Source organism: Cyanistes caeruleus, chromosome 7 (assembly GCF_971803275.1).
Source record: "Cyanistes caeruleus chromosome 7, bCyaCae1.hap1.1, whole genome shotgun sequence".
Taxonomy (NCBI): domain Eukaryota; kingdom Metazoa; phylum Chordata; class Aves; order Passeriformes; family Paridae; genus Cyanistes; species Cyanistes caeruleus.
In genome coordinates this window covers 1835708-1979886 of record NC_141707.1, presented here as the reverse complement: position 1 = coordinate 1979886, position 144179 = coordinate 1835708, and positions in this window count along the sequence as shown.

Here is a 144179-nt window from a genome sequence, read left to right as displayed (position 1 = left end):
TGGACTTGCAGCGGGTTGGAGCAGCGACTACACGCTCCAGAGCAGCCATGAGGAACTTCCCATCGCAGACGGCTCCAGCTCCTGTTCGGCAGAGATCCTCGAACCATCTACAAAAGCCTGGGCAAGATGTTAACTCTTTCATTACCCAGTTGAGACTTGCAGATTAATCTTTTTATCCAGAGAGAGAGAGAGAGAGAGAGAGAGAGAGATCAACATGAGAAGAGACTTCATAAACTACCAGTGACAGGAAAGAAAAGAAGCTTCAGGAAAGGTAGAGAATTAAGAAGATGCTTTAATTAAGCTGAAATATCTCCCTGTTAAAACTATGGAGATGGACAATGAAGTCCTGAAAAGAACTCATTTAATTCATGATACAGGATATAGAGAGGAATAGTGTTTAAAGTGTAAATTTGAGTAAAGAGTAATTATAGTATAGTGAAGTGCTGGGAGATTAAAAGCCTTGAGAGGCAATGAGAAAACTGTTTTCTGGTGAAGCTAACAGAAACAGATGAAGAAAACGTTTTTGCCTTTGAATAACTTATCCTTAAAAATGCTATCTCTAGACTCATGGCCCATACACACTTCAGAGTGATGTGAAAATGGGAGGAGTGAACTCTAATAATAGCAGCTCTGAGCAGCTAACATTAGGGCAATAGAAAACCATAACAAAAATAGTTTTCTTGTGAGAAACTCCATAAATTAACAGGAAGAAACTTCTGTTTCTCTATAAAGACTGGTGAAAAAGACTAGCAAGAATTGGGACTGTTTTAACCATCAAAGTTCCAGAATTTTTGTCTCTGTTGTCATGTGAACGAGGAAGTGGTGGGTAGATAGGGGATGGAAAGGTTTTTCTGGAAGTTTATTCTGGTGTTCTTGTTGTTGCAGTTTGTCAATAAACTTTCTTTTTTTTCCCTTTTAAGCTGTATGCCTGTTTTGCTCTTGTTCTAATCCATATCTCACAGCAAGAAGTAAGTAATTTTCTTAGTTATTGGTTTAAAAGCACGACAGTGCCAAAGCAAGAGAAACCATCATCCTGCACTACATTGATGATGTGCTCAAGTGTGCCCCCGATGATGATAGACTACAGTGTGCACTTGACCTAGTTGTCAATGTTTTGATTGCTGCAGGATTTGAACTCCAAAAGGACAAAGTTCAACGGCTGCCCCCTTAGAGGTATTTGGGGCTCCAAATTAGCAAGAGGACCATAACTCCTCAAAAACTGATGATCAGAAACAACCCAAAAACCTTAGCTGATCTCCACCAGCTGTGTGGGTCCTTAACTTGGGTCAGACCCTGGCTGGGATTAACAACAGAAGACCTAGCCCTCCTTTTCAGTTTATTGAAAGGGGGAGAGGAGCTGAGTTCTCCTAGGGTCCTGACCCAAGAGGCCAAGCTGGCTATGGAGAAAGCTCAAGAGGTGATGGCAACAAAACAAGCTCATCGCTGCCTGCCAGACTTGCCATTCAAGTTTATTGTTTTGGGAAGACTGCCACACCTCCATGGCCTGATTTTTCAGTGCGATTAGGGCCAGAGGGATCCGCTCTTGATCATAGAATGGGTATTCCTCAGTCACCAGCAGTCCAAAAGTATCACCAGGCCACAAGAGTTAGTAGCTCAATTGATCCAGAAGGCCAGGGCAAGAATGCAAGAACTGGCAGAGTGTGACTTCACATGCATCCATCTACCACTTACCCCAACATCAGGTAAGTTAACAAAAGTGGTTCTGGAGCAGTTACTTAGGGAAAATGACACACTCCAATTTGCTCCAGATAGCTACCCAGGACAAATTTCAATTCATAAACCTGGACATAAATTATTTAATTCAGCATTTAAATTAGTCCCCAAGGAAAAACAAAGTTGGAGGCCACTCAATGCTGTGACAGTTTTCACAGATGCATCTGGAGCATCCCACAAGTCAGTGATGACCTGGAAGGATCCTCAGACTCAGAAATGGGAGACAGATGTTAAAGATGTTAAATTCAAAAGGCCTCAACAGCTGTGAAGTGTGGCAGATGGACGTGACTCACGTCCCGCAATTTGGCAGGCTGAGGTATGTTCATGTTTCAGTGGATACTTTCTCTGGAGCAGTCTATGCTTCTGCCCATACAGAGAAGACCACAGATGCACAAAAACACTTAGTGCAGGCCTTCTCTGTGTGTTGGGGATCCCTAAAGAGATTAAAACAGATAATGGTCCCACATATACCTCCAAGGCCTTCCAGGAGTTCCTGCAGAAATGGGGAGTAAACCATAAACCAAGCATCCCTTATTCACCTACAGGTCAAGCCATCATTGAGCAAACACATCAGTCGCTCGAGAGAGTTCTAGAGCAGCAGCAGAGTAATACCACCAGTGATCCACCACAGATTAAGCTTTGTAAAGCACTGTTTACCATAAATTTTCTAAACCGCTTATTTGAACACTGTAACCCGCCTGTTCGGCATCTCAGCAGTAACACACAGCTGAAATTGAGAGAACACCCGCCAGTTTTAATAAAGAGTCCTGAGACAGCAAAAGTAGAGGGCCCATTTGGGTTAATCACTTGGGATCAGGGATATGCTTGCATATCTACGCCCTCCGGGTTGAGATGGGTCCCTCAAAAGTGGGTCAAACCGCCCATCCTCAAGCCTGTACCACGATCAGTCCAGTCCACCAAAGATGTAACTGTGGCTTCCCTCTGGAAGCACTGGCACCAAGGAACTAGAAAACCCGATCTCCTAATTGACTGTCAGATTATCCCTGACTGTTCTTTTTCTCAGTGATATGTCAGATTTTTTTAGTTAATATTTACCATATTGAAGTCAATCATATAGCAGTATCCACACAGCAATCCTCATGGAGAAACGTGTTCCCCTGATCAGAATCTATTCCTCAATGCCAAAACTCTCCTTCTTAAACAGAAAATGGGGAGATGTTGCATTGTGTTTCATGTTAATGGTATATTCTGTTCTTACCCAAGTTGATAGTTTGGTCCAAATGAGACCCTCCCACCCCATGTTGTCAATCTACCCCGAGTCTCCTGTCAATCTGTCTTAAGCCCACCGCATGCTTGGAATTCCACTTCGGAAACCCCCTAAACTTCAGCGCTTGATTAGTCCATGTGACCCAACTTTCCCCCGCTTGATTTTGTGATTTTGTGAACCCTGCCTTTTACCCTCTCCAGGATATCTCTGATTAGCTGATGCTTTATACCCTCCCTTTGAACCGCCTCCCTATTTCAGCTGTTGCATGCTCGCAATTTTCTGTCTTTTGCCCCCAAGATTCCCCAGAGCAATAAATGCTTTATCATCCCATGCAAAAGACCTCCCTCTTGTCCTTGTCTCCTCAGAGCGCAGACTGACAGCCAAAAAGCCATTGAGCAAGTGCTCTAGTCGCACCTCAGGTCATCCTGCTCCTGGGGTGTGACCCACTCCTGTTGCAGGCCAAAGTGATAGAGCCAGATAAGCTCCAGCCCCATGCGATTTTCTCCTTCTTTGTTTTCATTCTTCACAGTGACTTCAAGGTCAGTGTAATCTGAGTTGTGCAAACAGGTTTTGAATAAAATGTTGTGTCTACGCCTTACTGCCTTAAACAATAGCATTTCTTCATATGGCTGAAAAGAAAGACTTTTTAAAAAAGTCCCAGTGGAAACCTAAAACTCTTTATAAAGTTAATGTGATTGTAAACAAATGTAATGCTAGGGAAAATGCAGCCATGACCACGTGTGTTAGTCTTGAAGGAATTCTAACAACAGCCACTCTCTGTGCTTTTGTCAAACCTCTTTCTGCCATGTTTAATTGAGAGTTGATGTCTTTATGCTTGCTAACTTGTTGGCAGCGAGTTTCTTGTGCTGTGCATAAGATGTGGAGCATTCTAGGTGTTGCTTTGCAAGCCCCTGGGTGAAGAGAGCACTTATAGTAGTGATAGTAAAAGATTTCCACAGAAAATTTGGGGAGTTAGAAAGAAAGTTAGGCTTGGCAAGCCCTGGGAAAAGAAGGCCCTGGGAAGGCCTCATGCTTGCTAAGATCATGTGAAACTGCACCTGTGTAGTCAAGATATGATAAATAATATAACTGTTGCTTAAAGAATCATGAGAAACTATGTTAAGGGTTTGAGGGGAATCATGAGAAATCCATGCTTGGAATCAATGTATAAAATATAACATTGTAAGTTTAATAATAATGAAAATGTAAGTTATATAGCGAGAGAGTATAGAATAGGTTCAGCTCGAAACCAAGTCCGGTCAGATTGGGTATGTGTACCCCTGATACCCAGAGCTCTTTAATAAAGAACCTTCATATAATCATTCCGTGATTATGTGTTCCTGAATGGTAGCTGCCATGGTGGGGTTGATGGCATGGGTGTCACGACTACTCTGAAGAAGCTGTCCTGAAAAGGACAGCCCAAGGGCACAGGCACGTCCCTTGCCCGGCGAATGATCTCTGCTCAGCGGCAGCTTGCAGGCGACACGGAGAGAGAGATTAGAGCGCTGTATGGCATTCCACTGAGAAATAGCCTTTATTATAACACAGTCCTCAGTGAAAGGAGCCAGTGACAGCAGCTCTCTTCAACTGGGGAAATACCACAGTATATATAAGGAAGAAGAGGGGCGGGGGAAACTTGGATACAAGTAGCAGGGTGGAATGACAATGCACCAATGGGGTGCAACAGTTTAACAGAAAACAGGAAAGGGTGTCTGGGAGATACATTTCTCTCACTATGAAGGGAAGTGCCTGGCCTAGTATGAAGCTCTCCAGGGGAGCGTCAGCACCCATCTGTTTGCCGATTCCTTGGCCCCCACAACTCCCTTCTTTATTTAATAAAAATGCATCTTCCAGATGAGAGACCTCGCTAACAACCTTTTACAACAACTAAATATACAAAGTAAAATAATGATGATTAAGAAAATCTAGAAAATGTTCTTTAAAAGGGAGGAAGCCCACCCTCTGAGTCCCCAACTTCCAAAAAGGTCCTCAAACCATTGGGGCTCTTTTTCTCTTTTTCTTTTTCTTGAGTTCCTGGACCATGTTGCTGGTCTTCTGGATGCATGTGTGGATGCTCTCGCCATGGTTGGACAGGTTAAAGCAGTACAACCTGTCAAATTCCTTCTCCTGGGGCTGTGCTACCAGCCAGGCATCCACAACTGATGTTTCCAGAAGCATCGAAAGGGTCAGGAACTCAAAGATGGTTCTGCCTTCCATGGTCTATAATGGAACATAAAAAGTTTAACTTCTGGGTTTGGAGCAGGGGCTCCACCTTTTTTCTTTTAAAACAAAAAAAGAACAGGTATGGGTTGAGGTAGTGGTTTGCTGGTGGGGTCATTCTGTGCAGAGGGGGCACATGACCTGTCACCAGCAGCAACAGCATTAAGGTGCATTGCAATTGTATAAAAGGGTAGGTTTTTGAGGAGAAAGGAGCATAGGGAACAGGAAGGGAAAGGGGAGGGAGTTTCAGGAGCTCTACTTATCCGGCATGGTCTCGGCTGTGATGTGGTGTCTCATTTGAGATTTGGTAACAATTGGAGTGGTTCTCTGCTTCAACTTCTTTTGGCAATTTCTCTGTCTCCAGGCAGCGGTGGCTTGTTGTTTTTGAGAACCTGTGTGGGTCTCAGGAGATGTCCAGTACAGGGTTTGCAGGGCCTAGGTATGGTTTTATTTTTTTCCCTGGGAGCCACCTAGGACCAGATGGTGTTAACACACAAGCATACCCTCTCCCCCAGGTAATCAATGGGAAAGCTCCTGATGTCTGTTGTGACTCAGGATCCTTGATCAGCATTGGTGACCTCTCTGTGAGTTTGGCATGGGTCAAATTAGAGAAGTGCCATACTACGGGGGGGGTCGGGCTCTGTAGGTGAACAATTTAGAAAATTCATAACATACAGAGCCTTACAGAGCCTCTCAATGGGAGGAATGATCTTTGTTCCTCCCCACTGCTGATCAAGGACTCTTTTAAGGTTCTGATGTGTCCTTTCCACTATTGATTGCCCTGTGGGAGAGTGAGGTATGCCTGTGGCGTGCTTCACCCCGCACTGGCTGAAGAAATCTCTCAGTCTATGGGAGGTGTAAGCGGGCCCATGATCTGTTTTTATTTGTTCTGGGACTCCCAGGGTAGCAAACACAAGGAGAAAATGTTGGATGGTATGTTTGGCATTTTCTCCTGCGTGGGCTGAAGCAAACACTGCACCTGTGACCTAAGTCCCCATGGAGGCGGGATGGTAGTTTTTGCAGGAGGGATGGAGTGGTGCGGCATTTGATTTGATGTCAGTGCACGGGGCTGTCCCATGCTCTGATTGAAGTTTCCTTAATGCCAGTTTGGTCTGGGTAACCATTGGTGGTTGGGTGGCTATAAAAAATGTCTCTCGAGGCAATCCTTAAAAAAGTGTCCAGGCTTGCCGCAGTTAAAGCAGTGGCTTGAGCTTGAGTCCTTTATCATTTCAGCTGCATAGGCACCGGATATCCTTTCTGCCACCCCTTTAGCACCCGCAAGGGCTACTGTGTTTTCGGTAGAAGTAGAGACATGCTTGGTGCAGGCTTCAACCATTTGGTCTATGGTTGGTTCAGGGTCAAGTGGGAGGGCCTGTAAAACTGCTTTACATTCCATGTTGGCATTGGCCATTGCTATTTTTACCAACAATTCTTTTTGTGCCTTTGGGCACTCTATTTGCTTTTCAATGGCAATTTCAGCTTGTCTATGTATTTAATGAAATACTCACTTGCCCCTTGCTTAATGTTAGTGAAGCACTGCGTTGGCACCTTGTTACCTGGGGTGACAAGAAGAGATGTCTTTGCAGCATTGGCAATATCATGGAGAGCTGCCTCGGGCAGTTCTCAGGCCTGTTCCCATGGTTTCTAGAAGTCACTTTCTCCTGCCAACTGCTCTAGTGTTAAATTAGGTTTGTTGGCATCCTTCATATATGATGCGTCTGCTAATTGCTTAAAATGTTTCTTCCACTGCCTTTCCCACAACATATATTCTGATGGGGAGAGAAGACAGTTCATAATATTTTTAATGTCATGGGACACCATGACATGGGCTGCGAAGGTGGCTTCCAGTAAGTGTTTAAAAAAATGAGAGCCTTGACTATGCTCCTCAGTGGCTGCACAGCACCTGCAAATCCCTGTAGTGTAGGGACTCCCATACATTTATGTGTCGTTCCGATTGGGAACGGCTAGGAAGAACGACAATGGACTCTCAAGGGAGTCACGACAGGAGAATTCCCTAGTTTATTGCTTCAGCTCTGTCTTATAGACAGATACGTGGAAAAGTACAGAAAGGAAACTCTTATTGGTTAACAAAGTACTACACCACCATCATTGGTCAGGGGCACTTGCCCCCCCGACTGTCTCTTGCAAGGAGAAACAAGAAGCTGCAAAACAACACCTGCAAAGCTGTTTAGTATCTCTGAGAATTGTTTTAATTCCTTCTCATGAATTTCCCAGGCTAGGCTTCAGTCAGGCCTGAGAGCTATGTGGCCTGCAATAACTACAGGCACTCTGGTTCAGATTTAGCATCCACATTTATGAGTGCCCCTGCCCTGTTCTTCTTATATACCAAGGGAAAGCTAATCTTGTTTTAGACAGGACTGAGTCTCCTGCCCACGTGGCTTCCCTTTGTACCTCGGCCCAGTGGTCTTCACATTCAGATTCTGAATATGAGGGCTCACTGCTCTCATCTCCTGGGGGGGCTCTTGATGACAGTGCATGGCCGTTTCCGGCAACCGGTACTGGCTTGCTTGTGAGCATCTGAAGAAGCCAAGATGGCTTCCTTCCGGTTGCCGCCATTCTGACTTCCAGTCCTCATGTTGGGAGGACTGGAGGTTGGAGTGACATCGGGAGTGGAGCTCTGGTAGGAAGGGGCATGACTGAGGTCCACAACAGGGAGGAGTTTCCCGGTGGATGGGGAAGGGCCCAACGCGGTTACACCCAACGACGCAGTGGAAAGGGAGGAGGAGCAGGGCATGGCAGGAAGAGAAGGAGTAGAGGCGGGAAAGTGGCCATTTTGAGGTACAAGGGCAGGAAAACTGGCGTGTGAGGGAGACAAGATGGCAGGGCTGGCCATCTTACCAGCGCCATCTTTAGCATTATCATGAACCGTGGGGGATATAACTGGGTATGTAAACATAGGGAGGAAGGTAGAGGAAAGACCCAGAAGGGCATGGCCAGTACCATCCTGGCAAGGGTAGAGAGGAGGTGGGGGGGTGTTAGAGAGACGGAAGCAACCCTGTGCCTGGTGGCTACGTCCACCCACCAACTGCCCCTCAGATAAGGAAGAGGGTTTAAGGACACTCGGAGAGGTTAATGGGGATGGGGGTTTTAACTGGGGATTCGAAACACCCTCAACATTTTTCCCCTCTTTCTCAAATGAAAGAATAATAGTTTGAAACAAAGGAAAAAGCTTAGCAACAAAAAAATCTCCATCCGCTTAAACCGTGTACAACTTTCTCTCCACATTGTCCCAAAAATCTCTCAACTAAACAGAATTAGAATCAACTTTAAAATGCTTAAAAATCTAATGAATAAATCTCTCCAACTCCTCTTTTGAAAACTTAAAATTTCCCTCATTAAGGGTGCCCAAAACTTGGAGGTAAAAATCTCTCTCAAGAGGGCTTAGCTTGGGTCTAGAAAACTGATTCCCCATCCTTTTCACTCCCCACCCAGCAGCGAAATGCAAACTGAAATAAGAAAGGCCAAAAAAACCCTTGAGAGTATAAATTTACAACTTTTCTTCGGCCGATGCCAATGGAGCCAATGGAAAGGTGGTGGGCAGGTGGTCATCTGGCGGCCAGTCCTCAGGGGTTCTTCTGTCTTCTGTCTTCTTGGCCCCAGATGGTCAACGAGGGTCCCAGTCACAGTCCTTCGGATTGCCTCTTGCTAGAATGCGAGAGGTTCTCCTCAAGGGGTGGCAGCTCCAACAGCAACACACTCTGCAGTTAAAACTGCAGGCGGACGCTTCTTCCGGGGCTCTTCAGATGCCCCATGTTGGGCGTCACCTGCCGTGATGGGGTCGATGGCAGGGAGTGCCACGACTACTCTGAAGAAGCTGTCCTGAAAAGGACAGCTCAGGGGCACAGGCACGTCCCTTGCCCGGCGAGTGATCTCAGCTCAGCGGCAGCTTGCAGACGACGCGGAGAGAGCGATTAGAGCGCTGTATGGCATTCCACCGAGAAATGGCCTTTATTATAACACAGTCCTCAGTGAAGGGAGCCAGTGACAGCAGCTCTCTTCAACTGGGGAAAAACCACAGTATATATAGGGAAGGAGAGGGGCGGGGGAAACTTAGATACAAGTAGCAGGGTGGAATGACAATGCACCAATGGGGTGCAACAGTTTAACAGAAAACAGGAAAGGGTGTCTGGGAGATACATTTCTCTCACTATGAGGGGAAGTGCCTGGCCTAGTATGAAGCTTTCCAGGGGAGTGCCAGCACTCATCTGTTTGCCAGTTCCTTGCCCCCCACACTAGCAGTAGTTCAAAGTGATCATTGAATTGACAGGATAATCTCCTAGCCTTTGGAGAAGGCTATTGAGCAAAACAAACCTTTGGCAGAGGCCTGTAATTATCTAGTCTAAATTAAATCTTGATGAAAAGCAATGCTTCTCTTAAAATCGAGGTCATGAGAAAGAAGGAAAACTTCTCCCTTGTTGAAACGATGATGGATCAGTTACCAAGCTGTTCTGCTCTTCTCAGGGGTGTCTCTCACAGCTCCCCTTTGGAACGTGTTTGATGGAGAGATGTGGCCATATACCCGTGCATCCTGCCTGGACCAACTTCCTCTCTTGGCAGCCCTTTGTCTCTGGACCAGGGGCAAAGGCTTTCCCCACTGCCTGATGCTGCTGCTTCTCACTCTGCTCACCTCACTCCCTAGCTGTTTGGGCTCACCTGTTTTACAGTAAAGAAATGGGTGCTTCAGGCTGTGCAGAGGCTGGTTCTGCCCACTGTGTATGAGCGCTTTACTGGCGGGGCGGGGTAACACAGATGTGGCTCTACTCCTGCTGGGGACGGAGATGGAGATGGAGGAGGCCTTTGTAGTGGCAGGGGTGTGCGGTGCCTCACGGTGTTCCTGGCGCTGCTGCAAGTGGGGTGGGGCCGCCGGGGCTCTCCACACAGCTCCGGACTCCAACTCCCTTTTCCATTTTCTCGACATTTGGGGAGCTGGAGCATGGCTTTAGTTTCTCTTTCCGCAGTGCAGGCAGCATCCCGGAAGGGTGCAGGCTGAGCCAGCACGGCAATGCTGCTTCCAGGCACAGGCTGCTGCTGACACGGCTGGCCGGCCCAGCTCCAGCCAGAATGCTACACGCCTGCTTCTTCCCCTGCTCTTGCCCCTCCCCGCCGCCATCTGCTGGTGGTTTGGGCATCCCTCTGGAGAAGGGGATCACACAGGACCCCAAGCTCTTCTGTCTAACTGTTATAAATCCATATTGTGGTATTGGCTTTTCGCAAGTATTAAGATGAACGTTATATGTTATATGCTTTTGCTATGTCTTTTTCTCCTGCTAGCAAGCTTAGGTATAGGTCGAGAAGAATTCTGAATGTTAGAGCGAGGTCCTGACTGTTACAAAACAAGATAACTTCCAGTGGACAAGATGATGGGGTCCAGACTGTTATCAGCACTGACCGCCTGCAGAGGAAGGAACCCCAGCCCAAATAAAATTATGAAAAGAAGGAATCAAGCTTCTACGATACATGCTCTAAAAAGATGGCTCCAAGGAGTGGCTATGCAAACTAGTTCTTGGAAAAGAATGCATTAAACTTCTACAGCAAAAATAGATAAAAGGAACATTCCAAAGACACCAGGTGTGGTCTTGGCAGAGAGACAGGCACCTGACCCTTTTTTACCCTTTGATTTCTTATCATTGTCTCCTAAAGGTCTTTTTGTTTATATTAAACCTTTTATAATTTCTAAAGCGAGTGAACCTCATTTTTCACATCCCCCACCTCCCCTGTTCCTCCGGCTGTGAAGACCTTTACCCTGCTGGTCCTGGTGGCTGTGCCTTGCTCATGGCCTGTTCTGCTGGCTCCTGTGGAGACTGGCACAGGAGTCCTCCCTTCCCAACTCTGTAGCATCAAACATCCTGTCGGAGCACCACTTGGATTCACGGGCGTTCCAAAACATATTTGTTTCTTTCCTAAGTTGCCAGTCAAACCTCTTGCTTACCTCATTGATGTCTTACATCCTATGCATGTCTTTTTGTCTAGTTCAATTTCTGAAGAGCAACTTTTAAACTTCTGCATACTGGAGGGAAGTGGAGTCTAACCCCACCAATTTTTTGTTTGTTTCTTTTTTTACTTCCTCTTCTTCAGTTGTGAAAGTACAACGCAGAGTACTCTCTTTGCATGCTGAAGTGTGGCTACTATTTAAACCTTTATGTACCTGTCCTTTAATTTTCTTGTATCAGGCCACTTCCTATTAGTGTAGCTCTGTATTTTGAATTAAAAACTGTTGGGTGATTGGGCTGATTGCAGGTTTTTGTTTGTAATTTGTTTCTGCAAAAGCATCCACATATGGTGGGTTTAGTGCTAGCTAAAATCACCAGTGTACCTACTACAAGAATGTACTCATTTCCTGCTGCGAGATACAAATCTCGGAGGAAGGCAAAAGAGGCTCAGAACTTAAAAGGTATGAAGAAAACTATTAACAAAATTAAAGAATAATAAGAATCAAATTAAAACCTTCTCCTTCCTTCCCCACAATCTCCTTGCTTTTCTACAGACAACGTAGAGAAAAAAACCAAGGATTTTCAATCAGTTACTACTCTACAATAGTCTTTCATCAGTTCCTATATAAAGGGAAGTTTCTCTTTCCATGCCAGAGAGACTTCTCCACAAGAAAGAGTTATCCTGTGTCTTCAACTTCACAGTTGTAAAAAACAAGGTCCATTCTCCTAATAAATTTTAAAAGGTTTAATATAAACAAAAAGACAACAGGAGACAAAGATAATAAAGCAAAGGGTTGAAATGGCTGGGTGCTTGGCTCTCTGCCAAGAACACACATGGTGTCTTGGAAACACCCTTTATTTATTGTGCCACGTGGACTTTCATGCATATGTAAATTTTTTCAGGAAATGTTTTACATAGCCACTCCTTAGATCCGCCTTTTTAGAGGATGCTTATTTCTTAGTTTTGTGGTTTTATCTTCTCTCTTATTATCTTTTCATTTGGGCCTAGGCTTCTTCTTTCACAGGAAGTAAACATTGACAGCAGTGTTGAGTAGCCTGGGCCTCATTCTTCTGTTCACTAGAGGTTATCTTTCCTGTTGAAGTAAGACCTAAATCTAACATCCAAAATTCTTCTGACCTATGCTTAAATTCTAGCTTATAACAAGAGAAAAAGAAAATTACATAGCAAAAGCTATTCTAACATTATACATATAACATTCATCTTAATACTTGCAAAAAGCCAATAGCACAATATATATTTATTACACAGTCAATTCGTCGCCCAAGGAAAGGAAAGTCTGTTTGCAGTATCAAAGTCCCTCCCATGTCTTGCAACTTTCCCAAACTGCTTTCATGGGCCATGTCACCTTTTGGGGTACTATTTCAAGGATGAGCTGCTCTATCATAAAAAAACAAAAGTTCTTTTATCTCTGGGAACAGAGGCTTCACTGCTTTTCTCCCTGGGGCAATGTTTCTCATCTCTCTAAAGCTCAAGAGCTCCCGCAGAGAGCAGTAACAACAGGTAGCAGCACAAGGAAGCCTCTTGCTGTTACCTTCTCTGAGATCCGGAGTCTCGGCTTCTGCTTTTCTTGCTCTTAAAGCAAGCGGAAAGCTTTTGCACTGCGTCTGGCGAGGAGAACGTGTGACAGGACAACGTGCAGCCTGGCCCTGCCACTGACGCAAGCACGGATTTGCAGCACCCTATGCCACCCATGGTGTGACAGGTTTCTGTGCTGCGCATGTCATTTCTCTGCATCAGGGAGTGAAAGGGAAAGCGCAATTGTTGTCGCAGAGAGCAGTAGCAGCAGGGAGCAGCAGAAGGAAGTCGTGGCCGTACTTGTTCCACACCACAACTAGCGACTAATCAGCAAGAGTGCGGGTGGCAGCTACGTTCCACTTGCAGTCTGAATGTCTCGCGCGAGAGATGCCTATTAAACACCTTATTCGCTTGCCCGCAGCGCTCGCGCTTTCCACCGCCCGCTCGCGGACCGGCACAGTCCCACAGACACGCTTGGTTCAATTGCCGGTTGCCAAAAACTCGGGAAAGCATCTTCTGCCGAAGGATGTTCGCCTCCTGCGGTTACCTTCTCCGAACTGCGGAGTCGCGCCTTCTGCCTTTCTTGCTCTTAATGCAAGCGGAAAGCTTTTGCCCTGCGTCTGGCGAGGAGAACGTGTGACAGGACAACGTATGTTTGTGCAGCTTACCTCTGCCACTGACACAAGCACGGATTTGCAGCACCCTATGCCACCCATGGAGTGACAGCTTTCTGTGCTGCACAGGGCTTTCTCTGCGCCTGGGAGTGAAAGGGAAAGTGCAATTGTTGTCGCAGAGAGCAGCAGCAGCAGTAGAAAGCAACAGAAGGAAGTCGTGGTCGCACCTGTTCCACACGACAACTAGCGACTAATCAGCAAGCGTGCGGGTGGCACCTACGTTCCACATGCAGTCTGAAAGTTTCGTGCGCCAGATGCCTGTTAAACACCTTATTCGCTTGCCCGCAGCGCTCGCTCTTTCCACCGCCCGCTCGCTGACCGGCACAGTCCCACAGACACGCTTGGTTCAATTGCCGGTTGCCAAAAACTCGGGAAAGCAACTTCTGCCGAAGGATGTTCGCCTCCTGCGGCTACCTTCTCCGAACTGCGGAGTCGCGCCTTCTGCCTTTCTTGCTCTTAATGCAAGCGGAAAGCTTTTGCACTGCATCTGGCGAGGTGAACTTGTGACAGGGCAACATATGTTTGTGCATCTCACCTCTGCTACTGACACAAGCACGGATTTGCAGCACCCTATACCACCCATGGTGTGACAGGGTTCTGTGCTGCGCATGTCATTTCTCTGCATCTGGGAGTGAAAGGGAAAGCGCAATTGTTGTCGCAGAGAGCAGCAGCAGCAGCAGGGAGCAGCAGAAGGAAGTCGTGGTCGTACTTGTTCCACACGACAACTAGCGACTAATCAGCAAGAGTGCGACTGGCAGCTACGTTCCACTTGCAGTCTGAATGTCTCGCGCGAGAGATGCCTATTAAACACCTTATTCGCTTGCCCGCAGCGCTCGCGCTTTCCACCGCCCGCTCGCTGACAGGCACAGTCCCACAGACACACTTGGTTCAATGGCCGGCTGCCAAGATCTCCGGAAAGCAGCTTCTGCCGAAGGATGTTCGCCTCCTGCGGCTACCTTCTCCGAACTGCGGAGTCGCGCCTTCTGCCTTTCTTGCTCTTAATGCAAGCGGAAAGCTTTTGCACTGCGTCTGGCGAGGAGAACGTGTGACAGGACAACGTATGTTTGTGCAGCTTACCTCTGCCACTGACACAAGCACGGATTTGCAGCACCCTATGCCACCCATGGAGTGACAGCTTTCTGTGCTGCACAGGGCTTTCTCTGCGCCTGGCAGTAAAAGGGAAAGTGCAATTGTTGTCGCAGAGAGCAGCAGCAGGGAGCAGCAGAAGGAAGTCGTGGTCGTACTTGTTCCACACGACAACTAGCGACTAATCAGCAAGCGTGCGAGTGGCACCTACGTTCCACTTGCATTCTGAATGTCTCGCGCGACAAATGCCTGTTAAACACCTTATTCGCTTGCCCGCAGCGCTCGCGCTTTCCACCGCCCGCACCGTGACCGGCACTCTCCTTCAGACACATATGGTACTTTAGCCGGTTGCCAAGATCTCCGGAAAGCAGCTTCTGCCGAAGGATGTTCGCCTTCTGCGGTTACCTTCTCCGAACTGCGGAGTCGCCCCTTCTGCCTTTCATGCTCTTAATGCAAGCGGAAAGCTTTTGCACTGCGTCTGGCCAGGAGAACGTGTGACATGACAACGTATGTTTGTGTAGTTTACCCCTGCCACTGACGCAAGCACGGATTTGCAGCACCCTATACCACCCATGGTGTGACATGTTTCTGTGCCGCACAGGGCATTTCTCTGCATCTGGGAGTAATAGGGAAAGCGCAATTGCTGTCGCAGAGAGCAGCAACAGCTGTAGGGAGCAACAGAAGGACGTCGTGGTCGTACTTCTTCCACACGACAACTAGCGACTAATCAGCAAGCGTGTGAGTGGCACCTACGTTCCACATGCAGTCTGAAAGTTTCGTGCGCCAGATGCCTGTTAAACACATTATTCGCCTGCCCGCAGCGCTCGCTCTTTCCACCGCCCGCTCGCGGACCGTCACAGTCCCACAGACACGCTTGGTTCAATTGCCGGTTGCCAAAACCTCGGGAAAGCAGCTTCTGTTCGCCTCCTGCGGCTACCTTCTCCGAACTGCGGAGTCGCGCCTTCTGCCTTTCTTGCTCTTAATGCAAGCGGAAAGCTTTTGCACTGCATCTGGCGAGGTGAACTTGTGACACACCATGGGTGTCATAGGGTGCTGCAAATCCGTGCTTGTGTCAGTGGCAGAGGTAAGCTGCACAAACATACGTTGTCCTGTCACACGTTCTCCTCGCCAGACGCAGTGCAAAAGCTTTCCGCTTGCATTAAAAGCATGAAATGCAGGCACCGCGACTCCGCAGTTCGGAGAAGATAACCGCAGAAGGCGAACATCCTTCGGCAGAAGCTGCTTTCCGGAGATCTTGGCCGCCGGCAATTGAACCAAGTGTGTCTGTGGGACTGTGCCTGTCAGCGAGCGGGCGGTGGAAAGCGCGAGCGCTGCGGGCAAGCGAATAAGGTGTTTAACAGGCATCTCTCGCGCGAGACATTCAGACTGCAAGTGGAACGTAGCTGCCACTCGCACTCTTGCTGATTATTCGCTAGTTGTCGTGTAGAACAAGTACGACCACGACTTCCTTCTGCTGCTCCCTGCTGCTGCTGCTGCTCTCTGCGACAACAATTGCGCTTTCCCTTTCACTCCCAGATGCAGAGAAATGACATGCGCAGCACAGAAACCTGTCACACCATGGGTGGCATAGGGTGCTGCAAATCCGTGCTTGCGTCAGTGGCAGAGGTAAGGTGCACAAACATGTGCTGTCCTGTCACACGTTCTCCTCGCCAGATGTAGTGCAAACCTTTTACCTTGCATTAAGAGCAAGAAATGCAGGCACCGCGACTCCGCAGCTCGGAGAAGGTAACCGCAAGAGGCGAACATCCTTCGGCAGAAGCTGCTTTCCCGAGCTTTTGGCAACCGGCAATTGAACCAAGCGTGTCTGTGGGACTGTGCCGGTCCGCGAGCGGGCGGTGGAAAGAGCGAGCGCTGCGGGCAAACGAATAAGGTGTTTAACAGGCATCTGTCGCGCTAGACATTCAGACTGCAAGTGGAACGTAGCTGCCAGTCGCACTCTTGCTGATTAGTCGCTAGTTGTCTTGTGGAACAAGTACGGCCACGACTTCCTTCTGCTGCTCCCTGCTGCTGCTGCTCTCTGCGACAACAATTGCGCTTTCCCTTTCACTCCCAGATGCAGAGAAATGACATGCGCAGCACAGAAACCTGTCACACCATGGGTGGCATAGGGTGCTGCAAATCCGTGCTTGCGTCAGTGGCAGGGCCAGGCTGCACAAACATACGTTGTCCTGTCACACGTTCTCCTCGCCAGACGCAGTGCAAAAGCTTTCCGCTTGCTTTAAGAGCAAGAAAAGCAGAAGCCGAGACTCCGGATCTCAGAGAAGGTAACCGCAAGAGGCTTCCTTGTGCTGCTACCTGTTGTTACTGCTCTCTGCGGGAGCTCTTGAGCTTTAGAGAGATGAGAAACATTGCCCCAGGGAGAAAAGCAGTGAAGCCTCTGTTCCCAGAGATAAAAGAACTTTTGTTTTTTTATGATAGAGCAGCTCATCCTTGAAATAGTACCCCAAAAGGTGACATGGCCCATGAAAGCAGTTTGGGAAAGTTGCAAGACATGGGAGGGACTTTGATACTGCAAACAGACTTTCCTTTCCTTGGGCGACGAATTGACTGTGTAATAAATATATATTGTGCTATTGGCTTTTTGCAAGTATTAAGATGAATGTTATATGTATAATGTTAGAATAGCTTTTGCTATGTAATTTTCTTTTTCTCCTGTTATAAGCTAGAATTTAAGCATAGGTCAGAAGAATTTTGGATGTTAGATTTAGGTCTTACTTCAACAGGAAAGATAACCTCTAGTGAACAGAAGAATGAGGCCCAGGCTACTCAACACTGCTGTCAATGTTTGCTTCCTGTGAAAGAAGAAGCCTAGGCCCAAATGAAAAGATAATAAGAGAGAAGATAAAACCACAAAACTAAGAAATAAGCATCCTCTAAAAAGGCGGATCTAAGGAGTGGCTATGTAAAACATTTCCTGAAAAAATTTACATATGCATGAAAGTCCACGTGGCACAATAAATAAAGGGTGTTTCCAAGACACCATGTGTGTTCTTGGCAGAGAGCCAAGCACCCAGCCATTTCAACCCTTTGCTTTATTATCTTTGTCTCCTGTTGTCTTTTTGTTTATATTAGACCTTTTAAAATTTATTAAGAGAATGGACCTTGTTTTTTACAACTGTGAAGTTGAAGACACAGGATAACTCTTTCTTGTGGAGAAGTCTCTATGGCATGGAAAGAGAAACTTCCCTTTATATAGGAACTGATGAAAGACTATTGTAGAGTAGTAACTGATTGAAAATCCTTGGTTTTTTTCTCTACGTTGTCTGTAGAAAAGCAAGGAGATTGTGGGGAAGGAAGGAGAAGGTTTTAATTTGATTCTTATTATTCTTTAATTTTGTTAATAGTTTTCTTCATACCTTTTAAGTTCTGAGCCTCTTTTGCCTTCCTCCGAGATTTGTATCTCGCAGCAGGAAATGAGTACATTCTTGTAGTAGGTACACTGGTGATTTTAGCTAGCACTAAACCCACCATATGTGGATGCTTTTGCAGAAACAAATTACAAACAAAAACCTGCAATCAGCCCAATCACCCAACAGTTTTTAATTCAAAATACAGAGCTACACTAATAGGAAGTGGCCTGATACAAGAAAATTAAAGGACAGGTACATAAAGGTTTAAATAGTAGCCACACTTCAGCATGCAAAGAGAGTACTCTGCGTTGTACTTTCACAACTGAAGAAGAGGAAGTAAAAAAGAAACAAACAAAAAATTGGTGGGGTTAGACTCCACTTCCCTCCAGTATGCAGAAGTTTAAAAGTTGCTCTTCAGAAATTGAACTAGACAAAAAGACATGCATAGGATGTAAGACATCAATGAGGTAAGCAAGAGGTTTGACTGGCAACTTAGGAAAGAAACAAATATGTTTTGGAACGCCCGTGAATCCAAGTGGTGCTCCGACAGGATGTTTGATGCTACAGAGTTGGGAAGGGAGGACTCCTGTGCCAGTCTCCACAGGAGCCAGCAGAGCAGGCCATGAGCAAGGCACAGCCACCAGGACCAGCAGGGTAAAGGTCTTCACAGCCGGAGGAACAGGGGAGGTGGGGGATGTGAAAAATGAGGTTCACTCGCTTTAGAAATTATAAAAGGTTTAATATAAACAAAAAGACCTTTAGGAGACAATGATAAGAAATCAAAGGGTAAAAAAGGGTCAGGTGCCTGTCTCTCTGCCAAGACCACACCTGGTGTCTTTGGAATGTTCCTTTTATCTATTTTTGCTGTAGAAGTTTAATGCATTCTTTTCCAAGAACTAGTTTGCATAGCCACTCCTTGGAGCCATCTTTTTAGAGCATGTATCGTAGAAGCTTGATTCCTTCTTTTCATAATTTTATTTGGGCTGGGGTTCCTTCCTCTGCAGGCGGTCAGTGCTGATAACAGTCTGGACCCCATCATCTTGTCCACTGGAAGTTATCTTGTTTTGTAACAGTCAGGACCTCGCTCTAACATTCAGAATTCTTCTCGACCTATACCTAAGCTTGCTAGCAGGAGAAAAAGACATAGCAAAAGCATATAACATATAACGTTCATCTTAATACTTGCGAAAAGCCAATACCACAATATGGATTTATAACAGTTAGACAGAAGAGCTTGGGGTCCTGTGTGATCCCCTTCTCCAGAGGGATGCCCAAACCACCAGCAGATGGCGGCGGGGAGGGGCAAGAGCAGGGGAAGAAGCAGGCGTGTAGCATTCTGGCTGGAGCTGGGCCGGCCAGCCGTGTCAGCAGCAGCCTGTGCCTGGAAGCAGCATTGCCGTGCTGGCTCAGCCTGCACCCTTCCGGGATGCTGCCTGCACTGCGGAAAGAGAAACTAAAGCCATGCTCCAGCTCCCCAAATGTCGAGAAAATGGAAAAGGGAGTTGGAGTCCGGAGCTGTGTGGAGAGCCCCGGCGGCCCCACCCCACTTGCAGCAGCGCCAGGAACACCGTGAGGCACCGCACACCCCTGCCACTACAAAGGCCTCCTCCATCTCCATCTCCGTCCCCAGCAGGAGTAGAGCCACATCTGTGTTACCCCGCCCCGCCAGTAAAGCGCTCATACACAGTGGGCAGAGCCAGCCTCTGCACAGCCTGAAGCACCCATTTCTTTACTGTAAAACAGGTGAGCCCAAACAGCTAGGGAGTGAGGTGAGCAGAGTGAGAAGCAGCAGCATCAGGCAGTGGGGAAAGCCTTTGCCCCTGGTCCAGAGACAAAGGGCTGCCAAGAGAGGAAGTTGGTCCAGGCAGGATGCACGGGTATATGGCCACATCTCTCCATCAAACACGTTCCAAAGGGGAGCTGTGAGAGACACCCCTGAGAAGAGCAGAACAGCTTGGTAACTGATCCATCATCGTTTCAACAAGGGAGAAGTTTTCCTTCTTTCTCATGACCTCGATTTTAAGAGAAGCATTGCTTTTCATCAAGATTTAATTTAGACTAGATAATTACAGGCCTCTGCCAAAGGTTTGTTTTGCTCAATAGCCTTCTCCAAAGGCTAGGAGATTATCCTGTCAATTCAATGATCACTTTGAACTACTGCTAGTGTGGGGGGCAAGGAACTGGCAAACAGATGAGTGCTGGCACTCCCCTGGAAAGCTTCATACTAGGCCAGGCACTTCCCCTCATAGTGAGAGAAATGTATCTCCCAGACACCCTTTCCTGTTTTCTGTTAAACTGTTGCACCCCATTGGTGCATTGTCATTCCACCCTGCTACTTGTATCTAAGTTTCCCCCGCCCCTCTCCTTCCCTATATATACTGTGGTTTTTCCCCAGTTGAAGAGAGCTGCTGTCACTGGCTCCCTTCACTGAGGACTGTGTTATAATAAAGGCCATTTCTCGGTGGAATGCCATACAGCGCTCTAATCGCTCTCTCCGCGTCGTCTGCAAGCTGCCGCTGAGCTGAGATCACTCGCCGGGCAAGGGACGTGCCTGTGCCCCTGAGCTGTCCTTTTCAGGACAGCTTCTTCAGAGTAGTCGTGGCACTCCCTGCCATCGACCCCATCACGGCAGGTGACGCCCAACATGGGGCATCTGAAGAGCCCCGGAAGAAGCGTCCGCCTGCAGTTTTAACTGCAGAGTGTGTTGCTGTTGGAGCTGCCACCCCTTGAGGAGAACCTCTCGCATTCTAGCAAGAGGCAATCCGAAGGGCTGCGACTGGGACCCTCGTTGAGCATCTGGGGCCAAGAAGACAGAAGACAGAAGAGCCCCTGAGGACCGGCCACCAGATGACCACCTGCCCACCACCTTTCCATTGGCTCCATTGGCATCGGCCGAAGAAAAGTTGTAAATTTATACTCTCAAGGGTTTTTTTGGCCTTTCTTATTTCAGTTTGCATTTCGCTGCTGGGTGGGGAGTGAAAAGGATGGGGAATCAGTTTTCTAGACCCAAGCTGAGCCCTCTTGAGAGAGATTTTTACCTCCAAGTTGTGGGCACCCTTAATGCGGGAAATTTTAAGTTTTCAAAAGAGGAATTGGAGAGATCTATTCATTAGATTTTTAAGCATTTTAAAGTTGATTCTAATTCTGTTTAGTTGGGAGATTTTTGGGACAATGTGGAGAGAAAGTTGTACATGGTTCAAGCGGATGGAGATTTTTTTGTTGCTAAGCTTTTTCCTTTGTTTCAAACTATTATTCTTTCATTTGAGAAAGAGGGGAAAAATGATGAGGGTGTTTGGAATCCCCAGTTAAAACCCCCATCCCCATTAACCTCTCCGAGTGTCCTTAAACCCTCTTCCTTATCTGAGGGGCAGTTGGTGGCTGGACGTAGCCACCAGGCACAGGGTTGCTTCCGTCTCTCTAACACCCCCCCACCTCCTCTCTACCCTTGCCAGGATGGTACTGGCCATGCCCTTCTGGGTCTTTCCTCTACCTTCCTCCCTATGCTTACATACCCAGTTATATCCCCCACGGTTCATGATAATGCTAAAGATGGCGCTGGCAACATGGCCAGCCCTGCCATCTTGTCTCCCTCACACGCCAGTTTTCCTGCCCTTGTACCTCAAAATGGCCACTTTCCCGCCTCTACCCCTTCTCTTCCTGCCACGCCCTGCTCCTCCTCCCTTTCCACTGCGTCGTTGGGTGTAACCGCGTTAGGCCCTTCCCCATCCACCGGGAAACTCCTCCCCGTTGTGGACCCCAGTCATGCCCCTTCCTACCAGAGCTCCACTCCCGATGTCACTCCAACCTCCAGTCCTCCCAACATGAGGACTGGAAGTCAGAATGGCGGCAACCGGAAGGAAGCCATCTTGGCTTCTTCAGATGCTCACAAGCAAGCCAGTACCGGTTGCCGGAAACAGCCATGCACTGTCATCAAGAGCCCCCCCATCCCCACCAGGAGATGAGAGCAGTGAGCCCTCATATTCAGAATCTGAATGTGAAGACCACTGGGCCGAGGTACAAAGGGAAGCCACGCGGGCAGGAGACTCAGCCCTGTCTAAAACAATATTAGCTTTCCCTGTGGTATATAAGAAGAACAGGGCAGGGGCACTCATAAATGTATGGGAGTCCCTAGACTACAGGGATTTGCAGGTGCTGTGCAGCCACTGAGGAGCATAGTCAAGGCTCTCATTTTTTTAAACACTTACTGGAAGCCACCTTTGCAGCCCATGTCATGGTGTCCCATGACATTAAAAATATTATGAACTGTCTCCTCTCCCCATCAGAATATATGCTGTGGGAAAGGCAGTGGAAGAAACATTTTAAGCAATTGGCAGACGCATCATATATGAAAGATGCCAACAAACCTAATTTAACACTAGAGCAGTTGGCAGGAGAAAGTGACTTCTAGAAACCATGGGAACAGGCCTGAGAACTGCCTGAGGCAGCTCTCTGTGATAGATAGAAACTCTTTTGTTCGCCTAACTATATAGATATGATAGAATGCTTTGCGAAATTGTACTTTAGATATAAAGTAGAGAAGGGGCTGAAGGCCACTAACTTGCTGAAGCTGGCATAATTAATAACAGACTAGCAGAAATTCCTGGAACACTAGGACAAGATAAACCTTGAGAGAGAAACAGTGAGAAAAGGTCAGTGGAGTAGGAGTGAGGAAGACTTGGAGCCTCCCTTCTACGACCACAAGAGGGCAGAGAAAGATCATCTAATGACCAGAGACGCATGTGCAGAAACGCCAGAGGAAAGCCACATCATCAGGAGGCCGAAACGAATAAAAGGACAAACACGGAAGCGGGAAGCGCGGCAGCTCCGTGGGAAGAGGTTTTTCCTCCTCCTCCCTGCCGCCCGGCGCCGACTTTGCTTATTGCTGGCTTGCTATAATTAATAAAACCTTTCCTTATATATTTCTTTCTAGTGTATTCATAACAAATTTGGTCCCGTGACTCGGATGCAATCTGCAGGACGGATACTCGGCACCACCGGTGGGCGCCCCCGCTTTAATATTTAGCGGTCCGGAGGACCGGTTCCTGCCTCAGTTGCACCGACGAACCTAAAAGATCTAAGCAATAAGCAAAAGGGAGACCGGTCGACCCCTTAAAATCTGTGCACAGAGTCCGGACGAAGACGCAGGACGCGTGAGTATTACGGGAACCGTTCGGTCGGGGTCGGGATCCCGGATTGTGGCGAGTGGGGTGTGTGTGAGAGGGGGACTGGTCGACGGATTCCCCAAGCGAGTCCGGACCCTTCGGTAGTGCGGTTCCCATTAGCCCGCGAGGGCGTGGGCCACAAACAAGGGGAAGCGAAAGCGGCTGTGTGATTGAAGGCACTCCGGAAGAATGGGGCAGGGGAGAAGCAAGCACCCTGTATCTATTAAACTTCCACCCGTACCTAGAGATAGTCCGTTGGGTTTTATATTAGAGAATTGGGAGCATTTCCCAGGAACAGAAAATAAGGATAAGGCAAAAATGATTCATTATTGTGTAGAAATACAGGGAGGAAAGGAAATTTCAAGGAATGTATTTTGGCCTGTATTTGGATCAACTGAAGATTGGGTTAAACAAAAATTAAATTCATGGGTAAGAACAAAGATTCCCTTTAACCCAGAGGAAAGTGCTTATGCAGAGATCCGGGTAGTAAATCCTGAGGCTTTTATATTTAGGTTGACAGAGAATTCGGGGGAGGGGAAGGGAAAGAAAAAGAAACCTCGAAAAGAAGATGCTTTGATAATCCCCCCCCCTCCATTTGTACCACCACCACCACCACCACGAGCCCCTCCCCCTCCGAATCCCGAGGAGGAGGATTTAGACATGCCAGAGGTGGGGCCTATTACCAGGAATAGATTCAGAAGGAGACAGGAGAACCTATTCCCATTGAGAGAGATGCCAATGGGTGGCCCCCAAGCTGGAATAGGATTTATATCTGTCCCCCTTAGTTCGGGGGATGTCAGAGATTTTAAAAAGGAGATGGGGCATTTATTGGAAGATCCATTGGGGGTTGCAGAAAGAGTTGATCAATTCTTAGGACCTAATATATACACCTGGGAAGAATTACAATCTATTTTGAGTATTTTATTTACGGCAGAAGAGAGAAACATGATTAGAAGGGAAGGAATGCGCATCTGGGATGCTCAGCATGCCCAGGGACCACTGGCAGATGTAAAATGGCCCCTTTCAAAATCCCCATTGGGATCATCAGAATCCAGCCCATAGAGTACACATGCAGGATTTAAGAACTATTATAATTCAGGGAATTAGGGAGGCAGTCCCAAGGGGTCATAATATTAATAAAGCATTTAATGAGAGGCAAAAGAAGGATGAAACTCCTACAGAATGGTTAGAAAGACTAAGAAAGAATTTTCAATTATATTCTGGAATGGATCCAGATACCCAACTGGGACAAGCACTGCTTAAAGCACAATTTGTGGCAAAAGCCTGGGAGGATATTTGGAGGAAGATAGAAAAATTGGATGGGTGGCAAGATAGAAGTTTGGATGAACTTTTGAGAGAAGCACAAAAAGTGTATGTTAGAAGAGAAGAGGAGGCTCAGAAGAGGCAGACTAAAATGATGGCGGCTGCTGTAAGAGAGAGTAGGGATCAAACCTGGAAAGGGAAACAACAGAGACCAATGAGAGATTCAAAAGAAAAACAAAACGCTAAAACTTGTTTTTACTGTGGAAAGAAAGGACATTTTAAAAGAGAATGTAGGGTAAGGATCCAGGATGAAAAGATGTTCAAAGAAGACTAGGGAGGTCAGGGGCTCTTTTTTTTAGGGACCCAAGACCACCCTAAAGAGCCCTTGATAAAGCTAAAAGTGGGTCCCCAGCACCAAGAAATAACATTCTTGGTGGATACTGGAGCTGAGAGATCAACCATTCAGTTTTTACCTACAGGATGTAGTATATCTAAAGAAACTGCCACGGTAGTGGGAGCAAAGGGGGAACCCTTTGAAGTGGGGGTTATTAAAGATGTGATAATAGAATCAGAGTCAAAAATTGGGGTGGGAAATTTTTTTATTAGTACCAGAAGCAGATTATAATTTGTTGGGACGAGATTTAATTATTGAATTGGGAATACATTTAGATGTAGTTGATAAGGAGTGGAAAATAAGATTATGTCCTTTAAGAATAGAAGATGAAGAAAAAATAAACCCAGAAGTGTGGTATACACCTGAGAGTGTGGGACAGCTGAAGATAACCCCATTCTCGGTTACTATTAAAAACCCAGAAATTCCAGTCAGAATAAAACAATATCCCTTGTCACCTGAGGGACGAAGAGGGTTGAAACCAGAAATTGACAGATTGTTAAGCAAGGGACTATTAGAACCATGTATGTCACCTTTTAACACACCCATACTGCCAGTAAAGAAGCCAGATGGGACATAACGTTTGGTACAAGATTTAAGAGAAATTAACAAACGCACAGTAGCACGGTTCCCCGTAGTTGCAAATTCGTACACGTTATTAAGTAAGTTGGGGCCTGACAGTTTGTGGTACAGTGTTATAGATTTAAAAGATGCATTCTGGGCCTGTCCTCTTGATGAGGCTAGTCGAGATTATTTCGCTTTTGAATGGGAAGATCCAGATACGGGGAGGAGACAACAACTGAGATGGACGGTATTACCCCAGGGATTCACCGAATCCCCCAATTTATTTGGGCAAGCATTAGAACAGATTTTACAGGATTATCAGATAGACCCAAGAGTGACCTTGATACAATATGTGGATGGCTTGCTTTTAGCTGGGAAAGAGGAAGAAGACGTAAAGAGAGAGAGTATTAAGTTGTTAAATTTTCTGGGTTTAAAGGGATTGAAAGTATCCAAGGCAAAGCTCCAATTCGTTGAAAAAGAGGTAAGATATTTAGGTCATTACCTTAAAGAAGGAAAAAAAAAAGATAGATCCTGAAAGAGTACAAGGAATTTTATCATTACCAATTCCAAAAAATAAAAGACAGATACGTCAAATCTTGGGATTAACAGGATACTGTAGACAGTGGATTGAAAATTATAGTAGCAAAGTTACATTTTTATATCATAAATTGACACAAGAGGGATTAATGAAATGGAGTTTAGAAGATACAGAAAAATTCCGGGAGCTAAAAGAAAGTTTAATTCATGCTCCTGTCTTGAGTCTCCCAGATTTAAGGAGACCTTTTTATTTGTTTGTAAATGTGGAAGATGGAATTGCCTTCGGAGTTTTGACTCGGGAGTGGGCAGGGAGAAAGAAGCCGATAGAGTATCTATCAAAGATCTTGGACCCCGTGAGTAAGGGCTGGCCAACTTGTTTGCAAGCAGTAGCAGGATGTGCCCTGCTGGTGAAGGAAGCTAGGAAAATCACCTTTAATAGCAATTTGAAGGTAATGTCCCCCCATAATATTCGGGGTGTGTTACAACAAAAGGCGGATAAGTGGATTTCAGATGCTAGACTTCTAAAATATGAAGGAATTTTAGTTGAGGCCCCAAACTTAATATTAGAAACCACCACTTTACAAAATCCGGCTGCATTTTTGTATGGAGAACCCGAAGGCGAATCCCTGACACATGACTGTATAACTACAATTGAGGAACAAACCAAAATTAGACCTCATTTGGAAGCAGAGGAATTAGAAAGCGGAGAAAAGTTGTTTGTGGATGGGTCCTCCAGAGTAATAGAAGAAAAGAGGAAAACAGGCTATGCCATTGTACGAGGACCTGATTTGCAAGTCCTAGAATCAGGTCCATTAGACAAATCTTGGTCAGCCCAAGCTTGTGAATTGTATGCAGTATTAAGAGCATTGGAATTATTAGAAGGAAAGGAGGGGACAATATATACAGATTCCAGATATAGTTATGGAGTGGTGCATACGTTTGGTAAACTGTGGGAAGAAAGAGGTTTAATAAATTCCCAAGGGAAAGATTTAGTCCATCAAAAACTCATAATTGCAGTATTAAAAGCCCTGAGAGGGCCCAAAAAGTTGGCAGTGGTTCATTTGAAAGGACATCAGACGGGAATGGACTTGAGGAGTAGGGGAAATAATGCCGCAGATCAGGAGGCAAAACGGGTGGCATTACGGACAATGGTCCTGAAAGAAAAAGGGGGGCATGAAGAAATTATGGAACATAAGGATAGTGATTTAAGAAGTAAATTTACTGAGGAAGAGAGATTAAAACTCCCAGAGACAGGAGCGATAGAAAACTCAGAGGGGAGATGGTTCCTTCCAGATGGCCGAGAAGTACTACCAAAAGCCATAGCTCAGAGAATATTAGAAAAAATGCATCAAAGGACACATTGGGGAGCACAAGGACTAATCGATTATTTTGCAGCAAAGTATATGAGCACAGGTATTCGAGACTTAGCTAAGCAAATTACTAGAAGCTGCCTCCCATGTTTAAAAACAAATAGAAAGAATCTCAGAAAATTACCTTATGGAGGGAGACCCTTAGCAAAAAGACCTTTTGCAAATATTCAGATTGACTTTGCAGAACTACCAAAGGTAGGGAGACTTAAATATCTCCTGGTCCTAGTGGATCATCTCACCCATTTTGTAAAAGCTTTCCCTACATCTAGGGAAACTTCACGAACAGTTGTAAAGGTGTTATTGGAAGAAATAATTTCCAGATATGGGGTACCAGAGACAATAGACTCTGACAAAAGTCCCCATTTTACATCAAAAATAACTCAGGAGGTGTCGGAGGCATTAGGAATAAAGTGGGAACAACACACCCCTTGGCACCCTCCAAGTTCTGGGAGAGTAGAAAGAATGAATGGAGAAATAAAAAAACAACTTACTAAGCTAGTAATGGAAACAAAACTATCATGGGTCAAATGTGTTCCATTAGCCTTTCTGAATATTCGAACTCAGCCAAGGGCAGATTAGGGAATTTCCCCTTTTGAGATGTTATATGGTATGCCTTATAATATAGAAGAAGTTCAAACACATCCAAATGTAAGTGATCAGTATATCAATAAGTACTTAATAAAATTAATGAAGTATAAGAAGGCATTGTGGGAAAAAGGAATGCTAGCTCAAAGACCACCATTGGATTTTATATTACACCAAGTACAACCCGGAGATTGGGTGTTGATAAGAAGTTGGAAAGAGAACCCCCTAACACCAAAGTGGGAAGGACCGTATCAAGTCCTGCTAACAACTGATTCTGCAATCCGAACTGCAGAGAAGGGATGGACACATGCCAGTCGAATTAAGGGACCTGTGGAGCCACCAAAAACTAATAACTGGGAAGTGGTTAGCCCGGCTGGGGACCTGAGACTTAAAATATCCTGAAAAAAAAAAAAAAAAAAAAAAAAAAAATCTGAAAATTATTAATCTGCTTAGAAACTTATGAATAGTAAACTCCATAAAGGCTTTTATATAGAATATAAGATACCCCCATCTAGTAGGGAGGAAATATATAATAGTAATGTTAAAATAGGTTGTGCTGTATGCCAGAATTGTTACCCTTTTGTTTGTTTTAAAAGTATAGTATGTGAAGAACATTGGTGGACCCACTGTCATAGAGGCTACCCACCGAGAGGGGTGTGTAGATTTTGCTACATTGCCCAGAGGAGACTCACCGATTGGGCCTTAAGAACCAAAACACAGGCAGGGGAATTTGAGAAAGGATCAGAAAAGTGGTGGGCCATTTACTCAAAAGGAGTCAATTCCTTGTATTATTGTTACCATCCAAACGAACCTGCACCTTTTGTAATAAATATAGTAGCTGGGTCGTGCAGACGGTGGCTCCAGGAATTGAGGTGTGATACCCCTTTAGTAAAACATAGAAGTTGGGAAAAATATATACAAAGAAAGAATAAAAAAAGGAGTAATCTCCCTCCTGAAGAATACTCTTGCTGCCGAGACGATGGTACACCCCGTGGCCCGAGGCAACCGGGTCGACGACGGGAGAGGCAGAGGAGTAATAAACTGTGGAGGGAAACACTCCAAAATACATGGGACCAAAAGGTCATGGTCCTGGAAATGCCACAAGAATGGGAATGAGACAACCCAGCAAAATAATTTATGGGAAGCCCAAATTGGTATTTTACAAAAGAAAAGCCTCTATTATAGCAAGGGAAGCCAATGCTCATTAAAAAGGTCAGTAATATTTATAATTTTAATTAGCACATTTAACATTTGTACAAGTAAGACTCATGAACCCTTTAATTGGTCCTTAACCCGATGGGAGGACCAGGTTATTATTCTATCACAAATTACCTCTGGAGCCCCTAGCTTTCAAGTTACACTAGACTCTCTCATTAAGTGGAAGGGTATTAATTATTTCCCACCTGGGCATAAGGTACTATACATGTGCCCAGCTTCTAATCCAGGCAGAGGGTATTGTAATTATCCCGGAGAATTTTACTGTAGATATTGGGGCTGTGAGACAATTTCCATGGGATGGAAAGTACAAAACCCAGATAAGTATCTAAAGGTTGAACGGGGTCCACACGGATGTGTAAAGCCCTGGATAGGCCCCTCAGGGGAGATAACATATATTGGAACTTGCAAATTTCACTATATAAATATTACACAATCCCAAGATCCTGGGTGGTTATTGGGAAGAACCTGGGGTCTCAGAGTATGGGAACCCGGAAGGGATCGGGGGGTGCATATACTCATAAAGAAAGAGGTAGTTCCCCATGACTTGGGATCTGTTGGACCAAATCCAGTGGTGTGGGGAGTAGAAGACCCTAAAGTAAGGGATCAGAATAACCATTCAGAAAAATTAGAAAATAACACCCAAGTATTAACCACAGTAGAGACACCCCAAGAATATGGAAACAAAGCTCTTTGGAAAATTCTGCAAGCTACCTTTAAAGTATTAAATGATACACATCCAAATTTAACTAGAGAATGTTGGTTATGTTATAACATTAATCCACCCTTTTATGAGGCCATAGGCTCCATAGCAGAACCAAAAAGAGTGAATGGTACCAATCCTGCTGCTTGCTTATGGCAATCAGGAAGGGAAAATACTCCAGGAATAACATTATCTCGAGTCACTGGAAAAGGGAAATGTGTGGGAAATGTGCCCCTAGATAAGAATTACTTATGCCAAACAAAAATACTGATTAATGACCCTCGCAAGCCAGCTCAGTGGCTGATTCCAGCACCTAATACTAAATGGGTTTGTAACACTTTAGGAGTAACCCCATGTGTTTCTATAACAGCCTTTAATGAAACTTATGAATTCTGCATACAGGTCATAATAGTTCCCAGAATTATTTATCATTCTGAAGAATATGTGTATACACAATATCAAAACCCAGAACATCATTTAGTGAAGCGAGAACCCCTCACAGCACTAACAGTAGCTGTATTGCTAGGCATAGGAGGGGCTGGATTAGGAACAGGTGTAGCATCTTTAGTAAATCAGCACCAGGGACTCAGAGAGCTTAGAATTTCAGTAGATGAGGATTTAAGAAGAATTGATAAATCTATAAAGGATCTCACAGACTCCCTAGACTCACTGGCTGAAGTGGCCTTACAAAATAGAAGGGGATTAAATCTATTATTTTTACGACAAGGAGGCCTTTGTGCTGCCCTTAAGGAAGAACGTTGTGTACATGTAAATAAAAGTGGAATAGTAAGAGAAACCATGGCCAAATTACAGGAAGGACTGAAAAAGAGAAAAGAAGAACAAGAAATGCAACAGAATTGGTATGAATCTTGGTTTAATTACTCCCCCTGGTTAAGTACTTTATTATCCACCATAATGGGGCCCTCAATTTTACTAATTTTAGTACTTACTTTAGGCCCTTGCATTCTTAATAAAATTATTAATATCGTAAAAAACAGATTAGAAGCAGCACACCTTATGTTAATACATGCTAAATATGAGGCCTTAAAGGGAGAAGAAACAGAAGATTATTTAGAATTAAGTAAAAAAGAACTACAAAGATTCAGCAAACAAAAGTAAGAAATAGAAAAAGGGGGGGTTGTGATAGATAGAAACTCTTTTGTTCGCCTAAATAAAAAGATATGATAGAATGCTTTGCGAAATTGTACTTTAGATATAAAGTTGAGAAGGGGCTGAAGGCCACTAACTTGCTGAAGCTGGCATAATTAATAACAGACTAGCAGAAATTCCTGGAACACTAGGACAAGATAAACCTTGAGACAGAAACAGTGAGAAAAGGTCAGTAGAGTAGGAGTGAGGAAGACTTGGAGCCTCCCTTCTACGACCACAAGAGGGCAGAGAAAGATCATCTAATGACCAGAGACGCATGCGTAGAAACGCCGGAGGAAAGCTACATCATCAGGAGGCCGAAACGAATAAAAGGACAAACATGGAAGCGGGAAACGCGGCAGCTCCGTGGGAAGAGGTTTCTCCTTCTCCTCCTTGCCGCCCGGCGCCGACTTTGCTTATTGCTGGCTTGCTATAATTAATAAAACCTTTCCTTATATATCTCTCTTTCTAGTGTATTCGTGTATTCATAACACTCTCCATGATATTGCCAATGCTGCAATCTCTGACATCTCTTCTTGTCACCCCAGGTAACAAGGTGCCAACGCAGTGCTTCACTAACATTAAGCAAGGGGCAAGTGAGTATTTCATTAAATATATAGACAAGCTGAAATTGCCATTGAAAAGCAAATAGAGTGCCCAAAGGCACAAAAAGAATTGTTGGTAAAAATAGCAATGGCCAATGCCAACATGGAATGTAAAGCAGTTTTACAGGCCCTCCCACCTGACCCTGAACCAACCATAAGACCAAATGGTTGAAGCCTGCGCGAAGCATGTCTCCACTTCTACCGAAAACACAGTAGCCCTTGCGGGTTCTAAAGGGCTGGCAGAAAGGATATCCAGTGCCTATGCAGCTGAAATGATAAAGGACTCAAGCTCAAGCCACTGTTTTAACTGCGGCAAGCCTGGACACTTTTTTAAGGATTGCCCCGAGAGACATTTTTTATAGCCACCCAACCACCAATGGTTACCCAGACCAAACTGGCATTAAGGAAACTTCAATCAGAGCATGGGACAGCCCCGTGCACTGACATCAAATCAAATGCCGCACCACTCCATCCCTCCTGCAAAAACTACCATCCCGCCTCCATGGGGACTTAGGTCACAGGTGCAGTGTTTGCTTCAGCCCACACAGGAGAAAATGCCAAACATACCAGCCAACATTTTCTCCTGGTGTTTGCTACCCTGGGAGTCCCAGAACAAATAAAAACAGATCATGGGCCCGCTTACACCTCCCATAGACTGAGAGATTTCTTCAGCCAGTGCGGGGTGAAGCACGCCACAGGCATACCTCACTCTCCCACAGGGCAATCAATAGTGGAAAGGACACATCAGAACCTTAAAAGAGTCCTTGATCAGCAGTGGAGAGGAACAAAGATCATTCTTCCCATTGAGAGGCTCTGTAAGGCTCTGCATGTTATGAATTTTTTAAATTGTTCACCTACAGAGCCCGACCCCCCTGTAGTTCTACATACCCCTGTAGAAGTATGGCACTTCTCTAATTTGACCCATGCCAAACTCACAGAGAGGTCACCAATGCGGATCAAGGATCCTGAGTCACAACAGACATCAGGACCTTTCCCATTGATTAGCTGGGGCAGAGGGTATGCTTGTGTGTTAACACCATCTGGTCCTAGGTGGCTCCCAGGGAAAAAAATAAAACCATACCTAGTCCCTGCAAACCCTTCTCAAAACACGACCAAATTCTAAAAAAAAATCCCACCAAATCTCCACAAATTCCCACAAAATACATGAAAAATCCCTCAAGATCCCGAAATCGCCTCACTATCCCACAAAATTCCACAAAAATCACACAAAACCTCCACAAGTTTCCACAAAATCTAAGAAAAATTCCTCAAAATACTTCAACTCTCCTCAAAACCACACAAAGTCCTTGAAAAGGCCCACCAAATTCCACAAAAATCCCACCAAATTCCCTACATCTTCTCAAAACTCTACAAATTTCAACAAAAATCCCACCAAATCTCCACAAATTCTTACAAAATACATGAAAAATCACAGATAATTCCTCAATTCTCTGCAGAATCTCACAAAATTCCAGAAAAGACCCTCAAAGTTCCACCAACATCCCACAAAATGTCCACAAATGTCCACAAAATCCAAGAAAAATCCCACAGATTTCCCTAATTCTTTTAAAACACGACCAAATTCTAGAAAAATATCCCACAGAATCTCCACAAATTCCCACAAAATCTAAAACAAATTCCTCAAAATTCTTCAAGTCTCTTCAGAATCCCACACAATTCCAGAAAAATCCCCACAAAATTCCAGACAAGTCCCACAAAATTCCCTAAATCATTTAAAAACCCTACCAATTCACAGGAATGTCCCACAAAATCTCCACCGATTCCCAGAACATCCCACAAAAATCCCACAAAAATCCCTAAATCTTCTGAAAACTTGACCAAATTCCAGAAACGCCCCATAAAATCACAACAGTTTCCCACAAAATTCAAGAAAAACACCACAAAATTCCCTAAATCTTTTCAAAATACTACAAAATTCCTGAAAAGCCCTACCAAATTCCAGAAATATCTCACAAAATGACCTAAATCATTCCAAAACTCTACCAAATTCCACAAAAATCCCACCAAATTCCCTACATCTTCTCAAAACTCTACAAATTTCAACAAAAATCCCACCAAATCTCCACAAATTCTTACAAAATACATGAAAAATCACAGATAATTCCTCAATTCTCTGCAGAATCTCACAAAATTCCAGAAAAGACCCTCAAAGTTCCACAAACATCCCACAAAATCTCCTCAAAATCCAACAAAATTCCAGGAAAAATCCCACAACATTCCCGAAATCTTCTCAAAACACGACCAAATTCTAAAAAAAAATCCCACCAAATCTCCACAAATTCCCACAAAATACATGAAAAATCCCTCAAGATCCCTAAATCGCCTCAATATCCCACAAAATTCCACAAAAATCACACAAAACCTCCACAAGTTTCCACAAAATCTAAGAAAAATTCCTCAAAATACTTCAACTCTCCTCAAAACCACACAAAGTCCTTGAAAAGGCCCACCAAATTCCACAAAAATCCCACCAAATTCCCTACATCTTCTCAAAACTCTACAAATTTCAACAAAAATCCCACCAAATCTCCACAAATTCTTACAAAATACATGAAAAATCACAGATAATTCCTCAATTCTCTGCAGAATCTCACAAAATTCCAGAAAAGACCCTCAAAGTTCCACCAACATCCCACAAAATGTCCACAAATGTCCACAAAATCCAAGAAAGATCCCACAAAATTCCCTAATTCTTCTAAAACACGACCAAATTCTAGAAAAATATCCCACCAAATCTCCACAAATTCCCACAAAATACATGAAAAATCCCTCAAGATCCCTAAATCGCCTCAATATCCCACAAAATTCCACAAAAATCACACAAAACCTCCACAAGTTTCCACAAAATCTAAGAAAAATTCCTCAAAATACTTCAACTCTCCTCAAAACCACACAAAGTCCTTGAAAAGGCCCACCAAATTCCACAAAAATCCCAAAGAATCTACACAAATTCCCACAAAATCTAAAACAAATTCCTCAGCATTCTTCAAGTCTCTTCAGAATCCCACACAATTCCAGAAAAACCCCCACAAAATTACAGACAAGTCCCACAAAATTCCCTAAATCATTTCAAAACCCTACCAATTCACAGGAATGTCCCACAAAATCTCTGCCAATTCCCAGAACATCCCACAAAAATCCCACAAAAATCCCTAAATCTTCTGAAATCTTGACCAAATTCCAGAAACGCCCCATAAAATCACAACAGTTTCCCACAAAATTCAAGAAAAACAACACAAAATTCCCTAAATCTTTTCAAAATACTACAAAATTCCTGAAAAGCCCTACCAAATTCCAGAAATGTCCCACAAAATGACCTAAATCATTCCAAAACTCTACGAAATTCCACAAAAATCCCACCAAATCTCCACAAATTCTTACAAAATACATGAAAAATCACAGATAATTCCTCAATTCTCTGCTGAATCTCACAAAATTCCAGAAAAGACCCTCAAAATTCCACAACCATCCCCCAAAATCTCATCAAAATCCAAAAAAATTCCTGGAAAAATCCCACAACATTCCCTAAACCTTCTCAAAACATGACCAAATTCTAAAAAAAAATACCACCAAATCTCCACAAATTCTTACAAAATACATGAAAAATCACAGATAATTCCTCAATTCTCTGCAGAATCTCACAAAATTCCAGAAAAGACGCTCAAAGTTCCACCAACATCCCACAAAATGTCCACAAATGTCCACAAAATCCAAGAAAAATCCCACAGATTTCCCTAATTCTTTTAAAACACGACCAAATTCTAGAAAAATATCCCACAGAATCTCCACAAATTCCCACAAAATCTAAAACAAATTCCTCAAAATTCTTCAAGTCTCCTCAGAATCCCACACAATTCCAGAAAAATCCCCACAAAATTCCAGACAAGTCCCACAAAATTCCCTAAATCATTTCAAAACCCTACCAATTCACAGGAATGTCCCACAAAATCTCTGCCAATTCCCAGAACATCCCACAAAAATCCCACAAAAATCCCTAAATCTTCTGAAATCTTGACCAAATTCCAGAAACGCCCCATAAAACCACCACAGTTTCCCACAAAATTCAAGAAAAACAACACAAAATTCCCTAAATCTTTTCAAAATACTACAAAATTCTTGAAAAGCCCCACCAAATTCCAGAAATGTCCCACAAAATGACCTAAATCATTCCAAAACTCTACCAAATTCCACAAAAATCCCACCAAATCTCCACAAATTCTTACAAAATACATGAAAAATCACAGATAATTCCTCAATTCTCTGCCGAATCTCACAAAATTCCAGAAAAGACCCTCAAAATTCCACAACCATCCCACAAAATCTCCTCAAAATCCAAAAAAATTCCAGGAAAAATCCCACAACATTCCCGAAATCTTCTCAAAACATGACCAAATTCTAAAAAAATATCCCACCAAATCTCCACAAATTCCCACAAAATACATGAAAAATCCCTCAAGATCCCTAAATCGCCTCAATATCCCACAAAATTCCACAAAAATCACACAAAACCTCCACAAGTTTCCACAAAATCTAAGAAAAATTCCTCAAAATACTTCAACTCTCCTCAAAACCACACAAAGTCCTTGAAAAGGCCCACCAAATTCCACAAAAATCCCACCAAATTCCCTACATCTTCTCAAAACTCTACAAATTTCAACAAAAATCCCACCAAATCTCCACAAATTCTTACAAAATACATGAAAAATCACAGATAATTCCTCAATTCCCTGCAGAATCTCACAAAATTCCAGAAAAGACCCTCAAAGTTCCACCAACATCCCACAAAATGTCCACAAATGTCCACAAAATCCAAGAAAAATCCCACAAAATTCCCTAATTCTTCTAAAACACGACCAAATTCTAGAAAAATATCCCACCAAATCTCCACAAATTCCCACAAAATACATGAAAAATCCCTCAAGATCCCGAAATCGCCTCAATATCCCACAAAATTTTACAAAAATCACACAAAACCTCCACAGGTTTCCACAAAATCTAAGAAAAATTCCTCAAAATACTTCAACTCTCCTCAAAACCACACAAAGTCCTTGAAAAGGCCCACCAAATTCCACAAAAATCCCACCAAATTCCCTACATCTTCTCAAAACTCTACAAATTTCAACAAAAATCCCACCAAATCTCCACAAATTCTTACAAAATACATGAAAAATCACAGATAATTCCTCAATTCTCTGCCGAATCTCACAAAATTCCAGAAAAGACGCTCAAAGTTCCACCAACATCCCACAAAATGTCCACAAATGTCCACAAAATCCAAGAAAAATCCCACAGATTTTCCTAATTCTTCTAAAACACGACCAAATTCTAGAAAAATATCCCACAGAATCTCCACAAATTCCCACAAAATCTAAAACAAATTCCTCAAAATTCTTCAAGTCTCTTCAGAATCCCACACAATTCCAGAAAAATCCCCACAAAATTCCAGACAAGTCCCACAAAATTCCCTAAATCATTTAAAAACCCTACCAATTCACAGGAATGTCCCACAAAATCTCCACCGATTCCCAGAACATCCCACAAAAATCCCACAAAAATCCCTAAATCTTCTGAAAACTTGACCAAATTCCAGAAACGCCCCATAAAATCACAACAGTTTCCCACAAAATTCAAGAAAAACACCACAAAATTCCCTAAATCTTTTCAAAATACTACAAAATTCCTGAAAAGCCCTACCAAATTCCAGAAATATCCCACAAAATGACCTAAATCATTCCAAAACTCTACCAAATTCCACAAAAATCCCACCAAATTCCCTACATCTTCTCAAAACTCTACAAATTTCAACAAAAATCCCACCAAATCTCCACAAATTCTTACAAAATACATGAAAAATCACAGATAATTCCTCAATTCTCTGCAGAATCTCACAAAATTCCAGAAAAGACCCTCAAAGTTCCACAAACATCCCACAAAATCTCCTCAAAATCCAACAAAATTCCAGGAAAAATCCCACAACATTCCCGAAATCTTCTCAAAACACGACCAAATTCTAAAAAAAAATCCCACCAAATCTCCACAAATTCCCACAAAATACATGAAAAATCCCTCAAGATCCCTAAATCGCCTCAATATCCCACAAAATTCCACAAAAATCACACAAAACCTCCACAAGTTTCCACAAAATCTAAGAAAAATTCCTCAAAATACTTCAACTCTCCTCAAAACCACACAAAGTCCTTGAAAAGGCCCACCAAATTCCACAAAAATCCCACCAAATTCCCTACATCTTCTCAAAACTCTACAAATTTCAACAAAAATCCCACCAAATCTCCACAAATTCTTACAAAATACATGAAAAATCACAGATAATTCCTCAATTCTCTGCAGAATCTCACAAAATTCCAGAAAAGACCCTCAAAGTTCCACCAACATCCCACAAAATGTCCACAAATGTCCACAAAATCCAAGAAAGATCCCACAAAATTCCCTAATTCTTCTAAAACACGACCAAATTCTAGAAAAATATCCCACCAAATCTCCACAAATTCCCACAAAATACATGAAAAATCCCTCAAGATCCCTAAATCGCCTCAATATCCCACAAAATTCCACAAAAATCACACAAAACCTCCACAAGTTTCCACAAAATCTAAGAAAAATTCCTCAAAATACTTCAACTCTCCTCAAAACCACACAAAGTCCTTGAAAAGGCCCACCAAATTCCACAAAAATCCCAAAGAATCTACACAAATTCCCACAAAATCTAAAACAAATTCCTCAGCATTCTTCAAGTCTCTTCAGAATCCCACACAATTCCAGAAAAACCCCCACAAAATTACAGACAAGTCCCACAAAATTCCCTAAATCATTTCAAAACCCTACCAATTCACAGGAATGTCCCACAAAATCTCTGCCAATTCCCAGAACATCCCACAAAAATCCCACAAAAATCCCTAAATCTTCTGAAATCTTGACCAAATTCCAGAAACGCCCCATAAAATCACAACAGTTTCCCACAAAATTCAAGAAAAACAACACAAAATTCCCTAAATCTTTTCAAAATACTACAAAATTCCTGAAAAGCCCTACCAAATTCCAGAAATGTCCCACAAAATGACCTAAATCATTCCAAAACTCTACGAAATTCCACAAAAATCCCACCAAATCTCCACAAATTCTTACAAAATACATGAAAAATCACAGATAATTCCTCAATTCTCTGCTGAATCTCACAAAATTCCAGAAAAGACCCTCAAAATTCCACAACCATCCCCCAAAATCTCATCAAAATCCAAAAAAATTCCTGGAAAAATCCCACAACATTCCCTAAACCTTCTCAAAACATGACCAAATTCTAAAAAAAAATACCACCAAATCTCCACAAATTCTTACAAAATACATGAAAAATCACAGATAATTCCTCAATTCTCTGCAGAATCTCACAAAATTCCAGAAAAGACGCTCAAAGTTCCACCAACATCCCACAAAATGTCCACAAATGTCCACAAAATCCAAGAAAAATCCCACAGATTTCCCTAATTCTTTTAAAACACGACCAAATTCTAGAAAAATATCCCACAGAATCTCCACAAATTCCCACAAAATCTAAAACAAATTCCTCAAAATTCTTCAAGTCTCCTCAGAATCCCACACAATTCCAGAAAAATCCCCACAAAATTCCAGACAAGTCCCACAAAATTCCCTAAATCATTTCAAAACCCTACCAATTCACAGGAATGTCCCACAAAATCTCTGCCAATTCCCAGAACATCCCACAAAAATCCCACAAAAATCCCTAAATCTTCTGAAATCTTGACCAAATTCCAGAAACGCCCCATAAAACCACCACAGTTTCCCACAAAATTCAAGAAAAACAACACAAAATTCCCTAAATCTTTTCAAAATACTACAAAATTCTTGAAAAGCCCCACCAAATTCCAGAAATGTCCCACAAAATGACCTAAATCATTCCAAAACTCTACCAAATTCCACAAAAATCCCACCAAATCTCCACAAATTCTTACAAAATACATGAAAAATCACAGATAATTCCTCAATTCTCTGCCGAATCTCACAAAATTCCAGAAAAGACCCTCAAAATTCCACAACCATCCCACAAAATCTCCTCAAAATCCAAAAAAATTCCAGGAAAAATCCCACAACATTCCCGAAATCTTCTCAAAACATGACCAAATTCTAAAAAAATATCCCACCAAATCTCCACAAATTCCCACAAAATACATGAAAAATCCCTCAAGATCCCTAAATCGCCTCAATATCCCACAAAATTCCACAAAAATCACACAAAACCTCCACAAGTTTCCACAAAATCTAAGAAAAATTCCTCAAAATACTTCAACTCTCCTCAAAACCACACAAAGTCCTTGAAAAGGCCCACCAAATTCCACAAAAATCCCACCAAATTCCCTACATCTTCTCAAAACTCTACAAATTTCAACAAAAATCCCACCAAATCTCCACAAATTCTTACAAAATACATGAAAAATCACAGATAATTCCTCAATTCCCTGCAGAATCTCACAAAATTCCAGAAAAGACCCTCAAAGTTCCACCAACATCCCACAAAATGTCCACAAATGTCCACAAAATCCAAGAAAAATCCCACAAAATTCCCTAATTCTTCTAAAACACGACCAAATTCTAGAAAAATATCCCACCAAATCTCCACAAATTCCCACAAAATACATGAAAAATCCCTCAAGATCCCGAAATCGCCTCAATATCCCACAAAATTTTACAAAAATCACACAAAACCTCCACAGGTTTCCACAAAATCTAAGAAAAATTCCTCAAAATACTTCAACTCTCCTCAAAACCACACAAAGTCCTTGAAAAGGCCCACCAAATTCCACAAAAATCCCACCAAATTCCCTACATCTTCTCAAAACTCTACAAATTTCAACAAAAATCCCACCAAATCTCCACAAATTCTTACAAAATACATGAAAAATCACAGATAATTCCTCAATTCTCTGCCGAATCTCACAAAATTCCAGAAAAGACGCTCAAAGTTCCACCAACATCCCACAAAATGTCCACAAATGTCCACAAAATCCAAGAAAAATCCCACAGATTTTCCTAATTCTTCTAAAACACGACCAAATTCTAGAAAAATATCCCACAGAATCTCCACAAATTCCCACAAAATCTAAAACAAATTCCTCAAAATTCTTCAAGTCTCTTCAGAATCCCACACAATTCCAGAAAAATCCCCACAAAATTCCAGACAAGTCCCACAAAATTCCCTAAGTCATTTCAAAACCCTACCAATTCACAGGAATGTCCCACAAAATCTCTGCCAATTCCCAGAACATCCCACAAAAATCCCACAAAAATCCCTAAATCTTCTGAAATCTTGACCAAATTCCAGAAACGCCCCATAAAATCACAACAGTTTCCCACAAAATTCAAGAAAAACAACACAAAATTCCCTAAATCTTTTCAAAATACTACAAAATTCCTGAAAAGCCCTACCAAATTCCAGAAATATCCCACAAAATGACCTAAATCATTCCAAAACTCTACCAAATTCCACAAAAATCCCACCAAATTCCCTACATCTTCTCAAAACTCTACAAATTTCAACAAAAATCCCACCAAATCTCCACAAATTCTTACAAAATACATGAAAAATCACAGATAATTCCTCAATTCTCTGCAGAATCTCACAAAATTCCAGAAAAGACTCTCAAAGTTCCACCAACATCCCACAAAATGTCCACAAATGTCCACAAAATCCAAGAAAAATCCCACAAAATTCCCTTATTCTTCTAAAACACGACCAAATTCTAGAAAAATATCCCACCAAATCTCCACAAATTCCCACAAAATACATGAAAAATCCCTCAAGATCCCTAAATCGCCTCAATATCCCACAAAATTCCACAAAAATCACACAAAACCTCCACAAGTTTCCACAAAATCTAAGAAAAATTCCTCAAAATACTTCAACTCTCCTCAAAACCACACAAAGTCCTTGAAAAGGCCCACCAAATTCCACAAAAATCCCACAGAATCTACACAAATTCCCACAAAATCTAAAACAAATTCCTCAGCATTCTTCAAGTCTCCTCAGAATCCCACACAATTCCAGAAAAACCCCCACAAAATTACAGACAAGTCCCACAAAATTCCCTAAATCATTTCAAAACCCTACCAATTCACAGGAATGTCCCACAAAATCTCTGCCAATTCCCAGAACATCCCACAAAAATCCCACAAAAATCCCTAAATCTTCTGAAATCTTGACCAAATTCCAGAAACGCCCCATAAAATCACAACAGTTTCCCACAAAATTCAAGAAAAACAACACAAAATTCCCTAAATCTTTTCAAAATACTACAAAATTCCTGAAAAGCCCTACCAAATTCCAGAAATGTCCCACAAAATGACCTAAATCATTCCAAAACTCTACGAAATTCCACAAAAATCCCACCAAATCTCCACAAATTCTTACAAAATACATGAAAAATCACAGATAATTCCTCAATTCTCTGCTGAATCTCACAAAATTCCAGAAAAGACCCTCAAAATTCCACAACCATCCCCCAAAATCTCATCAAAATCCAAAAAAATTCCTGGAAAAATCCCACAACATTCCCTAAACCTTCTCAAAACATGACCAAATTCTAAAAAAAAATACCACCAAATCTCCACAAATTCTTACAAAATACATGAAAAATCACAGATAATTCCTCAATTCTCTGCAGAATCTCACAAAATTCCAGAAAAGACGCTCAAAGTTCCACCAACATCCCACAAAATGTCCACAAATGTCCACAAAATCCAAGAAAAATCCCACAGATTTCCCTAATTCTTTTAAAACACGACCAAATTCTAGAAAAATATCCCACAGAATCTCCACAAATTCCCACAAAATCTAAAACAAATTCCTCAAAATTCTTCAAGTCTCCTCAGAATCCCACACAATTCCAGAAAAATCCCCACAAAATTCCAGACAAGTCCCACAAAATTCCCTAAATCATTTCAAAACCCTACCAATTCACAGGAATGTCCCACAAAATCTCTGCCAATTCCCAGAACATCCCACAAAAATCCCACAAAAATCCCTAAATCTTCTGAAATCTTGACCAAATTCCAGAAACGCCCCATAAAACCACCACAGTTTCCCACAAAATTCAAGAAAAACAACACAAAATTCCCTAAATCTTTTCAAAATACTACAAAATTCTTGAAAAGCCCCACCAAATTCCAGAAATGTCCCACAAAATGACCTAAATCATTCCAAAACTCTACCAAATTCCACAAAAATCCCACCAAATCTCCACAAATTCTTACAAAATACATGAAAAATCACAGATAATTCCTCAATTCTCTGCCGAATCTCACAAAATTCCAGAAAAGACCCTCAAAATTCCACAACCATCCCACAAAATCTCCTCAAAATCCAAAAAAATTCCAGGAAAAATCCCACAACATTCCCGAAATCTTCTCAAAACATGACCAAATTCTAAAAAAATATCCCACCAAATCTCCACAAATTCCCACAAAATACATGAAAAATCCCTCAAGATCCCTAAATCGCCTCAATATCCCACAAAATTCCACAAAAATCACACAAAACCTCCACAAGTTTCCACAAAATCTAAGAAAAATTCCTCAAAATACTTCAACTCTCCTCAAAACCACACAAAGTCCTTGAAAAGGCCCACCAAATTCCACAAAAATCCCACCAAATTCCCTACATCTTCTCAAAACTCTACAAATTTCAACAAAAATCCCACCAAATCTCCACAAATTCTTACAAAATACATGAAAAATCACAGATAATTCCTCAATTCCCTGCAGAATCTCACAAAATTCCAGAAAAGACCCTCAAAGTTCCACCAACATCCCACAAAATGTCCACAAATGTCCACAAAATCCAAGAAAAATCCCACAAAATTCCCTAATTCTTCTAAAACACGACCAAATTCTAGAAAAATATCCCACCAAATCTCCACAAATTCCCACAAAATACATGAAAAATCCCTCAAGATCCCGAAATCGCCTCAATATCCCACAAAATTTTACAAAAATCACACAAAACCTCCACAGGTTTCCACAAAATCTAAGAAAAATTCCTCAAAATACTTCAACTCTCCTCAAAACCACACAAAGTCCTTGAAAAGGCCCACCAAATTCCACAAAAATCCCACCAAATTCCCTACATCTTCTCAAAACTCTACAAATTTCAACAAAAATCCCACCAAATCTCCACAAATTCTTACAAAATACATGAAAAATCACAGATAATTCCTCAATTCTCTGCCGAATCTCACAAAATTCCAGAAAAGACGCTCAAAGTTCCACCAACATCCCACAAAATGTCCACAAATGTCCACAAAATCCAAGAAAAATCCCACAGATTTTCCTAATTCTTCTAAAACACGACCAAATTCTAGAAAAATATCCCACAGAATCTCCACAAATTCCCACAAAATCTAAAACAAATTCCTCAAAATTCTTCAAGTCTCTTCAGAATCCCACACAATTCCAGAAAAATCCCCACAAAATTCCAGACAAGTCCCACAAAATTCCCTAAGTCATTTCAAAACCCTACCAATTCACAGGAATGTCCCACAAAATCTCTGCCAATTCCCAGAACATCCCACAAAAATCCCACAAAAATCCCTAAATCTTCTGAAATCTTGACCAAATTCCAGAAACGCCCCATAAAATCACAACAGTTTCCCACAAAATTCAAGAAAAACAACACAAAATTCCCTAAATCTTTTCAAAATACTACAAAATTCCTGAAAAGCCCTACCAAATTCCAGAAATATCCCACAAAATGACCTAAATCATTCCAAAACTCTACCAAATTCCACAAAAATCCCACCAAATTCCCTACATCTTCTCAAAACTCTACAAATTTCAACAAAAATCCCACCAAATCTCCACAAATTCTTACAAAATACATGAAAAATCACAGATAATTCCTCAATTCTCTGCAGAATCTCACAAAATTCCAGAAAAGACTCTCAAAGTTCCACCAACATCCCACAAAATGTCCACAAATGTCCACAAAATCCAAGAAAAATCCCACAAAATTCCCTTATTCTTCTAAAACACGACCAAATTCTAGAAAAATATCCCACCAAATCTCCACAAATTCCCACAAAATACATGAAAAATCCCTCAAGATCCCTAAATCGCCTCAATATCCCACAAAATTCCACAAAAATCACACAAAACCTCCACAAGTTTCCACAAAATCTAAGAAAAATTCCTCAAAATACTTCAACTCTCCTCAAAACCACACAAAGTCCTTGAAAAGGCCCACCAAATTCCACAAAAATCCCACAGAATCTACACAAATTCCCACAAAATCTAAAACAAATTCCTCAGCATTCTTCAAGTCTCCTCAGAATCCCACACAATTCCAGAAAAACCCCCACAAAATTCCAGACAAGTCCCACAAAATTCCCTAAATCATTTCAAAACCCTACCAATTCACAGGAATGTCCCACAAAATCTCTGCCAATTCCCAGAACATCCCACAAAAATCCCACAAAAATCCCTAAATCTTCTGAAATCTTGACCAAATTCCAGAAACGCCCCATAAAATCACCACAGTTTCCCACAAAATTCAAGAAAAACAACACAAAATTCCCTAAATCTTTTCAAAATACTACAAAATTCTTGAAAAGCCCCACCAAATTCTAGAAATGTCCCACAAAATGACCTAAATCATTCCAAAACTCTACGAAATTCCACAAAAATCCCACCAAATCTCCACAAATTCTTACAAAATACATGAAAAATCACAGATAATTCCTCAATTCTCTGCTGAATCTCACAAAATTCCAGAAAAGACCCTCAAAATTCCACAACCATCCCACAAAATCTCCTCAAAATCCAAAAAAATTCCAGGAAAAATCCCACAACATTCCCGAAATCTTCTCAAAACATGACCAAATTCTAAAAAAAAATCCCACCAAATCTCCACAAATTCTTACAAAATACATGAAAAATCACAGATAATTCCTCAATTCTCTGCAGAATCTCACAAAATTCCAGAAAAGACGCTCAAAGTTCCACCAACATCCCACAAAATGTCCACAAATGTCCACAAAATCCAAGAAAAATCCCACAGATTTCCCTAATTCTTCTAAAACACGACCAAATTCTAGAAAAATATCCCACAGAATCTCCACAAATTCCCACAAAATCTAAAACAAATTCCTCAAAATTCTTCAAGTCTCCTCAGAATCCCACACAATTCCAGAAAAATCCCCACAAAATTACAGACAAGTCCCACAAAATTCCCTAAATCATTTCAAAACCCTACCAATTCACAGGAATGTCCCACAAAATCTCTGCCAATTCCCAGAACATCCCACAAAAATCCCACAAAAATCCCTAAATCTTCTGAAATCTTGACCAAATTCCAGAAACGCCCCATAAAACCACCACAGTTTCCCACAAAATTCAAGAAAAACAACACAAAATTCCCTAAATCTTTTCAAAATACTACAAAATTCTTGAAAAGCCCCACCAAATTCCAGAAATGTCCCACAAAATGACCTAAATCATTCCAAAACTCTACCAAATTCCACAAAAATCCCACCAAATCTCCACAAATTCTTACAAAATACATGAAAAATCACAGATAATTCCTCAATTCTCTGCCGAATCTCACAAAATTCCAGAAAAGACCCTCAAAATTCCACAACCATCCCACAAAATCTCCTCAAAATCCAAAAAAATTCCAGGAAAAATCCCACAACATTCCCGAAATCTTCTCAAAACATGACCAAATTCTAAAAAAATATCCCACCAAATCTCCACAAATTCCCACAAAATACATGAAAAATCCCTCAAGATCCCTAAATCGCCTCAATATCCCACAAAATTCCACAAAAATCACACAAAACCTCCACAAGTTTCCACAAAATCTAAGAAAAATTCCTCAAAATACTTCAACTCTCCTCAAAACCACACAAAGTCCTTGAAAAGGCCCACCAAATTCCACAAAAATCCCACCAAATTCCCTACATCTTCTCAAAACTCTACAAATTTCAACAAAAATCCCACCAAATCTCCACAAATTCTTACAAAATACATGAAAAATCACAGATAATTCCTCAATTCCCTGCAGAATCTCACAAAATTCCAGAAAAGACCCTCAAAGTTCCACCAACATCCCACAAAATGTCCACAAATGTCCACAAAATCCAAGAAAAATCCCACAAAATTCCCTAATTCTTCTAAAACACGACCAAATTCTAGAAAAATATCCCACCAAATCTCCACAAATTCCCACAAAATACATGAAAAATCCCTCAAGATCCCGAAATCGCCTCAATATCCCACAAAATTTTACAAAAATCACACAAAACCTCCACAGGTTTCCACAAAATCTAAGAAAAATTCCTCAAAATACTTCAACTCTCCTCAAAACCACACAAAGTCCTTGAAAAGGCCCACCAAATTCCACAAAAATCCCACCAAATTCCCTACATCTTCTCAAAACTCTACAAATTTCAACAAAAATCCCACCAAATCTCCACAAATTCTTACAAAATACATGAAAAATCACAGATAATTCCTCAATTCTCTGCCGAATCTCACAAAATTCCAGAAAAGACGCTCAAAGTTCCACCAACATCCCACAAAATGTCCACAAATGTCCACAAAATCCAAGAAAAATCCCACAGATTTTCCTAATTCTTCTAAAACACGACCAAATTCTAGAAAAATATCCCACCAAATCTCCACAAATTCCCACAAAATCTAAAACAAATTCCTCAAAATTCTTCAAGTCTCTTCAGAATCCCACACAATTCCAGAAAAATCCCCACAAAATTCCAGACAAGTCCCACAAAATTCCCTAAGTCATTTCAAAACCCTACCAATTCACAGGAATGTCCCACAAAATCTCTGCCAATTCCCAGAACATCCCACAAAAATCCCACAAAAATCCCTAAATCTTCTGAAATCTTGACCAAATTCCAGAAACGCCCCATAAAATCACAACAGTTTCCCACAAAATTCAAGAAAAACAACACAAAATTCCCTAAATCTTTTCAAAATACTACAAAATTCCTGAAAAGCCCTACCAAATTCCAGAAATATCCCACAAAATGACCTAAATCATTCCAAAACTCTACCAAATTCCACAAAAATCCCACCAAATTCCCTACATCTTCTCAAAACTCTACAAATTTCAACAAAAATCCCACCAAATCTCCACAAATTCTTACAAAATACATGAAAAATCACAGATAATTCCTCAATTCTCTGCAGAATCTCACAAAATTCCAGAAAAGACTCTCAAAGTTCCACCAACATCCCACAAAATGTCCACAAATGTCCACAAAATCCAAGAAAAATCCCACAAAATTCCCTTATTCTTCTAAAACACGACCAAATTCTAGAAAAATATCCCACCAAATCTCCACAAATTCCCACAAAATACATGAAAAATCCCTCAAGATCCCTAAATCGCCTCAATATCCCACAAAATTCCACAAAAATCACACAAAACCTCCACAAGTTTCCACAAAATCTAAGAAAAATTCCTCAAAATACTTCAACTCTCCTCAAAACCACACAAAGTCCTTGAAAAGGCCCACCAAATTCCACAAAAATCCCACAGAATCTACACAAATTCCCACAAAATCTAAAACAAATTCCTCAGCATTCTTCAAGTCTCCTCAGAATCCCACACAATTCCAGAAAAACCCCCACAAAATTCCAGACAAGTCCCACAAAATTCCCTAAATCATTTCAAAACCCTACCAATTCACAGGAATGTCCCACAAAATCTCCACCGATTTCCAGAACATCCCACAAAAATCCCACAAAAATCCCTAAATCTTCTGAAATCTTGACCAAATTCCAGAAACGCCCCATAAAATCACCACAGTTTCCCACAAAATTCAAGAAAAACAACACAAAATTCCCTAAATCTTTTCAAAATACTACAAAATTCTTGAAAAGCCCCACCAAATTCTAGAAATGTCCCACAAAATGACCTAAATCATTCCAAAACTCTACGAAATTCCACAAAAATCCCACCAAATCTCCACAAATTCTTACAAAATACATGAAAAATCACAGATAATTCCTCAATTCTCTGCTGAATCTCACAAAATTCCAGAAAAGACCCTCAAAATTCCACAACCATCCCACAAAATCTCCTCAAAATCCAAAAAAATTCCAGGAAAAATCCCACAACATTCCCGAAATCTTCTCAAAACATGACCAAATTCTAAAAAAAAATCCCACCAAATCTCCACAAATTCTTACAAAATACATGAAAAATCACAGATAATTCCTCAATTCTCTGCAGAATCTCACAAAATTCCAGAAAAGACGCTCAAAGTTCCACCAACATCCCACAAAATGTCCACAAATGTCCACAAAATCCAAGAAAAATCCCACAGATTTCCCTAATTCTTCTAAAACACGACCAAATTCTAGAAAAATATCCCACAGAATCTCCACAAATTCCCACAAAATCTAAAACAAATTCCTCAAAATTCTTCAAGTCTCTTCAGAATCCCACACAATTCCAGAAAAATCCCCACAAAATTCCAGACAAGTCCCACAAAATTCCCTAAATCATTTCAAAACCCTACCAATTCACAGGAATGTCCCACAAAATCTCTGCCAATTCCCAGAACATCCCACAAAAATCCCACAAAAATCCCTAAATCTTCTGAAATCTTGACCAAATTCCAGAAACGCCCCATAAAATCACAACAGTTTCCCACAAAATTCAAGAAAAACAACACAAAATTCCCTAAATCTTTTCAAAATACTACAAAATTCCTGAAAAGCCCCACCAAATTCCAGAAATATCCCACAAAATGACCTAAATCATTCCAAAACTCTACCAAATTCCACAAAAATCCCACCAAATCTCCACAAATTCTTACAAAATACATGAAAAATCACAGATAATTCCTCAATTCTCTGCCGAATCTCACAAAATTCCAGAAAAGACGCTCAAAGGTCCACAAACATCCCACAAAATGTCCACAAATGTCCACAAAATCCAAGAAAAATCCCACAGATTTCCCTAATTCTTCTAAAACACGACCAAATTCTAGAAAAATATCCCACCAAATCTCAACAAATTCCCACAAAATACATGAAAAATCCCTCAAGATCCCTAAATCGCCTCAATATCCCACAAAATTCCACAAAAATCACACAAAACCTCCACAAGTTTCCACAAAATCTAAGAAAAATTCCTCAAAATACTTCAACTCTCCTCAAAACCACACAAAGTCCTTGAAAAGGCCCCCCAAATTCCAGAAAAATCCCACCAAATTCCCTACATCTTCTCAAAACTCTACAAATTTCAACAAAAATCCCACCAAATCTCCACAAATTCTTACAAAATACATGAAAAATCACAGATAATTCCTCAATTCTCTGCAGAATCTCACAAAATTCCAGAAAAGACGCTCAAAGTTCCACCAACATCCCACAAAATGTCCACAAATGTCCACAAAATCCAAGAAAAATCCCACAAAATTCCCTAATTCTTCTAAAACACGACCAAATTCCAGAAAAATATCCCACAGAATCTCCACAAATTCCCACAAAATCTACAACAAATTCCTCAAAATTCTTCAAGTCTCCTCAGAATCCCACACAATTCCAGAAAAATCCCCACAAAATTCCAGACAAGTCCCACAAAATTCCCTAAATCATTTCAAAACCCTACCAATTCACAGGAATGTCCCACAAAATCTCCACCAATTCCCAGAACATCCCACAAAAATCCCACAAAAATCCCTAAATCTTCTGAAATCTTGACCAAATTCCAGAAACGCCCCATAAAATCACCACAGTTTCCCACAAAATTCAAGAAAAACACCACAAAATTCCCTAAATCTTTTCAAAATACTACAAAATTCTTGAAAAGCCCCACCAAATTCCAGAAATGTCCCACCAAATTCCCTACATCTTCTCAAAACTCTACAAATTTCAACAAAAATCCCACCAAATCTCCACAAATTCTTACAAAATACATGAAAAATCACAGATAATTCCTCAATTCTCTGCAGAATCTCACAAAATTCCAGAAAAGACCCTCAAAGTTCCACAAACATCCCACAAAATCTCCTCAAAATCCAACAAAATTCCAGGAAAATTCCCACAACATTCCCGAAATCTTCTCAAAACACGACCAAATTCTAAAAAAAAATCCCACCAAATCTCCACAAATTCCCATAAAATACATGAAAAATCCCTCAAGATCCCGAAATCGCCTCAATATCCCACAAAATTCCACAAAAATCACACAAAACCTCCACAAGTTTCCACAAAATCTAAGAAAAATTCCTCAAAATACTTCAACTCTCCTCAAAACCACACAAAGTCCTTGAAAAGGCCCACCAAATTCCACAAAAATCCCACCAAATTCCCTACATCTTCTCAAAACTCTACAAATTTCAACAAAAATCCCACCAAATCTCCACAAATTCTTACAAAATACATGAAAAATCACAGATAATTCCTCAATTCTCTGCAGAATCTCACAAAATTCCAGAAAAGACCCTCAAAGTTCCACCAACATCCCACAAAATGTCCACAAATGTCCACAAAATCCAAGAAAGATCCCACAAAATTCCCTAATTCTTCTAAAACACGACCAAATTCTAGAAAAATATCCCACCAAATCTCCACAAATTCCCACAAAATACATGAAAAATCCCTCAAGATCCCTAAATCGCCTCAATATCCCACAAAATTCCACAAAAATCACACAAAACCTCCACAAGTTTCCACAAAATCTAAGAAAAATTCCTCAAAATACTTCAACTCTCCTCAAAACCACACAAAGTCCTTGAAAAGGCCCACCAAATTCCACAAAAATCCCAAAGAATCTACACAAATTCCCACAAAATCTAAAACAAATTCCTCAGCATTCTTCAAGTCTCTTCAGAATCCCACACAATTCCAGAAAAACCCCCACAAAATTACAGACAAGTCCCACAAAATTCCCTAAATCATTTCAAAACCCTACCAATTCACAGGAATGTCCCACAAAATCTCTGCCAATTCCCAGAACATCCCACAAAAATCCCACAAAAATCCCTAAATCTTCTGAAATCTTGACCAAATTCCAGAAACGCCCCATAAAATCACAACAGTTTCCCACAAAATTCAAGAAAAACAACACAAAATTCCCTAAATCTTTTCAAAATACTACAAAATTCCTGAAAAGCCCTACCAAATTCCAGAAATGTCCCACAAAATGACCTAAATCATTCCAAAACTCAACGAAATTCCACAAAAATCCCACCAAATCTCCACAAATTCTTACAAAATACATGAAAAATCACAGATAATTCCTCAATTTTCTGCCGAATCTCACAAAATTCCAGAAAAGACCCTCAAAATTCCACAACCATCCCACAAAATCTCCTCAAAATCCAAAAAAATTCCAGGAAAAATCCCACAACATTCCCGAAATCTTCTCAAAACATGACCAAATTCTAAAAAAATATCCCACCAAATCTCCACAAATTCCCACAAAATACATGAAAAATCCCTCAAGATCCCTAAATCGCCTCAATATCCCACAAAATTCCACAAAAATCACACAAAACCTCCACAAGTTTCCACAAAATCTAAGAAAAATTCCTCAAAATACTTCAACTCTCCTCAAAACCACACAAAGTCCTTGAAAAGGCCCACCAAATTCCACAAAAATCCCACCAAATTCCCTACATCTTCTCAAAACTCTACAAATTTCAACAAAAATCCCACCAAATCTCCACAAATTCTTACAAAATACATGAAAAATCACAGATAATTCCTCAATTCCCTGCAGAATCTCACAAAATTCCAGAAAAGACCCTCAAAGTTCCACCAACATCCCACAAAATGTCCACAAATGTCCACAAAATCCAAGAAAAATCCCACAAAATTCCCTAATTCTTCTAAAACACGACCAAATTCTAGAAAAATATCCCACCAAATCTCCACAAATTCCCACAAAATACATGAAAAATCCCTCAAGATCCCGAAATCGCCTCAATATCCCACAAAATTTTACAAAAATCACACAAAACCTCCACAGGTTTCCACAAAATCTAAGAAAAATTCCTCAAAATACTTCAACTCTCCTCAAAACCACACAAAGTCCTTGAAAAGGCCCACCAAATTCCACAAAAATCCCACCAAATTCCCTACATCTTCTCAAAACTCTACAAATTTCAACAAAAATCCCACCAAATCTCCACAAATTCTTACAAAATACATGAAAAATCACAGATAATTCCTCAATTCTCTGCCGAATCTCACAAAATTCCAGAAAAGACGCTCAAAGTTCCACCAACATCCCACAAAATGTCCACAAATGTCCACAAAATCCAAGAAAAATCCCACAGATTTTCCTAATTCTTCTAAAACACGACCAAATTCTAGAAAAATATCCCACAGAATCTCCACAAATTCCCACAAAATCTAAAACAAATTCCTCAAAATTCTTCAAGTCTCTTCAGAATCCCACACAATTCCAGAAAAATCCCCACAAAATTCCAGACAAGTCCCACAAAATTCCCTAAGTCATTTCAAAACCCTACCAATTCACAGGAATGTCCCACAAAATCTCTGCCAATTCCCAGAACATCCCACAAAAATCCCACAAAAATCCCTAAATCTTCTGAAATCTTGACCAAATTCCAGAAACGCCCCATAAAATCACAACAGTTTCCCACAAAATTCAAGAAAAACAACACAAAATTCCCTAAATCTTTTCAAAATACTACAAAATTCTTGAAAAGCCCCACCAAATTCTAGAAATGTCCCACAAAATGACCTAAATCATTCCAAAACTCTACGAAATTCCACAAAAATCCCACCAAATCTCCACAAATTCTTACAAAATACATGAAAAATCACAGATAATTCCTCAATTCTCTGCTGAATCTCACAAAATTCCAGAAAAGACCCTCAAAATTCCACAACCATCCCACAAAATCTCCTCAAAATCCAAAAAAATTCCAGGAAAAATCCCACAACATTCCCGAAATCTTCTCAAAACATGACCAAATTCTAAAAAAAAATCCCACCAAATCTCCACAAATTCTTACAAAATACATGAAAAATCACAGATAATTCCTCAATTCTCTGCAGAATCTCACAAAATTCCAGAAAAGACGCTCAAAGTTCCACCAACATCCCACAAAATGTCCACAAATGTCCACAAAATCCAAGAAAAATCCCACAGATTTCCCTAATTCTTCTAAAACACGACCAAATTCTAGAAAAATATCCCACAGAATCTCCACAAATTCCCACAAAATCTAAAACAAATTCCTCAAAATTCTTCAAGTCTCTTCAGAATCCCACACAATTCCAGAAAAATCCCCACAAAATTCCAGACAAGTCCCACAAAATTCCCTAAATCATTTCAAAACCCTACCAATTCACAGGAATGTCCCACAAAATCTCTGCCAATTCCCAGAACATCCCACAAAAATCCCACAAAAATCCCTAAATCTTCTGAAATCTTGACCAAATTCCAGAAACGCCCCATAAAATCACAACAGTTTCCCACAAAATTCAAGAAAAACAACACAAAATTCCCTAAATCTTTTCAAAATACTACAAAATTCCTGAAAAGCCCCACCAAATTCCAGAAATATCCCACAAAATGACCTAAATCATTCCAAAACTCGACCAAATTCCACAAAAATCCCACCAAATCTCCACAAATTCTTACAAAATACATGAAAAATCACAGATAATTCCTCAATTCTCTGCCGAATCTCACAAAATTCCAGAAAAGACGCTCAAAGGTCCACAAACATCCCACAAAATGTCCACAAATGTCCACAAAATCCAAGAAAAATCCCACAGATTTCCCTAATTCTTCTAAAACACGACCAAATTCTAGAAAAATATCCCACCAAATCTCAACAAATTCCCACAAAATACATGAAAAATCCCTCAAGATCCCTAAATCGCCTCAATATCCCACAAAATTCCACAAAAATCACACAAAACCTCCACAAGTTTCCACAAAATCTAAGAAAAATTCCTCAAAATACTTCAACTCTCCTCAAAACCACACAAAGTCCTTGAAAAGGCCCCCCAAATTCCAGAAAAATCCCACCAAATTCCCTACATCTTCTCAAAACTCTACAAATTTCAACAAAAATCCCACCAAATCTCCACAAATTCTTACAAAATACATGAAAAATCACAGATAATTCCTCAATTCTCTGCAGAATCTCACAAAATTCCAGAAAAGACGCTCAAAGTTCCACCAACATCCCACAAAATGTCCACAAATGTCCACAAAATCCAAGAAAAATCCCACAAAATTCCCTAATTCTTCTAAAACACGACCAAATTCCAGAAAAATATCCCACAGAATCTCCACAAATTCCCACAAAATCTACAACAAATTCCTCAAAATTCTTCAAGTCTCCTCAGAATCCCACACAATTCCAGAAAAATCCCCACAAAATTCCAGACAAGTCCCACAAAATTCCCTAAATCATTTCAAAACCCTACCAATTCACAGGAATGTCCCACAAAATCTCCACCAATTCCCAGAACATCCCACAAAAATCCCACAAAAATCCCTAAATCTTCTGAAATCTTGACCAAATTCCAGAAACGCCCCATAAAATCACCACAGTTTCCCACAAAATTCAAGAAAAACACCACAAAATTCCCTAAATCTTTTCAAAATACTACAAAATTCTTGAAAAGCCCCACCAAATTCCAGAAATGTCCCACCAAATTCCCTACATCTTCTCAAAACTCTACAAATTTCAACAAAAATCCCACCAAATCTCCACAAATTCTTACAAAATACATGAAAAATCACAGATAATTCCTCAATTCTCTGCAGAATCTCACAAAATTCCAGAAAAGACCCTCAAAGTTCCACAAACATCCCACAAAATCTCCTCAAAATCCAACAAAATTCCAGGAAAATTCCCACAACATTCCCGAAATCTTCTCAAAACACGACCAAATTCTAAAAAAAAATCCCACCAAATCTCCACAAATTCCCATAAAATACATGAAAAATCCCTCAAGATCCCGAAATCGCCTCAATATCCCACAAAATTCCACAAAAATCACACAAAACCTCCACAAGTTTCCACAAAATCTAAGAAAAATTCCTCAAAATACTTCAACTCTCCTCAAAACCACACAAAGTCCTTGAAAAGGCCCACCAAATTCCACAAAAATCCCACCAAATTCCCTACATCTTCTCAAAACTCTACAAATTTCAACAAAAATCCCACCAAATCTCCACAAATTCTTACAAAATACATGAAAAATCACAGATAATTCCTCAATTCTCTGCAGAATCTCACAAAATTCCAGAAAAGACCCTCAAAGTTCCACCAACATCCCACAAAATGTCCACAAATGTCCACAAAATCCAAGAAAGATCCCACAAAATTCCCTAATTCTTCTAAAACACGACCAAATTCTAGAAAAATATCCCACCAAATCTCCACAAATTCCCACAAAATACATGAAAAATCCCTCAAGATCCCTAAATCGCCTCAATATCCCACAAAATTCCACAAAAATCACACAAAACCTCCACAAGTTTCCACAAAATCTAAGAAAAATTCCTCAAAATACTTCAACTCTCCTCAAAACCACACAAAGTCCTTGAAAAGGCCCACCAAATTCCACAAAAATCCCAAAGAATCTACACAAATTCCCACAAAATCTAAAACAAATTCCTCAGCATTCTTCAAGTCTCTTCAGAATCCCACACAATTCCAGAAAAACCCCCACAAAATTACAGACAAGTCCCACAAAATTCCCAAAATCATTTCAAAACCCTACCAATTCACAGGAATGTCCCACAAAATCTCTGCCAATTCCCAGAACATCCCACAAAAATCCCACAAAAATCCCTAAATCTTCTGAAATCTTGACCAAATTCCAGAAACGCCCCATAAAATCACAACAGTTTCCCACAAAATTCAAGAAAAACAACACAAAATTCCCTAAATCTTTTCAAAATACTACAAAATTCCTGAAAAGCCCTACCAAATTCCAGAAATGTCCCACAAAATGACCTAAATCATTCCAAAACTCAACGAAATTCCACAAAAATCCCACCAAATCTCCACAAATTCTTACAAAATACATGAAAAATCACAGATAATTCCTCAATTTTCTGCCGAATCTCACAAAATTCCAGAAAAGACCCTCAAAATTCCACAACCATCCCACAAAATCTCCTCAAAATCCAAAAAAATTCCAGGAAAAATCCCACAACATTCCCGAAATCTTCTCAAAACATGACCAAATTCTAAAAAAATATCCCACCAAATCTCCACAAATTCCCACAAAATACATGAAAAATCCCTCAAGATCCCTAAATCGCCTCAATATCCCACAAAATTCCACAAAAATCACACAAAACCTCCACAAGTTTCCACAAAATCTAAGAAAAATTCCTCAAAATACTTCAACTCTCCTCAAAACCACACAAAGTCCTTGAAAAGGCCCACCAAATTCCACAAAAATCCCACCAAATTCCCTACATCTTCTCAAAACTCTACAAATTTCAACAAAAATCCCACCAAATCTCCACAAATTCTTACAAAATACATGAAAAATCACAGATAATTCCTCAATTCCCTGCAGAATCTCACAAAATTCCAGAAAAGACCCTCAAAGTTCCACCAACATCCCACAAAATGTCCACAAATGTCCACAAAATCCAAGAAAAATCCCACAAAATTCCCTAATTCTTCTAAAACACGACCAAATTCTAGAAAAATATCCCACCAAATCTCCACAAATTCCCACAAAATACATGAAAAATCCCTCAAGATCCCGAAATCGCCTCAATATCCCACAAAATTTTACAAAAATCACACAAAACCTCCACAGGTTTCCACAAAATCTAAGAAAAATTCCTCAAAATACTTCAACTCTCCTCAAAACCACACAAAGTCCTTGAAAAGGCCCACCAAATTCCACAAAAATCCCACCAAATTCCCTACATCTTCTCAAAACTCTACAAATTTCAACAAAAATCCCACCAAATCTCCACAAATTCTTACAAAATACATGAAAAATCACAGATAATTCCTCAATTCTCTGCCGAATCTCACAAAATTCCAGAAAAGACGCTCAAAGTTCCACCAACATCCCACAAAATGTCCACAAATGTCCACAAAATCCAAGAAAAATCCCACAGATTTTCCTAATTCTTCTAAAACACGACCAAATTCTAGAAAAATATCCCACAGAATCTCCACAAATTCCCACAAAATCTAAAACAAATTCCTCAAAATTCTTCAAGTCTCTTCAGAATCCCACACAATTCCAGAAAAATCCCCACAAAATTCCAGACAAGTCCCACAAAATTCCCTAAATCATTTAAAAACCCTACCAATTCACAGGAATGTCCCACAAAATCTCCACCGATTCCCAGAACATCCCACAAAAATCCCACAAAAATCCCTAAATCTTCTGAAAACTTGACCAAATTCCAGAAACGCCCCATAAAATCACAACAGTTTCCCACAAAATTCAAGAAAAACACCACAAAATTCCCTAAATCTTTTCAAAATACTACAAAATTCCTGAAAAGCCCTACCAAATTCCAGAAATATCCCACAAAATGACCTAAATCATTCCAAAACTCTACCAAATTCCACAAAAATCCCACCAAATTCCCTACATCTTCTCAAAACTCTACAAATTTCAACAAAAATCCCACCAAATCTCCACAAATTCTTACAAAATACATGAAAAATCACAGATAATTCCTCAATTCTCTGCAGAATCTCACAAAATTCCAGAAAAGACCCTCAAAGTTCCACAAACATCCCACAAAATCTCCTCAAAATCCAACAAAATTCCAGGAAAAATCCCACAACATTCCCGAAATCTTCTCAAAACACGACCAAATTCTAAAAAAAAATCCCACCAAATCTCCACAAATTCCCACAAAATACATGAAAAATCCCTCAAGATCCCTAAATCGCCTCAATATCCCACAAAATTCCACAAAAATCACACAAAACCTCCACAAGTTTCCACAAAATCTAAGAAAAATTCCTCAAAATACTTCAACTCTCCTCAAAACCACACAAAGTCCTTGAAAAGGCCCACCAAATTCCACAAAAATCCCACCAAATTCCCTACATCTTCTCAAAACTCTACAAATTTCAACAAAAATCCCACCAAATCTCCACAAATTCTTACAAAATACATGAAAAATCACAGATAATTCCTCAATTCTCTGCAGAATCTCACAAAATTCCAGAAAAGACCCTCAAAGTTCCACCAACATCCCACAAAATGTCCACAAATGTCCACAAAATCCAAGAAAGATCCCACAAAATTCCCTAATTCTTCTAAAACACGACCAAATTCTAGAAAAATATCCCACCAAATCTCCACAAATTCCCACAAAATACATGAAAAATCCCTCAAGATCCCTAAATCGCCTCAATATCCCACAAAATTCCACAAAAATCACACAAAACCTCCACAAGTTTCCACAAAATCTAAGAAAAATTCCTCAAAATACTTCAACTCTCCTCAAAACCACACAAAGTCCTTGAAAAGGCCCACCAAATTCCACAAAAATCCCAAAGAATCTACACAAATTCCCACAAAATCTAAAACAAATTCCTCAGCATTCTTCAAGTCTCTTCAGAATCCCACACAATTCCAGAAAAACCCCCACAAAATTACAGACAAGTCCCACAAAATTCCCTAAATCATTTCAAAACCCTACCAATTCACAGGAATGTCCCACAAAATCTCTGCCAATTCCCAGAACATCCCACAAAAATCCCACAAAAATCCCTAAATCTTCTGAAATCTTGACCAAATTCCAGAAACGCCCCATAAAATCACAACAGTTTCCCACAAAATTCAAGAAAAACAACACAAAATTCCCTAAATCTTTTCAAAATACTACAAAATTCCTGAAAAGCCCTACCAAATTCCAGAAATGTCCCACAAAATGACCTAAATCATTCCAAAACTCTACGAAATTCCACAAAAATCCCACCAAATCTCCACAAATTCTTACAAAATACATGAAAAATCACAGATAATTCCTCAATTCTCTGCTGAATCTCACAAAATTCCAGAAAAGACCCTCAAAATTCCACAACCATCCCCCAAAATCTCATCAAAATCCAAAAAAATTCCTGGAAAAATCCCACAACATTCCCTAAACCTTCTCAAAACATGACCAAATTCTAAAAAAAAATACCACCAAATCTCCACAAATTCTTACAAAATACATGAAAAATCACAGATAATTCCTCAATTCTCTGCAGAATCTCACAAAATTCCAGAAAAGACGCTCAAAGTTCCACCAACATCCCACAAAATGTCCACAAATGTCCACAAAATCCAAGAAAAATCCCACAGATTTCCCTAATTCTTTTAAAACACGACCAAATTCTAGAAAAATATCCCACAGAATCTCCACAAATTCCCACAAAATCTAAAACAAATTCCTCAAAATTCTTCAAGTCTCCTCAGAATCCCACACAATTCCAGAAAAATCCCCACAAAATTCCAGACAAGTCCCACAAAATTCCCTAAGTCATTTCAAAACCCTACCAATTCACAGGAATGTCCCACAAAATCTCTGCCAATTCCCAGAACATCCCACAAAAATCCCACAAAAATCCCTAAATCTTCTGAAATCTTGACCAAATTCCAGAAACGCCCCATAAAATCACAACAGTTTCCCACAAAATTCAAGAAAAACAACACAAAATTCCCTAAATCTTTTCAAAATACTACAAAATTCCTGAAAAGCCCTACCAAATTCCAGAAATATCCCACAAAATGACCTAAATCATTCCAAAACTCTACCAAATTCCACAAAAATCCCACCAAATTCCCTACATCTTCTCAAAACTCTACAAATTTCAACAAAAATCCCACCAAATCTCCACAAATTCTTACAAAATACATGAAAAATCACAGATAATTCCTCAATTCTCTGCAGAATCTCACAAAATTCCAGAAAAGACTCTCAAAGTTCCACCAACATCCCACAAAATGTCCACAAATGTCCACAAAATCCAAGAAAAATCCCACAAAATTCCCTTATTCTTCTAAAACACGACCAAATTCTAGAAAAATATCCCACCAAATCTCCACAAATTCCCACAAAATACATGAAAAATCCCTCAAGATCCCTAAATCGCCTCAATATCCCACAAAATTCCACAAAAATCACACAAAACCTCCACAAGTTTCCACAAAATCTAAGAAAAATTCCTCAAAATACTTCAACTCTCCTCAAAACCACACAAAGTCCTTGAAAAGGCCCACCAAATTCCACAAAAATCCCACAGAATCTACACAAATTCCCACAAAATCTAAAACAAATTCCTCAGCATTCTTCAAGTCTCCTCAGAATCCCACACAATTCCAGAAAAACCCCCACAAAATTCCAGACAAGTCCCACAAAATTCCCTAAATCATTTCAAAACCCTACCAATTCACAGGAATGTCCCACAAAATCTCCACCGATTTCCAGAACATCCCACAAAAATCCCACAAAAATCCCTAAATCTTCTGAAATCTTGACCAAATTCCAGAAACGCCCCATAAAATCACCACAGTTTCCCACAAAATTCAAGAAAAACAACACAAAATTCCCTAAATCTTTTCAAAATACTACAAAATTCTTGAAAAGCCCCACCAAATTCTAGAAATGTCCCACAAAATGACCTAAATCATTCCAAAACTCTACGAAATTCCACAAAAATCCCACCAAATCTCCACAAATTCTTACAAAATACATGAAAAATCACAGATAATTCCTCAATTCTCTGCTGAATCTCACAAAATTCCAGAAAAGACCCTCAAAATTCCACAACCATCCCACAAAATCTCCTCAAAATCCAAAAAAATTCCAGGAAAAATCCCACAACATTCCCGAAATCTTCTCAAAACATGACCAAATTCTAAAAAAAAATCCCACCAAATCTCCACAAATTCTTACAAAATACATGAAAAATCACAGATAATTCCTCAATTCTCTGCAGAATCTCACAAAATTCCAGAAAAGACGCTCAAAGTTCCACCAACATCCCACAAAATGTCCACAAATGTCCACAAAATCCAAGAAAAATCCCACAGATTTCCCTAATTCTTCTAAAACACGACCAAATTCTAGAAAAATATCCCACAGAATCTCCACAAATTCCCACAAAATCTAAAACAAATTCCTCAAAATTCTTCAAGTCTCTTCAGAATCCCACACAATTCCAGAAAAATCCCCACAAAATTCCAGACAAGTCCCACAAAATTCCCTAAATCATTTCAAAACCCTACCAATTCACAGGAATGTCCCACAAAATCTCTGCCAATTCCCAGAACATCCCACAAAAATCCCACAAAAATCCCTAAATCTTCTGAAATCTTGACCAAATTCCAGAAACGCCCCATAAAATCACAACAGTTTCCCACAAAATTCAAGAAAAACAACACAAAATTCCCTAAATCTTTTCAAAATACTACAAAATTCCTGAAAAGCCCCACCAAATTCCAGAAATATCCCACAAAATGACCTAAATCATTCCAAAACTCTACCAAATTCCACAAAAATCCCACCAAATCTCCACAAATTCTTACAAAATACATGAAAAATCACAGATAATTCCTCAATTCTCTGCAGAATCTCACAAAATTCCAGAAAAGACGCTCAAAGGTCCACAAACATCCCACAAAATGTCCACAAATGTCCACAAAATCCAAGAAAAATCCCACAGATTTCCCTAATTCTTCTAAAACACGACCAAATTCTAGAAAAATATCCCACCAAATCTCCACAAATTCCCACAAAATACATGAAAAATCCCTCAAGATCCCTAAATCGCCTCAATATCCCACAAAATTCCACAAAAATCACACAAAACCTCCACAAGTTTCCACAAAATCTAAGAAAAATTCCTCAAAATACTTCAACTCTCCTCAAAACCACACAAAGTCCTTGAAAAGGCCCACCAAATTCCACAAAAATCCCACCAAATTCCCTACATCTTCTCAAAACTCTACAAATTTCAACAAAAATCCCACCAAATCTCCACAAATTCTTACAAAATACATGAAAAATCACAGATAATTCCTCAATTCTCTGCAGAATCTCACAAAATTCCAGAAAAGACGCTCAAAGTTCCACCAACATCCCACAAAATGTCCACAAATGTCCACAAAATCCAAGAAAAATCCCACAAAATTCCCTAATTCTTCTAAAACACGACCAAATTCCAGAAAAATATCCCACAGAATCTCCACAAATTCCCACAAAATCTACAACAAATTCCTCAAAATTCTTCAAGTCTCCTCAGAATCCCACACAATTCCAGAAAAATCCCCACAAAATTCCAGACAAGTCCCACAAAATTCCCTAAATCATTTCAAAACCCTACCAATTCACAGGAATGTCCCACAAAATCTCCACCAATTCCCAGAACATCCCACAAAAATCCCACAAAAATCCCTAAATCTTCTGAAATCTTGACCAAATTCCAGAAACGCCCCATAAAATCACCACAGTTTCCCACAAAATTCAAGAAAAACACCACAAAATTCCCTAAATCTTTTCAAAATACTACAAAATTCTTGAAAAGCCCCACCAAATTCCAGAAATGTCCCACCAAATTCCCTACATCTTCTCAAAACTCTACAAATTTCAACAAAAATCCCACCAAATCTCCACAAATTCTTACAAAATACATGAAAAATCACAGATAATTCCTCAATTCTCTGCAGAATCTCACAAAATTCCAGAAAAGACCCTCAAAGTTCCACAAACATCCCACAAAATCTCCTCAAAATCCAACAAAATTCCAGGAAAATTCCCACAACATTCCCGAAATCTTCTCAAAACACGACCAAATTCTAAAAAAAAATCCCACCAAATCTCCACAAATTCCCACAAAATACATGAAAAATCCCTCAAGATCCCGAAATCGCCTCAATATCCCACAAAATTTTACAAAAATCACACAAAACCTCCACAGGTTTCCACAAAATCTAAGAAAAATTCCTCAAAATACTTCAACTCTCCTCAAAACCACACAAAGTCCTTGAAAAGGCCCACCAAATTCCACAAAAATCCCACCAAATTCCCTACATCTTCTCAAAACTCTACAAATTTCAACAAAAATCCCACCAAATCTCCACAAATTCTTACAAAATACATGAAAAATCACAGATAATTCCTCAATTCTCTGCCGAATCTCACAAAATTCCAGAAAAGACGCTCAAAGTTCCACCAACATCCCACAAAATGTCCACAAATGTCCACAAAATCCAAGAAAAATCCCACAGATTTCCCTAATTCTTCTAAAACACGACCAAATTCTAGAAAAATATCCCACCAAATCTCCACAAATTCCCACAAAATCTAAAACAAATTCCTTAAAATTCTTCAAGTCTCCTCAGAATCTTACACAATTCCAGAAAAATCCCCACAAAATTCCAGACACGTCCCACAAAATTCCCTAAATCATTTCAAAACCCTACCAATTCACAGGAATGTCCCACAAAATCTCTGCCAATTCCCAGAACATCCCACAAAAATCCCACAAAAATCCCTAAATCTTCTGAAATCTTGACCAAATTCCAGAAACGCCCCATAAAATCACCACAGTTTCCCACAAAATTCAAGAAAAACAACACAAAATTCCCTAAATCTTTTCAAAATACTACAAAATTCTTGAAAAGCCCCACCAAATTCCAGAAATATCCCACAAAATGACCTAAATCATTCCAAAACTCTACCAAATTCCACAAAAATCCCACCAAATCTCCACAAATTCTTACAAAATACATGAAAAATCACAGATAATTCCTCAATTCTCTGCTGAATCTCACAAAATTCCAGAAAAGACCCTCAAAATTCCACAACCATCCCCCAAAATCTCCTCAAAATCCAACAAAATTCCAGGAAAAATCCCACAACATTCCCTAAACCTTCTCAAAACATGACCAAATTCTAAAAAAATATCCCACCAAATCTCCACAAATTCCCACAAAATACATGAAAAATCCCTCAAGATCCCTAAATCGCCTCAATATCCCACAAAATTCCACAAAAATCACACAAAACCTCCACAAGTTTCCACAAAATCTAAGAAAAATTCCTCAAAATACTTCAACTCTCCTCAAAACCACACAAAGTCCTTGAAAAGGCCCACCAAATTCCACAAAAATCCCACCAAATTCCCTACATCTTCTCAAAACTCTACAAATTTCAACAAAAATCCCACCAAATCTCCACAAATTCTTACAAAATACATGAAAAATCACAGATAATTCCTCAATTCCCTGCAGAATCTCACAAAATTCCAGAAAAGACCCTCAAAGTTCCACCAACATCCCACAAAATGTCCACAAATGTCCACAAAATCCAAGAAAAATCCCACAAAATTCCCTAATTCTTCTAAAACACGACCAAATTCTAGAAAAATATCCCACCAAATCTCCACAAATTCCCACAAAATACATGAAAAATCCCTCAAGATCCCGAAATCGCCTCAATATCCCACAAAATTTTACAAAAATCACACAAAACCTCCACAGGTTTCCACAAAATCTAAGAAAAATTCCTCAAAATACTTCAACTCTCCTCAAAACCACACAAAGTCCTTGAAAAGGCCCACCAAATTCCACAAAAATCCCACCAAATTCCCTACATCTTCTCAAAACTCTACAAATTTCAACAAAAATCCCACCAAATCTCCACAAATTCTTACAAAATACATGAAAAATCACAGATAATTCCTCAATTCTCTGCCGAATCTCACAAAATTCCAGAAAAGACGCTCAAAGTTCCACCAACATCCCACAAAATGTCCACAAATGTCCACAAAATCCAAGAAAAATCCCACAGATTTTCCTAATTCTTCTAAAACACGACCAAATTCTAGAAAAATATCCCACAGAATCTCCACAAATTCCCACAAAATCTAAAACAAATTCCTCAAAATTCTTCAAGTCTCTTCAGAATCCCACACAATTCCAGAAAAATCCCCACAAAATTCCAGACAAGTCCCACAAAATTCCCTAAGTCATTTCAAAACCCTACCAATTCACAGGAATGTCCCACAAAATCTCTGCCAATTCCCAGAACATCCCACAAAAATCCCACAAAAATCCCTAAATCTTCTGAAATCTTGACCAAATTCCAGAAACGCCCCATAAAATCACAACAGTTTCCCACAAAATTCAAGAAAAACAACACAAAATTCCCTAAATCTTTTCAAAATACTACAAAATTCCTGAAAAGCCCTACCAAATTCCAGAAATATCCCACAAAATGACCTAAATCATTCCAAAACTCTACCAAATTCCACAAAAATCCCACCAAATTCCCTACATCTTCTCAAAACTCTACAAATTTCAACAAAAATCCCACCAAATCTCCACAAATTCTTACAAAATACATGAAAAATCACAGATAATTCCTCAATTCTCTGCAGAATCTCACAAAATTCCAGAAAAGACTCTCAAAGTTCCACCAACATCCCACAAAATGTCCACAAATGTCCACAAAATCCAAGAAAAATCCCACAAAATTCCCTTATTCTTCTAAAACACGACCAAATTCTAGAAAAATATCCCACCAAATCTCCACAAATTCCCACAAAATACATGAAAAATCCCTCAAGATCCCTAAATCGCCTCAATATCCCACAAAATTCCACAAAAATCACACAAAACCTCCACAAGTTTCCACAAAATCTAAGAAAAATTCCTCAAAATACTTCAACTCTCCTCAAAACCACACAAAGTCCTTGAAAAGGCCCACCAAATTCCACAAAAATCCCACAGAATCTACACAAATTCCCACAAAATCTAAAACAAATTCCTCAGCATTCTTCAAGTCTCCTCAGAATCCCACACAATTCCAGAAAAACCCCCACAAAATTCCAGACAAGTCCCACAAAATTCCCTAAATCATTTCAAAACCCTACCAATTCACAGGAATGTCCCACAAAATCTCCACCGATTTCCAGAACATCCCACAAAAATCCCACAAAAATCCCTAAATCTTCTGAAATCTTGACCAAATTCCAGAAACGCCCCATAAAATCACCACAGTTTCCCACAAAATTCAAGAAAAACAACACAAAATTCCCTAAATCTTTTCAAAATACTACAAAATTCTTGAAAAGCCCCACCAAATTCTAGAAATGTCCCACAAAATGACCTAAATCATTCCAAAACTCTACGAAATTCCACAAAAATCCCACCAAATCTCCACAAATTCTTACAAAATACATGAAAAATCACAGATAATTCCTCAATTCTCTGCTGAATCTCACAAAATTCCAGAAAAGACCCTCAAAATTCCACAACCATCCCACAAAATCTCCTCAAAATCCAAAAAAATTCCAGGAAAAATCCCACAACATTCCCGAAATCTTCTCAAAACATGACCAAATTCTAAAAAAAAATCCCACCAAATCTCCACAAATTCTTACAAAATACATGAAAAATCACAGATAATTCCTCAATTCTCTGCAGAATCTCACAAAATTCCAGAAAAGACGCTCAAAGTTCCACCAACATCCCACAAAATGTCCACAAATGTCCACAAAATCCAAGAAAAATCCCACAGATTTCCCTAATTCTTCTAAAACACGACCAAATTCTAGAAAAATATCCCACAGAATCTCCACAAATTCCCACAAAATCTAAAACAAATTCCTCAAAATTCTTCAAGTCTCTTCAGAATCCCACACAATTCCAGAAAAATCCCCACAAAATTCCAGACAAGTCCCACAAAATTCCCTAAATCATTTCAAAACCCTACCAATTCACAGGAATGTCCCACAAAATCTCTGCCAATTCCCAGAACATCCCACAAAAATCCCACAAAAATCCCTAAATCTTCTGAAATCTTGACCAAATTCCAGAAACGCCCCATAAAATCACAACAGTTTCCCACAAAATTCAAGAAAAACAACACAAAATTCCCTAAATCTTTTCAAAATACTACAAAATTCCTGAAAAGCCCCACCAAATTCCAGAAATATCCCACAAAATGACCTAAATCATTCCAAAACTCTACCAAATTCCACAAAAATCCCACCAAATCTCCACAAATTCTTACAAAATACATGAAAAATCACAGATAATTCCTCAATTCTCTGCCGAATCTCACAAAATTCCAGAAAAGACGCTCAAAGGTCCACAAACATCCCACAAAATGTCCACAAATGTCCACAAAATCCAAGAAAAATCCCACAGATTTCCCTAATTCTTCTAAAACACGACCAAATTCTAGAAAAATATCCCACCAAATCTCAACAAATTCCCACAAAATACATGAAAAATCCCTCAAGATCCCTAAATCGCCTCAATATCCCACAAAATTCCACAAAAATCACACAAAACCTCCACAAGTTTCCACAAAATCTAAGAAAAATTCCTCAAAATACTTCAACTCTCCTCAAAACCACACAAAGTCCTTGAAAAGGCCCACCAAATTCCACAAAAATCCCACCAAATTCCCTACATCTTCTCAAAACTCTGCAAATTTCAACAAAAATCCCACCAAATCTCCACAAATTCTTACAAAATACATGAAAAATCACAGATAATTCCTCAATTCTCTGCAGAATCTCACAAAATTCCAGAAAAGACGCTCAAAGGTCCACAAACATCCCACAAAATGTCCACAAATGTCCACAAAATCCAAGAAAAATCCCACAGATTTCCCTAATTCTTCTAAAACACGACCAAATTCCAGAAAAATATCCCACAGAATCTCCACAAATTCCCACAAAATCTACAACAAATTCCTCAAAATTCTTCAAGTCTCCTCAGAATCCCACACAATTCCAGAAAAATCCCCACAAAATTCCAGACAAGTCCCACAAAATTCCCTAAATCATTTCAAAACCCTACCAATTCACAGGAATGTCCCACAAAATCTCCACCAATTCCCAGAACATCCCACAAAAATCCCACAAAAATCCCTAAATCTTCTGAAATCTTGACCAAATTCCAGAAACGCCCCATAAAATCACCACAGTTTCCCACAAAATTCAAGAAAAACACCACAAAATTCCCTAAATCTTTTCAAAATACTACAAAATTCTTGAAAAGCCCCACCAAATTCCAGAAATGTCCCACCAAATTCCCTACATCTTCTCAAAACTCTACAAATTTCAACAAAAATCCCACCAAATCTCCACAAATTCTTACAAAATACATGAAAAATCACAGATAATTCCTCAATTCTCTGCAGAATCTCACAAAATTCCAGAAAAGACCCTCAAAGTTCCACAAACATCCCACAAAATCTCCTCAAAATCCAACAAAATTCCAGGAAAATTCCCACAACATTCCCGAAATCTTCTCAAAACACGACCAAATTCTAAAAAAAAACCCACCAAATCTCCACAAATTCCCATAAAATACATGAAAAATCCCTCAAGATCCCGAAATCGCCTCAATATCCCACAAAATTCCACAAAAATCACACAAAACCTCCACAAGTTTCCACAAAATCTAAGAAAAATTCCTCAAAATACTTCAACTCTCCTCAAAACCACACAAAGTCCTTGAAAAGGCCCACCAAATTCCACAAAAATCCCACCAAATTCCCTACATCTTCTCAAAACTCTACAAATTTCAACAAAAATCCCACCAAATCTCCACAAATTCTTACAAAATACATGAAAAATCACAGATAATTCCTCAATTCCCTGCAGAATCTCACAAAATTCCAGAAAAGACCCTCAAAGTTCCACCAACATCCCACAAAATGTCCACAAATGTCCACAAAATCCAAGAAAAATCCCACAAAATTCCCTAATTCTTCTAAAACACGACCAAATTCTAGAAAAATATCCCACCAAATCTCCACAAATTCCCACAAAATACATGAAAAATCCCTCAAGATCCCGAAATCGCCTCAATATCCCACAAAATTTTACAAAAATCACACAAAACCTCCACAGGTTTCCACAAAATCTAAGAAAAATTCCTCAAAATACTTCAACTCTCCTCAAAACCACACAAAGTCCTTGAAAAGGCCCACCAAATTCCACAAAAATCCCACCAAATTCCCTACATCTTCTCAAAACTCTACAAATTTCAACAAAAATCCCACCAAATCTCCACAAATTCTTACAAAATACATGAAAAATCACAGATAATTCCTCAATTCTCTGTCGAATCTCACAAAATTCCAGAAAAGACGCTCAAAGTTCCACCAACATCCCACAAAATGTCCACAAATGTCCACAAAATCCAAGAAAAATCCCACAGATTTTCCTAATTCTTCTAAAACACGACCAAATTCTAGAAAAATATCCCACAGAATCTCCACAAATTCCCACAAAATCTAAAACAAATTCCTCAAAATTCTTCAAGTCTCTTCAGAATCCCACACAATTCCAGAAAAATCCCCACAAAATTCCAGACAAGTCCCACAAAATTCCCTAAGTCATTTCAAAACCCTACCAATTCACAGGAATGTCCCACAAAATCTCTGCCAATTCCCAGAACATCCCACAAAAATCCCACAAAAATCCCTAAATCTTCTGAAATCTTGACCAAATTCCAGAAACGCCCCATAAAATCACAACAGTTTCCCACAAAATTCAAGAAAAACAACACAAAATTCCCTAAATCTTTTCAAAATACTACAAAATTCCTGAAAAGCCCTACCAAATTCCAGAAATATCCCACAAAATGACCTAAATCATTCCAAAACTCTACCAAATTCCACAAAAATCCCACCAAATTCCCTACATCTTCTCAAAACTCTACAAATTTCAACAAAAATCCCACCAAATCTCCACAAATTCTTACAAAATACATGAAAAATCACAGATAATTCCTCAATTCTCTGCAGAATCTCACAAAATTCCAGAAAAGACTCTCAAAGTTCCACCAACATCCCACAAAATGTCCACAAATGTCCACAAAATCCAAGAAAAATCCCACAAAATTCCCTTATTCTTCTAAAACACGACCAAATTCTAGAAAAATATCCCACCAAATCTCCACAAATTCCCACAAAATACATGAAAAATCCCTCAAGATCCCTAAATCGCCTCAATATCCCACAAAATTCCACAAAAATCACACAAAACCTCCACAAGTTTCCACAAAATCTAAGAAAAATTCCTCAAAATACTTCAACTCTCCTCAAAACCACACAAAGTCCTTGAAAAGGCCCACCAAATTCCACAAAAATCCCACAGAATCTACACAAATTCCCACAAAATCTAAAACAAATTCCTCAGCATTCTTCAAGTCTCCTCAGAATCCCACACAATTCCAGAAAAACCCCCACAAAATTCCAGACAAGTCCCACAAAATTCCCTAAATCATTTCAAAACCCTACCAATTCACAGGAATGTCCCACAAAATCTCCACCGATTTCCAGAACATCCCACAAAAATCCCACAAAAATCCCTAAATCTTCTGAAATCTTGACCAAATTCCAGAAACGCCCCATAAAATCACCACAGTTTCCCACAAAATTCAAGAAAAACAACACAAAATTCCCTAAATCTTTTCAAAATACTACAAAATTCTTGAAAAGCCCCACCAAATTCTAGAAATGTCCCACAAAATGACCTAAATCATTCCAAAACTCTACGAAATTCCACAAAAATCCCACCAAATCTCCACAAATTCTTACAAAATACATGAAAAATCACAGATAATTCCTCAATTCTCTGCTGAATCTCACAAAATTCCAGAAAAGACCCTCAAAATTCCACAACCATCCCACAAAATCTCCTCAAAATCCAAAAAAATTCCAGGAAAAATCCCACAACATTCCCGAAATCTTCTCAAAACATGACCAAATTCTAAAAAAAAATCCCACCAAATCTCCACAAATTCTTACAAAATACATGAAAAATCACAGATAATTCCTCAATTCTCTGCAGAATCTCACAAAATTCCAGAAAAGACGCTCAAAGTTCCACCAACATCCCACAAAATGTCCACAAATGTCCACAAAATCCAAGAAAAATCCCACAGATTTCCCTAATTCTTCTAAAACACGACCAAATTCTAGAAAAATATCCCACAGAATCTCCACAAATTCCCACAAAATCTAAAACAAATTCCTCAAAATTCTTCAAGTCTCTTCAGAATCCCACACAATTCCAGAAAAATCCCCACAAAATTCCAGACAAGTCCCACAAAATTCCCTAAATCATTTCAAAACCCTACCAATTCACAGGAATGTCCCACAAAATCTCTGCCAATTCCCAGAACATCCCACAAAAATCCCACAAAAATCCCTAAATCTTCTGAAATCTTGACCAAATTCCAGAAACGCCCCATAAAATCACAACAGTTTCCCACAAAATTCAAGAAAAACAACACAAAATTCCCTAAATCTTTTCAAAATACTACAAAATTCCTGAAAAGCCCCACCAAATTCCAGAAATATCCCACAAAATGACCTAAATCATTCCAAAACTCTACCAAATTCCACAAAAATCCCACCAAATCTCCACAAATTCTTACAAAATACATGAAAAATCACAGATAATTCCTCAATTCTCTGCCGAATCTCACAAAATTCCAGAAAAGACGCTCAAAGGTCCACAAACATCCCACAAAATGTCCACAAATGTCCACAAAATCCAAGAAAAATCCCACAGATTTCCCTAATTCTTCTAAAACACGACCAAATTCTAGAAAAATATCCCACCAAATCTCAACAAATTCCCACAAAATACATGAAAAATCCCTCAAGATCCCTAAATCGCCTCAATATCCCACAAAATTCCACAAAAATCACACAAAACCTCCACAAGTTTCCACAAAATCTAAGAAAAATTCCTCAAAATACTTCAACTCTCCTCAAAACCACACAAAGTCCTTGAAAAGGCCCACCAAATTCCACAAAAATCCCACCAAATTCCCTACATCTTCTCAAAACTCTACAAATTTCAACAAAAATCCCACCAAATCTCCACAAATTCTTACAAAATACATGAAAAATCACAGATAATTCCTCAATTCTCTGCAGAATCTCACAAAATTCCAGAAAAGACGCTCAAAGTTCCACCAACATCCCACAAAATGTCCACAAATGTCCACAAAATCCAAGAAAAATCCCACAAAATTCCCTAATTCTTCTAAAACACGACCAAATTCCAGAAAAATATCCCACAGAATCTCCACAAATTCCCACAAAATCTACAACAAATTCCTCAAAATTCTTCAAGTCTCCTCAGAATCCCACACAATTCCAGAAAAATCCCCACAAAATTCCAGACAAGTCCCACAAAATTCCCTAAATCATTTCAAAACCCTACCAATTCACAGGAATGTCCCACAAAATCTCCACCAATTCCCAGAACATCCCACAAAAATCCCACAAAAATCCCTAAATCTTCTGAAATCTTGACCAAATTCCAGAAACGCCCCATAAAATCACCACAGTTTCCCACAAAATTCAAGAAAAACACCACAAAATTCCCTAAATCTTTTCAAAATACTACAAAATTCTTGAAAAGCCCCACCAAATTCCAGAAATGTCCCACCAAATTCCCTACATCTTCTCAAAACTCTACAAATTTCAACAAAAATCCCACCAAATCTCCACAAATTCTTACAAAATACATGAAAAATCACAGATAATTCCTCAATTCTCTGCAGAATCTCACAAAATTCCAGAAAAGACCCTCAAAGTTCCACAAACATCCCACAAAATCTCCTCAAAATCCAACAAAATTCCAGGAAAATTCCCACAACATTCCCGAAATCTTCTCAAAACACGACCAAATTCTAAAAAAAAACCCACCAAATCTCCACAAATTCCCATAAAATACATGAAAAATCCCTCAAGATCCCGAAATCGCCTCAATATCCCACAAAATTCCACAAAAATCACACAAAACCTCCACAAGTTTCCACAAAATCTAAGAAAAATTCCTCAAAATACTTCAACTCTCCTCAAAACCACACAAAGTCCTTGAAAAGGCCCACCAAATTCCACAAAAATCCCACCAAATTCCCTACATCTTCTCAAAACTCTACAAATTTCAACAAAAATCCCACCAAATCTCCACAAATTCTTACAAAATACATGAAAAATCACAGATAATTCCTCAATTCTCTGCCGAATCTCACAAAATTCCAGAAAAGACGCTCAAAGTTCCACCAACATCCCACAAAATGTCCACAAATGTCCACAAAATCCAAGAAAAATCCCACAGATTTCCCTAATTCTTCTAAAACACGACCAAATTCTAGAAAAATATCCCACCAAATCTCCACAAATTCCCACAAAATCTAAAACAAATTCCTTAAAATTCTTCAAGTCTCCTCAGAATCTTACACAATTCCAGAAAAATCCCCACAAAATTCCAGACACGTCCCACAAAATTCCCTAAATCATTTCAAAACCCTACCAATTCACAGGAATGTCCCACAAAATCTCTGCCAATTCCCAGAACATCCCACAAAAATCCCACAAAAATCCCTAAATCTTCTGAAATCTTGACCAAATTCCAGAAACGCCCCATAAAATCACCACAGTTTCCCACAAACTTCAAGAAAAACAACACAAAATTCCCTAAATCTTTTCAAAATACTACAAAATTCTTGAAAAGCCCCACCAAATTCCAGAAATATCCCACAAAATGACCTAAATCATTCCAAAACTCTACCAAATTCCACAAAAATCCCACCAAATCTCCACAAATTCTTACAAAATACATGAAAAATCACAGATAATTCCTCAATTCTCTGCTGAATCTCACAAAATTCCAGAAAAGACCCTCAAAATTCCACAACCATCCCCCAAAATCTCCTCAAAATCCAACAAAATTCCAGGAAAAATCCCACAACATTCCCTAAACCTTCTCAAAACATGACCAAATTCTAAAAAAAAATCCCACCAAATCTCCACAAATTCTTACAAAATACATGAAAAATCACAGATAATTCCTCAATTCTCTGCCGAATCTCACAAAATTCCAGAAAAGACCCGCAAAATTCCACAACCATCCCACAAAATCTCCTCAAAATCCAACAAAATTCCAGGAAAAATCCCACAACATTCCCGAAATCTTCTCAAAACATGACCAAATTCTAAAAAAAATCCCACCAAATCTCCACAAATTCCCACAAAATACATGAAAAATCCCTCAAGATCCCTAAATCGCCTCAATATCCCACAAAATTCCACAAAAATCACACAAAACCTCCACAAGTTTCCACAAAATCTAAGAAAAATTCCTCAAAATACTTCAACTCTCCTCAAAACCACACAAAGTCCTTGAAAAGGCCCACCAAATTCCACAAAAATCCCACCAAATTCCCTACATCTTCTCAAAACTCTACAAATTTCAACAAAAATCCCACCAAATCTCCACAAATTCTTACAAAATACATGAAAAATCACAGATAATTCCTCAATTCTCTGCAGAATCTCACAAAATTCCAGAAAAGACCCTCAAAGTTCCACCAACATCCCACAAAATGTCCACAAATGTCCACAAAATCCAAGAAAAATCCCACAAAATTCCCTAATTCTTCTAAAACACGACCAAATTCTAGAAAAATATCCCACCAAATCTCCACAAATTCCCACAAAATCTAAAACAAATTCCTCAAAATTCTTCAAGTCTCTTCAGAATCCCACACAATTCCAGAAAAATCCCCACAAAATTCCAGACAAGTCCCACAAAATTCCCTAAGTCATTTCAAAACCCTACCAATTCACAGGAATGTCCCACAAAATCTCTGCCAATTCCCAGAACATCCCACAAAAATCCCACAAAAATCCCTAAATCTTCTGAAATCTTGACCAAATTCCAGAAACGCCCCATAAAATCACAACAGTTTCCCACAAAATTCAAGAAAAACACCACAAAATTCCCTAAATATTTTCAAAATACTACAAAATTCCTGAAAAGCCCTACCAAATTCCAGAAATATCCCACAAAATGACCTAAATCATTCCAAAACTCTACCAAATTCCACAAAAATCCCACCAAATTCCCTACATCTTCTCAAAACTCTACAAATTTCAACAAAAATCCCACCAAATCTCCACAAATTCTTACAAAATACATGAAAAATCACAGATAATTCCTCAATTCTCTGCAGAATCTCACAAAATTCCAGAAAAGACGCTCAAAGTTCCACCAACATCCCACAAAATGTCCACAAATGTCCACAAAATCCAAGAAAAATCCCACAAAATTCCCTAATTCTTCTAAAACACGACCAAATTCTAGAAAAATATCCCACCAAATCTCCACAAATTCCCACAAAATACATGAAAAATCCCTCAAGATCCCTAAATCGCCTCAATATCCCACAAAATTCCACAAAAATCACACAAAACCTCCACAAGTTTCCACAAAATCTAAGAAAAATTCCTCAAAATACTTCAACTCTCCTCAAAACCACACAAAGTCCTTGAAAAGGCCCACCAAATTCCACAAAAATCCCACAGAATCTACACAAATTCCCACAAAATCTAAAACAAATTCCTCAGCATTCTTCAAGTCTCTTCAGAATCCCACACAATTCCAGAAAAACCCCCACAAAATTCCAGACAAGTCCCACAAAATTCCCTAAATCATTTCAAAACCCTACCAATTCACAGGAATGTCCCACAAAATCTCTGCCAATTCCCAGAACATCCCACAAAAATCCCACAAAAATCCCTAAATCTTCTGAAATCTTGACCAAATTCCAGAAACGCCCCATAAAATCACAACAGTTTCCCACAAAATTCAAGAAAAACAACACAAAATTCCCTAAATCTTTTCAAAATACTACAAAATTCTTGAAAAGCCCCACCAAATTCCAGAAATGTCCCACAAAATGACCTAAATCATTCCAAAACTCTACCAAATTCCACAAAAATTCCAGCAAATCTCCACAAATTCTTACAAAATACATGAAAAATCACAGATAATTCCTCAATTCTCTGCGGAATCTCACAAAATTCCAGAAAAGACCCTCAAAATTCCACAACCATCCCCCAAAATCTCCTCAAAATCCAACAAAATTCCAGGAAAAATCCCACAACATTCCCTAAACCTTCTCAAAACATGACCAAATTCTAAAAAAAAATCCCACCAAATCTCCACAAATTCTTACAAAATACATGAAAAATCACAGATAATTCCTCAATTCTCTGCCGAATCTCACAAAATTCCAGAAAAGACCCGCAAAATTCCACAACCATCCCACAAAATCTCCTCAAAATCCAACAAAATTCCAGGAAAAATCCCACAACATTCCCGAAATCTTCTCAAAACATGACCAAATTCTAAAAAAAATCCCACCAAATCTCCACAAATTCCCACAAAATACATGAAAAATCCCTCAAGATCCCTAAATCGCCTCAATATCCCACAAAATTCCACAAAAATCACACAAAACCTCCACAAGTTTCCACAAAATCTAAGAAAAATTCCTCAAAATACTTCAACTCTCCTCAAAACCACACAAAGTCCTTGAAAAGGCCCACCAAATTCCACAAAAATCCCACCAAATTCCCTACATCTTCTCAAAACTCTACAAATTTCAACAAAAATCCCACCAAATCTCCACAAATTCTTACAAAATACATGAAAAATCACAGATAATTCCTCAATTCTCTGCAGAATCTCACAAAATTCCAGAAAAGACCCTCAAAGTTCCACCAACATCCCACAAAATGTCCACAAATGTCCACAAAATCCAAGAAAAATCCCACAAAATTCCCTAATTCTTCTAAAACACGACCAAATTCTAGAAAAATATCCCACCAAATCTCCACAAATTCCCACAAAATCTAAAACAAATTCCTCAAAATTCTTCAAGTCTCTTCAGAATCCCACACAATTCCAGAAAAATCCCCACAAAATTCCAGACAAGTCCCACAAAATTCCCTAAGTCATTTCAAAACCCTACCAATTCACAGGAATGTCCCACAAAATCTCTGCCAATTCCCAGAACATCCCACAAAAATCCCACAAAAATCCCTAAATCTTCTGAAATCTTGACCAAATTCCAGAAACGCCCCATAAAATCACAACAGTTTCCCACAAAATTCAAGAAAAACACCACAAAATTCCCTAAATATTTTCAAAATACTACAAAATTCCTGAAAAGCCCTACCAAATTCCAGAAATATCCCACAAAATGACCTAAATCATTCCAAAACTCTACCAAATTCCACAAAAATCCCACCAAATTCCCTACATCTTCTCAAAACTCTACAAATTTCAACAAAAATCCCACCAAATCTCCACAAATTCTTACAAAATACATGAAAAATCACAGATAATTCCTCAATTCTCTGCAGAATCTCACAAAATTCCAGAAAAGACGCTCAAAGTTCCACCAACATCCCACAAAATGTCCACAAATGTCCACAAAATCCAAGAAAAATCCCACAAAATTCCCTAATTCTTCTAAAACACGACCAAATTCTAGAAAAATATCCCACCAAATCTCCACAAATTCCCACAAAATACATGAAAAATCCCTCAAGATCCCTAAATCGCCTCAATATCCCACAAAATTCCACAAAAATCACACAAAACCTCCACAAGTTTCCACAAAATCTAAGAAAAATTCCTCAAAATACTTCAACTCTCCTCAAAACCACACAAAGTCCTTGAAAAGGCCCACCAAATTCCACAAAAATCCCACAGAATCTACACAAATTCCCACAAAATCTAAAACAAATTCCTCAGCATTCTTCAAGTCTCTTCAGAATCCCACACAATTCCAGAAAAACCCCCACAAAATTCCAGACAAGTCCCACAAAATTCCCTAAATCATTTCAAAACCCTACCAATTCACAGGAATGTCCCACAAAATCTCTGCCAATTCCCAGAACATCCCACAAAAATCCCACAAAAATCCCTAAATCTTCTGAAATCTTGACCAAATTCCAGAAACGCCCCATAAAATCACAACAGTTTCCCACAAAATTCAAGAAAAACAACACAAAATTCCCTAAATCTTTTCAAAATACTACAAAATTCTTGAAAAGCCCCACCAAATTCCAGAAATGTCCCACAAAATGACCTAAATCATTCCAAAACTCTACCAAATTCCACAAAAATTCCAGCAAATCTCCACAAATTCTTACAAAATACATGAAAAATCACAGATAATTCCTCAATTCTCTGCGGAATCTCACAAAATTCCAGAAAAGACCCTCAAAATTCCACAACCATCCCCCAAAATCTCCTCAAAATCCAACAAAATTCCAGGAAAAATCCCACAACATTCCCTAAACCTTCTCAAAACATGACCAGATTCTAAAAAAAAATCCCACCAAATCTCCACAAATTCTTACAAAATACATGAAAAATCACAGATAATTCCTCAATTCTCTGCAGAATCTCACAAAATTCCAGAAAAGACCCTCAAAGTTCCACCAACATCCCACAAAATGTCCACAAATGTCCACAAAATCCAAAAAAAATCCCACAGATTTCCCTAATTCTTCTAAAACACGACCAAATTCTAGAAAAATATCCCACAGAATCTCCACAAATTCCCACAAAATCTACAACAAATTCCTCAAAATTCTTCAAGTCTCCTCAGAATCCCACACAATTCCAGAAAAATCCCCACAAAATTCCAGACAAGTCCCACAAAATTCCCTAAATCATTTCAAAACCCTACCAATTCACAGGAATGTCCCACAAAATCTCCACCAATTCCCAGAACATCCCACAAAAATCCCACAAAAATCCCTAAATCTTCTGAAAACTCGACCAAATTCCAGAAACGCCCCATAAAATCACCACAGTTTCCCACAAAATTCAAGAAAAACAACACAAAATTCCCTAAATCTTTTCAAAATACTACAAAATTCCTGAAAAGCCCTACCAAATTCCAGAAATATCCCACAAAATGACCTAAATCATTCCAAAACTCTACCAAATTCCACAAAAATCCCACCAAATCTCCACAAATTCTTACAAAATACATGAAAAATCACAGATAATTCCTCAATTCTCTGCAGAATCTCACAAAATTCCAGAAAAGACCCGCAAAATTCCACAACCATCCCACAAAATCTCCTCAAAATCCAACAAAATTCCAGGAAAAATCCCACAACATTCCCGAAATCTTCTCAAAACACGACCAAATTCTAAAAAGAAATCCCACCAAATCTCCACAAATTCCCACAAAATACATGAAAAATCCCTCAAGATCCCTAAATTGCCTCAATATCCCACAAAATTCCACAAAAATCACACAAAACCTCCACAAGTTTCCACAAAATCTAAGAAAAATTCCTCAAAATACTTCAACTTTCCTCAAAACCACACAAAGTCCTTGAAAAGGCCCACCAAATTCCAGAAAAATCCCACAGAATCTACACAAATTCCCACAAAATCTAAAACAAATTCCTCAACATTCTTCAAGTCTCCTCAGAATCCCACACAATTCCAGAAAAACCCCCACAAAATTACAGACAAGTCCCACAAAATTCCCTAAATCATTTCAAAACCCTACCAATTCACAGGAATGTCCCACAAAATCTCCACCGATTCCCAGAACATCCCACAAAAATCCCACAAAAATCCCTAAATCTTCTGAAATCTTGACCAAATTCCAGAAACGCCCCATAAAATCACCACAGTTTCCCACAAATTCAAGAAAAACAACACAAAATTCCCTAAATCTTTTCAAAATACTACAAAATTCCTGAAAAGCCCTACCAAATTCCAGAAATGTCCCACAAAATGACCTAAATCATTCCAAAACTCTACCAAATTCCACAAAAATCCCACCAAATCTCCACAAATTCTTACAAAATACATGAAAAATCACAGATAATTCCTCAATTCTCTGCAGAATCTCACAAAATTCCAGAAAAGACCCTCAAAGTTCCACCAACATCCCACAAAATCTCCTCAAAATCCAACAAAATTCCAGGAAAAATCCCACAACATTCCCTAATTCTTCTCAAAACACGACCAAATTCTAAAAAAAAATCCCACCAAATCTCCACAAATTCCCACAAAATACATGAAAAATCCCTCAAGATCCCTAAATCGCCTCACTATCCCACAAAATTCCACAAAAATCACACAAAACCTCCACAAGTTTCCACAAAATCTAAGAAAAACTCCTCAAAATACTTCAACTCTCCTCAAAACCACACAAAGTCCTTGAAAAGGCCCCCAAATTCCACAAAAATCCCACCAAATTCCCTACATCTTCTCAAAACTCTACAAATTTCAACAAAAATCCCACCAAATCTCCACAAATTCTTACAAAATACATGAAAAATCACAGATAATTCCTCAATTCTCTGCAGAATCTCACAAAATTCCAGAAAAGACGCTCAAAGTTCCACCAACATCCCACAAAATGTCCACAAATGTCCACAAAATCCAAGAAAAATCCCACAGATTTCCCTAATTCTTTTAAAACACGACCAAATTCTAGAAAAATATCCCACAGAATCTCCACAAATTCCCACAAAATACATGAAAAATCCCTCAAGATCCCTAAATCGCCTCAATATCCCACAAAATTCCACAAAAATCACACAAAACCTCCACAAGTTTCCACAAAATCTAAGAAAAATTCCTCAAAATACTTCAACTCTCCTCAAAACCACACAAAGTCCTTGAAAAGGCCCACCAAATTCCACAAAAATCCCACCAAATTCCGTACATCTTCTCATAACTCTGCAAATTTCAACAAAAATCCCACCAAATCTCCACAAATTCTTACAAAATACATGAAAAATCACAGATAATTCCTCAATTCTCTGCAGAATCTCACAAAATTCCAGAAAAGACCCTCAAAGTTCCACCAACATCCCACAAAATGTCCACAAATGTCCACAAAATCCAAGAAAAATCCCACAGATTTCCCTAATTCTTCTAAAACACGACCAAATTCCAGAAAAATCCCACAGAATCTCCACAAATTCCCACAAAATCTAAAACAAATTCCTCAACATTCTTCAAGTCTCCTCAGAATCCCACACAATTCCAGAAAAACCCCCACAAAATTACAGACAAGTTCCACAAAATTCCCTAAATCATTTCAAAACCCTACCAATTCACAGGAATGTCCCACAAAATCTCCACCGATTCCCAGAACATCCCACAAAAATCCCACAAAAATCCCTAAATCTTCTGAAAACTTGACCAAATTCCAGAAACGCCCCATAAAATCACCACAGTTTCCCACAAACTTCAAGAAAAACAACACAAAATTCCCTAAATCTTTTCAAAATACTACAAAATTCTTGAAAAGCCCCACCAAAGTCCAGAAATATCCCACAAAATGACCTAAATCATTCCAAAACTCTACCAAATTCCACAAAAATCCCACCAAATCTCCACAAATTCTTACAAAATACATGAAAAATCACAGATAATTCCTCAATTCTCTGCAGAATCTCACAAAATTCCAGAAAAGACCCGCAAAATTCCACAACCATCCCACAAAATCTCCTCAAAATCTAAAACATTCCAGGAAAAATCCCACAACATTCCCTAAATCTTCTCAAAACATGACCAAATTCTAAAAAAAAATCCCACCAAATCTCCACAAATTCCCACAAAATACATGAAAAATCCCTCAAGATCCCTAAATCGCCTCACTATCCCACAAAATTCCACAAAAATCACACAAAACCTCCACAAGTTTCCACAAAATCTAAGAAAAACTCCTCAAAATACTTCAACTCTCCTCAAAACCACACAAAGTCCTTGAAAAGGCCCCCAAATTCCACAAAAATCCCACCAAATTCCCTACATCTTCTCAAAACTCTACAAATTTCAACAAAAATCCCACCAAATCTCCACAAATTCTTACAAAATACATGAAAAATCACAGATAATTCCTCAATTCTCTGCAGAATCTCACAAAATTCCAGAAAAGACCCTCAAAGTTCCACCAACATCCCACAAAATGTCCACAAATGTCCACAAAATCCAAGAAAAATCCCACAAAATTCCCTAATTCTTCTAAAACACGACCAAATTCTAGAAAAATATCCCACCAAATCTCCACAAATTCCCACAAAATACATGAAAAATCCCTCAAGATCCCTAAATCGCCTCAATATCCCACAAAATTCCACAAAAATCACACAAAACCTCCACAAGTTTCCACAAAATCTAAGAAAAATTCCTCAAAATACTTCAACTCTCCTCAAAACCACACAAAGTCCTTGAAAAGGCCCACCAAATTCCACAAAAATCCCACCAAATTCCCTACATCTTCTCAAAACTCTGCAAATTTCAACAAAAATCCCACCAAATCTCCACAAATTCTTACAAAATACATGAAAAATCACAGATAATTCCTCAATTCTCTGCAGAATCTCACAAAATTCCAGAAAAGACCCTCAAAGTTCCACCAACATCCCACAAAATGTCCACAAATGTCCACAAAATCCAAGAAAAATCCCACAGATTTCCCTAATTCTTCTAAAACACGACCAAATTCCAGAAAAATCCCACAGAATCTCCACAAATTCCCACAAAATCTAAAACAAATTCCTCAACATTCTTCAAGTCTCCTCAGAATCCCACACAATTCCAGAAAAACCCCCACAAAATTACAGACAAGTTCCACAAAATTCCCTAAATCATTTCAAAACCCTACCAATTCACAGGAATGTCCCACAAAATCTCCACCGATTCCCAGAACATCCCACAAAAATCCCACAAAAATCCCTAAATCTTCTGAAAACTTGACCAAATTCCAGAAACGCCCCATAAAATCACCACAGTTTCCCACAAACTTCAAGAAAAACAACACAAAATTCCCTAAATCTTTTCAAAATGCTACAAAATTCTTGAAAAGCCCCACCAAAGTCCAGAAATATCCCACAAAATGACCTAAATCATTCCAAAACTCTACCAAATTCCACAAAAATCCCACCAAATCTCCACAAATTCTTACAAAATACATGAAAAATCACAGATAATTCCTCAATTCTCTGCAGAATCTCACAAAATTCCAGAAAAGACCCGCAAAATTCCACAACCATCCCACAAAATCTCCTCAAAATCTAAAACATTCCAGGAAAAATCCCACAACATTCCCTAAATCTTCTCAAAACATGACCAAATTCTAAAAAAAAATCCCACCAAATCTCCACAAATTCCCACAAAATACATGAAAAATCCCTCAAGATCCCTAAATCGCCTCACTATCCCACAAAATTCCACAAAAATCACACAAAACCTCCACAAGTTTCCACAAAATCTAAGAAAAACTCCTCAAAATACTTCAACTCTCCTCAAAACCACACAAAGTCCTTGAAAAGGCCCCCAAATTCCACAAAAATCCCACCAAATTCCCTACATCTTCTCAAAACTCTACAAATTTCAACAAAAATCCCACCAAATCTCCACAAATTCTTACAAAATACATGAAAAATCACAGATAATTCCTCAATTCTCTGCAGAATCTCACAAAATTCCAGAAAAGACCCTCAAAGTTCCACCAACATCCCACAAAATGTCCACAAATGTCCACAAAATCCAAGAAAAATCCCACAAAATTCCCTAATTCTTCTAAAACACGACCAAATTCTAGAAAAATATCCCACCAAATCTCCACAAATTCCCACAAAATACATGAAAAATCCCTCAAGATCCCTAAATCGCCTCAATATCCCACAAAATTCCACAAAAATCACACAAAACCTCCACAAGTTTCCACAAAATCTAAGAAAAATTCCTCAAAATACTTCAACTCTCCTCAAAACCACACAAAGTCCTTGAAAAGGCCCACCAAATTCCACAAAAATCCCACCAAATTCCCTACATCTTCTCAAAACTCTGCAAATTTCAACAAAAATCCCACCAAATCTCCACAAATTCTTACAAAATACATGAAAAATCACAGATAATTCCTCAATTCTCTGCAGAATCTCACAAAATTCCAGAAAAGACCCTCAAAGTTCCACCAACATCCCACAAAATGTCCACAAATGTCCACAAAATCCAAGAAAAATCCCACAGATTTCCCTAATTCTTCTAAAACACGACCAAATTCCAGAAAAATCCCACAGAATCTCCACAAATTCCCACAAAATCTAAAACAAATTCCTCAACATTCTTCAAGTCTCCTCAGAATCCCACACAATTCCAGAAAAACCCCCACAAAATTACAGACAAGTTCCACAAAATTCCCTAAATCATTTCAAAACCCTAACAATTCACAGGAATGTCCCACAAAATCTCCACCGATTCCCAGAACATCCCACAAAAATCCCACAAAAATCCCTAAATCTTCTGAAAACTTGACCAAATTCCAGAAACGCCCCATAAAATCACCACAGTTTCCCACAAACTTCAAGAAAAACAACACAAAATTCCCTAAATCTTTTCAAAATACTACAAAATTCTTGAAAAGCCCCACCAAAGTCCAGAAATATCCCACAAAATGACCTAAATCATTCCAAAACTCTACCAAATTCCACAAAAATCCCACCAAATCTCCACAAATTCTTACAAAATACATGAAAAATCACAGATAATTCCTCAATTCTCTGCAGAATCTCACATAATTCCAGAAAAGACCCTCAAAATTCCACAACCATCCCACAAAATCTCCTCAAAATCTAAAACATTCCAGGAAAAATCCCACAACATTCCCTAAATCTTCTCAAAACATGACCAAATTCTAAAAAAAAATCCCACCAAATCTCCACAAATTCCCACAAAATACATGAAAAATCCCTCAAGATCCCTAAATCGCCTCAATATCCCACAAAATTCCACAAAAATCACACAAAACCTCCACAAGTTTCCACAAAATCTAAGAAAAATTCCTCAAAATACTTCAACTCTCCTCAAAACCACACAAAGTCCTTGAAAAGGCCCACCAAATTCCACAAAAATCCCACCAAATTCCCTACATCTTCTCAAAACTCTACAAATTTCAACAAAAATCCCACCAAATCTCCACAAATTCTTACAAAATACATGAAAAATCACAGATAATTCCTCAATTCTCTGCCGAATCTCACAAAATTCCAGAAAAGACCCTCAAAGTTCCACCAACATCCCACAAAATGTCCACAAATGTCCACAAAATCCAAGAAAAATCCCACAGATTTCCCTAATTCTTCTAAAACACGACCAAATTCCAGAAAAATCCCACAGAATCTCCACAAATTCCCACAAAATCTAAAACAAATTCCTCAACATTCTTCAAGTCTCCTCAGAATCACACACAATTCCAGAAAAACTCCCACAAAATTACAGACAAGTTCCACAAAATTCCCTAAATCATTTCAAAACCCTAACAATTCACAGGAATGTCCCACAAAATCTCCACCGATTCCCAGAACATCCCACAAAAATCCCACAAAAATCCCTAAATCTTCTGAAAACTTGACCAAATTCCAGAAACGCCCCATAAAATCACCACAGTTTCCCACAAACTTCAAGAAAAACAACACAAAATACCCTAAATCTTTTCAAAATACTACAAAATTCTTGAAAAGCCCCACCAAAGTCCAGAAATATCCCACAAAATGACCTAAATCATTCCAAAACTCTACCAAATTCCACAAAAATCCCACCAAATCTCCACAAATTCTTACAAAATACATGAAAAATCACAGATAATTCCTCAATTCTCTGCAGAATCTCACAAAATTCCAGAAAAGACCCTCAAAATTCCACAACCATCCCACAAAATCTCCTCAAAATCTAAAACATTCCAGGAAAAATCCCACAACATTCCCTAAATCTTCTCAAAACATGACCAAATTCTAAAAAAAAATCCCACCAAATCTCCACAAATTCCCACAAAATACATGAAAAATCCCTCAAGATCCCTAAATCGCCTCAATATCCCACAAAATTCCACAAAAATCACACAAAACCTCCACAAGTTTCCACAAAATCTAAGAAAAATTCCTCAAAATACTTCAACTCTCCTCAAAACCACACAAAGTCCTTGAAAAGGCCCACCAAATTCCAGAAAAATCCCACAGAATCTACACAAATTCCCACAAAATCTAAAACAAATTCCTCAACATTCTTCAAGTCTCCTCAGAATCCCACACAATTCCAGAAAAACCCCCACAAAATTACAGAGTAGTCCCACAGAATTACCTAAATCATTTCAAAACCCTACCAATTCACAGGAATGTCCCACAAAATCTCTGCCAATTCCCAGAACATCCCACAAAAATCCCACAAAAATCCCTAAATCTTCTGAAATCTTGACCAAATTCCAGAAACGCCCCATAAAATCACCACAGTTTCCCACAAAATTCAAGAAAAACAACACAAAATTCCCTAAATCTTTTCAAAATACTACAAAATTCTTGAAAAGCCCCACCAAATTCCAGAAATGTCCCACAAAATGACCTAAATCATTCCAAAACTCTACCAAATTCCACGAAAATCCCACCAAATCTCCACAAATTCTTACAAAATACATGAAAAATCACAGATAATTCCTCAATTCTCTGCCGAATCTCACAAAATTCCAGAAAAGACGCTCAAAGGTCCACAAACATCCCACAAAATGTCCACAAATGTCCACAAAATCCAAGAAAAATCCCACAAAATTCCCTAATTCTTCTAAAACACGACCAAATTCTAGAAAAATATCCCACCAAATCTCCACAAATTCCCACAAAATACATGAAAAATCCCTCAAGATCCCTAAATCGCCTCAATATCCCACAAAATTCCACAAAAATCACACAAAACCTCCACAAGTTTCCACAAAATCTAAGAAAAATTCCTCAAAATACTTCAACTCTCCTCAAAACCACACAAAGTCCTTGAAAAGGCCCACCAAATTCCACAAAAATCCCACCAAATTCCCTACATCTTCTCAAAACTCTACAAATTTCAACAAAAATCCCACCAAATCTCCACAAATTCTTACAAAATACATGAAAAATCACAGATAATTCCTCAATTCTCTGCAGAATCTCACAAAATTCCAGAAAAGACCCTCAAAGTTCCACCAACATCCCACAAAATGTCCACAAATGTCCACAAAATCCAAGAAAAATCCCACAGATTTCCCTAATTCTTCTAAAACACGACCAAATTCCAGAAAAATCCCACAGAATCTCCACAAATTCCCACAAAATCTAAAACAAATTCCTCAACATTCTTCAAGTCTCCTCAGAATCCCACACAATTCCAGAAAAACCCCCACAAAATTACAGACAAGTTCCACAAAATTCCCTAAATCATTTCAAAACCCTAACAATTCACAGGAATGTCCCACAAAATCTCCACCGATTCCCAGAACATCCCACAAAAATCCCACAAAAATCCCTAAATCTTCTGAAAACTTGACCAAATTCCAGAAACGCCCCATAAAATCACCACAGTTTCCCACAAACTTCAAGAAAAACAACACAAAATTCCCTAAATCTTTTCAAAATACTACAAAATTCTTGAAAAGCCCCACCAAAGTCCAGAAATATCCCACAAAATGACCTAAATCATTCCAAAACTCTACCAAATTCCACAAAAATCCCACCAAATCTCCACAAATTCTTACAAAATACATGAAAAATCACAGATAATTCCTCAATTCTCTGCAGAATCTCACATAATTCCAGAAAAGACCCTCAAAATTCCACAACCATCCCACAAAATCTCCTCAAAATCTAAAACATTCCAGGAAAAATCCCACAACATTCCCTAAATCTTCTCAAAACATGACCAAATTCTAAAAAAAAATCCCACCAAATCTCCACAAATTCCCACAAAATACATGAAAAATCCCTCAAGATCCCTAAATCGCCTCAATATCCCACAAAATTCCACAAAAATCACACAAAACCTCCACAAGTTTCCACAAAATCTAAGAAAAATTCCTCAAAATACTTCAACTCTCCTCAAAACCACACAAAGTCCTTGAAAAGGCCCACCAAATTCCACAAAAATCCCACCAAATTCCCTACATCTTCTCAAAACTCTACAAATTTCAACAAAAATCCCACCAAATCTCCACAAATTCTTACAAAATACATGAAAAATCACAGATAATTCCTCAATTCTCTGCCGAATCTCACAAAATTCCAGAAAAGACCCTCAAAGTTCCACCAACATCCCACAAAATGTCCACAAATGTCCACAAAATCCAAGAAAAATCCCACAGATTTCCCTAATTCTTCTAAAACACGACCAAATTCCAGAAAAATCCCACAGAATCTCCACAAATTCCCACAAAATCTAAAACAAATTCCTCAACATTCTTCAAGTCTCCTCAGAATCACACACAATTCCAGAAAAACTCCCACAAAATTACAGACAAGTTCCACAAAATTCCCTAAATCATTTCAAAACCCTAACAATTCACAGGAATGTCCCACAAAATCTCCACCGATTCCCAGAACATCCCACAAAAATCCCACAAAAATCCCTAAATCTTCTGAAAACTTGACCAAATTCCAGAAACGCCCCATAAAATCACCACAGTTTCCCACAAACTTCAAGAAAAACAACACAAAATACCCTAAATCTTTTCAAAATACTACAAAATTCTTGAAAAGCCCCACCAAAGTCCAGAAATATCCCACAAAATGACCTAAATCATTCCAAAACTCTACCAAATTCCACAAAAATCCCACCAAATCTCCACAAATTCTTACAAAATACATGAAAAATCACAGATAATTCCTCAATTCTCTGCAGAATCTCACAAAATTCCAGAAAAGACCCTCAAAATTCCACAACCATCCCACAAAATCTCCTCAAAATCTAAAACATTCCAGGAAAAATCCCACAACATTCCCTAAATCTTCTCAAAACATGACCAAATTCTAAAAAAAAATCCCACCAAATCTCCACAAATTCCCACAAAATACATGAAAAATCCCTCAAGATCCCTAAATCGCCTCAATATCCCACAAAATTCCACAAAAATCACACAAAACCTCCACAAGTTTCCACAAAATCTAAGAAAAATTCCTCAAAATACTTCAACTCTCCTCAAAACCACACAAAGTCCTTGAAAAGGCCCACCAAATTCCAGAAAAATCCCACAGAATCTACACAAATTCCCACAAAATCTAAAACAAATTCCTCAACATTCTTCAAGTCTCCTCAGAATCCCACACAATTCCAGAAAAACCCCCACAAAATTACAGAGTAGTCCCACAGAATTACCTAAATCATTTCAAAACCCTACCAATTCACAGGAATGTCCCACAAAATCTCTGCCAATTCCCAGAACATCCCACAAAAATCCCACAAAAATCCCTAAATCTTCTGAAATCTTGACCAAATTCCAGAAACGCCCCATAAAATCACCACAGTTTCCCACAAAATTCAAGAAAAACAACACAAAATTCCCTAAATCTTTTCAAAATACTACAAAATTCTTGAAAAGCCCCACCAAATTCCAGAAATGTCCCACAAAATGACCTAAATCATTCCAAAACTCTACCAAATTCCACAAAAATCCCACCAAATCTCCACAAATTCTTACAAAATACATGAAAAATCACAGATAATTCCTCAATTCTCTGCCGAATCTCACAAAATTCCAGAAAAGACGCTCAAAGGTCCACAAACATCCCACAAAATGTCCACAAATGTCCACAAAATCCAAGAAAAATCCCACAAAATTCCCTAATTCTTCTAAAACACGACCAAATTCTAGAAAAATATCCCACCAAATCTCCACAAATTCCCACAAAATACATGAAAAATCCCTCAAGATCCCTAAATCGCCTCAATATCCCACAAAATTCCACAAAAATCACACAAAACCTCCACAAGTTTCCACAAAATCTAAGAAAAATTCCTCAAAATACTTCAACTCTCCTCAAAACCACACAAAGTCCTTGAAAAGGCCCACCAAATTCCACAAAATCCCACCAAATTCCCTACATCTTCTCAAAACTCTACAAATTTCAACAAAAATCCCACCAAATCTCCACAAATTCTTACAAAATACATGAAAAATCACAGATAATTCCTCAATTCCCTGCAGAATCTCACAAAATTCCAGAAAAGACCCTCAAAGTTCCACCAACATCCCACAAAATGTCCACAAATGTCCACAAAATCCAAGAAAAATCCCACAAAATTCCCTAATTCTTCTAAAACACGACCAAATTCTAGAAAAATATCCCACCAAATCTCCACAAATTCCACAAAATCTAAAACAAATTCCTCAACATTCTTCAAGTCTCCTCAGAATCCCACACAATTCCAGAAAAATCCCCACAAAATTACAGACAAGTCCCACAAAATTCCCTAAATCATTTCAAAACCCTACCAATTCACAGGAATGTCCCACAAAATCTCCACCGATTCCCAGAACATCCCACAAAAATCCCACAAAAATCCCTAAATCTTCTGAAAACTCGACCAAATTCCAGAAACGCCCCATAAAATCACCACAGTTTCCCACAAAATTCAAGAAAAACACCACAAAATTCCCTAAATCTTTTCAAAATACTACAAAATTCCTGAAAAGCCCTACCAAATTCCAGAAATATCCCACAAAATGACCTAAATCATTCCAAAACTCTACCAAATTCCACAAAAATCCCACCAAATCTCCACAAATTCTTACAAAATACATGAAAAATCACAGATAATTCCTCAATCCTCTGCCGAATCTCACAAAATTCCAGATAAGACCCTCAAAATTCCACAACCATCCCACAAAATCTCCTCAAAATCCAAAAAAATTCCAGGAAAAATCCCACAACATTCCCGAAATCTTCTCAAAACATGACCAAATTCTAAAAAAAAATCCCACCAAATCTCCACAAATTCCCACAAAATACATGAAAAATCCCTCAAGATCCCTAAATCGCCTCACTAACCCACAAAATTCCACAAAAATCACACAAAAACTCCACAAGTTTCCACAAAATCTAAGAAAAATTCCTCAAAATACTTCAACTCTCCTCAAAACCACACAAAGTCCTTGAAAAGGCCCACCAAATTCCAGAAAAATCCCACAGAATCTACACAAATTCCCACAAAATCTAAAACAAATTCCTCAACATTCTTCAAGTCTCCTCAGAATCCCACACAATTCCAGAAAAACCCCCACAAAATTACAGAGTAGTCCCACAAAATTACCTAAATCATTTCAAAACCCTACCAATTCACAGGAATGTCCCACAAAATCTCTGCCAATTCCCAGAACATCCCACAAAAATCCCACAAAAATCCCTAAATCTTCTGAAATCTTGACCAAATTCCAGAAACGCCCCATAAAATCACCACAGTTTCCCACAAAATTCAAGAAAAACAACACAAAATTCCCTAAATCTTTTCAAAATACTACAAAATTCTTGAAAAGCCCCACCAAATTCCAGAAATGTCCCACAAAATGACCTAAATCATTCCAAAACTCTACCAAATTCCACAAAAATCCCACCAAATCTCCACAAATTCCCACAAAATACATGAAAAATCCCTCAAGATCCCTAAATCGCCTCACTATCCCACAAAATTCCACAAAAATCACACAAAACCTCCACAAGTTTCCACAAAATCTAAGAAAAACTCCTCAAAATACTTCAACTCTCCTCAAAACCACACAAAGTCCTTGAAAAGGCCCCCAAATTCCACAAAAATCCCACCAAATTCCCTACATCTTCTCAAAACTCTACAAATTTCAACAAAAATCCCACCAAATCTCCACAAATTCTTACAAAATACATGAAAAATCACAGATAATTCCTCAATTCTCTGCAGAATCTCACAAAATTCCAGAAAAGACCCTCAAAGTTCCACCAACATCCCACAAAATGTCCACAAATGTCCACAAAATCCAAGAAAAATCCCACAGATTTCCCTAATTCTTCTAAAACACGACCAAATTCCAGAAAAATCCCACAGAATCTCCACAAATTCCCACAAAATCTAAAACAAATTCCTCAACATTCTTCAAGTCTCCTCAGAATCCCACACAATTCCAGAAAAACCCCCACAAAATTACAGACAAGTTCCACAAAATTCCCTAAATCATTTCAAAACCCTAACAATTCACAGGAATGTCCCACAAAATCTCCACCGATTCCCAGAACATCCCACAAAAATCCCACAAAAATCCCTAAATCTTCTGAAAACTTGACCAAATTCCAGAAACGCCCCATAAAATCACCACAGTTTCCCACAAACTTCAAGAAAAACAACACAAAATTCCCTAAATCTTTTCAAAATACTACAAAATTCTTGAAAAGCCCCACCAAAGTCCAGAAATATCCCACAAAATGACCTAAATCATTCCAAAACTCTACCAAATTCCACAAAAATCCCACCAAATCTCCACAAATTCTTACAAAATACATGAAAAATCACAGATAATTCCTCAATTCTCTGCAGAATCTCACATAATTCCAGAAAAGACCCTCAAAATTCCACAACCATCCCACAAAATCTCCTCAAAATCTAAAACATTCCAGGAAAAATCCCACAACATTCCCTAAATCTTCTCAAAACATGACCAAATTCTAAAAAAAAATCCCACCAAATCTCCACAAATTCCCACAAAATACATGAAAAATCCCTCAAGATCCCTAAATCGCCTCAATATCCCACAAAATTCCACAAAAATCACACAAAACCTCCACAAGTTTCCACAAAATCTAAGAAAAATTCCTCAAAATACTTCAACTCTCCTCAAAACCACACAAAGTCCTTGAAAAGGCCCACCAAATTCCAGAAAAATCCCACAGAATCTACACAAATTCCCACAAAATCTAAAACAAATTCCTCAACATTCTTCAAGTCTCCTCAGAATCCCACACAATTCCAGAAAAACCCCCACAAAATTACAGAGTAGTCCCACAGAATTACCTAAATCATTTCAAAACCCTACCAATTCACAGGAATGTCCCACAAAATCTCTGCCAATTCCCAGAACATCCCACAAAAATCCCACAAAAATCCCTAAATCTTCTGAAATCTTGACCAAATTCCAGAAACGCCCCATAAAATCACCACAGTTTCCCACAAAATTCAAGAAAAACAACACAAAATTCCCTAAATCTTTTCAAAATACTACAAAATTCTTGAAAAGCCCCACCAAATTCCAGAAATGTCCCACAAAATGACCTAAATCATTCCAAAACTCTACCAAATTCCACAAAAATCCCACCAAATCTCCACAAATTCTTACAAAATACATGAAAAATCACAGATAATTCCTCAATTCTCTGCCGAATCTCACAAAATTCCAGAAAAGACGCTCAAAGTTCCACAAACATCCCACAAAATGTCCACAAATGTCCACAAAATCCAAGAAAAATCCCACAAAATTCCCTAATTCTTCTAAAACACGACCAAATTCTAGAAAAATATCCCACCAAATCTCCACAAATTCCCACAAAATACATGAAAAATCCCTCAAGATCCCTAAATCGCCTCAATATCCCACAAAATTCCACAAAAATCACACAAAACCTCCACAAGTTTCCACAAAATCTAAGAAAAATTCCTCAAAATACTTCAACTCTCCTCAAAACCACACAAAGTCCTTGAAAAGGCCCACCAAATTCCACAAAAATCCCACCAAATTCCCTACATCTTCTCAAAACTCTACAAATTTCAACAAAAATCCCACCAAATCTCCACAAATTCTTACAAAATACATGAAAAATCACAGATAATTCCTCAATTCCCTGCAGAATCTTACAAAATTCCAGAAAAGACCCTCAAAGTTCCACCAACATCCCACAAAATGTCCACAAATGTCCACAAAATCCAAGAAAAATCCCACAAAATTCCCTAATTCTTCTAAAACACGACCAAATTCTAGAAAAATATCCCACCAAATCTCCACAAATTCCACAAAATCTAAAACAAATTCCTCAACATTCTTCAAGTCTCCTCAGAATCCCACACAATTCCAGAAAAATCCCCACAAAATTACAGACAAGTCCCACAAAATTCCCTAAATCATTTCAAAACCCTACCAATTCACAGGAATGTCCCACAAAATCTCCACCGATTCCCAGAACATCCCACAAAAATCCCACAAAAATCCCTAAATCTTCTGAAAACTCGACCAAATTCCAGAAACGCCCCATAAAATCACCACATTTTCCCACAAAATTCAAGAAAAACACCACAAAATTCCCTAAATCTTTTCAAAATACTACAAAATTCCTGAAAAGCCCTACCAAATTCCAGAAATATCCCACAAAATGACCTAAATCATTCCAAAACTCTACCAAATTCCACAAAAATCCCACCAAATCTCCACAAATTCTTACAAAATACATGAAAAATCACAGATAATTCCTCAATCCTCTGCCGAATCTCACAAAATTCCAGATAAGACCCTCAAAATTCCACAACCATCCCACAAAATCTCCTCAAAATCCAAAAAAATTCCAGGAAAAATCCCACAACATTCCCGAAATCTTCTCAAAACATGACCAAATTCTAAAAAAAAATCCCACCAAATCTCCACAAATTCCCACAAAATACATGAAAAATCCCTCAAGATCCCTAAATCGCCTCACTAACCCACAAAATTCCACAAAAATCACACAAAAACTCCACAAGTTTCCACAAAATCTAAGAAAAATTCCTCAAAATACTTCAACTCTCCTCAAAACCACACAAAGTCCTTGAAAAGGCCCACCAAATTCCACAAAAATCCCACAGAATCTACACAAATTCCCACAAAATCTAAAACAAATTCCTCAACATTCTTCAAGTCTCCTCAGAATCCCACACAATTCCAGAAAAACCCCCACAAAATTACAGAGAAGTCCCACAAAATTACCTAAATCATTTCAAAACCCTACCAATTCACAGGAATGTCCCACAAAATCTCTGCCAATTCCCAGAACATCCCACAAAAATCCCACAAAAATCCCTAAATCTTCTGAAATCTTGACCAAATTCCAGAAACGCCCCATAAAATCACCACAGTTTCCCACAAAATTCAAGAAAAACAACACAAAATTCCCTAAATCTTTTCAAAATACTACAAAATTCTTGAAAAGCCCCACCAAATTCCAGAAATGTCCCACAAAATGACCTAAATCATTCCAAAACTCTACCAAATTCCACAAAAATCCCACCAAATCTCCACAAATTCCCACAAAATACATGAAAAATCCCTCAAGATCCCTAAATCGCCTCACTATCCCACAAAATTCCACAAAAATCACACAAAACCTCCACAAGTTTCCACAAAATCTAAGAAAAATTCCTCAAAATACTTCAACTCTCCTCAAAACCACACAAAGTCCTTGAAAAGGCCCACCAAATTCCACAAAAATCCCACCAAATTCCCTACATCTTCTCAAAACTCTGCAAATTTCAACAAAAATCCCACCAAATCTCCACAAATTCTTACAAAATACATGAAAAATCACAGATAATTCCTCAATTCTCTGCAGAATCTCACAAAATTCCAGAAAAGACCCTCAAAGTTCCACCAACATCCCACAAAATGTCCACAAATGTCCACAAAATCCAAGAAAAATCCCACAAAATTCCCTAATTCTTCTAAAACACGACCAAATTCTAGAAAAATATCCCACCAAATCTCCACAAATTCCCACAAAATACATGAAAAATCCCTCAAGATCCCTAAATCGCCTCACTAACCCACAAAATTCCACAAAAATCACACAAAAACTCCACAAGTTTCCACAAAATCTAAGAAAAATTCCTCAAAATACTTCAACTCTCCTCAAAACCACACAAAGTCCTTGAAAAGGCCCACCAAATTCCAGAAAAATCCCACAGAATCTACACAAATTCCCACAAAATCTAAAACAAATTCCTCAACATTCTTCAAGTCTCCTCAGAATCCCACACAATTCCAGAAAAACCCCCACAAAATTACAGAGTAGTCCCACAAAATTACCTAAATCATTTCAAAACCCTACCAATTCACAGGAATGTCCCACAAAATCTCTGCCAATTCCCAGAACATCCCACAAAAATCCCACAAAAATCCCTAAATCTTCTGAAATCTTGACCAAATTCCAGACACGCCCCATAAAATCACCACAGTTTCCCACAAAATTCAAGAAAAACAACACAAAATTCCCTAAATCTTTTCAAAATACTACAAAATTCTTGAAAAGCCCCACCAAATTCCAGAAATGTCCCACAAAATGACCTAAATCATTCCAAAACTCTACCAAATTCCACAAAAATCCCACCAAATCTCCACAAATTCTTACAAAATACATGAAAAATCACAGATAATTCCTCAATTCTCTGCCGAATCTCACAAAATTCCAGAAAAGACGCTCAAAGGTCCACAAACATCCCACAAAATGTCCACAAATGTCCACAAAATCCAAGAAAAATCCCACAGATTTCCCTAATTCTTCTAAAACACGACCAAATTCTAGAAAAATATCCCACCAAATCTCCACAAATTCCCACAAAATACATGAAAAATCCCTCAAGATCCCTAAATCGCCTCAATATCCCACAAAATTCCACAAAAATCACACAAAACCTCCACAAGTTTCCACAAAATCTAAGAAAAATTCCTCAAAATACTTCAACTCTCCTCAAAACCACACAAAGTCCTTGAAAAGGCCCACCAAATTCCACAAAAATCCCACCAAATTCCCTACATCTTCTCAAAACTCTACAAATTTCAACAAAAATCCCACCAAATCTCCACAAATTCTTACAAAATACATGAAAAATCACAGATAATTCCTCAATTCCCTGCAGAATCTCACAAAATTCCAGAAAAGACCCTCAAAGTTCCACCAACATCCCACAAAATGTCCACAAATGTCCACAAAATCCAAGAAAAATCCCACAAAATTCCCTAATTCTTCTAAAACACGACCAAATTCTAGAAAAATATCCCACCAAATCTCCACAAATTCCACAAAATCTAAAACAAATTCCTCAACATTCTTCAAGTCTCCTCAGAATCCCACACAATTCCAGAAAAATCCCCACAAAATTACAGACAAGTCCCACAAAATTCCCTAAATCATTTCAAAACCCTACCAATTCACAGGAATGTCCCACAAAATCTCCACCGATTCCCAGAACATCCCACAAAAATCCCACAAAAATCCCTAAATCTTCTGAAAACACGACCAAATTCCAGAAACGCCCCATAAAATCACCACAGTTTCCCACAAAATTCAAGAAAAACACCACAAAATTCCCTAAATCTTTTCAAAATACTACAAAATTCCTGAAAAGCCCTACCAAATTCCAGAAATATCCCACAAAATGACCTAAATCATTCCAAAACTCTACCAAATTCCACAAAAATCCCACCAAATCTCCACAAATTCTTACAAAATACATGAAAAATCACAGATAATTCCTCAATCCTCTGCCGAATCTCACAAAATTCCAGATAAGACCCTCAAAATTCCACAACCATCCCACAAAATCTCCTCAAAATCTAAAACATTCCAGGAAAAATCCCACAACATTCCCTAAATCTTCTCAAAACATGACCAAATTCTAAAAAAAAATCCCACCAAATCTCCACAAATTCCCACAAAATACATGAAAAATCCCTCAAGATCCCTAAATCGCCTCAATATCCCACAAAATTCCACAAAAATCACACAAAACCTCCACAAGTTTCCACAAAATCTAAGAAAAATTCCTCAAAATACTTCAACTCTCCTCAAAACCACACAAAGTCCTTGAAAAGGCCCACCAAATTCCAGAAAAATCCCACAGAATCTACACAAATTCCCACAAAATCTAAAACAAATTCCTCAACATTCTTCAAGTCTCCTCAGAATCCCACACAATTCCAGAAAAACCCCCACAAAATTACAGAGTAGTCCCACAAAATTACCTAAATCATTTCAAAACCCTACCAATTCACAGGAATGTCCCACAAAATCTCTGCCAATTCCCAGAACATCCCACAAAAATCCCACAAAAATCCCTAAATCTTCTGAAATCTTGACCAAATTCCAGACACGCCCCATAAAATCACCACAGTTTCCCACAAAATTCAAGAAAAACAACACAAAATTCCCTAAATCTTTTCAAAATACTACAAAATTCTTGAAAAGCCCCACCAAATTCCAGAAATGTCCCACAAAATGACCTAAATCATTCCAAAACTCTACCAAATTCCACAAAAATCCCACCAAATCTCCACAAATTCTTACAAAATACATGAAAAATCACAGATAATTCCTCAATTCTCTGCCGAATCTCACAAAATTCCAGAAAAGACGCTCAAAGGTCCACAAACATCCCACAAAATGTCCACAAATGTCCACAAAATCCAAGAAAAATCCCACAGATTTCCCTAATTCTTCTAAAACACGACCAAATTCTAGAAAAATATCCCACCAAATCTCCACAAATTCCCACAAAATACATGAAAAATCCCTCAAGATCCCTAAATCGCCTCAATATCCCACAAAAATCCACAAAAATCACACAAAACCTCCACAAGTTTCCACAAAATCTAAGAAAAATTCCTCAAAATACTTCAACTCTCCTCAAAACCACACAAAGTCCTTGAAAAGGCCCACCAAATTCCACAAAAATCCCACCAAATTCCCTACATCTTCTCAAAACTCTACAAATTTCAACAAAAATCCCACCAAATCTCCACAAATTCTTACAAAATACATGAAAAATCACAGATAATTCCTCAATTCCCTGCAGAATCTCACAAAATTCCAGAAAAGACCCTCAAAGTTCCACCAACATCCCACAAAATGTCCACAAATGTCCACAAAATCCAAGAAAAATCCCACAAAATTCCCTAATTCTTCTAAAACACGACCAAATTCTAGAAAAATATCCCACCAAATCTCCACAAATTCCACAAAATCTAAAACAAATTCCTCAACATTCTTCAAGTCTCCTCAGAATCCCACACAATTCCAGAAAAATCCCCACAAAATTACAGACAAGTCCCACAAAATTCCCTAAATCATTTCAAAACCCTACCAATTCACAGGAATGTCCCACAAAATCTCCACCGATTCCCAGAACATCCCACAAAAATCCCACAAAAATCCCTAAATCTTCTGAAAACTCGACCAAATTCCAGAAACGCCCCATAAAATCACCACAGTTTCCCACAAAATTCAAGAAAAACACCACAAAATTCCCTAAATCTTTTCAAAATACTACAAAATTCCTGAAAAGCCCTACCAAATTCCAGAAATATCCCACAAAATGACCTAAATCATTCCAAAACTCTACCAAATTCCACAAAAATCCCACCAAATCTCCACAAATTCTTACAAAATACATGAAAAATCACAGATAATTCCTCAATCCTCTGCCGAATCTCACAAAATTCCAGATAAGACCCTCAAAATTCCACAACCATCCCACAAAATCTCCTCAAAATCTAAAACATTCCAGGAAAAATCCCACAACATTCCCTAAATCTTCTCAAAACATGACCAAATTCTAAAAAAAAATCCCACCAAATCTCCACAAATTCCCACAAAATACATGAAAAATCCCTCAAGATCCCTAAATCGCCTCAATATCCCACAAAATTCCACAAAAATCACACAAAACCTCCACAAGTTTCCACAAAATCTAAGAAAAATTCCTCAAAATACTTCAACTCTCCTCAAAACCACACAAAGTCCTTGAAAAGGCCCACCAAATTCCAGAAAAATCCCACAGAATCTACACAAATTCCCACAAAATCTAAAACAAATTCCTCAACATTCTTCAAGTCTCCTCAGAATCCCACACAATTCCAGAAAAACCCCCACAAAATTACAGAGTAGTCCCACAAAATTACCTAAATCATTTCAAAACCCTACCAATTCACAGGAATGTCCCACAAAATCTCTGCCAATTCCCAGAACATCCCACAAAAATCCCACAAAAATCCCTAAATCTTCTGAAATCTTGACCAAATTCCAGAAACGCCCCATAAAATCACCACAGTTTCCCACAAAATTCAAGAAAAACAACACAAAATTCCCTAAATCTTTTCAAAATACTACAAAATTCTTGAAAAGCCCCACCAAATTCCAGAAATGTCCCACAAAATGACCTAAATCATTCCAAAACTCTACCAAATTCCACAAAAATCCCACCAAATCTCCACAAATTCCCACAAAATACATGAAAAATCCCTCAAGATCCCTAAATCGCCTCACTATCCCACAAAATTCCACAAAAATCACACAAAACCTCCACAAGTTTCCACAAAATCTAAGAAAAACTCCTCAAAATACTTCAACTCTCCTCAAAACCACACAAAGTCCTTGAAAAGGCCCCCAAATTCCACAAAAATCCCACCAAATTCCCTACATCTTCTCAAAACTCTACAAATTTCAACAAAAATCCCACCAAATCTCCACAAATTCTTACAAAATACATGAAAAATCACAGATAATTCCTCAATTCTCTGCAGAATCTCACAAAATTCCAGAAAAGACCCTCAAAGTTCCACCAACATCCCACAAAATGTCCACAAATGTCCACAAAATCCAAGAAAAATCCCACAAAATTCCCTAATTCTTCTAAAACACGACCAAATTCTAGAAAAATATCCCACCAAATCTCCACAAATTCCACAAAATACATGAAAAATCCCTCAAGATCCCTAAATCGCCTCACTAACCCACAAAATTCCACAAAAATCACACAAAACCTCCACAAGTTTCCACAAAATCTAAGAAAAATTCCTCAAAATACTTCAACTCTCCTCAAAACCACACAAAGTCCTTGAAAAGGCCCACCAAATTCCACAAAAATCCCACCAAATTCCGTACATCTTCTCATAACTCTACAAATTTCAACAAAAATCCCACCAAATCTCCACAAATTCTTACAAAATACATGAAAAATCACAGATAATTCCTCAATTCCCTGCAGAATCTCACAAAATTCCAGAAAAGACCCTCAAAGTTCCACCAACATCCCACAAAATGTCCACAAATGTCCACAAAATCCAAGAAAAATCCCACAAAATTCCCTAATTCTTCTAAAACACGACCAAATTCTAGAAAAATATCCCACCAAATCTCCACAAATTCCACAAAATCTAAAACAAATTCCTCAACATTCTTCAAGTCTCCTCAGAATCCCACACAATTCCAGAAAAATCCCCACAAAATTACAGACAAGTCCCACAAAATTCCCTAAATCATTTCAAAACCCTACCAATTCACAGGAATGTCCCACAAAATCTCCACCGATTCCCAGAACATCCCACAAAAATCCCACAAAAATCCCTAAATCTTCTGAAAACTCGACCAAATTCCAGAAACGCCCCATAAAATCACCACAGTTTCCCACAAAATTCAAGAAAAACACCACAAAATTCCCTAAATCTTTTCAAAATACTACAAAATTCCTGAAAAGCCCTACCAAATTCCAGAAATATCCCACAAAATGACCTAAATCATTCCAAAACTCTACCAAATTCCACAAAAATCCCACCAAATCTCCACAAATTCTTACAAAATACATGAAAAATCACAGATAATTCCTCAATCCTCTGCCGAATCTCACAAAATTCCAGATAAGACCCTCAAAATTCCACAACCATCCCACAAAATCTCCTCAAAATCTAAAACATTCCAGGAAAAATCCCACAACATTCCCTAAATCTTCTCAAAACATGACCAAATTCTAAAAAAAAATCCCACCAAATCTCCACAAATTCCCACAAAATACATGAAAAATCCCTCAAGATCCCTAAATCGCCTCAATATCCCACAAAATTCCACAAAAATCACACAAAACCTCCACAAGTTTCCACAAAATCTAAGAAAAATTCCTCAAAATACTTCAACTCTCCTCAAAACCACACAAAGTCCTTGAAAAGGCCCACCAAATTCCAGAAAAATCCCACAGAATCTACACAAATTCCCACAAAATCTAAAACAAATTCCTCAACATTCTTCAAGTCTCCTCAGAATCCCACACAATTCCAGAAAAACCCCCACAAAATTACAGAGTAGTCCCACAAAATTACCTAAATCATTTCAAAACCCTACCAATTCACAGGAATGTCCCACAAAATCTCTGCCAATTCCCAGAACATCCCACAAAAATCCCACAAAAATCCCTAAATCTTCTGAAATCTTGACCAAATTCCAGAAACGCCCCATAAAATCACCACAGTTTCCCACAAAATTCAAGAAAAACAACACAAAATTCCCTAAATCTTTTCAAAATACTACAAAATTCTTGAAAAGCCCCACCAAATTCCAGAAATGTCCCACAAAATGACCTAAATCATTCCAAAACTCTACGAAATTCCACAAAAATCCCACCAAATCTCCACAAATTCTTACAAAATACATGAAAAATCACAGATAATTCCTCAATTCTCTGCCGAATCTCACAAAATTCCAGAAAAGACGCTCAAAGGTCCACAAACATCCCACAAAATGTCCACAAATGTCCACAAAATCCAAGAAAAATCCCACAGATTTCCCTAATTCTTCTAAAACACGACCAAATTCTAGAAAAATATCCCACCAAATCTCCACAAATTCCCACAAAATACATGAAAAATCCCTCAAGATCCCTAAATCGCCTCAATATCCCACAAAATTCCACAAAAATCACACAAAACCTCCACAAGTTTCCACAAAATCTAAGAAAAATTCCTCAAAATACTTCAACTCTCCTCAAAACCACACAAAGTCCTTGAAAAGGCCCACCAAATTCCACAAAAATCCCACCAAATTCCGTACATCTTCTCATAACTCTGCAAATTTCAACAAAAATCCCACCAAATCTCCACAAATTCTTACAAAATACATGAAAAATCACAGATAATTCCTCAATTCCCTGCAGAATCTCACAAAATTCCAGAAAAGACCCTCAAAGTTCCACCAACATCCCACAAAATGTCCACAAATGTCCACAAAATCCAAGAAAAATCCCACAAAATTCCCTAATTCTTCTAAAACACGACCAAATTCTAGAAAAATATCCCACCAAATCTCCACAAATTCCACAAAATCTAAAACAAATTCCTCAACATTCTTCAAGTCTCCTCAGAATCCCACACAATTCCAGAAAAATCCCCACAAAATTACAGACAAGTCCCACAAAATTCCCTAAATCATTTCAAAACCCTACCAATTCACAGGAATGTCCCACAAAATCTCCACCGATTCCCAGAACATCCCACAAAAATCCCACAAAAATCCCTAAATCTTCTGAAAACTCGACCAAATTCCAGAAACGCCCCATAAAATCACCACAGTTTCCCACAAAATTCAAGAAAAACACCACAAAATTCCCTAAATATTTTCAAAATACTACAAAATTCCTGAAAAGCCCTACCAAATTCCAGAAATATCCCACAAAATGACCTAAATCATTCCAAAACTCTACCAAATTCCACAAAAATCCCACCAAATCTCCACAAATTCTTACAAAATACATGAAAAATCACAGATAATTCCTCAATCCTCTGCCGAATCTCACAAAATTCCAGATAAGACCCTCAAAATTCCACAACCATCCCACAAAATCTCCTCAAAATCCAAAAAAATTCCAGGAAAAATCCCACAACATTCCCGAAATCTTCTCAAAACATGACCAAATTCTAAAAAAAAATCCCACCAAATCTCCACAAATTCCCACAAAATACATGAAAAATCCCTCAAGATCCCTAAATCGCCTCACTAACCCACAAAATTCCACAAAAATCACACAAAAACTCCACAAGTTTCCACAAAATCTAAGAAAAATTCCTCAAAATACTTCAACTCTCCTCAAAACCACACAAAGTCCTTGAAAAGGCCCACCAAATTCCAGAAAAATCCCACAGAATCTACACAAATTCCCACAAAATCTAAAACAAATTCCTCAACATTCTTCAAGTCTCCTCAGAATCCCACACAATTCCAGAAAAACCCCCACAAAATTACAGAGTAGTCCCACAAAATTACCTAAATCATTTCAAAACCCTACCAATTCACAGGAATGTCCCACAAAATCTCTGCCAATTCCCAGAACATCCCACAAAAATCCCACAAAAATCCCTAAATCTTCTGAAATCTTGACCAAATTCCAGAAACGCCCCATAAAATCACCACAGTTTCCCACAAAATTCAAGAAAAACAACACAAAATTCCCTAAATCTTTTCAAAATACTACAAAATTCTTGAAAAGCCCCACCAAATTCCAGAAATGTCCCACAAAATGACCTAAATCATTCCAAAACTCTACCAAATTCCACAAAAATCCCACCAAATCTCCACAAATTCTTACAAAATACATGAAAAATCACAGATAATTCCTCAATTCTCTGCCGAATCTCACAAAATTCCAGAAAAGACGCTCAAAGGTCCACAAACATCCCACAAAATGTCCACAAATGTCCACAAAATCCAAGAAAAATCCCACAGATTTCCCTAATTCTTCTAAAACACGACCAAATTCTAGAAAAATATCCCACCAAATCTCCACAAATTCCCACAAAATACATGAAAAATCCCTCAAGATCCCTAAATCGCCTCAATATCCCACAAAATTCCACAAAAATCACACAAAACCTCCACAAGTTTCCACAAAATCTAAGAAAAATTCCTCAAAATACTTCAACTCTCCTCAAAACCACACAAAGTCCTTGAAAAGGCCCACCAAATTCCAGAAAAATCCCACAGAATCTACACAAATTCCCACAAAATCTAAAACAAATTCCTCAACATTCTTCAAGTCTCCTCAGAATCCCACACAATTCCAGAAAACCCCCCACAAAATTACAGACAAGTCCCACAAAATTCCCTAAATCATTTCAAAACCCTACCAATTCACAGGAATGTCCCACAAAATCTCCACCGATTCCCAGAACATCCCACAAAAATCCCACAAAAATCCCTAAATCTTCTGAAATCTTGACCAAATTCCAGAAACGCCCCATAAAATCACCACAGTTTCCCACAAAATTCAAGAAAAACAACACAAAATTCCCTAAATCTTTTCAAAATACTACAAAATTCCTGAAAAGCCCTACCAAATTCCAGAAATGTCCCACAAAATGACCTAAATCATTCCAAAACTCTACCAAATTCCACAAAAATCCCACCAAATCTCCACAAATTCTTACAAAATACATGAAAAATCACAGATAATTCCTCAATTCTCTGCCGAATCTCACAAAATTCCAGAAAAGACCCTCAAAATTCCACAACCATCCCACAAAATCTCCTCAAAATCCAACAAAATTCCAGGAAAAATCCCACAACATTCCCTAATTCTTCTCAAAACACGACCAAATTCTAAAAAAAAATCCCACCAAATCTCCACAAATTCCCACAAAATACATGAAAAATCCCTCAAGATCCCTAAATCGCCTCACTATCCCACAAAATTCCACAAAAATCACACAAAACCTCCACAAGTTTCCACAAAATCTAAGAAAAATTCCTCAAAATACTTCAACTCTCCTCAAAACCACACAAAGTCCTTGAAAAGGCCCACCAAATTCCACAAAAATCCCACCAAATTCCCTACATCTTCTCAAAACTCTACAAATTTCAACAAAAATCCCACCAAATCTCCACAAATTCTTACAAAATACATGAAAAATCACAGATAATTCCTCAATTCTCTGCAGAATCTCACAAAATTCCAGAAAAGACCCTCAAAGTTCCACCAACATCCCACAAAATGTCCACAAATGTCCACAAAATCCAAGAAAAATCCCACAAAATTCCCTAATTCTTCTAAAACACGACCAAATTCTAGAAAAATATCCCACCAAATCTCCACAAATTCCCACAAAATACATGAAAAATCCCTCAAGATCCCTAAATCGCCTCAATATCCCACAAAATTCCACAAAAATCACACAAAACCTCCACAAGTTTCCACAAAATCTAAGAAAAATTCCTCAAAATACTTCAACTCTCCTCAAAACCACACAAAGTCCTTGAAAAGGCCCACCAAATTCCACAAAAATCCCACCAAATTCCCTACATCTTCTCATAACTCTGCAAATTTCAACAAAAATCCCACCAAATCTCCACAAATTCTTACAAAATACATGAAAAATCACAGATAATTCCTCAATTCTCTGCAGAATCTCACAAAATTCCAGAAAAGACCCTCAAAGTTCCACCAACATCCCACAAAATGTCCACAAATGTCCACAAAATCCAAGAAAAATCCCACAGATTTCCCTAATTCTTCTAAAACACGACCAAATTCCAGAAAAATCCCACAGAATCTCCACAAATTCCCACAAAATCTAAAACAAATTCCTCAACATTCTTCAAGTCTCCTCAGAATCCCACACAATTCCAGAAAAACCCCCACAAAATTACAGAGTAGTCCCACAAAATTACCTAAATCATTTCAAAACCCTACCAATTCACAGGAATGTCCCACAAAATCTCTGCCAATTCCCAGAACATCCCACAAAAATCCCACAAAAATCCCTAAATCTTCTGAAATCTTGACCAAATTCCAGAAACGCCCCATAAAATCACCACAGTTTCCCACAAAATTCAAGAAAAACAACACAAAATTCCCTAAATCTTTTCAAAATACTACAAAATTCTTGAAAAGCCCCACCAAATTCCAGAAATGTCCCACAAAATGACCTAAATCATTCCAAAACTCTACCAAATTCCACAAAAATCCCACCAAATCTCCACAAATTCTTACAAAATACATGAAAAATCACAGATAATTCCTCAATTCTCTGCAGAATCTCACAAAATTCCAGAAAAGACGCGCAAAATTCCACAACCATCCCACAAAATCTCCTCAAAATCCAACAAAATTCCAGGAAAAATCCCACAACATTCCCTAATTCTTCTCAAAACACGACCAAATTCTAAAAAAAAATCCCACCAAATCTCCACAAATTCCCACAAAATACATGAAAAATCCCTCAAGATCCCTAAATCGCCTCACTATCCCACAAAATTCCACAAAAATCACACAAAACCTCCACAAGTTTCCACAAAATCTAAGAAAAATTCCTCAAAATACTTCAACTCTCCTCAAAACCACACAAAGTCCTTGAAAAGGCCCACCAAATTCCACAAAAATCCCACCAAATTCCCTACATCTTCTCAAAACTCTACAAATTTCAACAAAAATCCCACCAAATCTCCACAAATTCTTACAAAATACATGAAAAATCACAGATAATTCCTCAATTCTCTGCAGAATCTCACAAAATTCCAGAAAAGACGCTCAAAGTTCCACCAACATCCCACAAAATGTCCACAAATGTCCACAAAATCCAAGAAAAATCCCACAAAATTCCCTAATTCTTCTAAAACACGACCAAATTCTAGAAAAATATCCCACCAAATCTCCACAAATTCCCACAAAATACATGAAAAATCCCTCAAGATCCCTAAATCGCCTCAATATCCCACAAAATTCCACAAAAATCACACAAAACCTCCACAAGTTTCCACAAAATCTAAGAAAAATTCCTCAAAATACTTCAACTCTCCTCAAAACCACACAAAGTCCTTGAAAAGGCCCACCAAATTCCACAAAAATCCCACCAAATTCCCTACATCTTCTCAAAACTCTGCAAATTTCAACAAAAATCCCACCAAATCTCCACAAATTCTTACAAAATACATGAAAAATCACAGATAATTCCTCAATTCTCTGCAGAATCTCACAAAATTCCAGAAAAGACCCTCAAAGTTCCACCAACATCCCACAAAATGTCCACAAATGTCCACAAAATCCAAGAAAAATCCCACAGATTTCCCTAATTCTTCTAAAACACGACCAAATTCCAGAAAAATCCCACAGAATCTCCACAAATTCCCACAAAATCTAAAACAAATTCCTCAACATTCTTCAAGTCTCCTCAGAATCCCACACAATTCCAGAAAAACCCCCACAAAATTACAGACAAGTTCCACAAAATTCCCTAAATCATTTCAAAACCCTACCAATTCACAGGAATGTCCCACAAAATCTCCACCGATTCCCAGAACATCCCACAAAAATCCCACAAAAATCCCTAAATCTTCTGAAAACTTGACCAAATTCCAGAAACGCCCCATAAAATCACCACAGTTTCCCACAAACTTCAAGAAAAACAACACAAAATTCCCTAAATCTTTTCAAAATACTACAAAATTCTTGAAAAGCCCCACCAAAGTCCAGAAATATCCCACAAAATGACCTAAATCATTCCAAAACTCTACCAAATTCAACAAAAATCCCACCAACTCTCCACAAATTCTTACAAAATACATGAAAAATCACAGATAATTCCTCAATTCTCTGCAGAATCTCACAAAATTCCAGAAAAGACGCTCAAAGTTCCACAAACATCCCACAAAATGTCCACAAATGTCCACAAAATCCAAGAAAAATCCCACAGATTTCCCTAATTCTTCTAAAACACGACCAAATTCTAGAAAAATATCCCACCAAATCTCCACAAATTCCCACAAAATACATGAAAAATCCCTCAAGATCCCTAAATCGCCTCAATATCCCACAAAATTCCACAAAAATCACACAAAACCTCCACAAGTTTCCACAAAATCTAAGAAAAATTCCTCAAAATACTTCAACTCTCCTCAAAACCACACAAAGTCCTTGAAAAGGCCCACCAAATTCCACAAAAATCCCACAAAATTCCCTACATCTTCTCAAAACTCTACAAATTTCAACAAAAATCCCACCAAATCTCCACAAATTCTTACAAAATACATGAAAAATCACAGATAATTCCTCAATTCTCTGCAGAATCTCACAAAATTCCAGAAAAGACGCTCAAAGTTCCACCAACATCCCACAAAATGTCCACAAATGTCCACAAAATCCAAGAAAAATCCCACAGATTTCCCTAATTCTTCTAAAACACGACCAAATTCTAGAAAAATATCCCACAGAATCTCCACAAATTCCCACAAAATCTAAAACAAATTCCTCAAAATTCTTCAAGTCTCCTCAGAATCCCACACAATTCCAGAAAAATCCCCACAAAATTCCAGACAAGTCCCACAAAATTCCCTAAATCATTTCAAAACCCTACCAATTCACAGGAATGTCCCACAAAATCTCCACCGATTCCCAGAACATCCCACAAAAATCCCACAAAAATCCCTAAATCTTCTGAAAACTTGACCAAATTCCAGAAACGCCCCATAAAATCACCACAGTTTCCCACAAACTTCAAGAAAAACAACACAAAATTCCCTAAATCTTTTCAAAATACTACAAAATTCTTGAAAAGCCCCACCAAAGTCCAGAAATATCCCACAAAATGACCTAAATCATTCCAAAACTCTACCAAATTCCACAAAAATCCCACCAAATCTCCACAAATTCTTACAAAATACATGAAAAATCACAGATAATTCCTCAATTCTCTGCAGAATCTCACAAAATTCCAGAAAAGACCCTCAAAATTCCACAACCATCCCACAAAATCTCCTCAAAATCCAAAAACATTCCAGGAAAAATCCCACAACATTCCCTAAATCTTCTCAAAACATGACCAAATTCTAAAAAAAAATCCCACCAAATCTCCACAAATTCCCACAAAATACATGAAAAATCCCTCAAGATCCCTAAATCGCCTCAATATCCCACAAAATTCCACAAAAATCACACAAAACCTCCACAAGTTTCCACAAAATCTAAGAAAAATTCCTCAAAATACTTCAACTCTCCTCAAAACCACACAAAGTCCTTGAATAGGCCCACCAAATTCCAGAAAAATCCCACAGAATCTACACAAATTCCCACAAAATCTAAAACAAATTCCTCAACATTCTTCAAGTCTCCTCAGAATCCCACACAATTCCAGAAAAACCCCCACAAAATTACAGAGTAGTCCCACAAAATTCCCTAAATCATTTCAAAACCCTACCAATTCACAGGAATGTCCCACAAAATCTCTGCCAATTCCCAGAACATCCCACAAAAATCCCACAAAAATCCCTAAATCTTCTGAAATCTTGACCAAATTCCAGAAACGCCCCATAAAATCACCACAGTTTCCCACAAAATTCAAGAAAAACAACACAAAATTCCCTAAATCTTTTCAAAATACTACAAAATTCTTGAAAAGCCCCACCAAATTCCAGAAATGTCCCACAAAATGACCTAAATCATTCCAAAACTCTACCAAATTCCACAAAAATCCCACCAAATCTCCACAAATTCTTACAAAATACATGAAAAATCACAGATAATTCCTCAATTCTCTGCCGAATCTCACAAAATTCCAGAAAAGACGCTCAAAGTTCCACCAACATCCCACAAAATGTCCACAAATGTCCACAAAATCCAAGAAAAATCCCACAGATTTCCCTAATTCTTCTAAAACACGACCAAATTCTAGAAAAATATCCCACAGAATCTCCACAAATTCCCACAAAATCTAAAACAAATTCCTCAAAATTCTTCAAGTCTCCTCAGAATCCCACACAATTCCAGAAAAATCCCCACAAAATTACAGACAAGTCCCACAAAATTCCCTAAATCATTTCAAAACCCTACCAATTCACAGGAATGTCCCACAAAATCTCCACCGATTCCCAGAACATCCCACAAAAATCCCACAAAAATCCCTAAATCTTCTGAAATCTTGACCAAATTCCAGAAACGCCCCATAAAATCACCACAGTTTCCCACAAACTTCAAGAAAAACAACACAAAATTCCCTAAATCTTTTCAAAATACTACAAAATTCTTGAAAAGCCCCACCAAATTCCAGAAATGTCCCACCAAATTCCCTACATCTTCTCAAAACTCTACAAATTTCAACAAAAATCCCACCAAATCTCCACAAATTCTTACAAAATACATGAAAAATCACAGATAATTCCTCAATTCTCTGCCGAATCTCACAAAATTCCAGAAAAGACCCTCAAAGTTCCACAAACATCCCACAAAATCTCCTCAAAATCCAACAAAATTCCAGGAAAAATCCCACAACATTCCCGAAATCTTCTCAAAACACGACCAAATTCTAAAAAAAAATCCCACCAAATCTCCACAAATTCCCACAAAATACATGAAAAATCCCGCAAGATCCCGAAATCGCCTCAATATCCCACAAAATTCCACAAAAATCACACAAAACCTCCACAAGTTTCCACAAAATCTAAGAAAAATTCCTCAAAATACTTCAACTCTCCTCAAAACCACACAAAGTCCTTGAAAAGGCCCACCAAATTCCACAAAAATCCCACCAAATTCCCTACATCTTCTCAAAACTCTACAAATTTCAACAAAAATCCCACCAAATCTCCACAAATTCTTACAAAATACATGAAAAATCACAGATAATTCCTCAATTCTCTGCAGAATCTCACAAAATTCCAGAAAAGACGCTCAAAGTTCCACCAACATCCCACAAAATGTCCACAAATGTCCACAAAATCCAAGAAAAATCCCACAGATTTCCCTAATTCTTATAAACACGACCAAATTCTAGAAAAATATCCCACAGAATCTCCACAAATTCCCACAAAATCTAAAACAAATTCCTCAACATTCTTCAAGTCTCCTCAGAATCCCACACAATTCCAGAAAAATCCCCACAAAATTCCAGACAAGTCCCACAAAATTCCCTAAATCATTTCAAAACCCTACCAATTCACAGGAATGTCCCACAAAATCTCCACCGATTCCCAGAACATCCCACAAAAATCCCACAAAAATCCCTAAATCTTCTGAAAACTTGACCAAATTCCAGAAACGCCCCATAAAATCACCACAGTTTCCCACAAACTTCAAGAAAAACAACACAAAATACCCTAAATCTTTTCAAAATACTACAAAATTCTTGAAAAGCCCCACCAAAGTCCAGAAATATCCCACAAAATGACTTAAATCATTCCAAAACTCTACCAAATTCCACAAAAATCCCACCAAATCTCCACAAATTCTTACAAAATACATGAAAAATCACAGATAATTCCTCAATTCTCTGCAGAATCTCACAAAATTCCAGAAAAGACCCTCAAAATTCCACAACCATCCCACAAAATCTTCTCAAAATCCAAAAACATTCCAGGAAAAATCCCACAACATTCCCTAAATCTTCTCAAAACATGACCAAATTCTAAAAAAAAATCCCACCAAATCTCCACAAATTCCCACAAAATACATGAAAAATCCCTCAAGATCCCTAAATCGCCTCAATATCCCACAAAATTCCACAAAAATCACACAAAACCTCCACAAGTTTCCACAAAATCTAAGAAAAATTCCTCAAAATACTTCAACTCTCCTCAAAACCACACAAAGTCCTTGAAAAGGCCCACCAAATTCCACAAAAATCCCACCAAATTCCCTACATCTTCTCAAAACTCTACAAATTTCAACAAAAATCCAATCAAATCTCCACAAATTCTTACAAAATACATGAAAAATCACAGATAATTCCTCAATTCTCTGCAGAATCTCACAAAATTCCAGAAAAGACCCTCAAAGTTCCACCAACATCCCAACAAAATGTCCACAAATGTCCACAAAATCCAAGAAAAATCCCACAAAATTCCCTAATTCTTCTAAAACACGACCAAATTCTAGAAAAATATCCCACCAAATCTCCACAAATTCCCACAAAATACATGAAAAATCCCTCAAGATCCCGAAATCGCCTCAATATCCCACAAAATTCCACAAAAATCACACAAAACCTCCACAAGTTTCCACAAAATCTAAGAAAAATTCCTCAAAATACTTCAACTCTCCTCAAAACCACACAAAGTCCTTGAAAAGGCCCACCAAATTCCAGAAAAATCCCACAGAATCTACACAAATTCCCACAAAATCTAAAACAAATTCCTCAACATTCTTCAAGTCTCCTCAGAATCCCACACAATTCCAGAAAAACCCCCACAAAATTACAGAGTAGTCCCACAAAATTCCCTAAATCATTTCAAAACCCTACCAATTCACAGGAATGTCCCACAAAATCTCTGCCAATTCCCAGAACATCCCACAAAAATCCCACAAAAATCCCTAAATCTTCTGAAATCTTGACCAAATTCCAGAAACGCCCCATAAAATCACCACAGTTTCCCACAAAATTCAAGAAAAACAACACAAAATTCCCTAAATCTTTTCAAAATACTACAAAATTCTTGAAAAGCCCCACCAAATTCCAGAAATGTCCCACAAAATGACCTAAATCATTCCAAAACTCTACCAAATTCCACAAAAATCCCACCAAATCTCCACAAATTCTTACAAAATACATGAAAAATCACAGATAATACCTCAATTCTCTGCCGAATCTCACAAAATTCCAGAAAAGACGCTCAAAGTTCCACCAACATCCCACAAAATGTCCACAAATGTCCACAAAATCCAAGAAAAATCCCACAGATTTCCCTAATTCTTCTAAAACACGACCAAATTCTAGAAAAATATCCCACCAAATCTCCACAAATTCCCACAAAATACATGAAAAATCCCTCAAGATCCCTAAATCGCCTCAATATCCCACAAAATTCCACAAAAATCACACAAAACCTCCACAAGTTTCCACAAAATCTAAGAAAAATTCCTCAAAATACTTCAACTCTCCTCAAAACCACACAAAGTCCTTGAAAAGGCCCACCAAATTCCACAAAAATCCCACCAAATTCCCTACATCTTCTCAAAACTCTACAAATTTCAACAAAAATCCCACCAAATCTCCACAAATTCTTACAAAATACATGAAAAATCACAGATAATTCCTCAATTCTCTGCAGAATCTCACAAAATTCCAGAAAAGACGCTCAAAGTTCCACCAACATCCCACAAAATGTCCACAAATGTCCACAAAATCCAAGAAAAATCCCACAGATTTCCCTAATTCTTCTAAAACACGACCAAATTCTAGAAAAATATCCCACAGAATCTCCACAAATTCCCACAAAATCTACAACAAATTCCTCAACATTCTTCAAGTCTCCTCAGAATCCCACACAATTCCAGAAAAATCCCCACAAAATTACAGACAAGTCCCACAAAATTCCCTAAATCATTTCAAAACCCTACCAATTCACAGGAATGTCCCACAAAATCTCTGCCAATTCCCAGAACATCCCACAAAAATCCCACAAAAATCCCTAAATCTTCTGAAATCTTGACCAAATTCCAGAAACGCCCCATAAAATCACCACAGTTTCCCACAAAATTCAAGAAAAACAACACAAAATTCCCTAAATCTTTTCAAAATACTACAAAATTCTTGAAAAGCCCCACCAAATTCCAGAAATGTCCCACAAAATGACCTAAATCATTCCAAAACTCTACCAAATTCCACAAAAATCCCACCAAATCTCCACAAATTCTTACAAAATACATGAAAAATCACAGATAATTCCTCAATTCTCTGCCGAATCTCACAAAATTCCAGAAAAGACGCTCAAAGTTCCACCAACATCCCACAAAATGTCCACAAATGTCCACAAAATCCAAGAAAAATCCCACAGATTTCCCTAATTCTTCTAAAACACGACCAAATTCTAGAAAAATATCCCACAGAATCTCCACAAATTCCCACAAAATCTAAAACAAATTCCTCAAAATTCTTCAAGTCTCCTCAGAATCCCACACAATTCCAGAAAAATCCCCACAAAATTACAGACAAGTCCCACAAAATTCCCTAAATCATTTCAAAACCCTACCAATTCACAGGAATGTCCCACAAAATCTCCACCGATTCCCAGAACATCCCACAAAAATCCCACAAAAATCCCTAAATCTTCTGAAATCTTGACCAAATTCCAGAAACGCCCCATAAAATCACCACAGTTTCCCACAAACTTCAAGAAAAACAACACAAAATTCCCTAAATCTTTTCAAAATACTACAAAATTCTTGAAAAGCCCCACCAAATTCCAGAAATGTCCCACCAAATTCCCTACATCTTCTCAAAACTCTACAAATTTCAACAAAAATCCCACCAAATCTCCACAAATTCTTACAAAATACATGAAAAATCACAGATAATTCCTCAATTCTCTGCCGAATCTCACAAAATTCCAGAAAAGACCCTCAAAGTTCCACAAACATCCCACAAAATCTCCTCAAAATCCAACAAAATTCCAGGAAAAATCCCACAACATTCCCGAAATCTTCTCAAAACACGACCAAATTCTAAAAAAAAATCCCACCAAATCTCCACAAATTCCCACAAAATACATGAAAAATCCCGCAAGATCCCGAAATCGCCTCAATATCCCACAAAATTCCACAAAAATCACACAAAACCTCCACAAGTTTCCACAAAATCTAAGAAAAATTCCTCAAAATACTTCAACTCTCCTCAAAACCACACAAAGTCCTTGAAAAGGCCCACCAAATTCCACAAAAATCCCACCAAATTCCCTACATCTTCTCAAAACTCTACAAATTTCAACAAAAATCCCACCAAATCTCCACAAATTCTTACAAAATACATGAAAAATCACAGATAATTCCTCAATTCTCTGCAGAATCTCACAAAATTCCAGAAAAGACGCTCAAAGTTCCACCAACATCCCACAAAATGTCCACAAATGTCCACAAAATCCAAGAAAAATCCCACAGATTTCCCTAATTCTTATAAACACGACCAAATTCTAGAAAAATATCCCACAGAATCTCCACAAATTCCCACAAAATCTAAAACAAATTCCTCAACATTCTTCAAGTCTCCTCAGAATCCCACACAATTCCAGAAAAATCCCCACAAAATTCCAGACAAGTCCCACAAAATTCCCTAAATCATTTCAAAACCCTACCAATTCACAGGAATGTCCCACAAAATCTCCACCGATTCCCAGAACATCCCACAAAAATCCCACAAAAATCCCTAAATCTTCTGAAAACTTGACCAAATTCCAGAAACGCCCCATAAAATCACCACAGTTTCCCACAAACTTCAAGAAAAACAACACAAAATACCCTAAATCTTTTCAAAATACTACAAAATTCTTGAAAAGCCCCACCAAAGTCCAGAAATATCCCACAAAATGACCTAAATCATTCCAAAACTCTACCAAATTCCACAAAAATCCCACCAAATCTCCACAAATTCTTACAAAATACATGAAAAATCACAGATAATTCCTCAATTCTCTGCAGAATCTCACAAAATTCCAGAAAAGACCCTCAAAATTCCACAACCATCCCACAAAATCTTCTCAAAATCCAAAAACATTCCAGGAAAAATCCCACAACATTCCCTAAATCTTCTCAAAACATGACCAAATTCTAAAAAAAAATCCCACCAAATCTCCACAAATTCCCACAAAATACATGAAAAATCCCTCAAGATCCCTAAATCGCCTCAATATCCCACAAAATTCCACAAAAATCACACAAAACCTCCACAAGTTTCCACAAAATCTAAGAAAAATTCCTCAAAATACTTCAACTCTCCTCAAAACCACACAAAGTCCTTGAAAAGGCCCACCAAATTCCACAAAAATCCCACCAAATTCCCTACATCTTCTCAAAACTCTACAAATTTCAACAAAAATCCAATCAAATCTCCACAAATTCTTACAAAATACATGAAAAATCACAGATAATTCCTCAATTCTCTGCAGAATCTCACAAAATTCCAGAAAAGACCCTCAAAGTTCCACCAACATCCCAACAAAATGTCCACAAATGTCCACAAAATCCAAGAAAAATCCCACAAAATTCCCTAATTCTTCTAAAACACGACCAAATTCTAGAAAAATATCCCACCAAATCTCCACAAATTCCCACAAAATACATGAAAAATCCCTCAAGATCCCGAAATCGCCTCAATATCCCACAAAATTCCACAAAAATCACACAAAACCTCCACAAGTTTCCACAAAATCTAAGAAAAATTCCTCAAAATACTTCAACTCTCCTCAAAACCACACAAAGTCCTTGAAAAGGCCCACCAAATTCCAGAAAAATCCCACAGAATCTACACAAATTCCCACAAAATCTAAAACAAATTCCTCAACATTCTTCAAGTCTCCTCAGAATCCCACACAATTCCAGAAAAACCCCCACAAAATTACAGAGTAGTCCCACAAAATTCCCTAAATCATTTCAAAACCCTACCAATTCACAGGAATGTCCCACAAAATCTCTGCCAATTCCCAGAACATCCCACAAAAATCCCACAAAAATCCCTAAATCTTCTGAAATCTTGACCAAATTCCAGAAACGCCCCATAAAATCACCACAGTTTCCCACAAAATTCAAGAAAAACAACACAAAATTCCCTAAATCTTTTCAAAATACTACAAAATTCTTGAAAAGCCCCACCAAATTCCAGAAATGTCCCACAAAATGACCTAAATCATTCCAAAACTCTACCAAATTCCACAAAAATCCCACCAAATCTCCACAAATTCTTACAAAATACATGAAAAATCACAGATAATACCTCAATTCTCTGCCGAATCTCACAAAATTCCAGAAAAGACGCTCAAAGTTCCACCAACATCCCACAAAATGTCCACAAATGTCCACAAAATCCAAGAAAAATCCCACAGATTTCCCTAATTCTTCTAAAACACGACCAAATTCTAGAAAAATATCCCACCAAATCTCCACAAATTCCCACAAAATACATGAAAAATCCCTCAAGATCCCTAAATCGCCTCAATATCCCACAAAATTCCACAAAAATCACACAAAACCTCCACAAGTTTCCACAAAATCTAAGAAAAATTCCTCAAAATACTTCAACTCTCCTCAAAACCACACAAAGTCCTTGAAAAGGCCCACCAAATTCCACAAAAATCCCACCAAATTCCCTACATCTTCTCAAAACTCTACAAATTTCAACAAAAATCCCACCAAATCTCCACAAATTCTTACAAAATACATGAAAAATCACAGATAATTCCTCAATTCTCTGCAGAATCTCACAAAATTCCAGAAAAGACGCTCAAAGTTCCACCAACATCCCACAAAATGTCCACAAATGTCCACAAAATCCAAGAAAAATCCCACAGATTTCCCTAATTCTTCTAAAACACGACCAAATTCTAGAAAAATATCCCACAGAATCTCCACAAATTCCCACAAAATCTACAACAAATTCCTCAAAATTCTTCAAGTCTCCTCAGAATCCCACACAATTCCAGAAAAATCCCCACAAAATTCCAGACAAGTCCCACAAAATTCCCTAAATCATTTCAAAACCCTACCAATTCACAGGAATGTCCCACAAAATCTCCACCGATTCCCAGAACATCCCACAAAAATCCCACAAAAATCCCTAAATCTTCTGAAATCTTGACCAAATTCCAGAAATGCCCCATAAAATCACCACAGTTTCCCACAAACTTCAAGAAAAACAACACAAAATTCCCTAAATCTTTTCAAAATACTACAAAATTCTTGAAAAGCCCCACCAAATTCCAGAAATGTCCCACCAAATTCCCTACATCTTCTCAAAACTCTACAAATTTCAACAAAAATCCCACCAAATCTCCACAAATTCTTACAAAATACATGAAAAATCACAGATAATTCCTCAATTCTCTGCAGAATCTCACAAAATTCCAGAAAAGACCCTCAAAATTCCACAACCATCCCACAAAATCTCCTCAAAATCCAAAAAAATTCCAGGAAAAATCCCACAACATTCCCGAAATCTTCTCAAAACATGACCAAATTCTAAAAAAAAATCCCACCAAATCTCCACAAATTCCCACAAAATACATGAAAAATCCCGCAAGATCCCGAAATCGCCTCAATATCCCACAAAATTCCACAAAAATCACACAAAACCTCCACAAGTTTCCACAAAATCTAACAAAAATTCCTCAAAATACTTCAACTCTCCTCAAAACCACACAAAGTCCTTGAAAAGGCCCACCAAATTCCAGAAAAATCCCACAGAATCTACACAAATTCCCACAAAATCTAAAACAAATTCCTCAACATTCTTCAAGTCTCCTCAGAATCCCACACAATTCCAGAAAAACCCCCACAAAATTACAGAGTAGTCCCACAAAATTACCTAAATCATTTCAAAACCCTACCAATTCACAGGAATGTCCCACAAAATCTCTGCCAATTCCCAGAACATCCCACAAAAATCCCACAAAAATCCCTAAATCTTCTGAAATCTTGACCAAATTCCAGAAACGCCCCATAAAATCACCACAGTTTCCCACAAAATTCAAGAAAAACAACACAAAATTCCCTAAATCTTTTCAAAATACTACAAAATTCTTGAAAAGCCCCACCAAATTCCAGAAATGTCCCACAAAATGACCTAAATCATTCCAAAACTCTACCAAATTCCACAAAAATCCCACCAAATCTCCACAAATTCTTACAAAATACATGAAAAATCACAGATAATTCCTCAATTCTCTGCCGAATCTCACAAAATTCCAGAAAAGACGCTCAAAGTTCCACCAACATCCCACAAAATGTCCACAAATGTCCACAAAATCCAAGAAAAATCCCACAGATTTCCCTAATTCTTCTAAAACACGACCAAATTCTAGAAAAATATCCCACCAAATCTCCACAAATTCCCACAAAATACATGAAAAATCCCTCAAGATCCCTAAATCGCCTCAATATCCCACAAAATTCCACAAAAATCACACAAAACCTCCACAAGTTTCCACAAAATCTAAGAAAAATTCCTCAAAATACTTCAACTCTCCTCAAAACCACACAAAGTCCTTGAAAAGGCCCACCAAATTCCACAAAAATCCCACCAAATTCCCTACATCTTCTCAAAACTCTACAAATTTCAACAAAAATCCCACCAAATCTCCACAAATTCTTACAAAATACATGAAAAATCACAGATAATTCCTCAATTCTCTGCAGAATCTCACAAAATTCCAGAAAAGACGCTCAAAGTTCCACCAACATCCCACAAAATGTCCACAAATGTCCACAAAATCCAAGAAAAATCCCACAGATTTCCCTAATTCTTCTAAAACACGACCAAATTCTAGAAAAATATCCCACAGAATCTCCACAAATTCCCACAAAATCTACAACAAATTCCTCAAAATTCTTCAAGTCTCCTCAGAATCCCACACAATTCCAGAAAAATCCCCACAAAATTCCAGACAAGTCCCACAAAATTCCCTAAATCATTTCAAAACCCTACCAATTCACAGGAATGTCCCACAAAATCTCTGCCAATTCCCAGAACATCCCACAAAAATCCCACAAAAATCCCTAAATCTTCTGAAAACTTGACCAAATTCCAGAAACGCCCCATAAAATCACCACAGTTTCCCACAAACTTCAAGAAAAACAACACAAAATTCCCTAAATCTTTTCAAAATACTACAAAATTCTTGAAAAGCCCCACCAAAGTCCAGAAATATCCCACAAAATGACCTAAATCATTCCAAAACTCTACCAAATTCCACAAAAATCCCACCAAATCTCCACAAATTCTTACAAAATACTTGAAAAATCACAGATAATTCCTCAATTCTCTGCCGAATCTCACAAAATTCCAGAAAAGACCCTCAAAATTCCACAACCATCCCACAAAATCTCCTCAAAATCCAAAAACATTCCAGGAAAAATCCCACAACATTCCCTAAATCTTCTCAAAACATGACCAAATTCTAAAAAAAAATCCCACCAAATCTCCACAAATTCCCACAAAATACATGAAAAATCCCTCAAGATCCCTAAATCGCCTCAATATCCCACAAAATTCCACAAAAATCACACAAAACCTCCACAAGTTTCCACAAAATCTAAGAAAAATTCCTCAAAATACTTCAACTCTCCTCAAAACCACACAAAGTCCTTGAAAAGGCCCACAAAATTCCACAAAAATCCCACCAAATTCCCTACATCTTCTCAAAACTCTGCAAATTTCAACAAAAATCCCACCAAATCTCCACAAATTCTTACAAAATACATGAAAAATCACAGATAATTCCTCAATTCTCTGCAGAATCTCACAAAATTCCAGAAAAGACCCTCAAAGTTCCACCAACATCCCACAAAATGTCCACAAATGTCCACAAAATCCAAGAAAAATCCCACAGATTTCCCTAATTCTTATAAACACGACCAAATTCCAGAAAAATCCCACAGAATCTCCACAAATTCCCACAAAATACATGAAAAATCCCTCAAGATCCCTAAATCGCCTCAATATCCCACAAAATTCCACAAAAATCACACAAAACCTCCACAAGTTTCCACAAAATCTAAGAAAAATTCCTCAAAATACTTCAACTCTCCTCAAAACCACACAAAGTCCTTGAATAGGCCCACCAAATTCCAGAAAAATCCCACAGAATCTACACAAATTCCCACAAAATCTAAAACAAATTCCTCAACATTCTTCAAGTCTCCTCAGAATCCCACACAATTCCAGAAAAACCCCCACAAAATTACAGAGTAGTCCCACAAAATTCCCTAAATCATTTCAAAACCCTACCAATTCACAGGAATGTCCCACAAAATCTCCACCAATTCCCAGAACATCCCACAAAAATCCCACAAAAATCCATAAATCTTCTGAAATCTTGACCAAATTCCAGAAACGCCCCATAAAATCACCACAGTTTCCCACAAACTTCAAGAAAAACAACACAAAATTCCCTAAATCTTTTCAAAATACTACAAAATTCTTGAAAAGCCCCACCAAATTCCAGAAATGTCCCACCAAATTCCCTACATCTTCTCAAAACTCTACAAATTTCAACAAAAATCCCACCAAATCTCCACAAATTCTTACAAAATACATGAAAAATCACAGATAATTCCTCAATTCTCTGCAGAATCTCACAAAATTCCAGAAAAGACGCTCAAAGTTCCACCAACATCCCACAAAATGTCCACAAATGTCCACAAAATCCAAGAAAAATCCCACAGATTTCCCTAATTCTTCTAAAACACGACCAAATTCTAGAAAAATATCCCACAGAATCTCCACAAATTCCCACAAAATCTACAACAAATTCCTCAAAATTCTTCAAGTCTCCTCAGAATCCCACACAATTCCAGAAAAATCCCCACAAAATTCCAGACAAGTCCCACAAAATTCCCTAAATCATTTCAAAACCCTACCAATTCACAGGAATGTCCCACAAAATCTCCACCGATTCCCAGAACATCCCACAAAAATCCCACAAAAATCCCTAAATCTTCTGAAATCTTGACCAAATTCCAGAAATGCCCCATAAAATCACCACAGTTTCCCACAAACTTCAAGAAAAACAACACAAAATTCCCTAAATCTTTTCAAAATACTACAAAATTCTTGAAAAGCCCCACCAAATTCCAGAAATGTCCCACCAAATTCCCTACATCTTCTCAAAACTCTACAAATTTCAACAAAAATCCCACCAAATCTCCACAAATTCTTACAAAATACATGAAAAATCACAGATAATTCCTCAATTCTCTGCAGAATCTCACAAAATTCCAGAAAAGACCCTCAAAGTTCCACAAACATCCCACAAAATCTCCTCAAAATCCAACAAAATTCCAGGAAAAATCCCACAACATTCCCGAAATCTTCTCAAAACACGACCAAATTCTAAAAAAAAATCCCACCAAATCTCCACAAATTCCCACAAAATACATGAAAAATCCCGCAAGATCCCGAAATCGCCTCAATATCCCACAAAATTCCACAAAAATCACACAAAACCTCCACAAGTTTCCACAAAATCTAAGAAAAATTCCTCAAAATACTTCAACTCTCCTCAAAACCACACAAAGTCCTTGAAAAGGCCCACCAAATTCCACAAAAATCCCACCAAATTCCCTACATCTTCTCAAAACTCTGCAAATTTCAACAAAAATCCCACCAAATCTCCACAAATTCTTACAAAATACATGAAAAATCACAGATAATTCCTCAATTCTCTGCAGAATCTCACAAAATTCCAGAAAAGACCCTCAAAGTTCCACCAACATCCCACAAAATGTCCACAAATGTCCACAAAATCCAAGAAAAATCCCACAGATTTCCCTAATTCTTCTAAAACACGACCAAATTCTAGAAAAATATCCCACAGAATCTCCACAAATTCCCACAAAATCTACAACAAATTCCTCAAAATTCTTCAAGTCTCCTCAGAATCCCACACAATTCCAGAAAAATCCCCACAAAATTCCAGACAAGTCCCACAAAATTCCCTAAATCATTTCAAAACCCTACCAATTCACAGGAATGTCCCACAAAATCTCCACCGATTCCCAGAACATCCCACAAAAATCCCACAAAAATCCCTAAATCTTCTGAAAACTCGACCAAATTCCAGAAACGCCCCATAAAATCACCACAGTTTCCCACAAAATTCAAGAAAAACAACACAAAATTCCCTAAATCTTTTCAAAATACTACAAAATTCCTGAAAAGCCCTACCAAATTCCAGAAATATCCCACAAAATGACCTAAATCATTCCAAAACTCTACCAAATTCCACAAAAATCCCACCAAATCTCCACAAATTCTTACAAAATACATGAAAAATCACAGATAATTCCTCAATTCTCTGCAGAATCTCACAAAATTCCAGAAGAGACGCTCAAAGTTCCACCAACATCCCACAAAATGTCCACAAATGTCCACAAAATCCAAGAAAAATCCCACAGATTTCCCTAATTCTTCTAAAACACGACCAAATTCTAGAAAAATATCCCACAGAATCTCCACAAATTCCCACAAAATCTAAAACAAATTCCTCAAAATTCTTCAAGTCTCCTCAGAATCCCACACAATTCCAGAAAAATCCCCACAAAATTACAGACAAGTCCCACAAAATTCCCTAAATCATTTCAAAACCCTACCAATTCACAGGAATGTCCCACAAAATCTCCACCGATTCCCAGAACATCCCACAAAAATCCCACAAAAATCCCTAAATCTTCTGAAATCTTGACCAAATTCCAGAAATGCCCCATAAAATCACCACAGTTTCCCACAAACTTCAAGAAAAACAACACAAAATTCCCTAAATCTTTTCAAAATACTACAAAATTCTTGAAAAGCCCCACCAAAGTCCAGAAATATCCCACAAAATGACCTAAATCATTCCAAAACTCTACCAAATTCCACAAAAATCCCACCAAATCTCCACAAATTCTTACAAAATACATGAAAAATCACAGATAATTCCTCAATTCTCTGCCGAATCTCACAAAATTCCAGAAAAGACCCTCAAAATTCCACAACCATCCCACAAAATCTCCTCAAAATCCAAAAACATTCCAGGAAAAATCCCACAACATTCCCTAAATCTTCTCAAAACACGACCAAATTCTAAAAAAAAATCCCACCAAATCTCCACAAATTCCCACAAAATACATGAAAAATCCCTCAAGATCCCTAAATCGCCTCAATATCCCACAAAATTCCACAAAAATCACACAAAACCTCCACAAGTTTCCACAAAATCTAAGAAAAATTCCTCAAAATACTTCAACTCTCCTCAAAACCACACAAAGTCCTTGAAAAGGCCCACAAAATTCCACAAAAATCCCACCAAATTCCCTACATCTTCTCAAAACTCTGCAAATTTCAACAAAAATCCCACCAAATCTCCACAAATTCTTACAAAATACATGAAAAATCACAGATAATTCCTCAATTCTCTGCAGAATCTCACAAAATTCCAGAAAAGACCCTCAAAGTTCCACCAACATCCCACAAAATGTCCACAAATGTCCACAAAATCCAAGAAAAATCCCACAGATTTCCCTAATTCTTATAAACACGACCAAATTCCAGAAAAATCCCACAGAATCTCCACAAATTCCTACAAAATACATGAAAAATCGCTCAAGATCCCGAAATCGCCTCAATATCCCACAAAATTCCACAAAAATCACACAAAACCTCCACAAGTTTCCACAAAATCTAAGAAAAATTCCTCAAAATACTTCAACTCTCCTCAAAACCACACAAAGTCCTTGATTAGGCCCACCAAATTCCAGAAAAATCCCACAGAATCTACACAAATTCCCACAAAATCTAAAACAAATTCCTCAACATTCTTCAAGTCTCCTCAGAATCCCACACAATTCCAGAAAAACCCCCACAAAATTACAGAGTAGTCCCACAAAATTCCCTAAATCATTTCAAAACCCTACCAATTCACAGGAATGTCCCACAAAATCTCTGCCAATTCCCAGAACATCCCACAAAAATCCCACAAAAATCCATAAATCTTCTGAAATCTTGACCAAATTCCAGAAACGCCCCATAAAATCACCACAGTTTCCCACAAACTTCAAGAAAAACAACACAAAATTCCCTAAATCTTTTCAAAATACTACAAAATTCTTGAAAAGCCCCACCAAATTCCAGAAATGTCCCACCAAATTCCCTACATCTTCTCAAAACTCTACAAATTTCAACAAAAATCCCACCAAATCTCCACAAATTCTTACAAAATACATGAAAAATCACAGATAATTCCTCAATTCTCTGCAGAATCTCACAAAATTCCAGAAAAGACCCTCAAAGTTCCACAAACATCCCACAAAATCTCCTCAAAATCCAACAAAATTCCAGGAAAAATCCCACAACATTCCCGAAATCTTCTCAAAACACGACCAAATTCTAAAAAAAAATCCCACCAAATCTCCACAAATTCCCACAAAATACATGAAAAATCCCGCAAGATCCCGAAATCGCCTCAATATCCCACAAAATTCCACAAAAATCACACAAAACCTCCACAAGTTTCCACAAAATCTAAGAAAAATTCCTCAAAATACTTCAACTCTCCTCAAAACCACACAAAGTCCTTGAAAAGGCCCACAAAATTCCACAAAAATCCCACCAAATTCCCTACATCTTCTCAAAACTCTACAAATTTCAACAAAAATCCCACCAAATCTCCACAAATTCTTTCAAAATACATGAAAAATAACAGATAATTCCCCAATTCCCTGCAGAATCTCACAAAATTCCAGAAAAGACGCTCAAAGTTCCACCAACATCCCACAAAATGTCCACAAATGTCCACAAAATCCAAGAAAAATCCCACAGATTTCCCTAATTCTTCTAAAACACGACCAAATTCTAGAAAAATATCCCACAGAATCTCCACAAATTCCCACAAAATCTAAAACAAATTCCTCAAAATTCTTCAAGTCTCCTCAGAATCCCACACAATTCCAGAAAAATCCCCACAAAATTCCAGACAAGTCCCACAAAATTCCCTAAATCATTTCAAAACCCTACCAATTCACAGGAATGTCCCACAAAATCTCCACCGATTCCCAGAACATCCCACAAAAATCCCACAAAAATCCCTAAATCTTCTGAAAACTTGACCAAATTCCAGAAACGCCCCATAAAATCACCACAGTTTCCCACAAACTTCAAGAAAAACAACACAAAATTCCCTAAATCTTTTCAAAATACTACAAAATTCTTGAAAAGCCCCACCAAATTCCAGAAATATCCCACCAAATTCCCTACATCTTCTCAAAACTCTACAAATTTCAACAAAAATCCCACCAAATCTCCACAAATTCTTACAAAATACATGAAAAATCACAGATAATTCCTCAATTCTCTGCAGAATCTCACAAAATTCCAGAAAAGACCCTCAAAGTTCCACAAACATCCCACAAAATCTCCTCAAAATCCAACAAAATTCCAGGAAAAATCCCACAACATTCCCGAAATCTTCTCAAAACACGACCAAATTCTAAAAAAAAATCCCACCAAATCTCCACAAATTCCCACAAAATACATGAAAAATCCCGCAAGATCCCGAAATCGCCTCAATATCCCACAAAATTCCACAAAAATCACACAAAACCTCCACAAGTTTCCACAAAATCTAAGAAAAATTCCTCAAAATACTTCAACTCTCCTCAAAACCACACAAAGTCCTTGAAAAGGCCCACCAAATTCCACAAAAATCCCACCAAATTCCCTACATCTTCTCAAAACTCTACAAATTTCAACAAAAATCCCACCAAATCTCCACAAATTCTTACAAAATACATGAAAAATCACAGATAATTCCTCAATTCTCTGCAGAATCTCACAAAATTCCAGAAAAGACGCTCAAAGTTCCACCAACATCCCACAAAATGTCCACAAATGTCCACAAAATCCAAGAAAAATCCCACAGATTTCCCTAATTCTTCTAAAACACGACCAAATTCTAGAAAAATATCCCACAGAATCTCCACAAATTCCCACAAAATCTAAAACAAATTCCTCAAAATTCTTCAAGTCTCCTCAGAATCCCACACAATTCCAGAAAAATCCCCACAAAATTCCAGACAAGTCCCACAAAATTCCCTAAATCATTTCAAAACCCTACCAATTCACAGGAATGTCCCACAAAATCTCCACCGATTCCCAGAACATCCCACAAAAATCCCACAAAAATCCCTAAATCTTCTGAAAACTTGACCAAATTCCAGAAACGCCCCATAAAATCACCACAGTTTCCCACAAACTTCAAGAAAAACAACACAAAATTCCCTAAATCTTTTCAAAATACTACAAAATTCTTGAAAAGCCCCACCAAAGTCCAGAAATATCCCACAAAATGACCTAAATCATTCCAAAACTCTACCAAATTCCACAAAAATCCCACCAAATCTCCACAAATTCTTACAAAATACATGAAAAATCACAGATAATTCCTCAATTCTCTGCCGAATCTCACAAAATTCCAGAAAAGACCCTCAAAATTCCACAACCATCCCACAAAATCTCCTCAAAATCCAAAAACATTCCAGGAAAAATCCCACAACATTCCCTAAATCTTCTCAAAACATGACCAAATTCTAAAAAAAAATCCCACCAAATCTCCACAAATTCCCACAAAATACATGAAAAATCCCTCAAGATCCCTAAATCGCCTCAATATCCCACAAAATTCCACAAAAATCACACAAAACCTCCACAAGTTTCCACAAAATCTAAGAAAAATTCCTCAAAATACTTCAACTCTCCTCAAAACCACACAAAGTCCTTGAAAAGGCCCACCAAATTCCACAAAAATCCCACCAAATTCCCTACATCTTCTCAAAACTCTACAAATTTCAACAAAAATCCAATCAAATCTCCACAAATTCTTACAAAATACATGAAAAATCACAGATAATTCCTCAATTCTCTGCAGAATCTCACAAAATTCCAGAAAAGACCCTCAAAGTTCCACCAACATCCCAACAAAATGTCCACAAATGTCCACAAAATCCAAGAAAAATCCCACAAAATTCCCTAATTCTTCTAAAACACGACCAAATTCTAGAAAAATATCCCACCAAATCTCCACAAATTCCCACAAAATACATGAAAAATCCCTCAAGATCCCGAAATCGCCTCAATATCCCACAAAATTCCACAAAAATCACACAAAACCTCCACAAGTTTCCACAAAATCTAAGAAAAATTCCTCAAAATACTTCAACTCTCCTCAAAACCACACAAAGTCCTTGAAAAGGCCCACCAAATTCCAGAAAAATCCCACAGAATCTACACAAATTCCCACAAAATCTAAAACAAATTCCTCAACATTCTTCAAGTCTCCTCAGAATCCCACACAATTCCAGAAAAACCCCCACAAAATTACAGAGTAGTCCCACAAAATTACCTAAATCATTTCAAAACCCTACCAATTCACAGGAATGTCCCACAAAATCTCTGCCAATTCCCAGAACATCCCACAAAAATCCCACAAAAATCCCTAAATCTTCTGAAATCTTGACCAAATTCCAGAAACGCCCCATAAAATCACCACAGTTTCCCACAAAATTCAAGAAAAACAACACAAAATTCCCTAAATCTTTTCAAAATACTACAAAATTCTTGAAAAGCCCCACCAAATTCCAGAAATATCCCACAAAATGACCTAAATCATTCCAAAACTCTACCAATTTCAACAAAAATCCCACCAAATCTCCACAAATTCTTACAAAATACATGAAAAATCACAGATAATTCCTCAATTCTCTGCAGAATCTCACAAAATTCCAGAAAAGACCCTCAAAGTTCCACAAACATCCCACAAAATCTCCTCAAAATCCAACAAAATTCCAGGAAAAATCCCACAACATTCCCGAAATCTTCTCAAAACACGACCAAATTCTAAAAAAAAATCCCACCAAATCTCCACAAATTCCCACAAAATACATGAAAAATCCCGCAAGATCCCGAAATCGCCTCAATATCCCACAAAATTCCACAAAAATCACACAAAACCTCCACAAGTTTCCACAAAATCTAAGAAAAATTCCTCAAAATACTTCAACTCTCCTCAAAACCACACAAAGTCCTTGAAAAGGCCCACCAAATTCCACAAAAATCCCACCAAATTCCCTACATCTTCTCAAAACTCTACAAATTTCAACAAAAATCCCACCAAATCTCCACAAATTCTTACAAAATACATGAAAAATCACAGATAATTCCTCAATTCTCTGCAGAATCTCACAAAATTCCAGAAAAGACGCTCAAAGTTCCACCAACATCCCACAAAATGTCCACAAATGTCCACAAAATCCAAGAAAAATCCCACAGATTTCCCTAATTCTTCTAAAACACGACCAAATTCTAGAAAAATATCCCACAGAATCTCCACAAATTCCCACAAAATCTAAAACAAATTCCTCAAAATTCTTCAAGTCTCCTCAGAATCCCACACAATTCCAGAAAAATCCCCACAAAATTCCAGACAAGTCCCACAAAATTCCCTAAATCATTTCAAAACCCTACCAATTCACAGGAATGTCCCACAAAATCTCCACCGATTCCCAGAACATCCCACAAAAATCCCACAAAAATCCCTAAATCTTCTGAAAACTTGACCAAATTCCAGAAACGCCCCATAAAATCACCACAGTTTCCCACAAACTTCAAGAAAAACAACACAAAATTCCCTAAATCTTTTCAAAATACTACAAAATTCTTGAAAAGCCCCACCAAAGTCCAGAAATATCCCACAAAATGACCTAAATCATTCCAAAACTCTACCAAATTCCACAAAAATCCCACCAAATCTCCACAAATTCTTACAAAATACATGAAAAATCACAGATAATTCCTCAATTCTCTGCCGAATCTCACAAAATTCCAGAAAAGACCCTCAAAATTCCACAACCATCCCACAAAATCTCCTCAAAATCCAAAAACATTCCAGGAAAAATCCCACAACATTCCCTAAATCTTCTCAAAACATGACCAAATTCTAAAAAAAAATCCCACCAAATCTCCACAAATTCCCACAAAATACATGAAAAATCCCTCAAGATCCCTAAATCGCCTCAATATCCCACAAAATTCCACAAAAATCACACAAAACCTCCACAAGTTTCCACAAAATCTAAGAAAAATTCCTCAAAATACTTCAACTCTCCTCAAAACCACACAAAGTCCTTGAAAAGGCCCACCAAATTCCACAAAAATCCCACCAAATTCCCTACATCTTCTCAAAACTCTACAAATTTCAACAAAAATCCAATCAAATCTCCACAAATTCTTACAAAATACATGAAAAATCACAGATAATTCCTCAATTCTCTGCAGAATCTCACAAAATTCCAGAAAAGACCCTCAAAGTTCCACCAACATCCCAACAAAATGTCCACAAATGTCCACAAAATCCAAGAAAAATCCCACAAAATTCCCTAATTCTTCTAAAACACGACCAAATTCTAGAAAAATATCCCACCAAATCTCCACAAATTCCCACAAAATACATGAAAAATCCCTCAAGATCCCGAAATCGCCTCAATATCCCACAAAATTCCACAAAAATCACACAAAACCTCCACAAGTTTCCACAAAATCTAAGAAAAATTCCTCAAAATACTTCAACTCTCCTCAAAACCACACAAAGTCCTTGAAAAGGCCCACCAAATTCCAGAAAAATCCCACAGAATCTACACAAATTCCCACAAAATCTAAAACAAATTCCTCAACATTCTTCAAGTCTCCTCAGAATCCCACACAATTCCAGAAAAACCCCCACAAAATTACAGAGTAGTCCCACAAAATTCCCTAAATCATTTCAAAACCCTACCAATTCACAGGAATGTCCCACAAAATCTCTGCCAATTCCCAGAACATCCCACAAAAATCCCACAAAAATCCATAAATCTTCTGAAATCTTGACCAAATTCCAGAAACGCCCCATAAAATCACCACAGTTTCCCACAAACTTCAAGAAAAACAACACAAAATTCCCTAAATCTTTTCAAAATACTACAAAATTCTTGAAAAGCCCCACCAAATTCCAGAAATGTCCCACAAAATGACCTAAATCATTCCAAAACTCTACCAATTTCAACAAAAATCCCACCAAATCTCCACAAATTCTTACAAAATACATGAAAAATCACAGATAATTCCTCAATTCTCTGCAGAATCTCACAAAATTCCAGAAAAGACCCTCAAAGTTCCACAAACATCCCACAAAATCTCCTCAAAATCCAACAAAATTCCAGGAAAAATCCCACAACATTCCCGAAATCTTCTCAAAACACGACCAAATTCTAAAAAAAAATCCCACCAAATCTCCACAAATTCCCACAAAATACATGAAAAATCCCGCAAGATCCCGAAATCGCCTCAATATCCCACAAAATTCCACAAAAATCACACAAAACCTCCACAAGTTTCCACAAAATCTAAGAAAAATTCCTCAAAATACTTCAACTCTCCTCAAAACCACACAAAGTCCTTGAAAAGGCCCACAAAATTCCACAAAAATCCCACCAAATTCCCTACATCTTCTCAAAACTCTACAAATTTCAACAAAAATCCCACCAAATCTCCACAAATTCTTTCAAAATACATGAAAAATAACAGATAATTCCCCAATTCCCTGCAGAATCTCACAAAATTCCAGAAAAGACGCTCAAAGTTCCACCAACATCCCACAAAATGTCCACAAATGTCCACAAAATCCAAGAAAAATCCCACAGATTTCCCTAATTCTTCTAAAACACGACCAAATTCTAGAAAAATATCCCACAGAATCTCCACAAATTCCCACAAAATCTAAAACAAATTCCTCAAAATTCTTCAAGTCTCCTCAGAATCCCACACAATTCCAGAAAAATCCCCACAAAATTCCAGACAAGTCCCACAAAATTCCCTAAATCATTTCAAAACCCTACCAATTCACAGGAATGTCCCACAAAATCTCCACCGATTCCCAGAACATCCCACAAAAATCCCACAAAAATCCCTAAATCTTCTGAAAACTTGACCAAATTCCAGAAACGCCCCATAAAATCACCACAGTTTCCCACAAACTTCAAGAAAAACAACACAAAATTCCCTAAATCTTTTCAAAATACTACAAAATTCTTGAAAAGCCCCACCAAATTCCAGAAATATCCCACCAAATTCCCTACATCTTCTCAAAACTCTACAAATTTCAACAAAAATCCCACCAAATCTCCACAAATTCTTACAAAATACATGAAAAATCACAGATAATTCCTCAATTCTCTGCAGAATCTCACAAAATTCCAGAAAAGACCCTCAAAGTTCCACAAACATCCCACAAAATCTCCTCAAAATCCAACAAAATTCCAGGAAAAATCCCACAACATTCCCGAAATCTTCTCAAAACACGACCAAATTCTAAAAAAAAATCCCACCAAATCTCCACAAATTCCCACAAAATACATGAAAAATCCCGCAAGATCCCGAAATCGCCTCAATATCCCACAAAATTCCACAAAAATCACACAAAACCTCCACAAGTTTCCACAAAATCTAAGAAAAATTCCTCAAAATACTTCAACTCTCCTCAAAACCACACAAAGTCCTTGAAAAGGCCCACCAAATTCCACAAAAATCCCACCAAATTCCCTACATCTTCTCAAAACTCTACAAATTTCAACAAAAATCCCACCAAATCTCCACAAATTCTTACAAAATACATGAAAAATCACAGATAATTCCTCAATTCTCTGCAGAATCTCACAAAATTCCAGAAAAGACGCTCAAAGTTCCACCAACATCCCACAAAATGTCCACAAATGTCCACAAAATCCAAGAAAAATCCCACAGATTTCCCTAATTCTTCTAAAACACGACCAAATTCTAGAAAAATATCCCACAGAATCTCCACAAATTCCCACAAAATCTAAAACAAATTCCTCAAAATTCTTCAAGTCTCCTCAGAATCCCACACAATTCCAGAAAAATCCCCACAAAATTCCAGACAAGTCCCACAAAATTCCCTAAATCATTTCAAAACCCTACCAATTCACAGGAATGTCCCACAAAATCTCCACCGATTCCCAGAACATCCCACAAAAATCCCACAAAAATCCCTAAATCTTCTGAAAACTTGACCAAATTCCAGAAACGCCCCATAAAATCACCACAGTTTCCCACAAACTTCAAGAAAAACAACACAAAATTCCCTAAATCTTTTCAAAATACAACAAAATTCTTGAAAAGCCCCACCAAAGTCCAGAAATATCCCACAAAATGACCTAAATCATTCCAAAACTCTACCAAATTCCACAAAAATCCCACCAAATCTCCACAAATTCTTACAAAATACATGAAAAATCACAGATAATTCCTCAATTCTCTGCAGAATCTCACAAAATTCCAGAAAAGACCCTCAAAGTTCCACCAACATCCCAACAAAATGTCCACAAATGTCTACAAAATCCAAGAAAAATCCCACAAAATTCCCTAATTCTTCTAAAACACGACCAAATTCTAGAAAAATATCCCACCAAATCTCCACAAATTCCCACAAAATACATGAAAAATCCCTCAAGATCCCGAAATCGCCTCAATATCCCACAAAATTCCACAAAAATCACACAAAACCTCCACAAGTTTCCACAAAATCTAAGAAAAATTCCTCAAAATACTTCAACTCTCCTCAAAACCACACAAAGTCCTTGAAAAGGCCCACCAAATTCCAGAAAAATCCCACAGAATCTACACAAATTCCCACAAAATCTAAAACAAATTCCTCAACATTCTTCAAGTCTCCTCAGAATCCCACACAATTCCAGAAAAACCCCCACAAAATTACAGAGTAGTCCCACAAAATTCCCTAAATCATTTCAAAACCCTACCAATTCACAGGAATGTCCCACAAAATCTCTGCCAATTCCCAGAACATCCCACAAAAATCCCACAAAAATCCCTAAATCTTCTGAAATCTTGACCAAATTCCAGAAACGCCCCATAAAATCACCACAGTTTCCCACAAAATTCAAGAAAAACAACACAAAATTCCCTAAATCTTTTCAAAATACTACAAAATTCTTGAAAAGCCCCACCAAATTCCAGAAATATCCCACCAAATTCCCTACATCTTCTCAAAACTCTACAAATTTCAACAAAAATCCCACCAAATCTCCACAAATTCTTACAAAATACATGAAAAATCACAGATAATTCCTCAATTCTCTGCAGAATCTCACAAAATTCCAGAAAAGACCCTCAAAGTTCCACAAACATCCCACAAAATCTCCTCAAAATCCAACAAAATTCCAGGAAAAATCCCACAACATTCCCGAAATCTTCTCAAAACACGACCAAATTCTAAAAAAAAATCCCACCAAATCTCCACAAATTCCCACAAAATACATGAAAAATCCCGCAAGATCCCGAAATCGCCTCAATATCCCACAAAATTCCACAAAAATCACACAAAACCTCCACAAGTTTCCACAAAATCTAAGAAAAATTCCTCAAAATACTTCAACTCTCCTCAAAACCACACAAAGTCCTTGAAAAGGCCCACAAAATTCCACAAAAATCCCACCAAATTCCCTACATCTTCTCAAAACTCTACAAATTTCAACAAAAATCCCACCAAATCTCCACAAATTCTTTCAAAATACATGAAAAATAACAGATAATTCCCCAATTCCCTGCAGAATCTCACAAAATTCCAGAAAAGACGCTCAAAGTTCCACCAACATCCCACAAAATGTCCACAAATGTCCACAAAATCCAAGAAAAATCCCACAGATTTCCCTAATTCTTCTAAAACACGACCAAATTCTAGAAAAATATCCCACAGAATCTCCACAAATTCCCACAAAATCTAAAACAAATTCCTCAAAATTCTTCAAGTCTCCTCAGAATCCCACACAATTCCAGAAAAATCCCCACAAAATTCCAGACAAGTCCCACAAAATTCCCTAAATCATTTCAAAACCCTACCAATTCACAGGATTGTCCCACAAAATCTCCACCGATTCCCAGAACATCCCACAAAAATCCCACAAAAATCCCTAAATCTTCTGAAAACTTGACCAAATTCCAGAAACGCCCCATAAAATCACCACAGTTTCCCACAAACTTCAAGAAAAACAACACAAAATTCCCTAAATCTTTTCAAAATACTACAAAATTCTTGAAAAGCCCCACCAAATTCCAGAAATATCCCACCAAATTCCCTACATCTTCTCAAAACTCTACAAATTTCAACAAAAATCCCACCAAATCTCCACAAATTCTTACAAAATACATGAAAAATCACAGATAATTCCTCAATTCTCTGCAGAATCTCACAAAATTCCAGAAAAGACCCTCAAAGTTCCACAAACATCCCACAAAATCTCCTCAAAATCCAACAAAATTCCAGGAAAAATCCCACAACATTCCCGAAATCTTCTCAAAACACGACCAAATTCTAAAAAAAAATCCCACCAAATCTCCACAAATTCCCACAAAATACATGAAAAATCCCGCAAGATCCCGAAATCGCCTCAATATCCCACAAAATTCCACAAAAATCACACAAAACCTCCACAAGTTTCCACAAAATCTAAGAAAAATTCCTCAAAATACTTCAACTCTCCTCAAAACCACACAAAGTCCTTGAAAAGGCCCACCAAATTCCACAAAAATCCCACCAAATTCCCTACATCTTCTCAAAACTCTACAAATTTCAACAAAAATCCCACCAAATCTCCACAAATTCTTACAAAATACATGAAAAATCACAGATAATTCCTCAATTCTCTGCAGAATCTCACAAAATTCCAGAAAAGACGCTCAAAGTTCCACCAACATCCCACAAAATGTCCACAAATGTCCACAAAATCCAAGAAAAATCCCACAGATTTCCCTAATTCTTCTAAAACACGACCAAATTCTAGAAAAATATCCCACAGAATCTCCACAAATTCCCACAAAATCTAAAACAAATTCCTCAAAATTCTTCAAGTCTCCTCAGAATCCCACACAATTCCAGAAAAATCCCCACAAAATTCCAGACAAGTCCCACAAAATTCCCTAAATCATTTCAAAACCCTACCAATTCACAGGAATGTCCCACAAAATCTCCACCGATTCCCAGAACATCCCACAAAAATCCCACAAAAATCCCTAAATCTTCTGAAAACTTGACCAAATTCCAGAAACGCCCCATAAAATCACCACAGTTTCCCACAAACTTCAAGAAAAACAACACAAAATTCCCTAAATCTTTTCAAAATACTACAAAATTCTTGAAAAGCCCCACCAAAGTCCAGAAATATCCCACAAAATGACCTAAATCATTCCAAAACTCTACCAAATTCCACAAAAATCCCACCAAATCTCCACAAATTCTTACAAAATACATGAAAAATCACAGATAATTCCTCAATTCTCTGCCGAATCTCACAAAATTCCAGAAAAGACCCTCAAAATTCCACAACCATCCCACAAAATCTCCTCAAAATCCAAAAACATTCCAGGAAAAATCCCACAACATTCCCTAAATCTTCTCAAAACATGACCAAATTCTAAAAAAAAATCCCACCAAATCTCCACAAATTCCCACAAAATACATGAAAAATCCCTCAAGATCCCTAAATCGCCTCAATATCCCACAAAATTCCACAAAAATCACACAAAACCTCCACAAGTTTCCACAAAATCTAAGAAAAATTCCTCAAAATACTTCAACTCTCCTCAAAACCACACAAAGTCCTTGAAAAGGCCCACCAAATTCCACAAAAATCCCACCAAATTCCCTACATCTTCTCAAAACTCTACAAATTTCAACAAAAATCCAATCAAATCTCCACAAATTCTTACAAAATACATGAAAAATCACAGATAATTCCTCAATTCTCTGCAGAATCTCACAAAATTCCAGAAAAGACCCTCAAAGTTCCACCAACATCCCAACAAAATGTCCACAAATGTCCACAAAATCCAAGAAAAATCCCACAAAATTCCCTAATTCTTCTAAAACACGACCAAATTCTAGAAAAATATCCCACCAAATCTCCACAAATTCCCACAAAATACATGAAAAATCCCTCAAGATCCCGAAATCGCCTCAATATCCCACAAAATTCCACAAAAATCACACAAAACCTCCACAAGTTTCCACAAAATCTAAGAAAAATTCCTCAAAATACTTCAACTCTCCTCAAAACCACACAAAGTCCTTGAAAAGGCCCACCAAATTCCAGAAAAATCCCACAGAATCTACACAAATTCCCACAAAATCTAAAACAAATTCCTCAACATTCTTCAAGTCTCCTCAGAATCCCACACAATTCCAGAAAAACCCCCACAAAATTACAGAGTAGTCCCACAAAATTCCCTAAATCATTTCAAAACCCTACCAATTCACAGGAATGTCCCACAAAATCTCTGCCAATTCCCAGAACATCCCACAAAAATCCCACAAAAATCCCTAAATCTTCTGAAATCTTGACCAAATTCCAGAAACGCCCCATAAAATCACCACAGTTTCCCACAAAATTCAAGAAAAACAACACAAAATTCCCTAAATCTTTTCAAAATACTACAAAATTCTTGAAAAGCCCCACCAAATTCCAGAAATATCCCACCAAATTCCCTACATCTTCTCAAAACTCTACAAATTTCAACAAAAATCCCACCAAATCTCCACAAATTCTTACAAAATACATGAAAAATCACAGATAATTCCTCAATTCTCTGCAGAATCTCACAAAATTCCAGAAAAGACCCTCAAAGTTCCACAAACATCCCACAAAATCTCCTCAAAATCCAACAAAATTCCAGGAAAAATCCCACAACATTCCCGAAATCTTCTCAAAACACGACCAAATTCTAAAAAAAAATCCCACCAAATCTCCACAAATTCCCACAAAATACATGAAAAATCCCGCAAGATCCCGAAATCGCCTCAATATCCCACAAAATTCCACAAAAATCACACAAAACCTCCACAAGTTTCCACAAAATCTAAGAAAAATTCCTCAAAATACTTCAACTCTCCTCAAAACCACACAAAGTCCTTGAAAAGGCCCACAAAATTCCACAAAAATCCCACCAAATTCCCTACATCTTCTCAAAACTCTACAAATTTCAACAAAAATCCCACCAAATCTCCACAAATTCTTACAAAATACATGAAAAATCACAGATAATTCCTCAATTCTCTGCAGAATCTCACAAAATTCCAGAAAAGACGCTCAAAGTTCCACCAACATCCCACAAAATGTCCACAAATGTCCACAAAATCCAAGAAAAATCCCACAGATTTCCCTAATTCTTCTAAAACACGACCAAATTCTAGAAAAATATCCCACAGAATCTCCACAAATTCCCACAAAATCTACAACAAATTCCTCAAAATTCTTCAAGTCTCCTCAGAATCCCACACAATTCCAGAAAAATCCCCACAAAATTCCAGACAAGTCCCACAAAATTCCCTAAATCATTTCAAAACCCTACCAATTCACAGGAATGTCCCACAAAATCTCCACCGATTCCCAGAACATCCCACAAAAATCCCACAAAAATCCCTAAATCTTCTGAAAACTTGACCAAATTCCAGAAACGCCCCATAAAATCACCACAGTTTCCCACAAACTTCAAGAAAAACAACACAAAATTCCCTAAATCTTTTCAAAATACTACAAAATTCTTGAAAAGCCCCACCAAAGTCCAGAAATATCCCACAAAATGACCTAAATCATTCCAAAACTCTACCAAATTCCACAAAAATCCCACCAAATCTCCACAAATTCTTACAAAATACATGAAAAATCACAGATAATTCCTCAATTCTCTGCCGAATCTCACAAAATTCCAGAAAAGACCCTCAAAATTCCACAACCATCCCACAAAATCTCCTCAAAATCCAAAAACATTCCAGGAAAAATCCCACAACATTCCCTAAATCTTCTCAAAACATGACCAAATTCTAAAAAAAAATCCCACCAAATCTCCACAAATTCCCACAAAATACATGAAAAATCCCTCAAGATCCCTAAATCGCCTCAATATCCCACAAAATTCCACAAAAATCACACAAAACCTCCACAAGTTTCCACAAAATCTAAGAAAAATTCCTCAAAATACTTCAACTCTCCTCAAAACCACACAAAGTCCTTGAAAAGGCCCACCAAATTCCACAAAAATCCCACCAAATTCCCTACATCTTCTCAAAACTCTACAAATTTCAACAAAAATCCAATCAAATCTCCACAAATTCTTACAAAATACATGAAAAATCACAGATAATTCCTCAATTCTCTGCAGAATCTCACAAAATTCCAGAAAAGACCCTCAAAGTTCCACCAACATCCCAACAAAATGTCCACAAATGTCCACAAAATCCAAGAAAAATCCCACAAAATTCCCTAATTCTTCTAAAACACGACCAAATTCTAGAAAAATATCCCACCAAATCTCCACAAATTCCCACAAAATACATGAAAAATCCCTCAAGATCCCGAAATCGCCTCAATATCCCACAAAATTCCACAAAAATCACACAAAACCTCCACAAGTTTCCACAAAATCTAAGAAAAATTCCTCAAAATACTTCAACTCTCCTCAAAACCACACAAAGTCCTTGAAAAGGCCCACCAAATTCCAGAAAAATCCCACAGAATCTACACAAATTCCCACAAAATCTAAAACAAATTCCTCAACATTCTTCAAGTCTCCTCAGAATCCCACACAATTCCAGAAAAACCCCCACAAAATTACAGAGTAGTCCCACAAAATTCCCTAAATCATTTCAAAACCCTACCAATTCACAGGAATGTCCCACAAAATCTCTGCCAATTCCCAGAACATCCCACAAAAATCCCACAAAAATCCCTAAATCTTCTGAAATCTTGACCAAATTCCAGAAACGCCCCATAAAATCACCACAGTTTCCCACAAAATTCAAGAAAAACAACACAAAATTCCCTAAATCTTTTCAAAATACTACAAAATTCTTGAAAAGCCCCACCAAATTCCAGAAATGTCCCACAAAATGACCTAAATCATTCCAAAACTCTACCAAATTCCACAAAAATCCCACCAAATCTCCACAAATTCTTACAAAATACATGAAAAATCACAGATAATACCTCAATTCTCTGCCGAATCTCACAAAATTCCAGAAAAGACGCTCAAAGTTCCACCAACATCCCACAAAATGTCCACAAATGTCCACAAAATCCAAGAAAAATCCCACAGATTTCCCTAATTCTTCTAAAACACGACCAAATTCTAGAAAAATATCCCACCAAATCTCCACAAATTCCCACAAAATACATGAAAAATCCCTCAAGATCCCTAAATCGCCTCAATATCCCACAAAATTCCACAAAAATCACACAAAACCTCCACAAGTTTCCACAAAATCTAAGAAAAATTCCTCAAAATACTTCAACTCTCCTCAAAACCACACAAAGTCCTTGAAAAGGCCCACCAAATTCCACAAAAATCCCACCAAATTCCCTACATCTTCTCAAAACTCTACAAATTTCAACAAAAATCCCACCAAATCTCCACAAATTCTTACAAAATACATGAAAAATCACAGATAATTCCTCAATTCTCTGCAGAATCTCACAAAATTCCAGAAAAGACGCTCAAAGTTCCACCAACATCCCACAAAATGTCCACAAATGTCCACAAAATCCAAGAAAAATCCCACAGATTTCCCTAATTCTTCTAAAACACGACCAAATTCTAGAAAAATATCCCACAGAATCTCCACAAATTCCCACAAAATCTACAACAAATTCCTCAAAATTCTTCAAGTCTCCTCAGAATCCCACACAATTCCAGAAAAATCCCCACAAAATTACAGACAAGTCCCACAAAATTCCCTAAATCATTTCAAAACCCTACCAATTCACAGGAATGTCCCACAAAATCTCCACCGATTCCCAGAACATCCCACAAAAATCCCACAAAAATCCCTAAATCTTCTGAAATCTTGACCAAATTCCAGAAATGCCCCATAAAATCACCACAGTTTCCCACAAACTTCAAGAAAAACAACACAAAATTCCCTAAATCTTTTCAAAATACTACAAAATTCTTGAAAAGCCCCACCAAATTCCAGAAATGTCCCACCAAATTCCCTACATCTTCTCAAAACTCTACAAATTTCAACAAAAATCCCACCAAATCTCCACAAATTCTTACAAAATACATGAAAAATCACAGATAATTCCTCAATTCTCTGCAGAATCTCACAAAATTCCAGAAAAGACCCTCAAAGTTCCACAAACATCCCACAAAATCTCCTCAAAATCCAACAAAATTCCAGGAAAAATCCCACAACATTCCCGAAATCTTCTCAAAACACGACCAAATTCTAAAAAAAAATCCCACCAAATCTCCACAAATTCCCACAAAATACATGAAAAATCCCGCAAGATCCCGAAATCGCCTCAATATCCCACAAAATTCCACAAAAATCACACAAAACCTCCACAAGTTTCCACAAAATCTAAGAAAAATTCCTCAAAATACTTCAACTCTCCTCAAAACCACACAAAGTCCTTGAAAAGGCCCACAAAATTCCACAAAAATCCCACCAAATTCCCTACATCTTCTCAAAACTCTACAAATTTCAACAAAAATCCCACCAAATCTCCACAAATTCTTTCAAAATACATGAAAAATAACAGATAATTCCCCAATTCCCTGCAGAATCTCACAAAATTCCAGAAAAGACCCTCAAAGTTCCACCAACATCCCACAAAATGTCCACAAATGTCCACAAAATCCAAGAAAAATCCCACAGATTTCCCTAATTCTTCTAAAACACGACCAAATTCTAGAAAAATATCCCACAGAATCTCCACAAATTCCCACAAAATCTACAACAAATTCCTCAAAATTCTTCAAGTCTCCTCAGAATCCCACACAATTCCAGAAAAATCCCCACAAAATTCCAGACAAGTCCCACAAAATTCCCTAAATCATTTCAAAACCCTACCAATTCACAGGAATGTCCCACAAAATCTCCACCGATTCCCAGAACATCCCACAAAAATCCCACAAAAATCCCTAAATCTTCTGAAAACTCGACCAAATTCCAGAAACGCCCCATAAAATCACCACAGTTTCCCACAAAATTCAAGAAAAACAACACAAAATTCCCTAAATCTTTTCAAAATACTACAAAATTCCTGAAAAGCCCTACCAAATTCCAGAAATATCCCACAAAATGACCTAAATCATTCCAAAACTCTACCAAATTCCACAAAAATCCCACCAAATCTCCACAAATTCTTACAAAATACATGAAAAATCACAGATAATTCCTCAATTCTCTGCAGAATCTCACAAAATTCCAGAAAAGACCCTCAAAGTTCCACCAACATCCCACAAAATGTCCACAAATGTCCACAAAATCCAAGAAAAATCCCACAAAATTCCCTAATTCTTCTAAAACACGACCAAATTCTAGAAAAATATCCCACAGAATCTCCACAAATTCCCACAAAATCTAAAACAAATTCCTCAAAATTCTTCAAGTCTCCTCAGAATCCCACGCAATTCCAGAAAAATCCCCACAAAATTCCAGACAAGTCCCACAAAATTCCCTAAATCATTTCAAAACCCTACCAATTCACAGGAATGTCCCACAAATTCTCCACCAATTCCCAGAACATCCCACAAAGATCCCACAAAAATCCCTAAATCTTCTGAAAACTCGACCAAATTCCAGAAACGCCCCATAAAATCACCACAGTTTCCCACAAAATTCAAGAAAAACACCACAAAATTCCCTAAATCTTTTCAAAATACTACAAAATTTCTGAAAAGCCCTACCAAATTCCAGAAATGTCCCACAAAATGACCTAAATCATTCCAAAACTCTACCAAATTCCACAAAAATCCCACCAAATCTCCACAAATTCTTACAAAATACATGAAAAATCACAGATAATTCCTCAATTCTCTGCAGAATCTCACAAAATTCCAGAAAAGACCCTCAAAGTTCCACCAACATCCCACAAAATGTCCACAAATGTCCACAAAATCCAAGAAAAATCCCACAAAATTCCCTAATTCTTCTAAAACACGACCAAATTCTAGAAAAATATCCCACCAAATCTCCACAAATTCCCACAAAATCTAAAACAAATTCCTCAACATTCTTCAAGTCTCCTCAGAATCCCACACAATTCCAGAAAAATCCCCACAAAATTACAGACAAGTCCCACAAAATTCCCTAAATCATTTCAAAACCCTACCAATTCACAGGAATGTCCCACAAAATCTCCACCGATTCCCAGAACATCCCACAAAAATCCCACAAAAATCCCTAAATCTTCTGAAATCTTGACCAAATTCCAGAAACGCCCCATAAAATCACCACAGTTTCCCACAAAATTCAAGAAAAACAACACAAAATTCCCTAAATCTTTTCAAAATACTACAAAATTCTTGAAAAGCCCCACCAAATTCCAGAAATGTCCCACAAAATGACCTAAATCATTCCAAAACTCTACCAAATTCCACAAAAATCCCACCAAATCTCCACAAATTCTTACAAAATACATGAAAAATCACAGATAATACCTCAATTCTCTGCAGAATCTCACAAAATTCCAGAAAAGACGCTCAAAGTTCCACCAACATCCCACAAAATGTCCACAAATGTCCACAAAATCCAAGAAAAATCCCACAGATTTCCCTAATTCTTCTAAAACACGACCAAATTCTAGAAAAATATCCCACAGAATCTCCACAAATTCCCACAAAATCTACAACAAATTCCTCAAAATTCTTCAAGTCTCCTCAGAATCCCACACAATTCCAGAAAAATCCCCACAAAATTCCAGACAAGTCCCACAAAATTCCCTAAATCATTTCAAAACCCTACCAATTCACAGGAATGTCCCACAAAATCTCCACCGATTCC